This window comes from Mobula hypostoma, chromosome 4 (genome assembly GCF_963921235.1).
Source record: "Mobula hypostoma chromosome 4, sMobHyp1.1, whole genome shotgun sequence".
Taxonomy (NCBI): domain Eukaryota; kingdom Metazoa; phylum Chordata; class Chondrichthyes; order Myliobatiformes; family Myliobatidae; genus Mobula; species Mobula hypostoma.
This window is the reverse complement of record NC_086100.1, coordinates 72,706,981-72,851,159: the sequence shown is the minus strand read 5'-3', so window position 1 is coordinate 72,851,159 and position 144,179 is coordinate 72,706,981. Positions and strand designations below refer to the sequence as shown.

General features: G+C 41.6%; 1 protein-coding gene across 1 annotated transcript; it reads right to left on the bottom strand.

Annotated features, from left to right (window-relative positions):
• Positions 1 to 62,558: 62,558 nt before the first annotated feature.
• On the bottom strand, positions 62,559 to 143,742 carry LOC134344830 (protein SNORC-like). Its single transcript, XM_063044934.1, has 3 exons — positions 143,574 to 143,742; positions 98,263 to 98,436; positions 62,559 to 63,811 (listed from the first exon to the last, which is right to left on the bottom strand). The coding sequence occupies exons 1-3, from the start codon at positions 143,644 to 143,646 to the stop codon at positions 63,702 to 63,704; spliced, it is 357 nt and encodes a 118-aa protein (XP_062901004.1). The 5' UTR covers positions 143,647 to 143,742; the 3' UTR covers positions 62,559 to 63,701.
• Positions 143,743 to 144,179: the final 437 nt, after the last annotated feature.

Below are 144,179 nucleotides of genomic sequence, written 5' to 3'. Positions count from 1 at the left end.
TCATAGTTAAACACTTACTTATATGAATAACCACCTTCTGAAATTATTTTCTTCAGTTCAGCTGGGAACATTTCGTCAGCTTCAGTATCAGCCGAAGCACTCTCTCCTCCAGTAAACGTTAAACTATGAAGTTGCCCTCACCTTAGAAACCAATCAAGCCACCCATGACTACCTTTAGATTCCACTCTCGCAACACTTTCATCACTATCATCCAGTGCTTTCTGTTTCAGCTTATTAAAAAGTCTGACTGATTTCTCCTAACGTATAAGAAATCTTAACGGAACACCACGCTTTGTACACCCATCAATCCATATAAGCAATAGACTTTCCATTTTATCCATTATTGGATGCTGACTAAGAAAGACCACTTTGCTACGGGCAGAACCAACAGTAACATCAGCAGCTTTCAAAATTCTTTCTCTCTGCGTATAATTAGTGCAAATGGTGGACGCAGGCAAATTCAACGCGCAAACAATGTCCGTATTTCGTTCACCATGATCAAAACGCTTAATTATGTCTAGTTTTACGCTAAGTTTAACACCCTTACGAGCTCTTTTAGGCTTTTCTGATACCTTAGAACTCATTTTGCTAACGGCTGCACAAAATAAGTTGAGATAAAGTATGTGTTTAAGCAATGGCAGCTAGAATGCAGTTCCGGGGGAGGAGCTTGGGTGTTCATGCGTGCGCTGCCTTTTTTCGTAACAGTGAAAACACCTACTGTTAGCAAAAACAGATAACTAATGTAGGTCCCTCGTAACAGCGAGGTGTCGTAAAGCGAACATTTGGAAAACGGAGGCCACCTGTATTGGAGTCTTCCCAATTCCGGTAAGTGAAACTACACCATACACACATTATTTCTACTTTATATAGGCTGTGTATTTTTATGTGTTACTTGGTATGATTTGGTAGCTTCATAGTTTAAAGGTTACTGGAGAGAGTGTTTCTGCCGAGAGCGCTTGCGTGAGATTTTCGCTGTGCTAGGCAGTGCTGCAGAAAAGTATTTCTACTTTATATAGGCTGTGTATTTATCATATTATTCCTGCTTTTACCATATGTTACTGTTATTTTAAGTTTTATGTGTTATTTGGTATGATTTTGTAGATTATTTTTTGGGTCTGGGAACGCTCAAAAATTTTTTCCATATTAATAAATGGTAATTGCTTATTCACTTTACAACATTTCGGCTTTTGCGCCGTTTCATAGGAACGCTCTACCTTCAGATAATGGGGGAAACCTGCAGGGCTGGATTTAGTGGGGCTGGTGCCCCTGGGCTGGAGGCCCTGATGGGCCCCTGCCGACACCGTAAAATGCTGTTGTACACAGCAAAAAAAGGCAAAAACAAGAGCAAAGGTCGTGCTGGTCTAAATATCAAAGCTGTGGACCAAGACATTGGTTTAGTACAATATGTAGGCTATAAACTTACAGGCCTTAAGAGGGAGGACAGAAAATAATACAGATTCTTAGTTTGAAGGACAGCATCTAAAGCACTCAAAAATTGACCTAGGTTTAGTTGGCTTAGTAATGTTATGAGGGAGTCGAAGCATGATGTACCCCATCTTAAATCTTTATTCAGCTATTGCTGCACATTCCATAGGCCTTAACTCTCTAACAATGCCAAAGCATTTTTTTCCAGGTATTTTTCTCAACTGTTTTCTGAGAAAATAAAATGGAAATGAGAGACAAAAAGGCCAAGAGAGATGGCACTACGGCAAACTAGGAAACTTGACAACACTCCAACAATCTTTTTGAAAAATGAGATCTAGCACATACTAACTTATTGTTGTGCTGTGTGGCTTGCAGAGTAAAGACTACTTATTACTTACTAGGTTTGTAAAGAGTCAACTATTAGCCTATTGCCACAAAAACAGGAACAGCACTGACACACAAGCCTAGATATTTACAAAGTCAGATGCTTGTTTTTCAAAAGTAAAGCCTAGTTCTTTTGGATTTCTTCGCAGCAAAGTTCTTGGTCAGATCACTAAAATCCAGTTTCCGAACAAGATCACTTTCAAGTGACATCAGAGTAAGATGATTCAGCCTGTCCTGTCCCATTGTGGATCTGAACCTATTCTTCACTAGCTTGAGCTTGGAGAAAGATCACTCACCACTTGCATTTGTGACAGGGAGAGTCAGGTAAAGTCTCAAAGCAATGCTTACATTTGGCAAGATGACCTGCAAGTTTTTTTTTCTCTCTGAGGAAGCATAAAAGCTCTGTTGCGGATGAAATATCTTTGCCATTTACAAATTCCCTGAAATGGACAATCTCCTCCACAAAGTCAAACTTCAGGTCAGCTGAATATCTGCTTTGGAGATGAGATGCTCTCTTGTGCAGATCTTGTACAGAGAGAAAAGGGATATTGTCTAGGATGCCAAATGTGTTGTTAAGGTCATTATATGATGCAAATCTGCTATCAATTTCTGCAAGTAATCTATCCATCACAACCAAAAAAACAGTAGCTGATAATTTTCCTCTGGCTGACAAGCCAATATCGGGTGTTGTGGATTCATCCAAAAGGCTTTACGTTTTCTTTGTCATTGGGTGTCTTCTTTGTACACTTGTGAGACTGTTGGAGACATAGTTTTAGCTTGGGTTTCAAAAGTATCAAATTGATCATGCAAGCTTGCTATGTATCCCCGTAGTGATCTCACCAAATCCACAGCATTACACAGGTCTAGATTTACAACTTGCAATGCAACACTTGCACTTTCAAAGCGCTGAAGAATGCAATACCACAATTTACTCAGAAAAGCTATCCCAACCTTGTCCATTTTTTTTGTATAGTGACCTTGCTTCATTTCTAGTTGCCACATTCTGATTAATGTTATCTGCAATGCTCTTTAACGAATCTTGAATATTGGCATAATTTCCACACAATGCCTGTGTGGCTTCTGCATTTGCAGCCCGTCTAGTATTAGAGAAAGACTTCAAAGTTTCAATGTGCTTGTTCGCCTTAGGCTGAAGTCCTGCGGTCACCACCTTCCACCTAGAAGTTGACTTGGAGCAGAAGTTGAACACATTCTGCACAAAACTGAAAAAATCAGCTGTTTCAACACAACAGTTGACACTGTTGATTCCAACGAGATTCAATATGTCTGCTGCATATGGAACCCACTCAGCAAGTGGATTGATTTCCTTGATGCTGAATTGTAAGCCTTTGTATGCACCAGACATATTTGCAGCATTGTCATAGCACTGCCCCCTGTAGTTGCTTATGTCAATACTCATCTCTCCTAAAACTCTGAGCACAGACTCACATAAGGCCTCCCCCTGTGTGGCTCTCAATGGGTAGAAATCATAAGAATCACTCCTGAATGTTTCCATCGGTTGACACATAACGTAAAATGAATGTGAGGTGATCTCCGTGTGCAACATCTGTGCTTGGATCGATGCTAATAGAAAAGTATTTGGCCATTTTGACTTCACTGATGATCTCTGACAGAACTCGATCGCTCATGAGCTCAATAAACTCCTTACATGTTTTAGGTGAAAGATATGAAGGGATGTCTGAACGTGCATTTCCAAATTTTGTATGTGCGCCTTCAAAAATGGGTCAAACTCTCTTATTACCTCCAGAAAAAACATGTAGTTACCGTTATCAGGCCTAACAAATATGTCATTAGAACCTCAGATAGTCAGTCCCTCTCAACCAAAAACTTCACAACCACCACCGCTCTTCTCAATACGTCGGACTCAGTCCAGTTGACACACTCTAACTTGAACTGTTTTTGCAGTTCTGTATCTATTCTTTTGCTGTCCGACGCTAGTGTAACGTAAGTCAGTATCGTTTTCCTGCGGTGTTCGCTATTTTCATGCTCTCCTATGCGCTCAGCAGCATGTTTCCAGTCGCTAAAGCCAGGTTCAAAGATGGACTGACAGTTACCATCATTGAAGATGCGGCATGCAAAACAAAACACACAGCCGGTGGAAGGGGAATATAAGAGCCATTGCCTTGAAATGCACTCACCATTTACAAGCTTGCATTTGAAGTGAAACATAGAAACATAGAAACATAGAAAATAGGTGCAGGAGTAGGCCATTCAGCCCTTCGAGCCTGCACCGCTATTTATTATGATCATGGCTGATCATCCAACTCAGAACCCTGCACCAGCCTTCCCTCCATACCCCCTGATCCCCGTAGCCACAAGGGCCATATCTAACTCCCTCTTAAATATAGCCAATGAACCGGCCTCAACTGTTTCCTGTGGCAGAGAATTCCACAGATTCACCACTCTCTGTGTGAAGAAGTTTTTCCTAATCTCAGTCCTAAAAGGCTTCGCCTTTATCCTCAAACTGTGACCCCTCGTTCTGGACTTCCCCAACATCGGGAACAATCTTCCTGCATCTAGCCTGTCCAATCCCTTTAGGATTTTATACGTTTCAATGAGATCCCCCCTCAATCTTCTAAATTCCAAAGAGTACAAGCCTAGTTCATCCAGTCTTTCTTCATATGAAAGTCCTGCCATCCCAGGAATCAATCTAGTGAACCTTCTTTGTACTCCCTCTATGGCAAAGATGTCTTTCCTCAGATTAGGGGACCAAAACTGCACACAATACTCCAGGTGTGGTCTCACCAAGGCCTTGTACAACTGCAGTAGTACCTCCCTGCTCCTGTACTCGAATCCTCTTGCTATAAATGCCAGCATACCATTCGCCTTTTTCACCGCCTGCTGTACCTGCATGCCCACTTTCAATGACTGGTGTATAATGACACCCAGGTCTCGTTGCACCTCCCCTTTTCCTAATCGGCCACTATTCAGATAATAATCTGTTTTCCTATTTTTGCCACCAAAGTGGAAAACTTCACATTTATCCACATTAAGTTGCATCTGCCAGGAATTTGCCCATTCACCCAACCTATCCAAGTCACCCTGCATCCTCTTAGCATCCTCCTCACAGCTAACACTGCCGCCCAGCTTCGTGTCATCCGCAGACTTGGAGATGCTGCATTTAATTCCCTCATCCAAGTCATTAATATATATTGTAAACAACTGGGGTCCCAGCACTGAGCCTTGCGGTACCCCACTAGTCACCGCCTGCCATTCTGAAAAGGTCCCATTTATTCCCACTCTTTGCTTCCTGTCTGCTAACCAATTCTCTATCCACATCAATACCTTACCCCTAATACCATGTGCTTTAAGTTTGCACACTAATCTCCTGTGTGGGACCTTGTCAAATGGCTTTTGAAAATCCAAATATACCACATCCACTGGTTCTCCCCTATCCACTCTACTAGTTACATCCTCAAAAAATTCTATGAGATTCGTCAGACATGATTTTCCTTTTACAAATCCATGCTGACTTTGTCCGATGATTTCACTGCTTTCCAAATGTGCTGTTATCACATCTTTGATAACTGACTCCAGCAGTTTCCCCACCACCGACGTTAGGCTAACCGGTCTATAATTCCCCGGTTTCTCTCTCCCTCCTTTTTTAAAAAGTGGGGATACATTAGCCACCCTCCAATCCTCAGGAACTAGTCCAGAATCTAACGGGTTTTGAAAAATTATCACTAATGCATCCACTATTTCTTGGGCTACTTCCTTAAGCACTCTGGGATGCAGACCATCTGGCCCTGGGGATTTATCTGCCTTTAATCCCTTCAATTTACCTAACACCACTTCCCTACTAACATGTATTTCGCTCAGTTCCTCCATCTCACTGGACCCTCTGTCCCCTACTATTTCTGGAAGATTATTCATGTCCTCCTTAGTGAAGACAGAACCAAAGTAATTACTCAATTGGTCTGCCATGTCCTTGCTCCCCATAAACAATTCACCTGTTTCTGTCTGCAGGGGACCTACATTTGTCTTTACCAGTCTTTTCCTTTTTATATATCTATAAAAGCTTTTACAGTCAGTTTTTATGTTCCCTGCCAGTTTTCTCTCATAATCTTTTTTCCCCTTCCTAATTAAGCCCTTTGTCCTCCTCTGCTGAATTCTGAATTTCTCCCAGTCCTCAGGTGAGCCACTTTTTCTGGCTAATATGTATGCTTCTTCTTTGGAATTGATACAATCCCTAATTTCTCTTGTCAGCCACGGGTGCACTACCTTCCTTGATTTATTCTTTTGCCAAACTGGGATGAACAATTGTTGTAGTTCATCCATGCAATCTTTAAATGCTTGCCATTGCATACCCACTGTCAATCCTTTAAGTGTCATTTGCCAGTCTATCTTAGCTAATTCACATCTCATACCTTCAAAGTTACCCCTCTTTAAGTTCAGAACCTTTGTTTCTGAATTAACTATGTCACTCTCCATCTTAATGAAGAATTCTACCATATTATGGTCACTCTTACCCAAGGGGCCTCTCATGACAAGATTGCTAATTAACCCTTCCTCATTGCCCATAACCCAGTCTAGAATAGCCTGCTCTCTAGTTGGTTCCTCGACATGTTGGTTCAAAAAACCATCCCGCATACATTCCAAGAAATCCTCTTCCTCAGCACCTTTACCAATTTGGTTCACCCAATCTACATGTAGATTGAAGTCACCCATTATAACTGCTGTTCCTTTATTGCACACATTTCTAATTTCCTGTTTAATACCATCCCCGACCTCACTACTACTGTTAGGTGGCCTGTACACAACTCCCACCAGCGTTTTCTGCCCCTTAGTGTTATGCAGCTCTACCCATATCGATTCCACATTTTCCCGGCTTATGTCCTTCCTTTCTATTGCGTTCTATTGCGTTCTATTGCGTTCTATTGAAATTTGGAGAAAAAACATCTCTGCTGTTTGTATACTCGTTCCGAAGCTTTGACATCCACATTCTTATTCCAGCACTTTCTAAGCCCAGTATGCTTGGACTGAATCATCTAATGTTTCTTTTCCCCAGCGAGCAGGATCAGTGCTGTAAAGATCCTCAGTAGCGGTTACGTTAACATTAATGGCGACCCGACTTGGTTGTTCGGAGGCCTCTGTGGTCGGGAATCCCAAAGTCATGCTCTCTGCCTCTTCAACGTTAGCAGCTGACTGTGGCAAGGATGGTGGTCCTGTGCTAACGCTGGTGCTAGTGCTAACTGTTGAACAAGTCTCCATTTCTCCACCGGTCTCAGACTGTGACAAGAGCGATGGATCATCGAGAGCAAGTTTTAAAAAATTCTGTCAATTTCAATGTCTTTTTTAATGCTTCTTTCTCACGGTCCTCTTTTTCTTGTTTCTTTTTTCTTTTCTGTGCTCCACTCTCATATTTTTTTTTGTCCGCCATGATGATAGCTACATATTTTGGGCTCCTCTGCAGCTCAGGCACCTGGGCTGCAGCCCAGCCTGGCCCTGCCTAAAGTCCGGCTCTGGAAACCTGTACTAATGTTGCGGCTCTATAAATCTCTGGTTAGACCACATGTCGAAGTGCTGGGTTATAGACATAGAAACATAGAAAACATACAGCATAATATAGGACCTTCAGCCCACAAAGCTGTGCCGAACATCTCTCTACCTTAGAACTACCTAGGCTTTACCCATAGTCCTCTATTTTTCTAAGATCCATGTAGCCATCCAAGAGTCTCTTAAAAGACCCTATCGTTTCCGCCTCCACAACTGCTGCCAGCAGCCCATTCCACACACTCACCACTCCCTTTGTAAAAAACTTACACCTGTACCTACTCCTTACTCCTCTGTACCTACTTCCAGGCACCTTAAAACTATGCCCTCTCGTGCCAGCCATTCCAGCCCTGGGGAAAGGCCTCTGACTATCCACACGATCAATGCCTCTCATTATCTTATACACCTCTATCAGGTCACCTCTCATCCTCCATCGTTCCAAGGAGAAAAGGCCAAGTTCACTCAACCTATTTTCATAAGGCATTCTCCCCAATCCAGGCAACATCCTTGTAAATCTCCTCTGCACCCTTTCTATGGTTTCCACATCCTTCCTGTAGTGAGGCAACCAGAACTGAGCACAGTACTCCAAGTGTGGTCTGACCAGGGTCCTACATAGCTGCAACATTACGTCTCAGCTCTTAAACTCAATCCCACGTTTGACAAAGGCCAATGCACCGTATGCCTTCTTAACCACAGAATCAACCTGTGCAGCAGCTTTGAGTGTCCTATGTACTGGGACCCCAAGATCCCTCTGTTCTTCCACACTGCCAAGAGTCTTGCCATGAATACTATATTCTGCCATCTTATTTGACCTACCAAAATGAACCACCTCACACTTATCTGGATTGAACTCCATCTGCCACTTCTCAGCCCAGTTTTGCATCCTATCAATGTCCCGTTGTAACCTCTGACAGCCCTTCACACTATCCACAACACCCCCAACCATTGCGTCATCAGCAAATTTACTAACCCATCATTCCACTTCTTCATCCAAGTCATTTATAAAAATCACAAAGAGTAGGGGTCCCAGAACAGATCCCTGAGGCACACCACTGGTGACCGACCTCCATGCAGAATATGACCCGTTTACAACTACTCTTTGCCTTCTGTGAGCAAGCCAATTCTGGATCCACAAAGCAATGTCCCCTTGGATCTCATGCCTCCTTACTTTCTCAATAAGCCTTGCATGGGGTACCTTATCAAATGTCTTGCTAAAATCCATATACACTGCATCTACGGCTCATCAACAATGTGTTCAGTCACATCCTCAAAGAATTCAATCAGGCTCATAAGGCACGACCTGTCTTTGACAAATCCATGCTGACTATTCTTAATCATATTATGTCTCTCCAAATGTTCATAAATCCTACCTCTCAGGATCTTCTCCATCAACTCACCAACCACTGAAGTAAGACTCACTGGCCTATAATTTCTTGGGCTATCCCTACTCCCTTTCTTGAGTAAGAAAACAACATCTGAAACCCTCCAATACTCCAGAACCTCTCCCGTCCTCATTGATGATGCAAAGATCATTGCCGGAGTCTCAGCAATCTCCTCCCTCGCTTCCCACAGTAGCCTGGGGTACTTCCTGTCCGGTCCTGGTGACTTATCCAACTTGATGCTTTCCAAAATCTCCAGCACATCCTCTTCCTTAACATCTACATTCTCAAGCTTTTAAGTCCATTGCAAGTCATCCCTACAATCGCCAAGATCCTTTTCTGTCGTGAATACTGAAGCAAAGTATTCAGTAAGTGCCTCCGCTATTTCCTCCGGTTCTATAGACATTTTCCTACTGTCACACTTGAATGGTCCTATGCTCTCACATCTTATCCTCTTGCTCTTCACATATTTGTAGAATGCCATGTGGTTTTCCTTAATGCTGTCCGCCAATGACTTCTCATGGCCCCTTCTGGCTCTTCTAATCTCATTCTTAAGCTTTTTACTGTTCGCCTTATAATTTTCTAGATTCATATCATTACCTACTTTTTTGAACCTTTCTTAAGCTCTCCTTTTCTTCTTGACTAGATTTACAACAGCCCTTGTACCCCATGGATCTCGTACCCTACCATCCTTTCCATGTCTCAGTGGAACATACCTACTCAGAACCCCACACATATATCCCCTGAACATTTGCCACATTTCTTCCGTATGTTTCCCTGAGAACATCTGTTTCCAATTTATGCTTCCAAGTCCCTGCCTGATAGCCTTATATTTCCCCTTACTCCAATTAAACGTTTCCCTAACTTGTCTGTTCCAATCCCTGTCCAGTGCAATGGTAAAGGAGATAGAATTGTGATCACCATCTCCAAAATACTCTCCCACTGAGAGACCTGACACCTGACCAGGTTCATTTCCCAATACCGGATCAAGTACAGCCTCTCCTCTTGTAGACTTATATACATATTGTGACAAGAAACCTTCCTGAACACACCTAACAAACTCTACCCCATCTAAACCCCTTAATCTAAGGAGATGCCAATCAATATTGGAGAAATTAAAATCTTCCACCTCAGCAACCCCGTCATTATACTCCATTCCAAAATCTGTATCCCTATCCGCTCCTATGGTTGTTTATAGATTCTAGATCATGGTCTCTTTAGGGGCTTTGTTATTGGTTGCATGGTGGGTGTTCGAGGGAGCCGATGCCTTTTGCTGGAATATGTGGGGGGGGGGGAGGGAAGGGGATGCTTTGTTGCTGCTTGTGCATGAGGGTGGGGCAGCTTTAGGGTTCTAACATTTTTCTGTCATTTATTCTAGGGGTGTTCTTTTGTTTCATGGATTTCTGTGAAGAATAAGAATTTCAGGTTGTATACTGCATACTGTATATTCTCTTGATTTTAATGGAACCATTGAACCATTGAATGTTGTAGGTAAAGTTCAGTTCAATTGCAAAGTATTTGCCTCATGCATCGAATAGTACAGCTGTGCATCATTAATACAATACTCCTGTAAGTCTATCAGCATATGATACAGAGTATTCTTTCTAATTGCTCACTCTGGCATTGATTTTTTTCTTTTGGGGCTTTCTGTGGACATTTCAATATCAATGTTGCATGTTCAGGTTAAAACTAATTCTTTTATTTTTACAGGTAATGTGAAAACATGAATTGCACAAGAGAGTTGGCGGAAAGCATCAAAAAGGAGCAGACAAGAACAAGCTTCTATAAAGATCCCTTCAAGTTTGTGAAGGGTCTCTTCACAGGGCAGAAGAGAGAAAGTCTCTCCGTGTCAAAGGCAGAACTGAAAAAACACCTGGAAAAGTTATACACAGACAACCGATGCCACGAAGAGATCACCATCCCACCTGACATACCACCAGTCCATCCACCAGAACACCAACGAGATATCAGCCCACTTATATGGAGAAAATTGTGCATAGAGCAAGGGCTGCATCAGCCTCAGGTCCCAATGGAGTGCCATACAGGCTCTACAAAAATGAACCAGGTGTCCTGCGGTTCCTCTGGAGGCCCATGAAGGTGGTATGGTGTAAGCAGGAGGTACCAACATCCCAGCAGAGAGCCAGAGGAATCCTGATCCCAAAGGAAAAGGGTTCATCAGAAATCGGCCAGTTCCACCTGATTAGTCTCCTAAACGTCGAGGGCAGAATCTTCTGTCGTGTGGTGGCTCATAGGCTGTCAAGATATCTGCAAAGAAACCATCTGACTGATGACTCAATCCAGAAAGCAGGGATCTCGGGCTTCTCTGGCTGCCTGAAACACGCTTGCACCATCTAGCATCAGATCCAGGTTGCCAAGAAGGAGGGAACAGATCTTCACGTGGTGTTCCTGGACCTCGCCAATACCTTCAGCTCAATCCTTCATTACCTCCTCTGGACTATTTTCGAATTCTTCAGGGTCCCAGTGGCCCTCACTAGCCTTGTTAAGGCCTACTTCCAGGATGTGCAGCTATGTTTGACAACAGCAGATTACACCACAGTGTGGCAACATCTAGAAGTGGGAATCATGGCCATTTGTACCATCTCCCCGCTAGCCTTCACCATGGCCATGGAGGTGATCATTAGAGCATCTCAATGGGTGGTTGGAGTACAGTGCATAAGACCTGGCCTGAGGCTACCGCCTACCAGAGCATACATGGACGATCTGACAACACCTACCACGACCAAGGCTTGTACTGTACGCCTGTTGAGAAAGCTTCGAGAGAACATCGAGCAGGTTTGGCTGAAGATTAAGCTGAACAAATCCAGAAGCATCTCTATCGTCATGGGGAAGCTGGTAGACCAACACTTCTACATGGACAATGAGATGATTCCAACAGTCTTCGAGAAGCCTGTGAAGAGCCTAGGTCGGTGGTATAATGCATCACTCAAAGACACAGAGCAGGTAGATCAGCTCAGGAAGGCTGCCGTCAGTGGCCTCGAGAGCATCAACAGAAACACACTCTCTGGCAAGTTGAAGCGCTGGTGTATGCAGTTTGGGTTCCTTCCACGCCTCACGTGGCCACTAACCCTGTATGAAATTCCAAACTCGAAGGCGGTAAAGCTGGAGAGACTGATCAGCTCATACGTAAGGAAGTGGCTTGGTTTTCCCAGGAGCCTCAGCAGCATAGGGCTCTACGGCAAAGGAATCCTAGGGCTACCCATTTCCAGTCTTTCAGGGGAGTACAAGTGCTCCACAGTAAGACTGGAGATGATGTTAACAGAGGCGAGTGATCCATTCGTAGCACAAGCTGCCCACATCCTGGATACTCGGAGGAAATGGACTTCATCAGAAACAACCAAGCAAGCAAAGGCGGCTCTCGAGCACAGGGACATCGTGGGCCGAGTGCACCAAGGGAGGAGCAGTCTTGGCCTTGGGGACAGTACACCAGCCTGGAACAAGCTTGCTCCGTCTCAGAGACATAGGCTCGTGACGCAGGAGATACGTTGGCAGGAGGAGGCGGCAAGGTGTGCAAAGGCCGTCGCACAGGCAAGGCAAGGGCAATGGATGAGATGGGAGGGAGTGGAGAAAAGAAAGATCTCCTGGAAAGAGCTGTGGGCGATCGGGACATTCAGAGCGAAATTCACCATCAGGGCTGCCTATGATGTCTTGCCTTCTCCCATGAATCTCAGCCAGTGGTATGGAGAGGACCCCACATGCTCCCTCTGCCCGACTTCGGCAACACTAAAACACATTCTGGTGAGCTGCAAGACCAGATTTACTCAAGGCCGATACTCCTGGCAGCACAACCAGGTGTCTTGTAGCAGTGCTGGAAAGTCAACGGATGAGTGTCAATGCTCTCCGTCCCCCTTCATCCCGCTGGCCGTTAACAGCATTTGTCTGGGAAGGTCGGGGTCAAGCCAGACTCGATACATTGAGACCAGACACCGGGCGGCTGGGGAGGGTACATGATTGGAAGATGGTGGCAGACTTAGGCAAGAGGCTCTGCTTAGAAAATAGAACATAGAACATAGAACAGTACGGCACATTACAGGCCCTTCAATCCACAATGTTGTGCCGACCCTCAAACCCTGCCTCCCATATAAGCCCCCACCTTAAATTCCTCCATATACCTGTCTAGTAGTCTCTTAAACTTCACTAGTGTATTTGCCTCCACCACTGACTCAGGCAGTGCATTCCACGCACCAACCACTCTCTGAGTAAAAAACCTTCCTCTAATATTCCACTTAAACTTCCCATCCCTTACCTTAAAGCCATGTCCTCTTGTATTGAGCAGTGATGCCCTGAGGAAGAGGTGCTGGCTATCCACTCTATCTATTCCTCTTAATATCTTGTACACCTCTATCATGTCTCCTCTCATCCTCCTTCTCTCCAAAGAGTAAAGTCCTAGCTCCCTTAATCTCTGATCATAATCCATACTTTCTAAACCAGGCAGCATCCTGGTAAATCTCCTCTGTACTTTTTCCAATGCTTCCACATCCTTCCTATCGTGAGGAGACCAGAACTGGACACTGTACTCCAAAAGTGGCCTAACCAGAGTTTTATAGAGCTGCATCATTACATCGTGACTCTTAAACTCTATCCTCTGTCTGTCTCTCTGTATCTTGTTTTACGGCGGTTGGCATCCAGCTTAATGGTGCATTACCGCCACCCTCTGCTCCAGAATGTGCACCAGACATACATTCTAAATCCCTTCACCCAATCGCGCGCGCGCACACACACACACACACACACACACACACACACATATATACAAACCTACACTTCACCCTCCCATCTTTGACCATCCTAGTATCCTATTCCTGTTTATTCGTCATATTCTATAAAAAACCCCTGTACCCCTTAAAAACGCTAAAAATACCTGGACTTGTGCTCTCTCACCCATGCCCAGCAACCCTTTTAATGTGAATTCCTGCATCCCTAACTCCCTTAATTTATTTCTCATCATCTCTCTCTGTATCCCATACTTCCTGCAACACAAAACTACATGTTCTACTGACTCCTCTTCCTGACATTCCTCACACAATCCTGTCTGGTGTTTCTCTATCATTTTCAATGTTTTGTTTAATGCACAATGCCCCAGCCTTAACCTAGTCCACACAGTTTCCTCTCTTCTGTTTCCATTACCTACCCTAGTAACTGCAACACTCTTTTGTATTTGATATAAATGCCTCCCTTTCCCCTCCCTGTCCCATCTTTCTTGCCACATTCGGTTGACTTTTTCCCAGATTACACACTTAACCTCTGCTTTACTGATACTAATGTGCATTTCCACATTTTCTTTCTTTAACGCCCTCTTTGCCAACTCATCCACCCTCTCATTCCCCTTCACCCCTACATGTGCTGGAACCCATAGAAATTTTACCTGACCTCCCTGATTTGCAATTCTTATAACTAGCTGAAGGACTTCATAAAGTACATCTTGCCGACTGTTTGTGTGAAAAGACCTTAAACTGGCTAGAACTGAGGATGAATCTGAACATATCAATGCTTTGACTTGTCTGGCTTTCTGCACCCATTGCAACGCAACCAACACTGCCAGCATCTCCACTGTAAACACCCCTAACTTATTAGATGTTCTTCTGCTGATTCCAATTTCTTTTGCTCGTATTACCACCCCAAACCCTGTCACTCCTGTTTCAGGTTCCTTCGCAACATCCGTATAAATGTGAGTATAATCACTATACTTTTCCATCACATGACAGTTAAATGCATTTACCAAATCTGTTTTATATCTTTCTTTCCTTTTTACCTCGAACAAATGCCAGTCTATGTCAGGCCATACAAGCTTCCATGGAGCTACAACCGGATAAACTACTGAAGGACTTATCCTCAGATCAAATACTCCACATTCTTTCGCGATATCATTCCCTACCCGACTAAAGGTATCCCTCTGAAACCTCCCATTTTCCCAGCACTCCTGCAACACTCCTTTAGCAGGGTGAGAATCATTGTTCCCCTGCAAGTTAGCCCAGTAGTTTACCATCAGTTGCATCCTTCTTAGTTCCAAAGGCATTATTTCCATTTCTACCTGTAGTGCTGACACTGGTGACGTTTTAAAAGCCCCACTGCACACTCTCAAGGCCTGAGCCTGAATCACATCCAGTTTCCTTATAAGAGACCTAGTTGCTGATCCATATACTATATTTCCATAATCCACTACAGATCTTACTAAAGCCACATACATTCTCTTCAAAGCTGAACAACTTGCTCCCCATTCCCTACCAGTCAAACATCTCATCACATTTATTACTTTTTTACATTTCTCCTCAACTTTCCTGATATGGTCTGCCCATGTTAATCGTGAATCAAATATAACTCCCAGAAATTTAAATGATGCAACCCTTTCTAATTCAATCCCACACATCCTTAACTACTTCCCTACCTCAACTCTTTTCCTGGTAAAAAATACAGTTTGAGTTTTGTCTACTGAAAATCTTCATCCCCAATCATAACTCCACTCCACTACTTCATCAATTGCTTCTTGTAGTTTCCTGATTATATGGTCCATGTTCCTGCCTCTTTTCCACAAGGCCCCATCATCCGCAAACAGTGACCTACCTATATCCACTGGTACCTTTGTGAAGACATCATTGACCATAATGATGAAAAGTAACAGGCTAATCACACTACCTTGAGGTGTGCCATTTTCCACTATGTACAGTTTTGATAATTCTGATCCAATCCGAACTTGAATTTTTCTACCAAACAAAAAATCTTTAATCCAATTAAAAACTCTCCCACCAACCCCCATCTTGTGCAGTTTAATTAATAATCCTTCCTTCCACATCATATCATAGGCTTTTTCAATGTCAAAGAACACTGCCACTACTGACTCTCTATTTGCCTGGGCCTTCCTTATTTCAGTCTCTAACATAATCACTGAGTCCATGGAATTCCTTCCCTTTCTAAAACCACTCTGATAACTTGCCAGCATTCCCCTTTTCTCAAGCTCATATGATAACCTTTCTGTTATCATCCTTTCCATTATCTTACATATACTTGATGTTAATGCAATTGGTCTGTAGCTAGTGGGTTTTGACAGATCCTTGCCAGGCTTCCTTATTGGAATTACTACTGCTTCTTTCCATGCACTTGGTAATCTTCCCTCCTCCCACACTCTGTTATAAAAATGCAGCAACTTCAAGAGCGCTCCTTCTCCTAGATTTTTTAGCATCACAGAGCATATCAGATCTTTCCCTGGGGAGGTTGGTCTCGACCTCTTTATTGCTCTCACCATTTCTGCTAATGTAAATGGGTCATCAATTATATCATCTGTTCCTTCCCTCCTGCTTAACACACCTGGGTGTTGGCTCATTATTCTTTCCCTTCTTCTTCTCCCTTCTTCAGACAAATTTTCTGAACTGTGTATCAGTACAAATGACTTGGCCGTGACCTCAGCCTTATCCCTACTGGAGACTGCAGTTTCCTCCTCAGATATCATTACTGGATATTCCCATTCCCTTCTATCTCCTCCCATCCTCTTAATCATTCCCCATATCTCTCCCACAGGTGTTGTTCTTCCTACCTTGTCGCAAAAACTCCTCCAACTTGCTCTTTTAGCTTGACGTATAGTTCTTCTCACCACTGCCTGTGCTTTCTTATATTGAACCAAATGCTGCATATTATGGGTTCTTTTAACTAGCCTGAATGCTCTGTTTCTGTTTTTCACAGCCTGACAACATTCCTCTGTCCACCATGGTACCAGTTTTCTATTCATCCTATTTTTACTCCTAGGTATAGATCCTTCCGCTGCCATGATAATTGCTGAAGTCACCTGACTGTTTAATTCATCTACATTTCCAGAAATATCAATCTATCCCTCGACTTATGAAAGCTAACACTCCATAAGCTTTCTTAACTACCTTATCTACCTGTGAGGCAACTTTCAGTGATCTGTGGACATGTACCCCCAGATCCCTCTGCTCCTCCACACTTCCAAGTATCCTGCCATTTACTTTGTACTCTGCCTTGGAGTTTGTCCTTCCAAAGTGTACCACCTCACACTTCTCCAGGTTGAACTCCATCTGCCACTTCTCAGCCCACTTCTGCATCCTATCAATGTCCCTCTGCCATCTTCAACAATCCTCTGCACTATCTACCACACCACCAACCTTTGTGTCATCTGCAAACTTGCCAACCCACCCTTCTACCCCCACATCCAGGTCGTTAATAAAAATCACAAAAAGTAGAGGTCCCAGAACAGATCCTTGTGGGACACCACTAGTCACAATCCTCCAATCTGAATGTATTCCCTCCACCACGACCCTCTGCCTTCTGCAGGCAAGTCAATTCTGAATCCACCTGGCCAAACTTCCCTAGATCCCATGCCTTCTGACTTTCTGAATAAGCCTATTGTGTGGATCCTTGTCAAATGCCTTACTAAAATCCATGTAGATCACATCCACTGCACTACCCTCATCTATATGCCTGGTCACCTCCTCAAAGAACTCTATCAGGCTTGTTAGACATGATCTGCCCTTCACAAAGCCATGTTGACTGTCCCTGATCAGACCATGATTCTCTAAATGCCCATAAATCCTATCTCTAAGAATATTTTCCAACAGCTTTCCCACCACAGACGTAAGGCTCACTGGTCTATAATTACCCGGACTATCCCTACCACCTTTTTTGAACAAAGGGACAACATTCACCTCCCTCCAATCCTCCAGTACCATTCCCATGGACAATGAGGACATAAAGATCCTAACCAGAGGCTCAGCAATCTCTTCCCTCACCTCGTGCAGCAGCCTGGGGAATATTCCGTCAGGCTCCGGGGACTTATCCCTGCTAATGTATTTTAACAACTCCAACACTTCCTCTCCCTTAATATCTACATGCTCCAGAACATCAACCTCACTCATATTGTCCTCACCGTCATCAAGTTCCCTCTCATTGGTGAATACCGAAGAAAAGTATTCATTGAGGACCTCGCTCACTTCCACAGCCTCCAGGCACATCTTCCCACCTTTATCTCTAATCGGTCCTACCTTCACTCCTGTCATCCTTTTTTTCTTCACATAATTGAAGAATGACTTGGGGTTTTCCTTTACCCTACTCGCCAAGGCCTTCTCATGCCCCCTTCTTGCTCTTCTTAGCCCCTTCTTCAGCTCCTTTCTTGCTACCCAATATTCTTCAATAGACCCATCTGATCCTTGCTTCCTAAACCTTCTTCCACCTGACTAGATTTTCCACCTCACTTGTCACCCATGGTTCCTTCACCCTACCATTCTTTATCTTCCTCACCGGGACAAATTTATCCCTAACATCCTGCTTCCGAACTGAAATCACGAAAACCAACCTCAGATCAGACCTTGTGCTATGGCCTCACTCCATCTGGTTTACATCGTCGAGCTGACAGTGCCCTGGGAGGATGCAGTAGAGGAGGCCGACGAGCGCAAGAAGCTGAGGTATGTTGAGCCTGCAGCTGATGCACAACGTCGTGGCTGGAAAGCAAAGGTCCAACCAGTAGAAGTAGGCTGCACAGGGGATTACTCCAGGATCCACACCGGGAAGACACACCGACAAGCAGTCAAAGACCTCTCCAGAGCTGCTGAAAAGGGTAGTCAGTGGCTCTGGATGAAGAGAAAGGATTCCGTCTGCGCCCCCAAGTGAGTGAATGGCATGTGGGGGATGAGCCCGGGACGCCAGGATTCACTGCTGAACCCTCCGGAGGAGTTGTGGGCCTATCAGCGAAACACTGAGGAAAGAGGTTACCCACTTGATAACTCGGAAGATGCCATCACACACTTGGCCACCCCACAGAGTCTAGGCAGCATACCTCAGGAGTGCAAATAAGGGATATTAACATCTAGTCCTACATAACATACCATAAAGAGGATACAAAAAGTTTCTTCAGCTATATAAAGAGTAAAAGAGAGGAGAGAGAGCATATATCAGACCGCTGGAAAATGATGCTGGAGAGGTAGTATTGGGGGGGCAAGAAAATGGCAGGCAAACTGAATAAATGTTTTGCATCACACTTCACTGTGAAAGATGCCAGCAGTATGCCAGAAGTTCGAGAATGTCATAGGGCAAAAGTGAGTGTAGTTGCTATTATTAAGGAGAACATGCTTGGGAAACTGAAAGGTCTGCAGGTAATAAGTAACTTGGACCAGATGGTCTGCACCTCAGGCTTCTGAAAGAGGTGGCTAAAGGAATTGTGGAGGCATTAGTAGTAATCTTTCAAGTATCAATAGGTTTTGGCATGGTTCTGGAGGACTAGAAATTGCAAAGTCATTCCACTCTTCAAGAAGTGAGACAGAAGAAAGGAAATTATAGGCCAGTAAGTTTGCCCTCAGTGGTTGGAAAGATGTTGGAGTCAATTGTTAAGGATGTGGTTTTGGGGTACTTAGAGGCATATGATAAAGTAGGCCGGTCAGCATGGTTTCCTTCAGGAAAAATCTTGCCTGACAAATCTGATGGAATTCATTGAAGAAATAGTAAGCAGGATAGACAAAGGAGAATTAGTGGATGTTGTGTACTTTGATCTTCAGAAGGCTTTTGACAAGGTGCTGACATAAGACTGCTTAACAAATTAAGATCAAGGCATTTGAGAAAGTAAGGAGGCATGAGATCCAAGGGGACATTGCTTTGTGGATCCAGAATTGGCTTGCACACAGAAGGCAAAGAGTGATTGAAGACGGGTCATATTCTGCATGGAGGTCAGTGACCAGTGGTGTTCTACAGGGATCTGGTCTGGGGCGCCTTCTGTTGTGATTTTTATAAATGACCTGGATGAAGAAGTGGAGGGATGGGTTAGCAAATTTGCTTTATGACACAAAGGTTGGGGATGTTGTGGATAGTGGGAGGGCTGTCAGAAGTTACAGCGCATCATTGATAGGATGTAAAACCGGGTTGAGAAGAGGCAGATGGAGTTCAACCCAGATAAGTATGAGGTGGTTAATTTTGGGAGGTCAAATATGATAGCAGAATATAGTATTAATGGTAAGACTCTTGGCAGTGTGGAGGATCAGAGGGATCTTGGAGTTCGAGTCCATAGGACACTCAAAGCTGCTACGCAGGTTGACTCTGTGGTTGAGAAGGCATTCGGGGCATTGGCTTTCATCAATCATGGGATTGAGTTTAGGAGCCAAGAGGTAATGTTGCAGCTATATAGGACCCTGGTCAGACCCCACTTGAAGTACTGTGCTCAGTTCTGGTTGCCTCACTACAGGAAGGATGTGGAAACCATAGAAAGAATACAGAAGAGATTTACAAGGATTTTGCCTGGACTGGGGAGCATGCCTTATGAGAATAGGTTGAATGAACTCAGCCTTTTCTCCTTGGAGCGACGGAGCATGAGAGGGGACCTGATAGAGGTGTACAAGATGATGAGAGGCATTGATCATGTGGATAGTCAGAGACCTTTTCCTAGGGCTGAAGTGGGTATCTTGAGAGGGCACAGTTTTTAGCTGCTTGGAAGTAGGTACAGAGGAGATGTCAGGGGTAAGTTTTTGTGCAGAGAGTAGTGAGTGCGTGGAATGGGCTGCTGGTGAAGGTGGTGGAGGCAGATATGATAGGGTCTTTTAAAAGACTCCTGGATAAGTGCATGAAGCTTAGAAAAATAGAGGGCTATGTGCAACCCTAGGTAATTTCTACAATGAGGACATGTATAGCACAGCATTGTAGGCCAAAGGGTCTGTATTGTACTGTTGGTTTTCTGTGTTTCTATGTTTCTCTATGATATTACAGGAAAGATACTACCATGGATAGAGCATTGTCTGACTGACAGGAGGCAAAGAGTGGGAATAAAGGGAGCCTTTTCTGATTGACTGGCAGTGACTAGTGGTGTTACAGGGTCTGTATTGGGACTGCTCCTTTTTATGTTATATATCAATGATTTAGATGATGGAATTGATGGTTTTGCGGCAATTTTTGTGGACGATACAAAGATAGGTGGAGGGGCAGATAGTGTTGAGGAAGTAGAGAGGCTACAGAAGGACTTAGAAAGATTAGGAGAATGGGTAGAGAATTGGCAGATGGAATACAGTGCTGGGAACTATATAGTCATGCACTTTGGTAGAACGGATAAAAGAATAACTCAAAATCAGGTTTAGTATTACCAGCATGTGTTGTGAAATTTGTTAACTTAGCAGCAGCAGTTCAATGCTATACCTAATATAGAAGAAAGAAAAACAAATAAATAAAATAATAATAAATAAATAAATAAACCAATTACAGTATACTGTACAAATATTGAATAGATTAAAAATCGTGCAAAAAATAGAAAATAATATATATTTAAAAAGTGAGGTAGTGTTCAAGGGTTCAATGTCCATTTAGGAATCAGATGACAGCGGGGAAGAAGCTGTTCCTGAATTGCTGAGTGTGTGCCTTCAGGCTTCTGCACTTCCTGCCTGATGGTAACAGTGAGAAAAGGGCATGTCCTGGGTGCTGGAGGTCCTTAATAATGGACACTGCCTTTCTGAAACACCGCTCCCTAAAGATGTCCTGGGTACTTTGTACGCTAGTACCCAAGATGGAGCTGACTGAATTTACCACCCTCTGCAGCTTCTTCTGATCCTGTGCGGTAGCCCCTCCGTACCAGACAGTGATGCAGCCTGTCAGAATGCTCTCCACGGCATATCTATAGAAGTTTTAGAGAGTATTTGTTGACATACCAAATCTCTTCAAACTTCAAAACGTAGACTATTTTCTAAATGGAGAGAAAATCTGAGGTGCAAAGGGGTTTGAGAATCCTTCTGCAGGTTTCCCTAAAGGTTAATTTGCAGGTTTAGTTGGTGGTGAGGAAGGCAAATGCAATGTTGGCATTCATTTCGAGGGGACTAGAATATAAAAACAAGGATGTAATGTTGAGGATTTATAAGGCACTGGTGAGGCCTCACTTGAAGTATTGTGAGCAATTTTGGGCCCTTTATTTACGAAAGGATGTTCTGACATTCGAAAAGGTTCAAAGGAGATTTACAAAAATGATTCCAGGATTGAATGGCTTATCATATGAGGAGCATTTGATGGCTCTGGGCCTGTAGTCACTGGAATTCAGAAGAATAAAGGGAGATCTCATTGAAATCTATCAAATTTTGAAAGCCCCCGATAGGTTGGATATGGAGAGGATGTTTCTTATAGAGGGGAAGTCTGGGACCAGAACAGAGGGATGTCCATTTAGAACAGGAATGAGAAGGAATTTCTTTAGACAAAGAGTGGTGAATCTATGGTATTCGTTGCCGCAGGCGGCTGTGGAGGCCAAGTCATCGGATATATTTAAGGCGGAGGTTGATAGATTCTTGATTAGTCAGGACATGAAGGGTTACAGGAAAAAGGCAGGAGACTGGGGCTGAGAGGGAAATGGGTCACCCATGATTGAATGGCAGAGCAGACTCGACGGGCCAAAAGGCTTAATTCTGCTCCTAGATCTTATGGTCTTATGGTGGTGAGATTATAGTGTAGCTGGCAGAGTTTGCAAAGAACATGAGGTTTTTCCATATGTCTCTGATGTATGTCCTATGATGCTTATGTTCTCTGCTCATCATCCTATTGTGCAAAATCATAAAACATTTTTAATAGATAGATAGATAGATAGATAGATATACTTTATTGATCCCAAGTGAAATTGGGTTTCGTTACAGCTGCACCAACCAAGAATAGAGCATAAATATAGCAATACAAAAACCACAAACAATCAAACAACAATATGCAAACTATGCCAGATGGAAGTAAGTCCAGGACCAGCCTATTGGCTCAGAGTGTCAGACCATCCACAGGAGGAGCTGCAAAGTTCGATGGCCACAGGCAGGAACAACCTCCCATGACGCCCAGTGTTGTATCTCGGTGGAATATGGCCAGAGTCCAACAGCGAAAAGTTCAATATCAAATCTCAAATGTTTCGCAGTTCTGACTAAAAGCCACTGGAATAGTCATAGTCATAGTCATACTTTATTGATCCTGGGGGAATTTGGTTTTCGTTACAGTTGCACCATAAATAATAAATAGTAATAAAACCATAAAGAGTTAAATAGTAATATGTAAATTATGCCAGTAAATTATGAAATAAGTCCAGGACCAGCCTATTGGCTCAGGGTGCCTGACCCTCCAAGGGAGGAGTTGTAAAGTTTGATGGCCACAGGCAGGAATGACTTCCTGTGATGCTCTGTGTTGCATCTCGGTGGAATGAGTCTCTGGCTGAATGTACTCCTGTGCCCAACCAGTCCATTATGTAGTGGATGGGAGACATTGTCCAAGATGGCATGCAACTTGGACAGCATCCTCTTTTCAGACACCACCGTGAGAGAGTCCAGTTCCATCCCCACAACATCACTGGCCTTACGAATGAGTTTGTTGATTCTGTTGGTGTCTGCTACCCTCAGCCTGCTGCCCCAGCACACAACAGCAAACATGATCGCACTGGCCACCACAGACTTGTAGAACATCCTCAGCATCATCCAGCAGATGTTAAAGGACCTCAGTCTCCTCAGGAAATAGAGACTGCTCTGACCCTTCTTGTAGACAGCCTCAGTGTTCTTTGACCAGTCCAGTTTATTGTCAATTCGTATCCCCAGGTATTTGTAATCCTCCACCATGTCCACACTGACCCCCTGGATGGAAACAGGGGTCACCGGTACCTTAGCTCTCCTCAGGTCTACCACCAACTCCTTAGTCTTTTTCACATTAAGCTGTAGATAATTCTGCTCACACCATGTGACGAAGTTTCCTACCGTAGCCCTGTACTCAGCCTTATCTCCCTTGCTGATGCATCCAACTATGGCAGAGTCATCCGAAAACTTCTGAAGATGACAAGACTCTGTGCAGTAGTTGAAGTCTGAGGTGTAAATGGTGAAGAGAAAGGGAGACAAGACAGTCCCCTGTGGAGCCCCAGTGCTGCTGATCACTCTGTCGGACACACAGTGTTGCAAGCACACGTACTGTGGTCTGCCAGTCAGGTAATCAAGAATCCATGACACCAGGAAAGCATCCACCTGCATCGCTGTCATCTTCTCTCCCAGCAGAGCAGGGCGGATGGTGTTGAACGCACTGGAGAAGTCAAAAAACGTGACCCTCACAGTGCTCGCTGGCTTGTCCAGGTGGGCATAGACACGGTTCAGCTGGTAGACTATGACATCCTCAACTCCTAGTCGGGGCTAGTAGGCGAACTGGAGGGGATCTAAGTGTGGCCTGATCATAGGCCGGAGCAGCTCCAGAACAAGTCTCTCCAGGGTCTTCATGATGTGGGAGGTCAATGCCACCGGTCTGTAGTCATTGAGGCCGCTGGGGCGCGGCGTCTTTGGCACAGGGACGAGGCAGGATGTCTTCTACAGTACAGGAACCCTCCGGAGCCTCAGGCTCAGGTTGAATACATGGCAAAGTACTCCACATAGCTGAGGGGCACAGGCTTCGAGCACCCTGGTACTGACACCATCCGGTCCTGCAGCCTTGCTTGGGTTGAGACGTTTCAGCTGTCTTCTCACCTGTTCAGCTGTGAAACCCACCGTGGTGGTTTCGTGTGGGGAAGGGGTATAGTCATGAGAGCAGGGTGGGGGACTGTGAAGAGGGGTTGGAGGGGAGAGTGGAATATGTGTTGGTTGGGGGCCGACAACAGATGGCTCATGTGGGGGATGGGCAGGGGCCACAATGTCAAAGCTGTTAAAGAACAGGTTAACTCTGCACCATACTATAAACACAAGAAAGTCTGCAGATGCTAGCAATCCAAAGCAATACACACAAAACGCTGGAGGAACTCAGCAGGTCAGGCATCATTTAAGGAAATAGAATAAACAGATAATGTTTTCGGCCAAAACCCTTCTTCAGGACTCTTTGCATCTTGCTGCACAAATATTGCCAGTCCTGCTGAGGAGATCCTGCATATATTGCTTCTGTATGAGGTTTCCAGCAACTGCAAAACGGTGCTTTTCAGAACTACATGTAAAACAAAGAACAGCATTTAATTGGCTTCATATTGCTCACTCAAGTTTTTACTCAGAGGATGAACATAGTCAGATGCTTATCTGCCAGTTCCAAAGAATGTATTTATAACACACTGTAAAGATCTTATCACCATTTCACTTCTCTGACCAAAGATCAACAAACAACCAGAAAGATAGAGTGGAGACACAAGAGGCTGCAGGTATTGTAATATGGAGGGAAAAAAGTTGATGAAAAAACTCAGTAGGTCAGGCAGCAACTGTTGAGGGAAATAAACAGTTGACATTCGGGTTGAGACCCTTCATCTTAGCTGAAAGATAGAGAGTAGAAAGGGATTGAGGGAGGGAGTAGACCATTCAGCTAACAAGCAGTAACTGGGCAGCACACACAAAACGTTGGAGGAACTCAGCAGGTCAGGCAACATCTAGGAGATAAATAGTCGACAATTTAGGCCAAGACCCTTCTTCAGGACTGGAAAGAAAGGGAGAAGACCCCAGAATAAAATAGTGAGGGGAGGGGAAGGAGGGCAAGCTAGAAGGTGATAGGTGAAGCCAGGTGGGTGGGAAAAGTAAAGGACTGGGGAAGGAGGAATCTGATAGGAGAGGAGAGTGGACCATGGAGAAAGAGAAGAAGGAAGGGAATCGGGGGTGGGTGAGGAGAAGAGGTAAGAGGCCAGAGTGGGCAATAGAAGAAGAGGGAAGGGGAGGGGAAAAATTACTGGAAGGAGAAATCAATGTTCATGACTCAGTTTGAAGGTGAATGAGATGGAATATGAGGTGTTGGTCCTCCACCCTGAGAGTGGCCTCATGAGATTTCCTGGTGGTGGCTGATGGAGTAACAGCAATCTGCCATTGCTCCAACTTTAATTATCTTATTATTTCCAACCCGTCTTGAAACTTCTTTCTTAAGTATGATATTCTTTAATTATGGCTGGAAGGAGTGCCAGAAGTACTAAAAAGGATGCCTCTTTGGATTCTGTTATGGATTTGCTGCAAAGTCATACACGAGAAGCCTCTGAGAAGATTCAACAATTCAGCACTGAATTTAAACAAATAGATGGTAAATTGGACTCTATCCAACAAACTCTTAATGAGCACAATGAATGTATTAAAAATAATGAGGAAAATTTGTTGGCTCTAGAAATGGAAGTGGATGAATTGCAGAAGGTTGTGAAAAGCAATCGAAGTCCAACGAAAAGTTGAGACAGAAGTTTATCGACCTAGAAAATGGAAGAGAAGGAACAACCTACAAGTTCTGGGTCTCAAAGAATTAATTGAAGGTAACCATCCTATGGAGTTTTTTGCAAACTTTTTGCAAGAATTATTTCCAGAGATTTTGACTTCTGTGCCTACGATCGATCGAGTTCACAGATCTCCTGTGTTTAGACCTCCTAACGCTCAGAGACCAAGATCAGTAATAATCTGTTTTCAGGAATTTAAAACAAAGGACCTCTTAATTTGCGAATCTCATCGAAGAGGCATGATTGACTGTAATGGTCACAAGATTAGAATTGTTCAAGATTATTCGCCAAAGGTTATGCGGGAATGTATTAAGTTCAAAGAAGTTATGTCCGAGCTTTTTAATATGGGTTTCAAGCCTTCCCTTCACTACCCAGCCTGACTCAGAATCACACTTAAAAACGGTTCTTTTGAATGATTCCGCTCGACTGTTGAAGCACAAAAGTTTTTAAAATCCGAAGGTTAAATCCAAAGGCTAACTGTTTAGTTTCTCCTTACATAAAGGCACAAGATTAAATGAGAAACTTTTAATTCACAAATCCGGTCGAAGGGGCATGATTGGTTATAGGGTGGAATATTAAGGTTCTCGAAGATTATTCGCTTGAAGTTATGCAGGAATGTGCTAAGTTTAAACAAGATCTGTTGGAATTTCTTAACAAGGGTTTTAAACTGTCCTTTGGCTACCCAGTTTGACTGAGAAACTCATTAAAGATGGACCCTTCGAATGGTTTCGTTTGAATGCTGAAACACAAAGATTTTTTTAATTTGAAGGCTAATTGCTTAGTCTGTTTTTCCATGAAGATATAAGATTTATGTTCAATGTCTATCCGTATGAATAATTGTATCTTTTACTTTTGGTAAACCTTTGTAACTAATTTCCTTTTCGTATTTTTAATACTTTATTTTTGATATACAAGAATTGAATCTCTGCTTTGGGTATTGTTTAGTCTAGGTTGGAATATAAATAACCTTGAAACTATTTGGAGCGATCACCAGGTTTTTTGGGGTTTGTCCATAGTGTGTAGACGCCAACTTTCTATTGGTCGGTTTTCTTTCTTTAGGAGGTGGGCAGGGTTATGGTGGGTTTTTTTCCCAGAAGCTGTTTTCAAATTTTTAGCCAACTTGTTGCTTGGTTATCATTTCTCAAGGTTTATGGCTTGGTTTTTAAATTACATTTTTAACCCTTCCTTTAAATAATATTGAAAATGGACCAAACTATTAATTTACTTAGTTTTAGCATGAAAAGGTTAAATCACCCTGTTAAATGTAATAAGATTTTTGCTTATATTAAGAAATTTAAGGTTCCTTTTTTTTATAAGAAACTCACATACACAAATTTGATAACCTACATTTTTTTAGCCTTTGGAATGGTCTTTGTTTTCACTATTCTTTTCAGGCCATATCTAGAAGACTTTCGATTCTTATAGATAATACACTTTGCTTTGTCCAACATAAAGTAGTGTCCGATACTAATGGACATTCTGTTATAGTTTTAGGAAAACTAGATAATTAGTTAATACTATTTACCAATGTGTATGCCCCAAATGTAGATGACCCAGGATTCTTTGAACGCTTTTTTTCATTTTTACCATATCTGAATCTTTATTCTTTGGTGATGGGAGGAGATTTTAACTGTTGGCTAGACCCAATTTTAGACCGATCATCTTCTAAACCAGTGTCTCTTAATAAATCAGCTTTGTTTATTCAATTCTTTTTATTGAAGTGTGGTATAGTTGATGTTTGGCATTTTTTACATCCTTTAGATAGGAAGTATTCATATTTTTCCCATGTTCATCACAAATATTCCAGGATTGATTTTTTTTTATCAATTGTCAAATGATTTCATCAGTTTGTTTCTGTGAATATAAAGAGATTGCTGTTTCAGATCATGCTCTTACACTTTTATCTTTAAAACTCCCTGGTCTTCTTCAAACCAACAGATTTTGGCGTTTTAATACAACTTTGTTATCTGATAAGGAATTCTTAAAATTTCTAGAGAAGCATATTATTTTGTTTTTTGAAGAGAATAAAATGGAAGAGACTTCTAATCTTATTATATGGGATACTTTCAAGGCCTATATTAGAGGACAAATCATTTCTTATACCACGAGTGTTAAGAATAAAGCTAATAAAGAAAGAATTGAATTAGCCAATTAATTTAAACAATTAGATCAAAAATATGCTATAGCTCCAGATCCTGTTTTATATAAAAGACGTGTTGAAGTTAAAACTAAATATGATCTTCTGTTAACATATCCAATTGAAGCTCAACTTCTTAAAGATAAAACTCAATTTTACATTCACGGAGATAAACCAGGCAAAGTATTGGCCAACCAATTTAAAACTTCTGTAGTTAAATGACAAATTAAAGAAATTTGCAAAACTAATGGTGATAGGACAACTGATTACGCTGAAATAAATGATACCTTTAGAGAATTCTATTCTAAACTTTATAGTTCTGATTCCCCTAAAGATAATACTGTAATGAATAATTTTCTAAGTCAATTGAATATTCCTGCACTTTCTGCAGATAGTTGCAAACAGATGGATTAACCCATTTTTTATCAGGAAATCGCCGAGGCGATATGTTCATTATACTCAGGGAAGGCTCCGAGTCCAGATGGATTTTCCAGAGAATTTTATAAAGTTTTTGCTTCATTAATTATACCAGAGTTACACTTAGTCTTTTTGGATTCTTTCAAGTTGGGTAGTTTGCCTCAATCATTTTATGAAGCTTCTATTTCACTTATCCTAAAAAAGAACAAGGGTCCAGCTGAAATGCTCTTCATATAGGCCAATTTCATTGCCTAATGTAAATACTAAAAGTCTTTCTAAAGTTCTGGATTGTAGGATTGAAAATATTTTACCTTCTATTACTTCTGATGATCAGATTTGGATTTATTAAAAACTGACATTCTCATTTTAATGTACGCCGTGTATTAAATGTTACTTACTCTCTTTCTCAGGATATATCAGAATGTGTGACATCCTTAGATGCTGAGAAGGCCTTCGATCGGGTTGAATGGATTTATTTAAAACCTCAGAAAAATTTAATTTTGGACCAGATTCTATTCAATGGGTGAAATTACTTTATTTATCTCCTTCTGCTTGGGCTCTTACTAATTTTCAAAATCCAAACCATTTAAACTTCACCGTGGACCTAAACATGGCTGTCCGTTGAGTCCTTTGCTTTTTGATTTAGCTTTAGATCTCCTTGCCATTGCTTTTTGAGAATCTAATGATATCTATGGTATTTTAAGGAGAGGTACCACCCACAAAATCTCATTTTACGCTGATGATATATTGCTTTTTATCGCTGATGTTGGGACCTCATTACCTTGTGTACTTTCTTTACTCTTCCGTTTTAGCCAGGTTTCAGGATATAAGTTGAACCTACATAAGAGTGAATTATTTCCTTTAAACAATTTGGTATCAATTAATACTAATCTCCCTTTTAAAATTGTAAGGAATCAATTTACTTATTTGGGTGTAACAATCACTAAGAATTACAAACACCTATTTAAAGAAAACTTCCTTACTTTATTGAACTATGTAAAAAAGACATTACTAAATTGGTCCAACATATTATTCTCCGTAACTTCCGCCACCTCCAACGGGATCCCACCACTAAGCACATCTTTCCCTCCCCCCCCCTGCATTCCGCAGGGATCGCTCCCTACACAACTCCCTTGTCCATTCGTCCCCCCCATCCCTCCCCACTGATCTCCCTCCTGACACTTATCCGTGTAAGCGGAACAAGTGCTACACATGCCCTTACACTTCCTCCCTTACCACCATTCAGGGCCCCAAACAGTCCTTCCAGGTGAGGCATCACTTCACCTGTGAGTCGACTGGGGTGATATACTGCGTCCGGTGCTCCCGATGTGGCCTTTTATATATTGATGAGATCCGACGCAGACTGGGAGACCGCTTTGCTGAACATCTACGCTCTGTCCGCCAGAGAAAGCAGGATCTCCCAGTGGCCACACATTTTAATTCCACATCCCATTCCCATTCTGACATGTCTATCCACGGCCTCCTCTACTGTAAAGATGAAGCCACACTCAGGTTGGAGGAACAACACCTTATATTCCGTCTGGGTAGCCTCCAACCTGATGGCATGAACATTGACTTCTCTAACTTCCGCTAGGCCCCACCTCCCCCTCGTACCCCAGCTGTTACTCATTTTTATGCACACATTCTTTCTCTCACTCTCCTTTTTCTCCCTCTGTCCCTCTGAATATATCTCTTGCCCATCCTCTGGGTCACCCCCCCCCCGTCTTTCTTCCCGGACCTCCTGTCCCATGATCCTCTCGTATCCCCTTTTGCCTATCACCTGTCCAGCTCTTGGCTCTATCCCTCCCCCTCCTGTCTTCTCCTATCATTTTGCATCTCCCCCTCCCCCTCCAGCTTTCAAATCCCTTACTCACTCTTCCTTCAGTTAGTCCTGACGAAGGGTCTCGGCCTGAAACGTCGACTGCGCCTCTTCCTATAGATGCTGCTTGGCCTGCTGCGTTCACCAGCAACTTTGATGTGTGTTGCTTGAATTTCCAGCATCTGCAGAATTCCTGTTGTTTACTAAATTGGTCACCTCTTTCAATATTGTTGAATGGACGAACTAATTCTATTAAAATGAATATTCTACCTAAATTTTTATATCTTTTTTAGGCTTTACCCGTTTTTATTCCTAAATCCTTTTTTGACTCTCTTGAATCTATTTTATCCTCCAATATATGGAAAAATAAACGTCCTCATTTAAACAAAGTTCATCTTCAAAAACCTAAAAAGTCTGGAGGTTTAGCCTTACCTAATATTAGGTTTAATTACTGGGCAGTTAATATACGATATCTTACATTTTGACTATATTATATTAATCGTGTAGACTGCCCAGTATGGGTTTCTTTAGAAGCTAATTCTGTTAATAAATTTTCTATTACTTCTCTTCTTGGATCCTCACTTCCTTTATTTGTAAGTAAACTAACTGATAATTTAATAGTTAAACATACTCTGAGGAGCTGGATGCAATTTAGAAAACATTTTGGTTTATTGAGATTTTCCCTTTCTAGTCCCATTTACTCTAATTTTTTAAAACCCTCCATGACTGATTTAGTCTTTAAAGAATGGGACAGGTTGGGTATCAAATGTTTTTGGGGTCTGTTTGTTGGAGGAAATCTTTTTTCATTGGAGCAATTGTCAGCTAAATATAGCCTACCCAAAACTCACTTTTTTAGATATCTACAAGTCAGAGACTTTCTAAGATCTCAATTATGCACATTTCCTATAAGCTCAGATAAGAACTTACTAGACGTAATTTTTAATTTGACACCTTTTTATAATGGTTCAATATCTAATATTTATGGTATGTTACTGGAGACGAGGAATGTTCCTTTAGACAAAATTAAGAATCTCTGGGAACAAGACTTACAGACATCAATATCTGAGGAAACTTCGAATGAAATTTTTAAACTCGTTAATACTTCATCGTTATGTGCTCGCCATTCCTTCATACAATTTAAGGTGGTACATAGAGTCCATATGACTAAAGATAAGCTATCTGGTTTTTATTCAGATACAAGTTTCCCCTGCCATCCGAAGGTAGAACATTCCTATGAAATGGTTCGTAAGCCGGAATGTCGTAAAGCAAAGAAGCAACTACCATTTATTTATATGGGAAAATTTTGTGAGCGTTCGCAGACCCAAAAATAACCTAACAAATCATGCCAAATAACACATAAAACCTAAAATAACAGTAACATATAGTAAAAGCAGGAATGATATGATAAATACACAGCTTACATAAAGTAGAAATACTTTTCCACAATCATTGCCTGAACTGTTCTCCGTAGCGAAAATCTCACGCAAGCACCGTCGGCAAAATCACGACACAGGACCTCTCCAGTAACCTTTAAGCTATGAAGCTACCAAATCGTACCAAATAACACGTAAAAATAGACAGCCTATATGAAGTAGAAATAATGTATGTACAGTGTAGTATCACTTACCGGAATCGGGAAGACAGCACGGAGCACACTGATGATGGTGTTAGACTGACTCGTCGGAGTTTGGGTGGTGCAGTGGCCCCCACCCTCCAGGCTGTGACCCAATACCAATCCGTGAAGCATGCAGGGGTCCAGCGGTAGCCGGGAGGCACACAGCACATCTTTAAGAAAAGAGCCGAAATAAACAAGCTAATTAATTAGGTGCCGCCCGGCACGTAATTGTCGGCCCAGATCAGAGGCGATTGCTGATTGCATCACCTCTGATCTGGGCCGACAATTACGTGCCGGGCAGTACCTAATTAATTAGCATGTTTATTTCGGCTTTTTTCTTAAAATGTGCAGTGTGTCTCCTGGCTACCGCTGCATTCTCCGTGAGTCGGTATCTGTCCGCGGCCTGAGTGTTGGGGTACTGGGACTCTGGGGTGTCAGCTCATTGTCGTCTGTTTCCATTAGAGCAGGTAGCTCATCTTCTCCTATGACTGCCCACCTCGATGTCAAAGGTCAAGGTTCGTCGTCTGCTGTAGCTGATGTGGAAGGCTTGCTTGACTGCTGAGCCTCGCGCATTTTTCTATCATGCAGTTCTTTGTAAGCACTCAAACCATGCTGCAAATATCCCCTAAGCCTACATACCCTTTCAAAGATAAAGTCGTACTTTAATTTTACTCATTCAGTTTCGATTGTTATCCTTTCCTCTTCCAATTGCATCAGCTCTTCATCTATCAGTTCTTGGTCATGGGATGCCAAAACCTCTTCAACGTCATCTTCGTCAGATTCCACAAGCCAAACTCACTTAGTCCTTACTTCGTTCGCCACGATCAAAATGCTTAATTATGTCCAGTTTTACTCTGTGTAACACCCTTACGAGCTCTTTCAGGCTTTTCTGATACCTTAGAACTCATCTTGCAAACGGCTGCTCACAGGCACGTGTTTAAGCAATGCTGGCAAGAATGCAGTTCCGAATCCAGGGGAGAGCGGCTGCTCAGGGTGCGTGCTGCCTTTTATCGCGCGCTGCTTTTTTTCGCATGCTGCTTTTTTTGTAACGGTGAAAACACCTTCTGTTAGCGAAAACAGGGTACTAATGTAGGTCTTTCATAACAGTGAGGTTTCGTAAAGCGAACGTTCGAAAAGTGGGGGACACTTGTATATCTCCCTACTGTGACAGATGCAATAATGGAGAAGTTTCATTATTTCATATGTTTTGGACTTGTCCATGTCTTGAAAAATATTGGAAGTAAGTTTTTCAAACTTTTTCTTTACTTTTCAAAGTCAATTTTAAGCCTAAACCTCTGACGGCCCTTTTCGGTATTATTGCAGGACAAGATATCAAGTTGAAGACATCAGATTTGCATATTTTGGTCTTTAGCTCTCTTATAGCTAAGAGGGCGCTTTTGTTTAAATGGAAAGATGTTTCTCCTCCTACTCATGCTCAATAGTTACATGACGTTATGTCATGCTTAGATTTAGAGAAGATTCGTTGTTCAATTTTGAAATCTCATCAAGACTTTCAAACATTTTGTGGGGACCCTTTTTGAATTATTTTCAAAACTTTCAAAACCCTCAATTCGTTGTTTAATTTTAGATGTTGGCTATTATTATTTTTTATTATACGAGAAGGTATTTTACCTTTTTTTCTCCTTAATAAACAGCTTCGGTCTTGGTAGGGGTTAGATTCTTTTTTTGTATTAAATTAGTTTTTTTTTAAATATAACTTTGAATAACCTACATGAATACGGAGTAATGAGATTGTTATTATGGATAGATATATTGTAATTGGTAGCTGTTTTTCCCGACCTTTATATATACTTTCTTGTACTCTGTATTCTTCTATGTAGAAACTAATAAAATATTGAAAGGGAGTGGCCTCATTGTGGCAAGAGAGGAGGACAAGGACCAACATGTCAGAAACCAAATGGGAATGAGAATTAAAATGGTTAGCCACCGGGAAGTTCAACTTTTAGCGGAAATTTACAAAGGGTGATTGATAAGTTCATGGCCTAAGGTAGAAGGAGTCAATTTTAGAAAACCTAGCACATTTATTTTTCCTACATTTACACACTTAGTCCAGCAGTCGTGGAGCATACGGATCCCTTCTTTGTAGAAGTCGGCGTCTTGGACCTCCAGAAGTGGTCCACAGCAGGAGTGATTGATAAATTTGTGGCCTAAAGTAGAAGGAGATGAGGAGAAACTTCAAACTTTCTGTATTTTCACTCAAAGAGTTGAACTGCACGTGCATGTAACAAGAGCTGTATAACTCATCTCCTTCTACCTTAGTCCATGAACTTATCAATCACCCCTGCTGCGGACCACCTGGATGTCCAAGATGCTCTCGTTACATGCACATGCAGTTCAACTCTTTGAGTGATAATGCAGAAAGTTTGAAGTTAATAACTCATCTCCTTCCACCTTAGGCCATGAACATATCAATCACCCCTGCTGTGGACTACTTCTACAAAGAAGGGAACTGTATGCTGCATGACCACTGGACTACGTGTGTAAATGTAGGAAGGGACTATGTTGAAAAATAAATGTGCTAGGTTTTCTAAAACTGATTCCTTCTACCTTAGGCCATGAACTTATCAATCACCCTTCATATATTCCGTCTGGTAGCCTCCAAGTGTAGGAAGGTCAGGAGCAGAGAAAAACAGAACAGAGAGGAAGCAGTTTATCAAAAGTTGTCAAATTCAATGTTCTTGCATTGAGTTCTAAACAACCCAGCCAGGATATGTTCCTCCTTGAGGAATAGCGCCTTGTATTCTGCCTGAGATATTTTTTGCAGGAAGGCAAGGTGTTGTACAGTGCAAGTGTCTAAGCAGAGGAGAATCTATTTATTCAAATTATAAGCAATTACTGGGAATTCTTTTTCCCCTTTGCTTTGATACGTTCTTCATGAGTAATCAGTCTGAAATATTTATACCAATGGAGTTACAACATAAAATGAGAAACAGGCTATACAGAGAGAGGATAATTCAAAGGAAAGGAAATAACCATTGCTTATATAGAGTGTTCCCTTGGAGGACATTCTAAAGCATTTTACATCCCAGAAAATCGCTTTGATCATGAAATTAGGTCACTTTTGCCAGCAGACAAATACGGCAGTTGATGTGCACACACAAAGTATATACAAAATTCAGTGAAATAATGACCAGATAATCTAGTTTTTGTCATATTACTTTAAAGACAATTGGCTAAATCACAAATAGAATCCGACCACAGTTCTTTAGACATGAAAAATCAGGGGATCTTTCATGTCCACTTGAGATTCCATTTACAGCTCTGTTTGCACCTCTGACACTGCAGCAATCCCTCAATAATGCATTGATGTGCCAATCAAGGTCTTTGAAGTGGACTCAAACTTGCAGTCTTCTGAGCCACAGACAATAGTGTTTCCAATTGAATTGAATTGACTTTATTACTTACATCCTTCATATACATGAGGAGTAAAAATGTTTATGTTACATCTCCGTCTAAATGTGCAGTGTGCAATTTATAATAAATGGTATGTACAACAGGACAGTATATAATATGATTGTATCAGTATGAATTAATCAGTCTGATGCCCTGGTAGAAGAAGCTGCCCCTGACCATGGCTTTTATGCTGCAGTACCGTTTCCCAGATGGCAGCAGCTGGAACAGTTTGTGGTTGGGGTGACTCCGGTCCCCAGTGATCCTGTTTACACCAAGTGTCACTTTCTCAGAGTCAGAAAAGCATGCCCTTCAGCCCACCGACTCTGTGCCAACCATTAGGTACCCGATGGGTTATATTGAGCAATTGGGCAACTGAGATGGAGCAAGTCAAATCAGGGCACGGAAATGAGATATTATGGGAAGTTTGCCATTATGTAGTAATGTAAGTTGATGCAGGCAGGGCAAAGATTTCAGTGCCTTACTTCATCATACCACATTGCAAGCTGATTAACAAGGGAGAAATAAGTTTTTGAATGAATTCACATCTGCATAGTTTCTGTCATTATCTGCAAATGGCTCCACCAACAATCTTTATTACCTCTGTGGTTCTCCATTTATAGTTCTGCTAATGCACCTTCACCAGACCTCATTAGCTCTGTCTGTGTTGTGGTTCCCCTACCGACCAAGATGCCTGAGTTATTCCTCTCCCACTCCACATTCCTCTCCAGTCCTAAAGAAAGATCCTCAACTCTGGCATCTGGGAGACAACACAGCTCACCAGACATGCTCACAGCTGCAGTGAACAGCATCCATTCCCTGAGCTATCACTAAACAGCACTACCTTCCCATTCCCTTCCAGACTTCAATAGCCTTGATTGCAATTTACCGAATATTAGAAAGCCTGCATTGATAGGGTGGGAGAGGATGCTTTCTGTATTGGGAAAATCCAGGACCAAAGGGTAACATCTCAGAATTAAAGGATGTCCCTTTAGGACAGAAACGAGGAAGGAATTTCCTAGCTGGAAGGTGATGAATCTGTGGAATTCATTGCCATTGCCACAGACAACTGTGGAATTCAAGTCATTGGGTATATTTAAAGCAGAGATTGGTAGATTCTTGATTAGTAAGGGTGTCTCTGTTTCTCTTCCTAGAGATGGTGCCTCACCTGCCTGGAAATATCCAGCATTTTCTGTAGTCTCTGCTTCCATGAACACAGATTCCAAGAGCCCTGTACCTATTTGACGTGGCAAAGGCCAGAGCCTCCTTCAATGCCACCTTCTATTTTCATACCTTTCTCATCTGTAGCCATGTCCTCTAGTCTTTCTTGACTAACCATTTCTGTAGAATATCATCTGGATATATGAAGGGTGATTGATATGTTTGTGGCCCAATGTAGAAGGAGATGGGTTATTAACTTCAAACTTTCTGCATAACCACTCAAAGAGTTGACCTGCATGTGCATGTTACAAAAGCTGTATAACTCAACTCCTTCTACCTTAGGCCACGAACTTATCAATCACCCATCTGTGAACACTTTCTCGAGGTCCAAGGTCCGTATGCTCCACAACCGCTGGAATAAGTGTGTAAATATAGGAGGGGACTGTGTTGAAAAATAAATGTGCTAGGTTTTCTAAAATTGACTCCTTCTACCTTAGGCCACAAACATATCAATCACCCCTCATACAGTGGATTCCAGTTAGCTGGGCTGTTGGTAAATTTTGGCAGCTGCTTATTTGGGACAACTCTGAAAGAACAAAAACTATTCAAGAAAATAGCCGGGTTCCCTTCATTTATTTGGGACGCCATGCGACTTATTTGGGACTGGATACTGTTGGTGAACAGTTTCTTACTAGTGTCGGTCATGTATGGCCGTTGAATGCTACACCATGCTTAGAGCAAATGGTTTTTAAATACTGTCAGTTACAAGTGTTTGTGACCAAAGAGCAGTGATTTGGGTCACTGATAGTTGGCAAACAGTAAGGCAATTCAGAACCATTTTGCTCACTGTGGTTTCAGGCTTGGAGATGCCAGAAATGGCCATTAGACATTGCAGAGCAAAGAGCTTTTAAACAAGGTCAGTTGCGTGTTCTTGTGTTATGTTATCCATTTGTGCCGACGAATGCTAATTCAAAAAACAGTGATATTTGATCATTTTGTGTGTCATTTTGACAAGAAGGGCCAGAGTCACCTCTACTTCCTAAGAAGACTGAAGTCCTTTGGAGAATGCAGTCCTCTCCTTCACATGTTCTACCAGTCTGTTGTGCCAGTACAATCTTCTATGTGGTGGTGTACTGGGGCAATGGCATATATATTGGTGATGCCAGCTGGCTCAAAAAAAACGGGTAGAAGGGCTGGCTCTGTTATAGGAGTCAAACTGGACACACTGGAGGCCGTGGTAGAACAAAGGACCCGATGGAAAACCCTGTCAATTCTGGATGGTGTTTCTCACCCTGTACATGCCACTTTGGCTGAAGAGAGAAGTACTTTTATTCATAGACTAAGGTTACTGCACTGTTTCAAAGAGCACTGTATATGAGGTCATTCTTACCCTGAGCCATTAGGCTCTATAATGAGTCAACCTATAGCCGGAGAAGTGATGACTCCCTCCTGTTAGACTGTTTGAGGTAACTTATTTTTTATTCTTTCTTACTTCTCTAATATTTGTATATTTGTGCATTTGTATTTCTACTGTGACACTGTAATTTCCTCTGGGATTAATAAAGTATCTATCAATCGGCTCTAGCTAATCAATGTGTATGCCTCACCCATGTTGAATAAGCAGATCTCTGTTCTCCAGCAGCTTGCACCAATGCTAGTGACGTCCCTAACTGTCATCATGGCTGGAAGCTTCAACTGCATCATCGCTGCAGATAGACAACCCGGCCATGCCAACAGGAGACTGGACGGCAGCTGCAGACACCTGATGGACATCCTTGCAGGTGGAGCTCAATCTCAACATAATTGATCGCCATCCTCTTCTCATCAAAGGCAATCACAGTCAGATCCACTGATACCCTGCTGCCTCCACTGGAGTGCCAGAAGGCAGGTAGGGGAATGTCAACGTTGAACATTGAGAAGTTGACTCCAGAGAATATCAAAGAACCAAAGAGGGATCACACAGTTTGGAGAACCATGAAGGACCTCTTTCTTTTTATTGCCTGGCAGAGTCACCTTATGTACTTCTGCACCTAGCGTCACTTTATGCAATGGTCCCCAACCGGGTGGCACGTAATTAATTAGCTTGTTTATTTCGGCTTTTTTCTTAAAGATGTGCTGGGTGTGTTCCGACTGCCGCTGACCCCTGCATTCTTCGCAGCAGTGTATCGGTCCCCAGCCTGGAGGTCAGGGACCACTGACATTATGTATATAAGTTAATTTTTTTTTTTGGCGTGTGCCTGCGTGTGTGCAGGTCTGTGCACGTGCGTCTCCGTGCATGTGCGTCTGCGTGTCCGTGCGTCCGTGATTATGTCTTTTTCATGGCTTTTTACAAGGTGTGGAGCGAGAGAGAGACTGTGTGGCTCGCCACTCCTCACACAGAAATTTTTGCAATATTTTCCCTTTCTTTTACGAGGTTGAGTTGCGATCTCGACACTCAAACTGACACGGATGGAAAGCACACTTCAGGGTGGACCTGATTAGTTTCGAACCCAGGAACCTCCGCTCCCGCGTCCGGCACCGATGTCGTTGCGCCACCAGGCAGCCCTATATAAGTTAATCTTATGTATATTGTGATGCAAAGTCAATGTCCAGAGATGGGGGCCTTTTGCCAACCTCAGCTTTCTAAATACAGCAGCTGACACTGATCAAAGAGTTGATTTTGAGTAAGTTAAATGTCCGACTGATGTTCTTTATTCAGCTTCTTGTCATAAATGAGAGCTACTCTTCAGTTCTAAATGTAAATTGCAAGCAATACTCAGTTTGAAGTTAAAAGAACAGCTTTGCAAGCAAACAGCATTGTCTATAGAGTACAGACTGCTGGCTCATGGCACAAGACTGGTTGCAGTTTTAAACCATTGGATTATATTAATTGGGCTTTATCAAACCAGGCAACACTGGCTAAGTTCTTTAGTTCAAGAAAGCTTGAAGATCAGGTTGATACAATCACTTAGCACATCAAATAGCTGATCTATTAATAGTTGCATTGTTTGTGTACTCAAAGAGTCAGCTTCCCAATATTAATTGTTGGTACCTGAGAATTCTGCCTCTGGAAGCCTTTAGACCACCTGAGTGAAAAGGTATCTGAAAAAATGTCACATGTCTGTGAAGTTACTGAAGAGGCAGAAAAGGGGTAGAAATATAAAGGAGTAGCCAAGCTTATTAGGGATGGTTAAGGAAGATTAAGAAGAATGACAGAAATACAGAGTAAACTAGAATCCATTCTTCTGCCTTTGACTTCTGTGACATTTGTCTGAAACTTGTACTTTGTTTCAGCTTATAGAAAAATTGTAGATGTGTTTAGGGAATTCTTTGTGTTTTAGAAACTGCAATTTGGAAATCTTTTATAAGATATAAAAACCTCTGAGAGTTTTAAATGTGTTTTAAATTTAAATGTGCATCACCAAAAATAAATTAATTGTATTTGAACTATGTTGTTAGCTGGAAGTATCTCCTCCTTGGTAGGGAGGTGGTGGGGGAGCCACCACTCAAATAGTGAGCATTGGCTACTAAGCTCAACATGGAGAATAAAAGGGGAATTGAACTCGTCTTTGAACTTCCGTATAGTGAGGATACCCATAACTATCACTATCTTTGTTTGAGTAGAGGATTTTGCGGTCAGCAAGCCCAATACCATCACACAAGGAAGTTGAGTTGTCATTTACTGCAGTAGCCTACTTCTCAATTAAATGTAGCACAATCTGATGTGTTTTGACACCTCTGCACACTGTTCAGTTGCAAGGCAAGATCTGTTCTGAAAATATCTCACGCATTATTCATTGCAGATTAAAATGGTGTTAGATACTTGTACAGGAAGGGTTCAAAAGATATTGAGGGAGATGGACTGGTATGTTGTCCATGGAGGTAGATGGGCTCAGCTAATGTCCTTTGTAGATGGGGCTGTCCTGCATCTTTGTAATCACAGACATTGCTTTAAAGAATTGCAGTAATGAGATCCTGGAGCTATGGGTTGCACCAGCTGCTGGGTTTGAGAAGCACCATGGATCACAGAGCACACAGACACAATTGGAACTTACAGAACAACCTCTGAACAAGGTGATATGAGGGGTGAGAAATTAAATGATGAGCAAAGGCATGCCTAGTGAAGCACGGGGAAGATGGTTGACTGTCCAGACAGCTGTGCAACGTGCACCATTCCTGGGCAGTGAGATTTCCAGCTTCAGCGTTATTTAAGCTGGGAGAAGACTTCAAGTACCTTTTCTTCATGCCACATCATTTTAAAGTTAGAATGGATAATTATTTGAAAGGTCAGGGGGCTGTTGGCAGTGGGGAGCTGTAATCGAACAGGAGATGAACCCTGGGTTATGTCAGCTATGTTTTTATTAAACGGTGGACCGGGCTTGAGGGTCCAAATGGCCTAAAGCTGCTCTAGTTTTCTTACCTGTTACTTAGGAATGCCACTAGAGTGTGCCAGGATATTTGTCAACATTGCAAGGTCACCTGGCTCAGATATTTCCAAGGGGGCTCTCATTTTTCCCTCACCTGTCTATGCTCCTAAAAGGTCTTCCTTTCACGATAATCTTGCCTCTTGTGGGAACCAGTCTTCATCAGCTCAGCTGAGTACTCCTGATCTTCAGTGAGTATTCTTCTGATCCTCTCCCATCACTGCAGCCAGCACTCATTTAGTAGCAACATTCCATGAAGATGGAGTGTTATCTGCATTTTGATATATCCTGAAAACCAAAAACTTGCAGTTTAAGATGTGCAACCTGATGGCATGAACATCAATTTCTTGAACTTCCAGTTAGCCTCCAACCTGATGGCATGAACATCGATTTCTTGAACTTCTGGACCATCTGGGTAGCCACCAACCTGATGGCACAAACACTGATTTGTCAAACTTCTGATAATGCCCCCCCACCTGCTCCTTCACTAGTCCCCATCACCTTTTCCTTATCTCCTTGCCTATCCTCTGGTTCTCGTCTCCACTATCCTTTCTTCCACGGCTTTCTATCCCCACCTATCAGACTCCCCCTTCTCCAGCCCTGTATCTTTTTCACCAATCAATTTCCTAGCTATTTATTTCAACCCTCCTCTTCCTGGCTTCACCCATCACCTTGTGTTTCTCTCTCTCCCCTCCCCCACCTTTTAAATCTACCCCTCTTTTTCCTCCTGTCCTGATGAAGAGTCTCGAGCCAAAACATCGACTGTACTTTTTTTTTTCCCCCATAAATGATGCCTGGCCTGCTGAGTCCCTCCAGCATTTTGTGCGTGTTGCTTGGATATCCAGCATCTGCAGATTCTCTCTTGTTATGAGTTTAAGATCTCAATCTTTTCCATCAGTAAGCTTTAGGAGACCCATGAAGTTTCTTAATGTCATCTAAATCACTAATGCAATTTCAAGCCTCAGCTGTTTCCAGAATTACCTTGGATTTAATGACTGTCAACTGTGCCTAGAACTATTATTTTATTTGCAAAAAAATCTTTCTATGTTTAGTTATTACTGTATCTGTATTGATCCACCTATCCCAAGGCATCTATCATTATTTAACTGTCATGGTCTGGTCCGTGAGGTCTGCATTCCGGTTCACGGTCCAGTCCATGGACTCGGAATTCCGGGTCTTCTGGCTGTCCCTTGTTTCAGTTGGGCTTGATCATAGGCACCTGATGCTCGTCTTGCAGCTGGGAATACAAGTGGCCCTGGGTTCGAGTGTGGTTGCTGGGGCTGAAATAAGGCTGGCGGGGTGGTGCTGATTGTGGAGCTCACTGGAAAATGGTGGAGAGAGAAACATCAAGTAAAGAGCCAAGCTGTTGAAGGAAGTTTTTGGCGAGAGTGGAAGTGAACTAAACATGGAGGTCGGTGGGAAAGAGGAACGGAATGGAAAGAGGAAGAAAAGAAAAGAAAGCAGAGGTACGGGATATCAAACTCTGAGGAGTCAGTGGAAGATCAAAACAGGACAGCAAAACAATGGAAAGATTGGATTAAAGCAATTATAAAACTAAGCAAAGACGGGGTGTCTTTTGGTGATTGGAACCCGGTTCGTTTGACAAAGATTCTCAACAAAATTATAGGCGAGATTAAAAGAGCAAAGATTTTACGAAATGGATCGCTATTATTGATTTGTCGGGATAGTGCTCAGCAAGGCAAAGTGATAAGATTAAGTAAAGTAGACAGCAAAGAAGTACAATGCTCAATACCCAACAATAGAAAGTAGACTAGAGGAGTTATTTTGGGGATACCAACAAAAAGTTACTGTGGATGAGATTAAACAGAACATAAAAGGAGCAAAAATTATTAAGGCCAAACGTTTGAAAGTTACAAGAAACGGGAAAAAATGTGATAGTTTGTCAGTAATGATCAACTTTGATGAAGAGAAATTGCCAACTAACGTTTACTTAGGGTATATATGTTATGCGGTTAGAATATATATACCACAGCCTTTAAGATGCTATAAATGTCAGAAATTCGGGCACATTGCGGCGGTCTGCAGAGGAAAACAAAGATGTGGGAGATGCACTGGAGAACATGAATATGGGAAATGTGAAGCGGGAGCTAGGCTGAAATGCTGCAATTGTGGCGAGGAACACAGCGCAGCTTATCGAGGGTGCATTTATAGCAAGAAGGCGGCTGAGATACAATATGTAAAAGTAACTCAAGGAATCAGTTATGCAGAGGCAGTGAAAGAATTTGCTGAAAAAAAGGCTGTCAAGCAAACAAATACAGGGAATAATAAACTGGTGAACTGTGAGGGCTGTAATATGAAAAATAAGGATACACTATTAATGAGTAGAAAGGATTTCGTACTTTTTATGGTGGATGCAATTAATTGTTCAGCGCAAACAAGCAAAAGAACTGAAAAAATAAAAATTATAATCAAGTCTGCAGAAAAGTATCTTGGTATTAAAGGAATTAGGTGGGAAGAAGTCAAAGAAACGCTGAATGGAGGATCCAACAGTTCACAGGTAGGGGAGATGGAATCTTAATAGCAGTATATTTATCACAAATGGTCAAGAATTTAAGAAATATGTTTCAGAACTTAAGGAAAATCCACAGATTTTATGGTTGAAGCCCAGGGTAAATGTGCAGAGCTCCAATAACAAATAGAAATACCCAACAAGAACAACTGTGTGTTGGAAAAGAGATTGGAAAATGGAGGAAATTATTACAAGGATACAAAAGGAAAAGAAATTTGCTGCAAAGTAAATTATCTACATTCAGATTATAAAATGAAAACATGGAAGCTAATCAAGAAGAACTCCAAGGTCTCAGTAAACAACTGCAGGCTACGATCTAAGAAAAGGAAAACCTGAAATAGCAGATAGTGTTGCAAGGACATGGCTGGGGATGAACCCAAGTGCAGGACACAGATGCTGAGGCACAGTCGTTAGGCGTAGCACCTCTGCGAACGGGGAGCCAATATCCAGGAGATGCGGCAAAGCCTAGAACTAACAGTTCTCAGGAATAGGAAACAAAGTTTACTCTCACAGGAGTCAACCAATGAACTGGCGGCTTCTTGCTGTCGTCACAGGGTTTTTATCCTGCTGTATGATGGGAGGCAGGTGCGTGTTGTTCGTGGTACTTGGGAATGATTGGAATCTAAATGAGGCGATCGAGGCCCAAATCTTGAGGCAATTGGTAAGGTGGGGGATTGCCATAAGGGGCCATGACAGTTGCCCCCCCCACCTCAATGGGAGCTTCCAGTCGATCCTCCCGACCTGTCCGGATGGTCCCGATGAAAATCCTGGATGAGGGAAGGATCTAGGATGCAGGAGCGGGGGACCCAGGAATGCTCTTCTGGACCATACCCTTCCCAGTCCACCAAATATTGGAGACCCCTGCCCCAACGGCGCACATCTAGTAGTTGTCCGACGGTGCATGCTGGGTAGTTGTCGATGATACGGGCAGGTGGGGGAGTCTCGGCAGGGGGACACAGAGGGCTGACAGAAACTGGTTTTAACTGAGACACATGAAAGGTTGGGTGGATGCGCATGGATCTAGGCAGCTTTAGGCAGACCACTGTGGGACTGATTACCCTTTCAACCTTGAATGGTCCCAGGAAGCGAGGGGCGAGTTTTCTATGTTCGTTCTTGAGCGGGATGTCCTTGGAGGCCAGCCACACCATCTGCCCAGGTTGGTACTCCGGCACTGGGATGCAGTGTCGGTCGGCTGTCTTCTTATTTCGATTTGTTGAGTTGAGTCGGGCCGAGCACGTCTCCTCCCAAATCTTAAGGCATCGATTAATATGGTCTTGAACCAACGGTACTGCAATCTCTTCTTGCGCGGGAAACAGCGGGGGTTTGAACGGAGACCTTCCAATGGCAGAGCTCACCAGAGAGTTGTGGGCGTACTCAACCCACGGGAGGTGGTCGCTCCAGGTCGATGGGTTGTTTGCCGTTACGCAATGAAGCATCGCCTCCAGGTCTTGGTTTGCCCGTTCCGTCTGCCCGCTCATCTGGGGTTGGAAGCCGGATGACAGGCTGACCGATGCGCCCAAGGCTTGGCAGAACGCCTTCCATACTCACGAGACAAACTGGGGACCTCAATCGGAGACGATGTCCGTGGGGATTCCGTGGAGGCGGAAGACGTGGCGGACGAGAAGATCTGCGGTTTCCTGAGAGGAAGGAGGTTTAGGGAGGGCCACAAAGTGCACTGCCTTAGAGAATCAGTCTACCACGGTGAGGACTGCGGTGCTTCCACGGGAAGAGGATAGACCAGTGACGAAGTCTAAGGCGATATGTGACCAGGGGCGACCAGGGACAGGTAGAGGACGAAGTAGCCCCGCAGGTGGTCAATGAGAGACCTTTCCCCAGGCACAGATGGAACAAGCTGAGACATAAGAACGGGTGTCCCCCTCCATGGACGGCCACCAAAAGTGCTTCCTCAGGAGAGCCAGGGTCCGATCACTCCTGGGGTGGCAGGCGAACCGGGATGTGTGCCCCCATTAGAGAACCTGAGACCTGACGGAGACGGGCACGTACAGGCGATCGCCAGGTCCATTGCCAGGGTCAGGGTCGTCCCGCTGGGCTTCCTTTACTTTAGCCTCGATCTCCCAAGTGAGGGTGGCAACCACGCAGGATAGTGGGAGGATAGTCTCGAGACTGGAGGTGTCATCCTTGGAGTCATGCTGGTGGGACAGCACGTCCAGCTTCCCGTTCTTGGATCCTGGATGATAGGTGAGGGTAAACCTGAACCGGCCAAAGAATAATGCCCAACAGGCCTGGCAAGAATTCAGGCGTTTTGCGGTCTGGATATATTCAAGGTTATTATGGTCTGTCCAGACGATGAACGGGTGTTCCGCCCCTTCCAACCAGTGTCTCCATTCTTCCAATGCCAGTTTGACCGCCAGTAGCTCCCGGTTCCCCACGTTGTAATTTCATTCAGCGGGAGACAGTCGGCGAGAGAAGGCGGCACAAGGATGTAGTTTCTGATCGGGGCCCGAACGTTGGGACAGTACAGCTCCCTCCTCGGAGTCGGAGGCGTCAACCTCCACAATGAATTGACAGGAGGGGTCCGGTTGAATCAGAACGGGAGCAGACGTGAAACACCTCTTTAGTTCCGTGAATGCTGAGTCCGTCTCGGAGTTCCAAAGGAAAGCTGTGACAGGTGAGGTAAGTCGGGTCAGAGGAGCCACCACCTGACTGTAGTTTCTGATGAACCGGCGACAGAAGTTCGCAAACCCCTGGAACCGCTGAAGTTGCTTGCGGTCCGTGGGTTTGGGCCACTCCGCCACAGCCCGGATCTTCTCGGGATCAGCTCTCACCTGTCCGCTCTCGATGATATAACCTAGGAAGCTGACCGAGGGGACGTGGAATTCGCACTTCTCCGCCTTTACGAATAACTTATTCTCCCCCAGTCTCTGCAGTGCTTGACGGACATGAAGAACGTGTTGCTGGGGACTGCTGGAAAAGATTAGGATGTCATCCAGATAGACAAACACGAAGTGGTTAATAAAGTCTCTTAGTACATCGTTAATCAAGGCTTGAAAGAAAGACTGCAGGGGCACTGGTGAGGCCAAAAGGCATGACCAAGTACTCGAAGCGGCCTAAAGGGGTATTGAATGCCATCTTCCACTCGTCCCCCTCCCTTATTCGGACCAGATGGCAGGCGCTTCGTAGGTACAACTTCGAGAAGATGGTGGCTCCGTGAAATGGTTCGAATGCAGAACTTATCAGAGGCAGTGGGTACTTGTTCTTTATGGTTATATGATTTAGGCCTTGGTAGTCGATGCAGGGACGTAGGGAACCATCCTTCTTCCCCACGAAGAAGAACCCTGCTCCCACCGGGGAGGATGAGGTTCGGATGATGCCCGCCACGAGAGATTCACTGATGTAACTCTCCATTGCTTCCCTCTCTGGCCGGGACAAGTTATACAGTCGACTGGTGGGCAGAGGAGCTCCGGGGAGAAGGTCGATAGCGCAATCGTATGGTTGGTGTGGAGGCAGGGAAAGGGCGCGTTGTTTACTAAACACATGTCCCAGGTCGTGGTACTCCACTGGAACCCTGGACAAGTCAGGGGGTTCAAATGCAGGTGAGGTTGAGGTGGTTTTCACAGGGGAAAGGGCCGACTGCAGACAGGTGGTGTGACAAAACGGACTCCAGCTGGCTATCCTCCCGGTGGACCAATCAATGCAAGGGTTGTGGCGGCTCAACCATGGGTATCCAAGAACTATTGGGGCTTGAGCGGAGGAGATCAAGTTAAATTGTACCTGTTCCCGATGGTTCCCCAAGAGAATCAAAGACAGTGGTGGGGTACAATGAGTGACTCGGGCCAGAAGACTTCCGTCCAGTGCCCGGGCTTCCAGAGGAATAGTCAACGGCTCTTGAGGAATTCTGGCCTGGGTTACTGTATCTTCATCCAACAGATTCCCCCCAGCACCAGAGTCTATCAAGGCAGACAAGGACAGGGGCTGTTGGTTGTAGCTTACAGGGGCTTGGACTTGCATCCGGGATTGGGGGACAGAAGGGAATGTGGTCTGACTCACCAGGGTCGCCCTCTCTACTGGTGAGCCCTCCCTTTTGGCCAAAGGGAACAGGTGTCACGAAAATGGCCAGACTGACCACAATAGAAACAATCCCCTGCTCTCAATCTCCGGAGCCGCTCGGAGGGAGAAAGACAGCTCCGTCCCAGCTGCATTTGTTCCTCTCCCGTGGTAGTGGAAACAGCCGGGCTGGATGCTATTCTAGGAGCGGAAGGAGGAGAGAGGTTAGGACTGGTAGTAGATGGTAAAGCATGCTGTGGGGTGGCCAAAGGATGACCGGTTCTCTCCCTCTGTCGTTCTCGGAGTCGGTTGTCCAACCTGGTGGCTAGGGAGATCAATGAATCCAGGCTGTTAGTGTCATCCCTAGCCGCCAAGTCGTCCTTTACCTTGTCACGGAGGCCTTGCCGAAATACCTCCTGGAGTGCGTCATCATTCCAGCCCGAGTCGGCCGCTAGCGTCCGGAACTCCACGGAGTATTCTGCAACACTGCGTGAGCCTTGATGGAGGGTGAGTAGCCGCTTAGCGGCATCTTTACCGCAGACGGGATGGTCAAAAACCTTCCTTATTTCTAAGATGAAGGTGGGGAAGGAAGAGCAGGTCTCTGGCTGATTATCCCAAATCGCGGTGGCCCACGCGAAGGCATTTCCTTGTAACAACCTCATAATGTAAGCTATTTTAGATCTGTCCGTGGCGCATGTGGATGGCTGCTGCTCGAACACCAAGGAGCATTGCAGCAGAAAAGCCCGGCACTTCCCCAGATCTCCGGCGTAGGGTTCTGGTTCAGGGACGTGCGGCTCCCTTAACAGACGTGTTGTTGATGCCTCGGGTGTCGCCACCACGGGCTGTCTGGACTGGTCAGACGGAGCTCCCGGAGTCGACGGGTAAGATGGGTGGATACTCAGTCGACCTGTTCACTGACCTTTCTTACGTTTACTGCCAGGGAATGGAGGTTTTCCATGACTTCCCGGAGCAGCTGATCGTGCAAGGCCAATAGGGAGTCCTGGCTGGCGAGGGCTTGTTGTAGAGGATTTGTGTCCACTGGGTTCACGTTGGCCGGTTCATTTTGTTGCAAGGACATGGCTGGGGACGAACCCAAGTGCAGGACACAGATGCTGAGGCAGAGTCGTTAGGCATAGCACCTCCGCGAAGGGGTAGCCGATACCCAGGAGATGCTGCGGAGCCTAGAACTAACAGTTCTCAGGACTAGGAAACAAGGTTTACTCTCACAGGAGTGACCAACAAACTGGCGGCTTCTTGCTGTGGTCACAGGGTTTTTATCCTGCCATTTGATGGGAGGCAGGTGCGTGTAGTTAGTGGTACTTGGGAATGATTGGAATCTAAATGAGGTGATCGAGGCCCAAATCTTGAGGCAATTGGCAAGGTAGGGGATTGCCAGAAGGGGCCATGACAGATAGACTTGGAAAAGCAGCAATTTTAAAAGTATAATGTGCGATAATTAATATTCTTTAACAAGATGATTTTAGTTTTACAAGTGATGTAGATGAATCAATGTAATTGAGGTAATGCAACTGCATGAAAACATGACAAAATTAGGGAAGAATAGCAGTCTGTGGCATTATCTAATGAGCGCATTAAGCATTCATGAGGAGTTGCAACTATAGAGTGATGCAAATAGAGAACTGCAGGCTGAACTAGATTGACTAAAGTAGAGAACTCCAGGACATATTTGGTTGGAACACCACAAGTCTAGAAGGTAGCAGTAATACACAGAAAAACTGGTTGCCAACCACCATAAAACAAAAAAGAAGAAGAAGAAGAAGTGTGGTTGCTGGTTTGTCTCGTCAGTATCCTGTCCTTGCCTCTGTGGGGTAAGTCAGGCTATCTTGCTATTACCCTGCGATTGGATCTGTCCCTTCCTGTCCTTGCCTCCGTTGGGTAAGCCAGGCTGTCTTTGCAGTTACCCTGAGGCTGAACTGTTCCCTTCCCTTCCCTTCAAAAGCCTTTGCCTGAAGCCTCTGTCCACATCCTGTGTCTGGAGCCTTGCCTGCAACCTTGTCAACTTCTACCACCCGAGCGAGCCTATAACCTTGCTGTGTCAAGATAGGGAACTGTCTATCGTTGAGTTGGAACTGTCTCTGTGTCCACGCCTGCGCTAGGTAAGTCCGGCTGTTTGCTGCTACCTAGTGTTGGGAACCATCTCTGTGTCCACGCCTTCACTAGGTAGGTCAGGCCCATTGCCGCTACCTAGTATTGGAAACCATCTCGTCATGTTCAGCATTCTGTGTCGAGTCCCAGCCCTAAGTCCTGTTCCCAAGGAGGGGTCCTGGCTCTGTGTACCACGTCTCTGTGTTCCTGTCTCTCAAGTCCAAGGCTTTGTGTTCCCGTGCTCTAGATCAAGGCTCTGTGTTCCTGTCCTCCCCAAGACCAAGGCTCTGTGTTCTGCATTCCTGTCCTTCGGAGTCCAAGGTTCCGAGGTTCCTGTCATCCCAAGTCCAAGGCTCGGCTGTTCCTGAATACCAAGTCATGGTTTCGTGTTCTCGTCCTGTCCATGTACCTCGTCCTGTGCTGGAGTTCCCTCATCTTGCCCAGGAGTCTCTCATTCTGTCCTGTAGCCTCGCCTTGTCCTGTCTCCCAAGACCACGTCATGTCTTCGCCTAATTCCGGAGACCGAGCCCGAGCCAAGACCCAGGTTCTGGGTCCTTGTCTAGTCTCTGGCTCGGAGTCCGAACCCAAGCCTCATCATGTCCTCACCTCAAAGAACCCAAGCCTGGTCATGTCCTCGCCTCGAAGAACCCAAGCCTGGTCATGTCCTCGCCTCAAAGAACCTAAGCCGTGAAGTACCCAAGCCATGTCCAGTCCTGTAGCCAAGTCATGTCCTCGCCTAGTTCTGGGGTCCGAGCCTGATCAAGAGCCAGGTTCTGGGTCCTTGTCCTGTCTCTGGCTCGGAGTCCTAGCCCAGGATCCTAGTTCCTAGTTCCTTGTCCTGGTTCAGCTTTCCTAGCCAAAGTCCTAGCCCAAGTCTGTGTTCTTGTCCCAGCTCCTAGTCTGCATCCAGTCACGACTCTAACTCTAGTCCTAGTCCTGTTCCTACTACTTCAGTGTCTGTGTCTTGCATTTGGTTCCGCAACCAGCGCCACCCCCCTTATGACATTAACATTTTGGGAGTGTATGCATTAGTGTCTTTTTGTTAATTCCATGAAGTAAGGTCAAATAGTGTGAGACCATCTCCCGTGTCAATTCCAGGCTCCTAGGCTGGATATGGAGGGGTCAGTTTTCTGAACTCTTGAGTTGGGTGTCTAGGTCCTGATGATAAGTCCCTGATGGTCATGTGAAAGCTTCATCCTGGGAGATATTGACAGAAGATTTGTCCTCTGTCAAGAATATCATTGACTTTAACTATTTTACATGTCCATTACAATCAATACTCAAGTAAATACATTTTAACATTAAAATGCATTAAATCATTTAAAATATAAAACTAAAGTATCTTTAGACTGACCCTTACTCTTAATTTGCAGACCTAGATTCCCCATGGAATTCAATAAAGTCACTGATCTTCCAACTGGTCTGATAAAGACTGGGATCTGTTTTTCCCAAAGCAATGGCAAGAATTCCCAAAGGACAGAGTTTAATGATGAAGCAGAGAGTTTTTTTACAGTCATCTGAATCTGTGCATGAATATCTGGGACTTGCTTCACTCTAAATAGTTGGTGTGGGTTGTATTGTTTAGTGTGGATACTGGCCATATCGAGGCAAGGGAGTCCGAACCTGTGGATGAGGAACGGCCTGAGGTTTGGATGATTTAAGTGCCGGGCCAGATTGAAATGGTTGTGTTGTCAGGGTTGGAGGTGAGAGATGGTCCAGGTCGGATCACTGCTCTGCAGAGTTCTCTCGTCTCTGTGGTGGACTAAGTCTGTAGCTTGCAACTAGTGGTCTTCTGGAACGGCTGCAGTGGTGCCTGGCATTGTGATCTTCAGTTCTGAATGCTGTTTGCTTACTTTAATTGATTGCCCGATTTGTTTTTTCATCTCTCTCTCTCTGCACACCGGGTGTTTGGACGATCTTCTTTTGTATTTAATGGGTTTTATTGGAGTTCTTCGTTTTGTGGTTGTTTGTAAGGAGACGAATTTCAAGGTTGTATAAAGTATACATACTTCGATAATAAAATCCACTTTGAACTTTAAAATTCTAAACTTTCACAAGTGAGCTAGATGACTTACATAGCTTCCTACAACAAGGAGCAGAAAGTGAGTTGACTATGGTAACTTGTAGAGGATGTTGATGTAATCTTTATCATGAATATTTTATCATCGTCCTGAGCATCCCTCATCTCAAAGTCTAAGAAATGGTTGTTCAAGTTCAAGTTCAAGTTTATTGTCGTTCAACCATATATGTATACAGCGAAAGGAAACATTATTCCTCTGGAGCCGAGGTGCAAAACACAGTGCATGTGGTGTGACGGGATCCTGAATTATCCCTTATGAACTGTGTGCTTTTAAAAAAGAGAGAGAGAGAGAGAGTTGTTCAACACAAGCACCTTGTTATTAAGAGAGAGAGGCAAAGACTGCTCATAGTTTGTTTGGAATTTTTGCAAGGACACTGGCTGCTTCTAAGTTCTTACAGAGAGAGAAGGGAGGAGCTACTTGATGGACAGCTGGTATTCAGCACAATAGTATTTAAACATGCAGATGCACAAGGGTGTGGTGAAGTTACCACTATCCTGTTCAGGTACCCACTAGGGTGGGACTGTGGATCGATTACGAGGTATCGATCTATGATTATTAGTGTGTGTAAGAGTGACCTTGTGGAGTCTACTGGTGTGTCTAACCCTCGCCTGGATTGGTAGACTATCACTCAAAGACGGTGCTCTTAAGTTGGTCAAGTTTGGCTAACTTGGAAGTTTCGGAGGACAATGGGAAGATTGATGGCATCAGCTCGCCTGAAGAACTAAACACCTCTCTCTCTCCATCACTACCCAACTCAATACCTTTAATTGAACTGAACTTTACTCATCACTGTAAGACTGTATCTCTTTACCCCTAGGCTTGAAGAAACTTGTTTTTGTTTCTATTTCCACACTTATATAATCATTGCTAATCTGTCTGATATATCTGAATTTAAATTACTGTATTGTGTAGTTACTAATAAACGAGTATTAGTTGATAGCAATACCAGACTCCAAGGTGTCTTCCATTTCTGCTGGTTCTTTAACCCATCACGGGGTACGTGACAGTGGTCACACACTGCACAGATCGTTACAATCCTGCACATACAGTCACAAAACAAGTTTCAGAATGGTATGGCCTGAACATTGACAGGTTGACATAGAATGCGAGGTGCAAAATGTAAGACAATATACTGTTACTGACACTATCAGTCCTATAAGTATCAGTCCTATCAGCACTATAAAACAATCAGCCCTATAAATATGTGAAACAGCAGTAATAAAAGATGAAAAATGACCAGAGCAGGATGAGAGCATTGGTGACTTGCGGAGGAGGAGGAGGCACAGGGTGTTAAGAAATCTAACAGCTAAGAAGACTGTTGGTGTTAGAGTCCCACTTTAAGGTCTTACTACGTAAACATTTCCAAGCTTCCAGCACAGGACTTGATAGGTGCAGCACCATGGATATATACAACATTTACACAAAGTTTCCTTCTGCCCTTTCAGGGGAAGGTGCTATTCAACGTTTAGAGCATTGTCTCAACCAACATTTATCTCTCAGTCAGAACTAACAAACCGCACCATCTGACTGTTTGTCTCAGAGCTGTTTGTGCAACCTTGCTGAGCCGCAGCTGGTTGCCACTTTCAAAAATATCTTATTGACTGAGATGATGTATGTGATGATTTGAGTACAAGTTCTTCATTTTCTACTTGGTACATTTTATAATAAGGTTGTGCAGATTAGTTTAGCTTGAATTTTTCAGGCAGCTAAGCATGACGGCACTTGCACAAAGACAAGCACCTTCCATTGTTTAGGTATGACTCTAGTTACTGGACAGTTGTGCCCTTGATTCCCACTGATTTGTCCTTCAGCAGAGCTCCTTGACGCTACCTCTGGCAGTACTGCTTGGATGTTAAGGGCAGTCAGTCACTTCAGCTCAGGTTTGGGTCAACAATGTGATGCAAATCAGAGTCAAGTATCTCTGAACTCTAAACTGAGCATCAGGGACTACATGAAGGAACTGACTATAGAATATACTACATTTTTTGTTGGGTGCCAGTGTTATGACTGCACTGGACAAGGAGATCTTGAGCCACAACTAGCTCCAATGTTAAAATCTTCAGCATTCAGGACTACAGTTTCAATACAACATCTTGTCCGATTCTATTCTCTTTATTGCACCCCTTGGCTTTTTTTTTGTATCTGAAGTTTGCCTTCACTGTTGAGGTGTCAGCTGATCATCTACTTAGCACTTTGGACTGGAGATATTCACAAGTGCTTTATCCTTGTTTGGTATTCACATGCTGGACATCGATTTGCCAATAACAACTGTTGTAGGCAGAATATCAGATGATGATGAGGAGACATACAGGAATGAGATAGACCAGCTGCTTAACAACAGCCTTGCACTCGATATCAGTAAGACCAAGGAATTGATTGTGAACTTCAGGAAGGGGAAGTCCGTCTCTAGCACTGAGTCTGACTCCGTGGCTCAGAAGAGAAAGGGAGAGAAGAAGGGTGCAGTAGTGATAGGAGATTCCAAAACTAGGGGAACAGAAAGCAGCTTCTGCAGATGTGAAAGAGACACCCGGGTGGTAAGCTGTCTCCCAGGTACCAGGGCCGGGGATGTGTTGGACAGGCCCACAACTTTCTAAAAGGAGAGGGTGAATAGCCAGAGTCAGGGTGAATATTGGTACCAATGTCATAGGCAGGAAAAGGGAGGAGGTCCTGAAGAGAGACTTCAGGAAGTTAGGCAGAAAGCTGAAAAGAAGAACCTCTAGGGTAGTAATCGCTGGATTGCTGCCTGTGCCATGTACTAGTGAGGGAAAGAATAGGATGATTTGGCAGATGAATGCATGGCTGAGGAATTAGGGCACAGGGCTTACCTTCAGATTTCTGGATCCTTGGGATCTCTTCTGGGGAAGGTATGAGCTGCACAAAAAGGATGTTACACTTGAAACCAAAGGGCACCAATATCCTTGTGGGCAGGTTTGCTGGAGCTGTTGGGAAAGGTTTAAATTAATTTGAAAGTGGGATGGAAACCATAGAGAGAGGGCTGAGGATGGGGTAGTTGACGTACAAGTAGATTCAGTCTGCAGTGAGACTGTGATGAAGAGCAGGTAGACGATTGGGCAAAATTGCGGTTACTGGGATGAGTTAAAGTGTTCCAGAGGGGCAAAATCAAAAAGGGAGATAAATACAGGACTGAAGGTGTTAGATTTGAATGCACGCCGCATTCAGTAAGGTAGAGGATCTCGTGGCGCAGTTAGAGATTGGCAGGTATGATGTAGTGGGCACCTCTGAATCCTGGCGGAAAGAAGATTGTAGTTGGAATTTTATTATCCAAGGATACACTTTGTTTCGAAAGAACAGGGAGGTAGGCAGAGAGAGTAGGGTGGCTGTATTGGTAAAATATTAAATCAAATCCTTAGAAAGAGGTAACATAGAATCAGAAGATTTAAAATTCTTGTGAGTTGCCTTAAGAAAATGCAAGCGTAAAAAGACCCTGATTGGAGTTACATACAGGCCTCTGAACAGTAGACAGGATCGACTGCAAATTACAATGAGAGATAGAAAAAGCATGTAAAAAGCATGCAATAATCATTGGGGATTTCAATATGTAGGTAGATTGGGAAACTCAGGTTGGTGGTAGATCTCAAAAGAGGGAATTTATAGAATGCCTGCGAGATGGCTTTTTAGAGCAGCTTATAATTGAGCCCACTGGGGGAAACAGTAATTCTGGATTGGGTGTTATGTAATCACCCCAATTAGGAAGCTTAAGGAACCCTTAGGAGGCAGTAATCATAATATGATAGAATTCACCCTGCAGTTTGTGAAGGAGAAGTTAAGATCGAATGTATCAGTACTACAATGGAATAAAGGGAATCACAGAGGCATAAGAGAGGAGCTGTCCAAAGTTGATTGGAAGGGACACTAGCAGGGATGAAGGCAGAGCAGTAATGACTGGTGTTTATGCGGGAAATTCAGAAGATGAAGCAAAGAAATATTCCAAAGATGAGGAAGTTTTCTAAAGGGAAGATGAGGCAACGTGGCTGACAAGGGAAGTCAAAGACAGATAGGGCATATAAAATAGCAAAAACTAGTGGGAAGGTAGAGGATTGGGAAGCTTTTAAAAACCAACAGAAGGCAACCTAAAAAACCATAAAGAGAGAAAAGATGAAATATGAAGGTAAGCTAGCAAATGATATAAGCAAGGATACAAAAAGTTTTTTCAGATATATAGTGAAAGAGAGATGAGAAAGGATATCGAACTCTGGAAAATGCTGTTGGAGAGGTAGTAATAGGGGACAAAGAAATGTCAGATTAATTTTATTAGGTATTTTGTGTCAGTCTTCACTGAGGAAGACACCAACAGAATGCCAGAAATGCAAGTGTGTCAGGAGGCAGAAATGAGTGTCATTGCTAAGGAGAAGGTTCTTGGGAAGATGAACACCTGAAAGTAGATAAGTCACCTGGGTCAGGTGAGGTACACCCCAGAGTTCTGAAAGAGGTAGCTGAAGAGATTGTGGAGGCATTAGTAATGTTCTTTCAAGAATCACTAGATTCTGGAATGGTTCCTGAGGACTGGAAAATTGCAAATGTCATCCATGCTTTAAGAAGAGACGAAGGCAGAAGAAAGGAAATTATAGGCCTGTTAGCCTGACTTCCAGTGGTTGGAAAGATGTTGGAGTCCATTATTAAGTGTTCAGAGTACTTAGATAGACATGATAAAATAGGCCAAAGTCAGCATGGTTTTCTAAAGGGGAAACCTTGTCTGACAAATCTTTTGGAACTCTTTGAGGAAATAACAGGCAGGATAGACAAAATAGAGTAAGTGGATGTTGTGTATTTAGATTTTCAGAAGGCTTTTGACAAAGTGCCATGCATGAGACTGCTTAACAATGTAAGACCCCATGGTATTGCAGGAACGGTACTAATATAGAAAGAAGATTGGCTGACTGGCAGGAGGCAAAGACTGGAAATAAAGATGGCCTTTTCAGGTTGATTGCTATGACGAGCACAGAGGTCAGTGTTGGGAGTGCTTCTTTTCACATATGTCAGTGAATTGGATGTAAGAATTGATGGTTTTTTGGCAAAGTTTGCAAGCGATACAAAGATAGGAGGAGGGGCAGGATGTATGCAGAAGGACTTTGACAGATATGGGGAATTGATAAAGAAGTGGTAGATGGAACATAGTGTAGGGAAGTGTATGGTCATGCACATTGGTAGAAGGAAAGAAGGTGTGGACTATTTTATAAATAGGGAGAAAAATTAAAAATTAGAGGTGCAGAGAGACTTAAGTGGAAGTCATCACGCAGGGTTCCCTGAAGGTTAACTTGCAGGTTGAGTCAGAGGTATGAAGGCAATTGCAATGTTCGCATTTATTTCAAGAGGTCTTAGGTTAAAAGCAAGGATATAATGCTGAGGCTTTATAAGGCATTGATCATACAGCACTTGGAGTATTGTGAGCAATTTTAGCCTCTTATCAATGAAAAGATATGTTAGCATTGGAGAAGGTCCAGAGGAAGTTTACGCGAATGATCCCAGGAATGAAAGGGATAAAATACTTTATACTTTATACTTATATGTATACTTCATTGTAGCCAAACAATGGATACTAGAGCGTACAATCATCACAGTAATATTTGATTTTGAGCTTCGCACTCCCTGGAGTACAAATTGATAGTAAATATTAAAAATTTAAATTATAAATCATAAATAGAAAAAAGAAAACTGCAAGTAAGTTAGTGCAAAAAAAAACGAGAGGTAGGTCCGGATATTTGGAGGGTACGGCCCAGATCCGGGTCAGGATCCGTTCAGCAGTCTTATCACAGTTGGAAAGAAGCTGTTCCCAAATCTGGCCGTATGAGTCTTCAAGCTCCTGAGCCTTCTCCCGGAGGGAAGAGGGACAAAAAGTGTGTGGCTGGGTGGGTCGTGTCCTTGATTATCTTGGCAGCACTGCTCCGACAGCGTGCGGTGTAAAGTGAGTCCAAGGACAGAAGATTGGTTTGTGTGATGTGCTGGGCTGTGTTCACGATCTTCTGCAGCTTCCTCCGGTCTTGGACAGGACAACTTCCATACCAGGTTATGATGCACAATATGGCGAGTGTTTGATAGTTCTAGACCTGTACTTGCTCAAGTTTAGGAGAATCTCATTGCAACCTATTAAATATTGAAAGGTCCGTATAAAATGGATATAGATAGAATGGCTCCTATAGTGGGGGAGTCAACGACCAGAGATCACAGACTCAGATTAGAGGGATGTCCATTTAGAACAGAAATGAGGAGGAATTTCTTAAGCAGATTGTGGTGAATCTGTGGAACCCATTGCCACAGTCGGCTATCCAGGCCAAGCCATTGGGTATATTTTAAGGTTGAGGCTGATAGGTTTTTGATTAATCAGGGAGACAAAGAATAAGGAGAAAAGGCAGGAGAATGGGGTGGAGAAGGATAATAAATCAACCATGACAGAACAGCAGGGCAGAATCGATGAGCCAAATGGCCTAGTTCTGCTCCTACTGTATGTTTATGGTCTTAAAACATAACAGTCTTCACTGAGTGGTCAGCAGTGGAAAGAGTGCCTGGTATAGAGGTATAGGGGCTCCCGGAGCCTTCCCACAATCAAGAATACAGCATCCAACATTAAAGACCCTCGCCATGCAGGACTTACCCTGTTACTACTACCAACTGGTAGGAGCCTGAAGACCCACACTCAATGTTTTAGTAACAGCTTCTTCCCTTCCGTCATCAGATTTCCAAATGGTCCAGGAATGCTGCAACTATATTTTGCTCTTTTTGCACTGTTTTTCATATTACGTAACCTGAGTATTTTTTGTCTTGCATTGTACTGCTGACACAAAACAACAAATTTCAGAACATGCAGTATATCAGTGATAAATAAACCTGATTCTGGTCATCATTGAAGATAGTGATGTTCTTGATGCCTCCTCCTCTCACTAGCTACATAATTCAGCAAACCATCATTGACTGGATATGGCGGGGATACAGAACTTTGTCTTTGTCCATGAGTGTTTGATTCTTGTACTTGATATTATGACTAAATAAAAGATATGCGAGGCCATGAAATTATAGCTCACTATGTTTCGCAAATGTCCAGCTCTCAGCTGGTAAATATGTGCGGAATGCGTCTTAATGTGCACACTATATATATCGAGTAATCTCACCATGGAAACAAGGACAAATCAGTGAATCAGAATCAGATTTATTATTACTGGCATATGTCATGAAATATTTTGTGGAAGCAGTACAATGCAAGGCGTAAAAATTACTACAGTTGCAAAAAAAAATAGAGATAATGCAAAAAGGAGTACTGAGGTAGTGTTCATGGACAGATGTGGGAGAAAAAGGAATTGTTCATTTAACATTGTGTTTGCATCTTAAGGTTCATGTATCACCTCCTTGAGAATAGTAATGAGGAGAGGACAGGGTCCTTAATGATGGATCCCACTGTCTTGAGGCAGCTTGAAGATGATCTCGATGCTGGGGGAATACTGTGCCCTTGACTTGGCTGAATCTACAACCCTCTGCGGTCTCTTTCAATCACGTGCATTACAGCCTCAAAGCCAGGCAGTGCAGCAACCAGTCAGAATGCTCTCCACCACACATTTGTACCGCACAAGCCTTTGCACCAAGTTTCAAGCAGGGAAGTGATAACCAACACAAGATCTACCATTGTGCAGCATTTGATGTAATGTAGAAATCACCCATTGTCTGAGTGACTGCTCATCTGCTTCATGGCGTGGAGTTTTCAGCAAACTGGCAATTTGTCCAAGAGAATTCCTTGCAGCTTGAGAGAATTCCTAAGGCTCAACTGTCTCTGTCTTGGTAAGGCATCATCCGTGATGCACTCCCCTGATGACACTATCATGCTCTTGCTGCTGCTCTCAATAGGATGTTGCTCAGAGTCAGGTTTCCGAGGCTGAGAACAGTTCAGAATCATTTTTCAAGACCACCTATATGGTCCTTGACTGCAACTTGGCAGCTTTCTCCCAGCAGAACAGAACCCACAAGGAGAACACAATTAAGGCAGAAACTAAAGGGTTTGAGCAAAGTTGATTAGTTGATGTTTATTTTATATTGTTATGGTTTATGGATAACTTTATTCTGAATATTTATTTTTATCTTGGTCTTTATTTCATCATTGTTGGCTACATTAGCCTACATGGACAATCTTATTGAATTGAATTGAATTATCTTTATTGTCATTATACATAGGTACAATAAAACTTTGTTTGGCTTCCTTTCAGGCAATTAAATAAAGCTGTAGATAAAAACAAGACAGTAATAGAAAAACAGTATTAAATAGATAAAAGGCAGAAAATAAGTTTCAGCAGCACCAGAATATCACAGTAATACACAAAGTGCTCTTAGTGAAAGTATTTGAGTCCTTGTGTCTGCGTGTGTGTGCTCGCAGTTTCAGTCATTGTTCTGTGGGATGGTGTGATGGAGGCCACAGCTCTGGGATAGAAGCTGTTCCTCAGTCTATTTGTCATGGCTCTTAGTGTGCTGAACCTTTTGCTGGATGGCAACGGGTCAAGCAGGGCATGGCTGGGGTGTGTGGTGTCTCTGGTTATACTGATTTCTTTCCTCCTGAGTCTGCTGGAATAAATGGTGTCCAGTCCTGGGAGCTCCATCCCGACAATTCACTGGGCCGCCTTCACCACGCGATGCAGGTCTTGTCCCTCAGCGGCTGTGCAGCTGCCATACCACACTGCAGTGCTGTTGGTCAGGATGGTTTCAATTGTGCTTCTGCAGAAGGTAAGCAACAGCTTTTGTGGGAGTTTGGCCTGTTTCAGTTTTCTGAGGAAGAAGAGTCTTTGTTGTGCCTTTTTTACAAGCAGTGAGGTGTTGGTGGTCCATGTCAGCTGTTTTGACAACATAACTCCAAGGAACTTTAGGTTTTCCACACTTTCCACTACCTCTCCATGTATATGGAGGGGGGTGTGTACTCTGTCCTTTGATCCCCTGAAGTCAATGATCATCTCTTTTGTTTTAGAAGTGTTAAGGACCAGGTCATTGTCCTTACACCACTCCGTCAGATGATCCACCTCAAGCCTGTAGGCTGTTTCATCCTTGTCCAAGATCAGGCCAACCACTGTGGTATCGTCCACAAATTTAATTATGGAGTTGGAGGTGTAGATGGGGGTGCGGTCATGTGTGAGATTGTGTAGAGCATAGGGCTCAGAACACAGCCCTGCAGGGTGCCTATTTTTAAGATGAGGGTGGTGGCAGTGTGCTTGCTAATTCTGACTTGCCGTGGTCGGTCCGTGAGAAAGTCCATGACCCATGAGCACGGGGAGGAACCAAGGCCGAGAGTGTTCAGTTTGCTGACCAGTTTATGGGGGATGACTATGCTAAATGCAGAACTGAAGTCCACAAATAACATCCTCACAGAAGTGTTCGGTTCCTCTAAGTGAGTCAGAGCAATATGGAGGGCCGTTGTGATTGCATCCTCTGTGGAGCAGTTTTCCCGGTGGGCAAACTGGTGTTTGTCCAGATCAGGTGGGATTATAGCCTTAATGTGTGAGAGCACAAGTCTTTCAAAGCACTTCATGGCTATGGGTGTCAGCGCTACAGGGCCATAGTCATTCAGGCACTTCACAGCTGATTTTTTACCCACTGGGATGGTGGTGGAGTTTTTCAGACATGTTGGAACAAAAGCTTGTTGCAGTGAGAGGTTAGATATACTTGTAAACACCTCAGCAAGCTGGTCGGCACATGCTTTCAGTACCCGGCCGGGCACTCCGTCTGGGCCAGCTGCCTTACTCATATTCACTTTCCTCAGGGTGGATCTCATCTGAGATCATATTATGGTCATATAGAGGGGAAAATTAAGATGAGAATCATGGTAAATTAAATTACATGATTTTACATCAGTGACAATAAGTTAAAACTTGAGATAATACCTAACTTTTTCAACTTTTTAAATAAAGCTTTATCTATTTTTTAAAATCTATTTGCTGTTCTAAAGAATTTCAAATGACGAATAGACTCTTCTTGAGCTTCTAGACAGGTGCAGGTATCAATCATAACCGACGATCCGATGACAAACTCTGCCATCTTCATCAGGGATGATGCCTGGGCGTGTCTAGTCTGGTAGTATTTATACCCCCATAGTCGGTCCCTCCTGATTGGTTAGTCCTCATCCAATCAGGTTTCCGCTCTCCCACCTTGTCTACAATCAAATTCCAGTTCTTACTTAGAGCAAGACCCTCATGTTTATTAAAATGTTTTTCCTCTAGTTTTATTTCAATGGCTTCCTTCACCAGATGGTCCCAAAAGCCATTGGCACAGTTCAATAGTTCTGTGCCGTCAAAGTCAATCCTATGGCCATTGCAAATGCAGTGTTCTGCTACCACCAGTTTCTCCAAGTAACACAAACGGATACACCTCCTGTGCTCCTCGATGTGGGTTTCCACCCTGCATCCCATCTGGACGATACATGCTGCTCCGCATGTAATTTTTTTTAACTAATCTGTTATGATTATATTTTACTATTCAATGATATATTTTAAAGGGAGGATTACAGTAGGCATTGTAAATTGGATAGAAATATGCAGTGCTGTAAAATAATATTTGGATTATTAGATCATTTTAGCGGAACAAAGAGCTTTTGTTTGTAAAATATTAACAGTGAAACGCCAAGTCTGTATTGCAGAAATCTCAATGAACACTTGGGCAAAGGTACAATTAGCATTGTGCAGATCAGTATCAGGACTGAGAGGAGCTGGAGAGCATGAGGGAAATTAACTCATATGTGGTTATAACACAGCATCTTTAACAAGCGCGTGGTTTATATGCTGCATATTGCAAAGGAAGGAAGTATTAGTCTTGATCCCTAAGTTAATTGATAAGAATATGATAGGTTGACAGTAAAAACCATAGTTAATTTTTCTTAACATGATTTCTCCTTCAGCCATGTTTGACAAATTGACTAAGGCATTTTAGTGGAATGGAACAAAATATATTAAAATTTAGTACTGTGTCCAATGGCAATCGAACTCTGTATCGGATAGTCAGCTATAAACTACACCACAGGGCATCACAATTAGAATTGTGTGTTTAATTAATCTTTTTGCCGTTTACATGGATACAATATTTATTTACAAACATATGAAATGACAAAGAAGAAAAGACCAGCTAGTCTATCAAACTCCACAAACGCTTGATTACTAAAGCTTCCAAACTTATTGCTCAACTCATCCAAAGTCTGTCCAAAATCAGTGGTTAACTTGGAAATAATAATAAAGAAGGTGATTCCCAATAAACTTTTAACACAATTTATTTTGCATTAATTGGCGTAATTCAATTTCTTCTTTAACACTCTGAGTTGAGAATGGAATCATGGAAGAATAATCGTGGCTTTTTCTACTGAATATGTGGACACTAAGGGCTCTTAAGATGCTCTTCTGATTTTTAATTGAAGTATTTTTCTTGCTGTAAGAAAGTGGCATCACAGATGATTCTATGTATAAAGAGTTAAGAAGGAGGGGACCTAGCAGAGGAGGGTTTTGCCTGGCCTGCCTGGCAAGCAATTGTTCCAGAGAACCATATTGCTGTACCTCTACCTGCGGGATGGGGTGGGGTGCTCCTTGAACTGGTCTCCCTTGGGGGTATCTGTAGTGAGGGATGTACGAGGCTGAACACAAGTGTAAAGAAGACATGGCTTTCTCTACTGAATATGCGGACATTAAGTATTTAAGATGTTCTTGTGATTTTTAATCGAAGTTTTTCCTTGCTGTAACAAAGAGGCATCACAGATAATATTATCTATGAAGAGCTTCGTCCCAATTTTTCTAAGGATTGCACATCAGACTTCTAACATAAATTAAATTAATGGGATCAGCTAAAAATATTTGCAGGATCTGTAATCCATCAAAGTTCACAGGAGCTATTATTATGCAATGGATGAATTCAATTTATAAAATTATCAGCAATCGTCAGCTGAAAGTAAATCAAATGTTAATCTAGTAATAAAATGAATATATATTTGCATTCTTGAGTTCTAATATGTGTGTCTTATGCTAAGCTCTCACACTTAAATATCTTTTGTGTACTAAGATGTGCAGTGAACACCTACAGTATATTCTGCTCCTTAAAGACAATTATAAATATAGCATTAAAATATATTTTGGAAGTACTTGGATAAGATCAGCAAATAAAATGAAAAGTAAAGGTCCACAATTAATGGAACTGACTATTTTTAATCATTTATTAGGTCTACGAAGCTGACAGCTTTCTCACGGTGATTATAACCAGGCTGAACAGTACAGACACACCAAGAACAGCAGCGATTATAATGGCAGATATCGCTCCAGGTCCTAGTGATCCTGCAAGACAAAACAAAAACAGTGTGTCAGCACAAACGAGTGTGACTCTCGCTGTCTCCAGATGTCCCAACAGAATTACGGTTAATACGTGAGCCTCTGAATGAGGAAATCTCTCAGCCAGTATAATGATGATCCTAACCCTAAGCAGATGATGTGTTTTACATATTGGCTGAGAGGCTTAGCTATTGAGATTATTTTTCTTCAATGTAATTTGAAGTGCCTTTTCTGTCCTTCTGTGAAGGCAGTAGTTTATCTTAACCAACAGACAGTGCAGAACTGACTTAGTGACAGGCAGAGAAGTGCATTAGATGTTTATGTTCAAGTTGTTAAAGTTAGGCTTTAATATTTATGAACCCTGGCTGACAGATTTTAACAAAGTTGCCTGGAACAATAAAACATTGGCTTTCAGGGACTAATATATTAGTGCTTTGATCAATCTTTGCATTTTCATTGTTTTATATGCATACTCTCCAAGTGCACAAGAGCTATAAATTATTCTTACAGCATTCATCGCCTCATGGTTTATACTTGTGATGTTCTGCTGTACTGATGTGATGAGATGGTGCAGAATAAATTCACCAGAAGATGACTGGATTAGAGGTATACATTTGAGATGAGGGAATAAATTCAAAGGAGATGTGCAGGGCAAGTTATTATACACAGAATGATGGGTGACTGGAATGTTCTACCGGGGTGGTAGTGAAGGCAAATACAACCGAGGTGTTTACAGGGCTCTAAACTAGCCACATGGATGTGCAGAGAAGAAAGGATGTGGACATTGTGTAGCAAGAAAGAACTAGTTCAGCAGGCATTTAATTAGTAGTTTAATTCATTTGCTGTACCATGATAGACCAATGACATGTTCCTGTAATGTACTGTTCTATGTTTTAAGCAGATCTATATCGATGGCATGCAAAACAGAGATTTTCATTGTACTTTGGTGCAGGTGACAATAATTAGCTGATTTGACAAGGAAACACTCTATCATGAGTACTAAAGTAATAGAGAAGGAAACAACTTTGTTTCCTACTGTATGGTTTCCCTAAAAGAGTTTGGCTTAAAGAAAACTTCAGATTCCTTAATTTCAAATTATCACAAATCTTTATCATTACAACAGAAAGAAATATTGTCTTTAAGAAAAAAAGTTTTATGTATTTTGCCTTTAAGGAAGGAGAGAAATAAGGACATGTATCATTTTGAGGGTCATACACATACAATATACTATTATGTAATTAGCATTGTACTGGGGGCATATTTACAATGAAATAATAATAGTTTTACCATAAATGTGAAGATCATACATGTATACAGTTTCAGCATGTATTATTATATTCAGAGACTTGTAAAAAAAAACTTTATTCCCCTCATGTTCAGATAAACAAAATAACTTTTCCAGTGTGCCGGTCATACACATACATATCAGGTGTTCATCTTTTTTAAAACCATGTGTGATCTCACATTCCATTCAGGTTTTTGAAGTGTTTCAATTCAGAATCACACATTCTGGTGTGTTAGTGAATCCAGGTGTAGGCTTATTCTTGCAAAGGTTATTTTTGTGTTTTTTTTTCTTGCAGGAAGATCTTTAATGGATGCTGAAAAAGCAAAACAACTTCAGCTGCTGGAAATCTGAAATGAGTGAAACCATATCGAGGAAGACCGGTTAGCTGAGATCTGAGTGAACAGGTCAAACAGCTAGTGTTAACCAGCTAAACTAATAATTAGAGGAAAATTAGCCTATTAGAGAACACTGTCATGTAAGGGTAGATTAAAGTGAAGTTAGTTAACTTAATATCCAATCAGGTACAGAAAGGTTAATAAAGAGAGGGAAAGAGTCCTGCCAAAGGATTTCGGCCTGAAGTATCAACTGTACTTTTATCCGTAGATGCTGCCTGGCCTGTTGAGTTCCTTCTGCATTTTGTGTGTGTTGCTTGGATTCGCAGCATCTGCAGATTTTCTCTTGTTTGGGAAAGAAAGACTGGTTTGAAGAAGGAAAAAACTGAATCAAAAGACAAACAAGAAGAATTAGAAGAGGCCAATTTTGTGAGGAGCTGGCAGCAGCTAAATCTGCCCTGACATTTAACACCAGACTCAGTCTCTAAGAGTGAATCTGCAGTGTGGCTATAGCAGGTGCTTGCCATTGTTCTGGGGAGCACTTCAAACCAGGAGACACTCAAGAATAGCAGAGCATTTTGGAAATAAACCCTACTGATTTTGTACATTGCAATGAAGCCGGAGGTGGAACTGAGAGGGATGTCCAGTTACTATTTGACATTCATTTTGACCTTCAGGTACAAATTGAGAATGCAAAGTGTAGGTAGCTGTGCAAGTCAGTCCAAGGACCCTGGATGCAATGCCTCAAGAAGTTCATGGAACTGATGTGGTCATAAGGAATGATGCTTCTCACCGACTGTAGCACCAGCATCAGGGGTGTGTGTGTGTGTGTGTTCCTGGTTATGTGGCTACTAACGACAGGCAGACAATTTATGAAATTGATAATGGATGGGATCATTCTTCTTGTCACTACACAGATGAAGGCAATGGCAAACCACTACTGTAGAAAAGTTTTCGAAGAACAATCATGGTCAAAGATATGGCACATAACGATGATTAGATTAGATTCAACTTTATTGTCATTGTGCTGAGTACAGATACAAAGCCAATGAAATGCATTTAGCATCTGACCAGAAATGCAAAGAATAGTGTTATTTACAAAATAACTACAAATAAAAAAGTGCTACAGCACACAAATATAAAAGTACTGAGACAGTACAATACGGATGCAATACTGCTTAGCGCTGTGATGAGAAGTTCAGCAGTGTCACAGACTCAGGGAAGAAGCTCTTCCTGTGCCTGCTGGTGCGGGAGCGGAGGCTCCAGTAGTGCCTACCGGATGGGAGGAGAGTAAAAAGTCCATGGTTAGGGTGAGATGCATCCCTGATAATGCTTTCACCCTGCCCAGGCAGCATTTATGGTAGATGTGGGCAATTGGGTGCTGATAATCCGCTGGGCAGTTTTCACCACACGCTAGAGTGCTTTGCAGTCTGATACGGGACAATTGCCATACCACACTGAGATGCAGTTGGTGAGTATGCTCTCAATGGTACAGCGGTAAAAGCAGTAAATGGTGATATGTATATACTGGAGATAGCTATTGAAATGAATGACAATCCTGGTCCTTCACCAGATCTGGCTTGGGTAGGTTGGTCAGGGGGATTCTTCAACCTAATGCGGGTGCATCTCAGAGTGTTGAGCCTCTGTCATAGGATTTCACGAAGAGTACAGCAACAGAGCTTCCTTGCCTGCAGACAGGCACCAGAACTAGCTCAGTGGCATAATTGTCTTATGATATCATTGGGAAAGTAATCCCCACTGGCCAGTTCCATCTGAACTTGTAAATACACTGCCAACTCATCAGAGGGACAGGGTAAATAACAGACAACTGGGTAATCACTGTGCACAATGGAACTCTTATCCTTGGCTAAAGCCTGCAAACATTCTCGAAGATCTTTGGCAAGACTTCCACAGTTGTACACTCAGCTTAAAGTTAAAACTCGGCAGCATGGAACTTATTAGGAGATCCGTAGATCCAGTCTGATGGTTAATAGGTCATTTCTATGCATCCATGTAGTCTAACTAACAGTTGCAGTAGAAGCTCAGACTTCTGCTCCTACGGATGCAGGTACCAAACTTCAAAGGAGATTGCAAAGTCCAACAGTCTATCCTCCAACAGTATGCATGCAGGGCAGTGTGTCTGTGTGGGATAGAGCTATATATTTTAATTTTGAATTCATTTTAAGTCCATATCTGTCTTGCTGTTTACGGTAAACTGACAACTAACTAGCTGTACCACTGTCATTGGGAGCCTGCCCTCTCAGTCACTCAAAGTCAACTGTCCTTCAGCCAAAGGTCAAGTACTGCATACATGCCCTATGACAGGCAAAATGTCACAGGAGGTAGTTCCAATGTTAATACGCAAAAGTGGTTATCTGATGTCTGTATGTTTTTTTAAAATTATGTTTAGATAAGTAAATTTAGTTTGGAATGTTCACTGTACTGGATTTTATCTTGGCATTAAGCCCTAGTGGGGAATTTGAGTGTTACACCTTCTTTGGTAAATATTGTGGAGATGCACACTCGTCTCTGACCATTCTTATAAGGTCTATGAAAACTGTGGAGTATTGATGAGTCCTTGAGACAAAAGACAAATGCGGAATTGGATTATTTTTATTCATAGCACAGTCCAATAAGTTACATACAGTTAACAGGCCAGATAGTTCTTGTCCGAGTTGCTTCCTCTTTCTCTTTCTTCTCCTTCTCCTCCTCCTCCTCTTCCTCCTTCCTTCTTTCATCAATATCAAAACCGCGCACTAAAAAACGAGTATCATGACTTATATACTTCTGAGTACTTTTGCCAGCAGTGGCAATACATATGCTTAATCCTCTATCAATCACACAGACAGTGCGATTTTCTGTAGGCTATAAACATGTACGTACTGAATATTAGATTCAGTCTGAGAGGGAGAGATGCTAAAATTATATATACCAGTATAAAAGTTGAGTAACTGTAACTAGTGATGGATGAGAGGAGCTGGCCAAAGTTGATTAGACGGTGACATTAGCAGGGATAATGATAAAGCTGCAATGGCTGGAGATTCCAGGGAGGAAGTTAGAAGATACAAAATTAGTTCATTCCAAAGAAGATGAATTCTAAACAGAGGTTAAGGTACCCATGGCTGTCAGAGGAGCCATGTCTCTGTGAAACAGAGAACACAGCAATTCCTCATTTTCCTAGCTACAGAAATCTTGCCCTTAGGTGTTCAATCTTGTTGTCCAGTGACTGTACATTTGCTAACCAGGTACTTGGACCTTGTCACTGCAGTCTTGTTGCACTCTTGTTCCTCCAACCTGGAACATCTGATGATTAAGTGCCGACCATTCTACTTACCAAGAGAATTCTCCTCCACAGTCATGACCATGGTTTACTTACTGCCAAAGGCAAATCATAAACAGGCACTTAATGTATTGAGTGTCGCCATCGGCAAACAAGAAACAGTCTACCCCAATGCCTTTCAAATCATTGTCATGGACTTATCATTACTATTACTATTATTTGAAGAAATTTCTGCCCAATTATCATCAACATATCACCTGCAGCACCAGGAGTCCCAACACTTGACCACTGTTACACTTCAGTTATGAATGACTATTGTTCCATACCTAGACCACATTTCAGGTAGTAGTAGTAATAATAATGATAATAATAATAATAAACACTTTATTGATCCTGAGTGGGAAATTCTTTCGTTACAGCAGAAAATTCAAAAACACACTTAAGTTTACAGACTTTACTAATAATGAAGTAAAGAATAACAACATACAAAATAATAGTTTACTAATGTGAAATAATAAAGTACAATATAATAAAACAGAGACTATTGTACTATGATGCATGTCTCCTATCGCACAGAGATGAACTGTGGTACATGCTTGTTGCATTTGATAGGAAAGATTTTCTGTAGCGATCCTTGTGACAGTGGAGCGGAATGAGTCTGCTCGAAAGGGTGTTCCACTGCTTAATCAAGAGATCATGAGAGGATGTACCAGATTGTCCATAACGGATAACAGTTTGTCTGATGACCTCGTCTCCACCACTAACTCAAAAGAGTTCAGGTTGTCGCCAAGGATGGATCCAGCCTTTTTGATGAGTTTGGTCCCTGTTCGTATGGCTGGTAGTGAGTGGCACTGGAGCACCACAAGGTAAAGTCCTGTCTCTGTTTCTGTTCACCTCAGACTGTCAGTACAAATCTGAGTCTTGTCACTTGCAGAAGTTCTCTGATGATTCTGCGATGGTTGGGTGTATCAGAAATGGGCAGGAGTCGGAATACAGAGGACTGATGGACAAGTTTGTAGTGTGGTACGAGAGGAATCACCTGCTCCTGAATGTGGCCAAAACCAGGGAGAAGTGATTGATTTTAGGAGGAAGAGGACTGTGACAAGTCCTGTATACATTCTGGGAGAAGTACTTGTTGAAAAACAAGTTCAATTCATTGGCCCTATCCAGGCAGCCCAATCTTCCTTTCCTTAACCTTGAAGTCAATGATTTGCTTCATGCCCAACCACACATCCCTTTTGCTATTATGCTTCCTCTTGTAGGATTCTTTGCACTGCCTCGGATTTACCCTCAGTTCACTCAGTACTCGCCTCAGTACTTGTCTATCTCCAGCCCCGGAGGCTTTCTTTTTCATATTCAAAAGTCTGTTCAGTTCACTGGTGATCCAGGGCTTGTTGCTGGGGAAGCAGCATACAGTCCTGGCTAGCAAGATGGTATATCACAATTTGATATAGTCTGTGGTACAATCAATCATTTTGTTAAGGTCTTGCCTGTGTGGCTCATTTAACACATCCCAGTCCGTCCTCACAAAGCGTTCTTGCAGTGCCTCATCAACATTCTGAGTCCACCTCCTTACAAACCTTGTTGGCAGGCTGCCCCAGTAACAGCCACAAAAGCATTGGGATATTGATCCCTGATAATGGATGCTGCTTTCCTGCAACAAAACTTTGTATACATGTACTTAATAGTTGGAGGCTTTCCCCTTGACGGACGGGGCCATATCCGATCACTTGGCAGTATTCAACCTACCTCCCTGCAGGCGGAGGCTAAAGAGCAAGTTCCAGCAATAGGGACAACAAAGGAGCAGTCTCGGAAGTCAGAGGAGCAGCTACAGAATTGCTTTGTGTCGGAGTAATGGGCCGAGTTCAAGGATTCATCAAAGGATCTGAACCAATACACCACAATGTCACAGACTTCATGAAAACAGTCATAGATGAGTGTGTGTCCCCACAATATCTTTTAGAGTCTCCCCCAATCAGAAGCCATGAATGAACCATGAGATCCTCAAACTGCTGAGGACAAAATCAGTGGTATTCAGGTGAGGTGACCAAGTCAAATAAAAGAGGCCCAGGTACAATTCCCGGAAAGCCATCTCACATGCACAGTGGCAATTCTGGACTACTGATGTTAGGCTTAGAAGCCAGTAATTTCCTGTCTTTGTTAAACAACAGAACAACATTAGCTATCCTCCAATCCTCTGGCACCTAATCTGTGGCTAAAGATGTTTTAAATATCTCTGCAATTTCTGCACTAGCCTCCCGCAAGGTCCAAGAAAACACCATGTAAGGCCCTGGGGGTTTATCCACCCTAAATTGCATCAAGACAGCAAACACATCATCCTCTGTAATATACACTGTACAGGGTCCAATAGCTTGCTGCTACTTTGCCTCACTTCTATAGACTCTGTGTCCAACTCCCGAGAAAATATAGATGCAAAAAATCTAGTTAAGAGCTTCCCCAACTCTTTTGGCTTCACACATAGATTAGCACTCTGATCATCCTGATGACCAATATTGCCCCTAGCTTTCCTTTTGCTCTTAATATACCCATAGAAGCCCTGAGGATTCTCCTTCTGCTTGTCTGCTGCAGCAACCTCATGCCTTCTTTTAGCCTGCCTAAAGTGTTCTCTTGCATTTCTTATACTCAAGTACTTCTGACTGTGTGGCTAAGCACAGCTCCAGTGCTATATTCAGATTTGCTGATGACACCACTGTCGTAGGCAAAATCAAAAATGGTGACAAATCAGCATATAGGAGGGAGAGTAAAAATCTGGCTGAGTGGTACCATAACAACAATCTCTGACTCAATGTCAGCAAGACTAAGGAGCTGGCTATTGACTTCACGAGGAGGAAACCAAAGATCTATGACCCAGTCTTCATCAGAGGTGGAGAAGGTCAGCAAATTTAAATTCCTTTCTGTTATTATTTCAGAGGATCTGTCCTGGCCCAGGCACCTAAGTGCAATTACAAAGAAAGCACAGCAACACCTCTACTTGCAAAGGAGTTTGCATAGATTAGGCATGACATCTAAAACTTTGACAACCTTCTATAGATGTGTAGTGATAAGTATATTGACTGGCTACATCACAGCCTAGTATGGAAAAACCAATACCCTTGAACAGAAAAACCTACAAAAGGTGCTGATTATGACCCAGTCCATCACGGGTAAAGCCCTCCCACTATGAAGTACATCTATGCAAAGTGTTGTTGCAGGAAAATAGCATCCATCATCAGGGAGCCCCAGCACCCAGGACATGGACGCTTAACACAGTTGCCATCAGGTAAAAGATACAGGAGACTCAGGACTCACACCACCAGGTTCAGGAACAGTTATTACCCCACAAGCATCAAATACTCGAACCAAATGGAGAACTTCGCTCAACTTCACTTGCCCCATCATTGAAATGTTCCCACAAACTATTGACTCATTTTCAAGGACTCTTCATCTCATGCTCTTGAGAAGTAATATTTATTTATTTATTATTATTATAACTTTTTTTTTATATTTACACAGTTTGTTGTCCTTTGCACACCGTTTGAACATCCAAATTGGTATGGTCTTTCATTGATTCTAATATGGTTATTATTCCATTATGGATTTATTCAGTATATCCATAAGAAAATGAATCTCAGGGTTGTATATGGTGATATATATGTACTTTGATAATAACTTTCATTTGTACTTTGTATCTCACTTGTTTCTGCCTGCCTATACCTGCTCAGCATCTCCTACATTTTCTTATCCAGTCTTAATATCTCTCGAAAACCAAAGTTCCCTCGGCCTGTTATCCTTGACTTTTATTCTGACAAGTAAATACCAACTCTGTACTCTCAAAATTTCACTTTTGAAGGTCTCCCACTACCAAGTACACCTTTGCCAGAAAACAAACTGTCCAATTCACACTTGCAAGATCCTTTCTGAAACCATCAGAATTGGCCTTTCTCCGACTTAGAATCTCAACCCAGGGGCCAGACCTATCCTTTTCAATAATCACCTTGAAACTAATGACATTGTGATCACTAGGTGCAAAGTGTTCCCAATAGAAACATCTGTCATCTTCCCTGTCTCATTCCCTAATGGGAGGTTTAGTACTGCACTCACTCTTGTTGGAACTTCTATGCACTGTTAAGGAAACTTTATTGAATACACTTGATAAAGCAGCATGTATCATCAAGGATCTCCAACACCCAGGGCATGTTCTCTTCTTGCTGCTGCCAATTAGAAAGAAAGTTCTGGCACCTCAGAACCTGTACACCAGGTTTGGGAACAGTTATTACCCCTTAACCATCAAGCTCTTGTGTAAATTCTCTTTTGTAAATTTTTCAGGTATTTCCTTTTTCAATGCTAAATGGGAATCTTCTTCCATTTCTATCTGTAGCTAGGCTTCAGCCAAGTCCACTTTGCTGAAGTATTTCCCTCCAGAAAGGATTGCAAAGATATTCTCAATCCTGGGCAAAGGGTATTGATACACTTTCAGCACTGTGTTGCTGGTGACCTTAAAGTCACCACAGAACCTGACAGGCACATTCTTCTTGGCTACTGGGGCTGCTGGCATTGTGTATGAGCTCCACAAAACCTTGGAGCTATTTCCTTCAGCCTGCATGTGATCCAGTTCACTGACTATATTATCATGATTGATATACGGAACCAGACAGGCTTTGTCAAACTTAGATGTGGCATTTTCATTTAACACTACTTTACCCTTGATATGTTTGAGTTTTCCAATGTCATCCTTGGATACTGCTGTGGCATCATCCACTATTTTTCTTGATCTGTTTTCAGTTGATGGTACTACAGGGAATGTGGCATACAAATGCTGCATGGAACTGCAATTAAGTTGTAGCTGTCACGATGAATTATGACCCTACAATGCCAAATCTTCTCTTTTTACCACATACAAGTCCAATGTGGCTTGTTGGTTGTTGTCTTTCACTGTTACAAATGTCATTCCTGCAGGAGTTATCTTTTCCCCAGTATAAGTTCTTAGTTGAATATTTGAAGGCTTCAGTTCAGTATCTTTGAAATACAATTCAATCTCATTTTGTGGATTGACTGAAACAGTTGAGCCAGTATCCAATTCCATTTTAATTACCTTCAGCTCTGGTACAAACCACATTGCTTGTCTATTGTTAGTTTTCACATGGTATATCTTAAGGCTACCTCGTTCTGTATCACTCCCATCAATATCAGATTTTTCTTCAATAGCATGCAGATTAGTGCTCTTTTTGAAACTGCAACTTGACCTTTTATCTTTTACTCTTACCTGGGCAGACCATTTAATTTTGTCTGCCTGACATGTTCTTTGTATGTGTCCTAGTTTGTTGTATTTCTGCAAGTTTTACCTTTAAATCTGCCTTAGTCTGGCATATGTGAGCCCCTGCCACAATAGTAACATAATTTGTTGTCCCCGCAGGTTTCTATTTAGACATTCTATTTAGTGAGTTCACAGTCACTTTCATTCTTGACTTCAACTCAATTTGCCTTTGTCTACTGTTTTCATTAATACAGCTGTTTCAACTGCTCCTTTAAATGTAAGTTGTGCTTCATTTAGGAACAGAAATTCAATGATCTCTCAGTGCAACATTAAGCCTATCACTGAACTGGAAATGCTCAGACAAAATGTTTCAATTTTGCCACCTAAGCTGAAAGTGACTACCCTGCATTTTAATTCCAGGTATGAAACCTAAAGCATTCTGCAATCAACAACGGTTTTGGTTCTAAATATTCCAGCATTTACCTTCACACTATTATCAAAGCTCATTTTGGCTGATTTTGTTGAAGCACACTTCTTAGCACACTCTATGCTTTTCCACTGATTACATTCAACAAAACTGGCACTTGTTTCTCACTGGCTGTTTCATTTGCTTCAAAATACTGCCCAGTTCACTCAGGATACATCAGCCAGTTATCCATTGTGCAATCGAACATGTCTATCTTTCCAATGTAGCCAGCTATTTCAATATTTTTTTAAATTTTTGATTATTGTTACCGGAACTCACTATTTATGAACCCATGAATTTTGTCCATTTTTCCCTCTTTTTATCTCAATCCTTTTTCTCCCCACTTGCAAAGAAAGCGTGCTGTGGTTTTTAAACCCAAAAGTCTCGCCTCACTTCAACAGGTCCAAATTCATTTCAAAACTTACTCATCACCACTGTTATGTTTTGTAAATCCAAAACATAAATCTAATTGAAAGGAAAGCATGGAGTCAAGAATAATATGTCCACTTCACTCATACTTTAGTGAGGCAAGCCCTTGCGATATGGCGGCATGATGACATATTCCTTTCATGTACTTTGACATATAACTCATAATAATTCGTGCAAACAAAGAATGCTTAATTCAACAATATGTTTACAATATTATGCATATTTTACTGAAATATTAAATTAACAACTACTATTATTATTGCTTTTTTACTCCTTGTATTTGCACAGTTTGTTGTCTTTTGTACATTGATTGTTTGTCCACCCCATTGGGGATAGTTTTTGTAACACCCTGGGAAAGGTTTCACTGCTCATGTAATGGTCTCTCTAAAGAAGCAGTGTTTGGGTTATGGTTAGAGGTAACGGGTGCTTTGGATTGTGATCTGTCCAATGAAGGGAGTGTGTTTTCATGCAGTATGCCTGACACCGAGGTGATCTGGTTCTTTCGTTCAGCGGGAGATGGAGAGAGAAGACACAGGAGAGGAGAGATCGTAGGAGTGGACTTAGAGTGGGGCCTGGAGTCGATGAAGCCCGGGGAAATCAATGGAGGATCGACAAAGGGGAAACCGTGAGCTCCAACTTGTGCACATGAGACTGTTTCACTAAAGTGGGCCCTTTTCTTTTTGCTTTTTCTTTACTAATCCTTTAGTCACATTAAGAATGATAAAGCTGAATCATTTAATTGTATATGGTGTACTGTCTGTTATTTTGTGTAAGCGGGTAACAAATCACACAGCGTCCACCCAAACAGAGGGTCGCGGGTGAGCTTACACCTCCATCTCACACGTTTGGTGGGGCGAGAGATTGTTTTCCCTGGACTTGTGCAGCCGACAGAACCTGGGGATTACAATTGTGGGTGTATCGTTCTGGACTGATTTTGTTGGATGCTGTGTGATTGTCCTGAGCATTGATCCAGTAGGTTGTGTGTTTAAGTCTGTGCTAAACTATTGTCCGGTAAAGTGATTACAGTACATGGGTATGGATGCTGTTAGGTCTGAGCGGTCCATGGGGTTACTGGTAACGAATGTGTGCATGTTGAGTAGGATAAATATTCGTACACCTGATGAATGTACCAATAAAGCTGTAGGAAAAGTTACGATTGTGGGGAGGAGGATTGATAAAATGGCAGGCACAGACTTTGTTTTAGTTCAGACTAGCGCTGATGTAATGGCAGGAGAAGTGCCTGGTACTATTGAGGCCCAGGAAAGGGGGAGCCGGGGACTGTCAATACTTTCCAGGAAAAGGAAAGTGTAGGGGAACGGGTTGAATCACAAGTCGAGTCTCCCATAGCTGGGGGCGGAGACTTCAAAGACAGGGTCCTCTTGTTTCTGCAGAGTGAGGGGAAAGAGTGGTCTGATTTGGAATATCTAATGAGTCCCCCAGTGAAGAGTGAGAATTCTTAGTTAGTATCAGCCCTTGCCTCTCTGGCGAATAAATGGCCCAGTGCTCAGGCAGAGGGTCCTAGCTACTGGAAACTGAGAATGTTCTCTGGAATGAAGCCCACTCCCAAGGGAGAGGAGAAGTATGAGACTTGGGCGGAGCAGACCTCTCACTTGTTAGATGAGTGCAATGTTCTGATGACGTAAAGAGACAGCGATTGGTTGAGAGTTTGAGGGTGTGGACTGCTGATGTCGTGAGAGCCGTAAAGTCCCAGTACCTTCTTGCCGCTGCTGCGACTTACATACGAGCACTGGAGAATGCGTTTGGCACAACAGGAAGCTCATTACGGGGTTTCAGAATATGTGTCAGGAGAAGGGGGAGAAGCTTTCTGCCTACATCTTTCGGCTAGTGAGGCAGCTAAATTGCTTGCGGCGCAGAGGGGCCATTCAGGCAGCTGAGGTGGATCAGTTAAGAATGGACCAGGTAGCAAAGTACGCCGGTCCCAGGACATGATCGCTTGGGGTCTCTGACTGTCTCGTAAGATGCAACCACTGCCCTCATTTCTTGAGCTGATCAGAGAATGCTTCAGCACTGCGGGAGAGCTCTGTCAGCAGGGTACAGTCCTCGGTAGTAGCCCCCTGTGTTGAAGTGACCACGGATAGCTCAACCCAGGGAGCGGTAAAGCAGATCGTGGCAGAGTTGAGAACTGAGATGTCCCGGTTGTTATCAGTGGGTGTGACCACCCCGCCCCCCCATATGATGAAACTGATAAGGAGGCAGACCCCCCTAAGGGGACGGACTATGCAGAGGGCTGCTAGCAGCCGGGGTCCTGTGAGAAGAGTATCATCTGTTATAACTGTGGTGAAGAGGGACACTTCAGGCTGGAGTACGAATGATGGAAAACCCCTCAGAGAGTGAGCCCCTGGGTACCTAAGCAGAGTGGGAAACTTAGAGGAGACCCAGTGAGGGAACAGCCTGGCATCTCGGGGGTGGGGGGGAACACATTCCCAGCAATATACCAAGGAACACCCAAAAGCAAAAACCCTGTTCCTGAAGGCTTAGTGGCGCCAAGCTCCAGTGTGTTGCTACGGATAGACGGTATTTATGCCAGAGCCACACTTGACAGAAGGTCGTAGGTCACTTTGCTGTGCTGTTCATTTTACAACTGGTATGTGACGCATTTACTATTGACACCACTCAGTGCACTAGAGATCTGGGGTCTTAGTGCAGGTGATTATCCACATGATAGTTATTTGTCAGTGAGGCTGGAGTTTTTGGAGGCAGATGTGGGGGTTCCTTCATACATTAGTGCTGGTTTGTTTGGACCCCGTTGAGGAGGGTGGTGTTCCAATTCTTGTGGGGACCAACACCCCTATTGTGAAGAGGCTCTTGGGAGTCTGCAAGGAGAAAGCTGGAGAGAGCTTCCTGAGAACATTGTCCTTTCACCTGGTATTTCCAGCTGCTTTTGAGGAATTGCATAGCTGCATTGGGCTGGATAACGAGTTTAGACGAGGGACTGTGTGGTTCACCCAATCGAAGTCAATCGTGTTATGGCCCAGGGAAGTAGAGAGAGTGATGGGAAACCCCAAATTTTCTAGAATGTCTGAGGGCAAGACCCTCCTAGTGGAAGACCACGAAGAGGAATCGGGCTTACTTGCTGGGGTGCTGGTGAGGCCCGAACTGCAGAAGCCCTCGGTTATACAGGCGAACAGAATGGCAGTGAACACTACAAAGAAGGAGGTCACCTTCAAGCGGGAGATGCTCCTGGCACATCTCTGCCCGGTGATGGTAATGTCTAGCACCCCTGTGAGACATGCTGGGGTGAAACTATCTGCAAAGGGGGAAAGTTGACTGCTGAGTCATTCAACTTTAGGGACTCTCCAGTGCCTGCGGGTTGGAAGAAGTTGTTGCTAGAGCAGTTGTTGAAGTTGGAAAGTGTCTTTTCCACTGACGAATTTGATGTGAGTCACTTTAAAAGCACTCGTCACACTATGTGGGTGACCGAGGAAACCCCGATCAGAGAAACGGTCCCGGCGACTGGCCCCTGCAGAGGTGGAAGATGTTCAACAGCATATGTGTAAGTTGAAGGAAGCTGGGATCATCACTGAGTCCAGAAGCCCCTATGCATCCCCGATAGTAGTGGTCAGGAAGAAGAATGAGAAGGTACAGATGTGTGTGGACTATAGGACTCTGAGCAGGCGTACCATCCTCGACCAAGTTACAGTCCCAAGGATTGAAGACGTGCTGGCCTGTCTGAGTGGTGCGAAGTGGTTCAGTGTGCTGGACTTGAGGAGTGGATATTACCAGATCCCCATGGGTGAGGCTAAGAAAGAGAAAACGGTATTTATATGTCCACTTGGATTCTTCCAGCTTGAAAGGTGCCCCAGGGCATATCGGGAGCCCCTGCGACTTTCCAGTATGTCATGGAGAAATCGGTGGGGGATAGGAACTTGCTTGAGGTATTGGTGTATCTGGATGACCTCATAGTGTTTGGGTCCACTTTGGAGGAACATGAAGCGAGGCTACTGAAGGAGCTAGGCCGCCTGAAAGCTGCAGGGTTAAAACTTTCCCAGAACAAGTGCCAGTTCTTCAAGTCTGTCAACTACATTGGGCACATAGTCTCACAAAAAGGAATAGCTACAGATCCGTCTAAGATAAAGGCGGTGATGACATGGCCAAGGCTCCAGACTGTGAGCACTTCCCGCATGTTCCTTGGGTTCTGTGGGGACCACTGGAGATTCATGAAGGGCTACACGAAAGTGAGTCACCCTTTAAATCAGCTTCTGTGTGGTTACCCTCCCTTGGGGAAGAAAGGGAGGAGGACAAAAGAAGAGGAGGGTAAAGAATCCTTTGGATCCTTTTGGAACAAAGTTTGATGCAAAATGTGAAAAGGCCTTTCAGTCACTGAGGGAGCTGCTAACACAGGTGCCTGTGCTGGCTTTTGAAAATCCCCAATTGCTGTATGTACTGCGTACAGATGCCAGCAGAGAGGGCTTAGGGGGTGTCTTGTATCATGATCAGGGCACCAGGTTGAAACTTGTTGCACTTGTCAGCCGGACTCTGTCACACTCTGAGAAAAACTATCCCACACACAAGTTGGAGTTCCTCGTATTGAAATGGCTGTGGTAGGTAAGTTTAGTGACTACCTCTGTAGTGCCATGTTTGAGGTGAGGACAGACAACAATCCCCTAACTTATATCCTGACCTCGGCGAAATTGGATGCCACAGTCCATCGGTGGTTGGCAGCGTTATCTGCCTATGAATTCAGCCTGAAGTCCGGCCGGGGAGTTGGGACATCATTCCTGATGCTTTGTCCCGACGTGCGCCTGAAGGGCTGGACAGGGACGAAGAGTGGGACAGTATTCCTGCCCCGGGAGTGAAGGCCATGTGCCAGTTTTCCATTACGGGGAAGGCAGTGGAAAGGCAAGGACAGGATCGACCAGTAGATCAATTGGGAGCTTCTGATGACGCCATTCCACAAGCTTACTGTAACCTGACTGCTCTGAAGACAAAGCAGTTGCCGGAATTGAGTTCTGGGGAAGCGGCAGCTGCTCAGCGAGACGACCCGGGCATCAGTCCCATTTGGTCAACGTTTGAAAAAGGAGACATGGCCCAAGCAGAGAGAACGAAACACGCTGCAGGGTCTCAATTACTGAGAGAATGGTCCAGATTGGAGTTGAGGAACCAGATCCTATACTGGGTCATGTTGCCTCCGGACTGACCTCGGCATTCCCAGCTGCTTCTGCCTGAGAAATATTGGAGGATTGTGTTGAAGTCACCTCATGATAACTCTGGACATTTGGGGGTTGGCAAGACTTGCGGATTGATCAGAGATCGGTCCTACTGGCCCCGAATGAAGCCAGAGGTCAAAGAATACTGCAAGTCGTACATTCGATGTATACAGAGGAAAACGTTGCTGATGAGGGCCGCTCTGTTGACCTACTTGCAGAGTGCAGGGCCCCTTGACGTGGTGTGTATGGATTTCCTGTCAATAGAGCCAGATGCCAGCAACACGGTGAATGTCTTAGTCATCACGGATCACTACACCAGATATGTTCAAGCTTTCCCTACTAAGGGTCAGAGGGCATCCATGATGGCCAAGGTATTATGGGAGAAGTATTTCATTTATTATGGTCTCCCCAGGCGGATACATAGTGATTCGGGATGGGATTTCTAGAGAAGGCTCATACAGGAGTTACTCAGCATGCCCGGAGTCGAGGAGTCAAGGAGTTTGACATCACCCACAGGTGATCCCCAGCCCGAGAGGTTTAATCGGACCTTACTAGACATGCTCAGAGCCCTGGAAATCAGCAAGAAGAGCAAGTGGAGTCAACATATTGGACATCTGGACGCGAGGCGAGGTTCTCATCGGCCTTTGTTTTGGGACTGGTGAGGAAGACCTGCCACCAAAGACTTATCTGAAGTATGTGTCTGATGTGGGAAGAGAGCTGAAAGAGGCTTATGAGTTAGCTGACGTTGTGGCTGCCAAGCAGAATCAAGGAAATAACAGGAGGTATGATTAAAAGTTTAAGTTCTCCCAACTCATGCCTGGAGACCATGTCCTCATAAGGAATTTGGGTTTACCTGGGAAGCACAAGTTGGCTAAACACTGGGTGACTCTGCCCTGTGTAGTGGAGAGTCAGATGCCAAATGTACCAGCTTTCCGGGTGACACCAGAGGATGGGAATGGGCCTGTCAAGATTCTCCATCAGAACCACCTCCTGCCTCTGGTGCAAGAGGTGCGGGTTGACCCAGAGCCCGACCTGGAGCCTACACCTAGTAAGAGAACTCTGCGGCAATGTGGGGTGACTGAAGGACCAACAGCAGGAGAGATTAGGCCGGCCTCACCCCTGAATGGGCTCAGAGGATGAGGAAATGGGGGTGTGGTATATGCTGCCTCTTACTAACTCCCCGCTGATTGAGGAAGAGATTCCCACCCCTTCTCAGGCTGAGTCAGGTGAAATCAAGGGGTGGGGGGCTATCTGTGGACAGCCTGGGTTTCAGTGGGACCCTGAAAGGGATGAAGCAGGGCTCAACCAAGGGACAGAGGGGTCTGAGTCACAGGAGTGCACAAGTGATAGACAGGGGGAGGCCTCGCCATGTAGATCAGAAGTATCCCAAGGAGTGTCTAAACCTGAAGAAGTAGATGAGGGGAAAAGGAGGTCTCAGAGACAACCGGCTGCCCTATGTAGCACTGGGGGAACAGAGTGTGGCCCAACCGCTTTGGGGAGCTATGTCACTGCCCTTTACTTCTGGGTTGGACTTTGTGCTTTACATGAAGGGTTGGCAAATTATCTCAATGTCATGAGGACGTGACTAATTTTGGTGGGGGTGGAGAGTGTTTCACTGCTAATGTAATGGTGTAGAAGCAGTTATGGTTAGAGATAACAGGTGCTTTGGATTGTGAGCTGTTCAATGAAGCGAGTGTGTTTTTGTGCTGTGTGCCTGACACCAGGGTGATCTGGGTCTTTTGTTCAGCGGGAGGTGGAGAGGGAAGACACAGGAGAGGAGAGATCGTAGGAGTGGACTTGGAGTGGGGCCAGGAGTTGATGAAGCCTGGGGATTTCAGTGGAGGATCAACGAAGTGGAAACCGTGAGTTCCAACTTGTGCACATTAGACTGTTTCAATAAAATGGGCCCTTTTCTTTTTGCTTTTTCTTTACTAATCCTTTAGTCACATTAAGAATGATAAAGCTGAATCGTTTAATTGTATATGGTGTACTGTCTGTTATTTTCTGTAAGTGGGTAACAAATCACGCAGCGTCCACCAAAACAGGGGGTCTTGGATGAGTTTATACCTCCATCTCACACGTTTGGCAGACCCAAAGATTGTCTTCCCTGGACTTATGCAGCCAACAGAACCCAAGGGGTACATTTTTCATTGATTCTATTTGCTTTCTTGTATTTACTGTGAATAGAAGAAGAAGAGAGCCCTTAGCTCCAAGTGGAGTCATTGGGACGCCATCATGACGGCGATTTTTTTAGCAGGCTTTCTTATTTTTATGAGGCCGAGTTGCTACCTCGACATGCAACCCAGCACGGATGGAGAACGTGCAAGGGAGCCGGCTGGATTCAAACTTGGGAGCCTTCGCTCCAACTTCCGGCACTGATGCCACTACACCACCAGCCGACTATTTACTGTGAATGCCCACAAGAAAACGAGTCTGCGAGTTGTATATGATGACACAAACTGTATGCAATTTGTTAATGAATTTACTTTGAACTTTGAAATAGATCATAAAATCAAAAGACAGGGCATACAATATAGGAAAGACTAGTGAGATGTTAAAGGATTGGGTAGATTTTAAAAACCAACAGAAGGCAACTGAAAAAGCTATAATGAGAGAAAAGATGAAACATGATCTAAGTACGCAGCATGCTCAACAAAATGCAGTGAGTTGCAATCACCAAGTGCAGTTGCTTGATTTACTGAGGCAGTATGGTTTAAAATGAGTTCGGAGCTTTCAAAACCTTTTGGCGACTCCGCCTTCCACCTGTGGACATGTAAGACACAGTTTCTTTCTGTCCGCCTTTAATTTCTCCCTTTTCCGACTTAAACTTTAAAATCTTAAATTTATTCAGTCGGATTTTGTAGAGTGACGGTTATAATTATGTCTAACACAAGAAGCACCAAAAGAAATCCTGAAGCAGCCAACGGTAAATCTAAAAAAGCTGTCGAGACTTCAAAGGAGCCAACCTGGGTAAATAGATTAGAGTCTCAAATCAGCTATATCATTACTGGATTAACTGAATTAAAAGAAAGATTTCTCCCTTTGGAGGAAAAAATTGACTCTTTGAGCCTTGATCTTAAAGAGGTGAGTGGAAATGCGGCTGATACTTCTTCCCGTCTGGAAAAGGCTCAAGAACGGATCGTGGATTTGGAGGCTCGCTCTCGTCAGAACAATATTCGAATCGTTGCGTTAAAAGAGAAATCGGAATCCGCCGACACACTGGACTATTTTGCGAAGATGTTTCAATCTTTATTTCCAGAGGCTTGCGTGGAACTGCCGGAGATTGAAATGGCTCAAAGAGTTGCAGCTCTAAAATCCTCGGATCAAAGTAAAAACAGGCACGTCGTTGTGTGCTTTCTTCATTTCAGAGACAAAGACTATTATTAAGCTTGCAAGAAAACAAAGGTTGTTCAAATTTCAAAGCTCTGAGATTCATTTTTTCGAAGATTATCCACGTGAAATTGTTCAGAAATGTTTTGGATTCGCTGCTGTAATGCGTACGGCTGATCAAAGACAGTTGCATCCATCTCTTCAATATCCAGCTAAATTAAGGCTCTTTGTCAAAAATTCTGGGGTTCGTATTTTTGAGGACCCAGCAGAAGCATTGCGTTTTATTAATTCCAATCCGAAGAGTCCAAAGCCTGAAGTTTAAATGATTTGCGATTGTTTAATTGTCTCGTGACGTAAGGAGTGATGAGGTCAGAAGATCTGATGGGTATAGAAAATCTTTGTCTTAAAATGTACTTTTGTCTCTGATATAGACTGTTTTAGATGCTTTTAACTTCAGAAGATTAACATGGGAACTGTCGAAAGACTGTAGATAGCTTTGAGCCATATAGAATTTTTTTCCGTTTGCAGCATTTAAATGAACTAATCACTTTTTCTCTTTGTATGCTTTTGTTAAGAATTTTTAAGTAATTATTTGGGTTTCTTTGCATTTTAAAGATAGATTTAATAATTTAAATAAGGCGATTGTTTTTCTCCTGAGTAAATATTTCAAGAATTTCTTTGGACGTATTTTTCCCTTATCTAATATTATGAAGGTTACTTTCAAAACTGAAGGTCGTTTCTAATAACTCTTCTTTTTAACGCAATTGTAATGAGCTGTATGTCGACTGTAATGAGTTGTATATCCAGGAGAGGGAGACAGAGATTATTCTTTCCATTTTCACCTTTTATTCAGGCAGCTGGAGTTTATAATTGCTTCTTTTGCATTCTTTAGGACCTGTGTCGACTGATAGCGACTTATTTCCGGGCTTTATAGGTTGGGTAGGTTTTCTCCTTTCTTCTGTTCTCATTTTCTATCCCCATTATGGAATTCTGGAGCGTATGCAAATTAATATTATTATTGTTGTTTACTTCTGCCATTCTCGATTACCTTATCCTGACATGCGTCTAATTACTTTTTCTAGCTATAAAATCTCATGATGATATTTAAACAGTTAAATGTTTTAAGTTTTAAGTTGGAACATCCGTGGTTGGAATCATCCTATTAAGCATAAGAAAACATTTAAAACTATTAACCGATTCCAACCTGATATAATTTTTGCACAAGCGATGCATTTCAGGTTACGTGATAAAAATCAATTTTTTAAATTTTGGAAGGGTCCTCAGTTTCATGCAAATTCTCAAAGACGTTTAAAGGCGTTTCCATTTTTATTGATCCCAATATTCCTTTCAATCAGGAGGATATTATATCTGATATCAATGGTAGATTTTTGATTGTTAAAGGAACAATTTACAACAGGAAAATGGTTTTGGTTAATATATATGGACCAAATACTGATGATCCCTCATTCTTTAAAGATATTTTTGCTCTATTACCTGATCTAAATGAATATATGTTATTAATGGGTGGTGATTTTAATACTTGTTTAAATTCTTTAATAGGTAAGTCATCATCCAAACATCAACTTCCTAATCACTCTGCATCACTTATTAATTCCTTTTTAATTGATTATGGCTTAATTGAAATTTGGAGATATATGCATCCTAGTGATAGAGAATATTCCTTGTTCTCACATGTGCATAATATATATTTGAGAATCAACTATTTTATAGTCGACCCTCGACTTTTATTTGATGTTCAGAAATGTGAATATGATGCAATTGTTATTTCTGCTCACGCTCCCTTAAACTTAATATTTGATTTGAAAGATGTTACTTCTACAAGACCACCTTGGCATTTTCCAGAACATCTGTTACAAAGCTCAGAATTTGTTGAGTTTATTGAAACTCAAATAAAAGAGTTTTTTTCTCTTTAATAATACAGGAAACATCTCAAAGTTAGTAATTTGGGATACATTAAAAGCTTATTTACGTGGTCAGATTATTTCGTATTTCGCTAAGCTGAAGAAACAGACAAGAATGGAATTAGATTAAATTTCTAAACAAATTAAAGAGTTAAATAACATCAATGCAATTTCTCCAAATGTTGATTTGTATAAAAGAAGAGTGGAATTACAATCACAATATAATTTATTATTAACTTATCCTATTGAAGGATATTTGCTTAAATTGAAAAGTCAGTTTTATATTTTTGGGGATAAAAATAATAGACTCTTAGCTTCCCATTTAAGGGCAGCTAGAGCTAAAAGACAAATTTTAAAGATTCGTAAAGATAATGGAGATATAGTAAGTAATCATGAAGACATTAATAATATTATTCATGACTTTTATTCCAATCTTTATAATTCTCAATTCCCTGCAGACTCCTCCAAAATGAAGGGTTTTTTTACATAAAATTAAATTTCCTAAAATTACTGTTGAAGATCAACAGATCCTTGATGTTTCAATTACTGAGCATGAAATTCAGAAAGCTGTGTTATCAATGCAATCAGGTAAAGCTCCTGGACTTAATGGTTATTTAGTAGGATTTTACAAAAAATTTGAAAAATTGCTTTCTCCATATCTTTTGAAAATATTTCATGAATCTTTTGAGAAGGGTAATTTACCTCCTTTTTGTGAAGCTTCTGTTTCCTTAATCCTTAAGAAAGATAAAGATCCTACTGAATGTTCATCATATAGATCTATTTCGCTATTAAATGTGGATGCAAAAATTCTTTCTAAGATAATGGCTAACCGTTTGAAAACTATTTTAACTAAAATCATCTCTATGGACCAAACAGGCTTTATTAAAGGTTGTTACTCTTCCTCCAATGTTCGGAGATTGATGAACATTATATACTCATCACTATCCAAGATACCCCCATGTGTTATTTCACTTGACACAGAAAAGGCATTTGATAGAGTTGAATGGACATATTTCTTTAATGTATTAGAAAAATTTGGTTTTGGTAATAATTTTAATAAATGGATTCAAATGATATATTAGAATTCTATTGCTACTGTTATTACTAATAATTTCAGGTCTCCTTTTTTTTACTCTCACGAGGTACTAGACAGGTATGTCCATTAAATCCTTTATTATTTATTCTTGTACTGGAGCCTTTGGCTATAACACTCCGTGAAGCTAAAAATATTCATGGTATCTCTATAAATGGGACCACGCATAAGATTTCTCTTTACGCAGATGATCTTTGGGTTTATATTTTGAACCCTGAAGAATTTATTCCTAATCTTTTGGAAACATTAAATGATATTGAAAATTTTTCTGGATATAAACTCAACTTAAATAAAAGTGAATTGTTTCCATTAAATGCTCCTGTTTTATATATAATGATATTCTATTTAGAATTATGAATTCTTTTAAATATTTAAGTATAATCATTACTAAAAAATATAAAGATCTTTATAAAGCTAATGTAGTTCCATTAGTGGACTCTATGAAACAATTATTTTCTAGATGGAACCCACTTACACTTGCTTTAATAGGTCATATTCATGATGTAAAAATGATGATTTTACCTAGATTTTTATATTTTTTTCAAAATATACCTATCTTTTTAACTAAAAATTTTTTGATCAAATTGATTCTATTATTTCGTACTTTATTTGGAATAATAAAAAACCAAGAATTAATAAGTATCATTTACAAAAATCTAAAAAAGATGGTGGACTTGCACTACCTAATTTAAGATTGTATTATTGGGCTGTTAATATTCAACAATTATATTTTTGGCTATATTGGCTCGATAACAGCCAAAAACCAGCTTGGATTGATATGGAATTAAAAGCTATCAAACAATTTCATTTAACCTCATTATTAGGAGCTCCATTACCTTTCCAACTTGCAGATTTCAGATTTAAATTCCAGATTTAAATCTCTACCCTGTTATTAAACAGTCCTTATGGATTTGGTTTCAGTTCCGCAACTCTTCTAACTTAAAATAATTTAAATTGTCTCGCTCTTTCTATTGAAATTTTCTATTTAAACCATCAATAACCGATCCCATTTTTCTATAATGGAGAAATAACGGGATCTGTTCTTTTGCAGATTTATTTTGTGATGGTCAATTGATGACTTTTGAAGAGTTAATTAGCAAATATTCTCTCTCTCAGACACATTTCCTACAATATTTTCAGGTCAGACATTTTTTACAAAAATACTTACCTAAGTTTCCATATAAGCAAGAATCTGATTTGTTGGATACTATTTTAAATATAAATCCTTTAATGAGAGGTTCCATTGGTAGAATTTATAATTTATTTTTACTACAAAACGATAATCTCTCACTAAAGATTAAACAAGATTGGGAGAGAGAACTTAATATGACCTTTGTTAATGAAGATTGGTTGCGAGTTTTGAAAATGATTAATTCTTCTTTGATATGTGCCAATCACAGTTTAATTCAATTTAAAATTGTTCACCATTATTATTTAACAGAGATTATCTGAAATAGAACATAGAACATAAAATAGTACAGCACAGTACAGGCCCTTCGGCCCACAATGTTGTGCCGACCCTCAAACCCTGCCTGCCATATAAGCCCCCACCTTAAATTCCTCCATATACCTGTCTAGTAGTCTCTTAAACTTCACTAGTGTATTTGCCTCCACCACTGACTCAGGCAGTGCATTCCACACACCAACCACTCTCTGAGTAAAAAACCTTCCTCTAATATCCCCCTTGAACTTCCCACCCCTTACCTTAAAGCCATGTCCTCTTGTATTGAGCAGTGGTGCCCTGGGGAAGAGGCACTGGCTGTCCACTCTATCTATTCCTCTTATTATCTTGTACACCTCTATCATGTCTCCTCTCATCCTCCTTCTCTCCAAAGAGTAAAGCTCTAGCTCCCTTAATCTCTGATCATAATGCATACTCTCTAAACCAGGCAGCATTCTGGTAAATCTCCTCTGTACCCTTTCCAATGCTTCCATATCCTTCCTATAGTGAGGCAACCAGAAATGGACACAGTACTCCAAGTGTGGCCTAACCAGAGTTTTATAGAGCTGCATCATTACATCGCGACTCTTAAACTCTATCCCTCGACTTATGAAAACTAACACCCCATAAGATTTCTTAACTACCCTATCCACCTGTGAGGCAACTTTCAGGGATCTGTGGATACGTACCCCCAGATCCCTCTGTTCCTCCACACTTCCAAGTATCCTGCCATTTACTTTGTACTCTGCCTTGGAGTTTGTCTTTCCAAAGTGTACCACCTCACACTTCTCCAGGTTGAACTCCATCTGCCACTTCTCAGCCCACATTTGCATCCTATCAATGTCTCTCTGCAATCTTTGACAATCCTCTACACTATCTACTACACCACCAACCTTTGTGTCGTCTGCAAACTTGACAACCCACCCTTCTACCCCCACATCCAGGTCGTTAATAAAAGTCACGAAAATTAGAGGTCCCAGAACAGATCCTTGTGGGGCACCACTGGTCACAATCCTCCAATCTGAATGTACTCCCTCCACCACCACCCTCTGCCTTCTGCAGGCAAGCCAATTCTGAATCCGCCTGGCCAAACTTCCCTGGTTCCCATGCTTTCTGACTTCCTGAATAAGCCTACCATGTGGAACTTAGTCAAATGCCTTATTAAAATCCATGTAGATCACATCCACTGCACTACCCTCATCTATATGCCTGGTCACCTCCTCAAAGAACTCTATCAGGCTTGTTCGACACAATCTATCCTTCACAAAGCCATGCTGACTGTCCCTGATCAGACCATGATTCTCTAAATGCCCAGAAATCCTATCTCTAAGAATCTTTTCCAACAGCTTTTCCACCACAGATGTAAGGCTCACTGGTCTATAATTACCCGGACTATCCCTGCTACCTTTTTTGAACAAGGGGACAACATTCGCCTCCCTCCAATCCTCCGGTACCATTCCCGTGGACAACGAGGACATGAAGATCCTAGCCAGAGGCTCAACAATCTCTTCCCTCGCCTCGTGAAGCAGCCTGGGGAATATTCCATCAGGCCCCAGGGACTTATCCGTCCTGATGTAATTTAACAACTCCAACACCTCCTCTCCCTTAATATCAACATGCTCTAGAACATCAACCTCACTCATATTGTCCTCACCATCATCAAGTTCCCTCTTATTGGTGAATACCAAAGAGAGGTATTCATTGAGGACCTCGCTCACTTCCACAGCCTCCAGGCACATCTTCCCACCTTTATCTCTAATCGGTCCTACCTTCACTCCTGTCATCCTTTTGTTCTTCACATAATTGAAGAATGCCTTGGGGTTTTCCTTTACCCTACTCGCCAAGGCCTTCTCATGCCCCCTTCTTGCTCTTCTCAGCCCTTTCTTAAGCTCCTTTCTTGCTTCCGTATATTCCTCAATAGACCCATCTGATCCTTGCTTCCTAAACCTCATGTATGCTGCCTTCTTCCACCTGACTAGATTTTCCACCTCACTTGTCACTCATGGTTCCTTCACCCTACCATTCTTTATCTTCCTCACCAGGACAAATTTATCCCTAACATCCTGCAAGAGATCTCTAAACATTGATCACATGTCCATAGTACATTTCCCTGCAAAAGCATCATCCCAATTCACACCTGCAAGTTCTAGCCTTATAGCCTCATAACTTGCCCTTCTCCTTTCCCAATTAAAAATTTTCCTGTCCTCTCTGATTCTATCCTTTTCCATGATAATGCTAAAGGCCAGGGAGCAGTGGTCACTGTCCCCCAGATGCTCACCCACTGCTAATATTTTCTAACATAGACAACTATTGTGATAGGTGTAAAACTGAAGTAGCCATTTTGTCACATATGTTCTGGTCATGTTCTTCATTAAAATTTTTTTGGAAATCTTTATTTTCTACAATTTCTAAAGCTCTGAAGATTAATTTACAACCTAATACACTGACTGTCTTATTTGGAATAGTTCCGCATAATATTCAGGTTATTTCATCTTCAGACCAATATGTAATTGCAATTGTCACATTGTTGGCAAGAAGGGCTATTTTATTGAAATGGAAAGATACCTCTGTCCCTACATTAATTCAATGGTTTTCTCAAGTAATGTCATGTCTTAGCTTGGAGAAAATTGGAAGTAGAAGTTTTGATACTCAATTCAATTTTGAGAGAAGATGGGGTTCTTTTGCCAAATATTATCATTTAATTTGAATTAATTTATATGGTTTCCTTCCAATCTTATATAAATATGAATTGGCGGTTGATGATTTTTCTTCTTTATCTATACAGATGATTCTAAGTTGTATTGCTCTGGGAGTTGGTTCCTAATAGTTTTTTTTTCCTCTCTTTCTTCTTCTTTTTTCCTTCTCTTTCTCTTGTAGTTACTGTGTTTTTTTTCTCTTTTAGTAGTTGTGGTTCTCTTTTCCCTTCTTTTTATAATTTTTTTTTCATTATCATATCATTCTTTTTTGACTAGTTTTTTTTCTTCAGCTTTATTAACTGTATATATATTAATTTGCTGTAATCTTGTACCATTTTAAAGCTGTAGGAGATTATGTATCAATAAAAAGATTTTTAACATGAAAACCTTTTGGCAGTTTGAATCATTGAGAGGAGGCTTGCGCATAGAAGACAGAGGGTGGAGGTTGAAGGGGCTTATTCAAGCTGAAGGTTGCTAATTACTGAAGTTCCACAGAGATTGGCGCTGGGACCTCTGCTGTTTGTGATGTATATTAATGACCTGGGTGAAGATGTAAATCAGTGAATTAGTACATTTGCAGCTGATACCAAGATCGGTGGAGGTGTAGATAGTGTAGAAGATTAGCAAAAGAATACAGCATGATATAGATCAGTTACAAATATGGGCAGAGAAATGGCAGATGGAGATTAACCCAGATAAATGTGAGGTGTTGCATCTTCATAGGGCAAATGCAAGGAGACAGTACACTGCTAAGGGCAATATCCTTAATGGTGTTGCTGAGCAGAGAGATCATGGGGTCCAAGTTCATAGCTCCTTGAAAGTGACTACACAGGTCGATAAGGTGGTTAAGAAGGCTTATGGAATGCTGGCTTTTACTAGTCAAGGCATTGAGTTCAAAAGTCAAGAGGTTATGTTGCAACTTTACAAAGCTCTGGTTAGGCCATATTTGGAGTCTTACATACAGTTCTGCTCACCCCACTATAGGAAGGATGTTGTGGCTTTGGAGAGGGTGCAGAAGACGTTTACCAGAATGCTGCCTGGTTTAGAGAGCATGGACTATCATAAGAGGCTGGATAGTCTTGGGTTATTTACTCTGGAGCACTGCAGGCTGAGGGGGAGATCTGATAGAGGTTTATTAGATTATGAGAAGCATAGATAGAGTGGACAGTGAGTATCTGTTTCTTAGGGTTAAAATGCCTAATAAGAGAGGGTATGCTTTGAAGGTGAGAGGGGAGTAAGTTTAAGGGGGATGTGAGGTGTAAGTTTTTTACTTAGAGAGTCATGGATGCCTGGAATGTGCTGCCTGATATGGTGGTAGCGGCAAGTACATTAGAAGCTTTTAAGAGATATTTGGATGGGAACATTGGATGTAAGGAAGATAGATGGTTATCAACAGTGTGTATGTAGGAGGGATTAGTGTTTTGATATTTTTTGATTTGCTTTTTAGCTGGTTGGCACAAAATTGTAGGCAGAATGGCCTGTTTCTGTGCTGTAATATTCTATGCTCTATAATTGGCTGAGGAGGCACAGGATTTAAAAAGAGTCAGGACTTTTCAGACTTTTCAGCAGGTTGAAATCATAATGATCTCTTAGGGCACTCAGGAAAGGCCAATAAAAAGAAGCAAGCTGTAAGTGTTGCCATTGTTGGAGTGTACAGTTTTAGAGTGGTTAGCCTTGGGTTTAACTGGCTTTGGCAAGAACCGACTTGGGCAAGCACAGGTGGAGGTTCTAAGTAAGTTTCTAGTAAATATTTCTTCTCTTACTTTGTCTATTAGTACGTAACTAGTGCGCTCAGAATGGTTCCAGAGTTACTGGTATGTTCTTTGTGTGAGCTGTGGGAACTCTGGGAGATCTCCAGTCTTCCTAATAACTACATCTGCACAAAATGCATCAAGCTGCAGCCCCTTAGCGACAGAGTTAAGGAACTGGAGCTACAGTTTGATGAGCTTCAACTCACATGGGAGAATGAGGAGCTGGTAGATAGAAGCTACCGGGAGGTTGTCATCCCTAAGTAACAGTAGGCATGTCTGTGGGTGACTGTTAGGAGAGGGAAAGGGTATAGGCAATCAGTGTAGAGTACCCCTGAGGCCATTCCTCTCAACAATTGGATACTGTTGGGGGGTATGGGGTATGACAAACCAGGGGCAAAGCTGCAGCAACTGGTTTACTGGTACTGAGTCCAGCTCTGTGGCTCAGAAAGGAAGGGGAAGAAGAGGAGTGCAGTAGTGACAAAGGATTCCATAGTTAGAGAAGCAGAGAGGAGATTCTGTGGACATGAAAGAGACACCCAGATGGTATGTTGCCTACCAGGCGTCAGAGTCAGGGATGTCTCAATTTGGGTCCACGGCCTTCTAAAAGGGAAGGGTGAACAGCTGGAAGTCATAATACATACTGGAACCAATGACATAGTTAGGAAAAAGAGTGAGATCCTGAAGAGAGGATATAGGGAGTCGGGCAGAAAACTGAAAAGCAGGACCTCCACGGTTGTAATTACTGGATTGTTGCCTGTGCCATGAGCCAGTGAGGGTAAGAATGGAATGATTTGGTAGATGAATACAGTACTGAGGAATTAGTGCAGGGGGCAGAATTTCTGATTCGTGGATCACTGGGATCTCTTCAGGGAAGAAATGACCAGCACAAAAGGATGGGTTACACCTGAACCTGAACGAGAACAATTTCCTTGCAGGCAGGTTTGCCAAAGGTGTTGGGGAGGGTTTAAAACTAATTTGACAGGAGGGTGGAAACCAGAGTGATAGAGCTGAGGATGCGGCAGTTGATATACAAGTAGATGCAGTGTGTAGTGAGACTGTGCAGAAGAACAGGCTGATGATAGGGCAAAATTGCAGTCAGTGGGATGAGTTGAAGTGCAACATGGGGGAAAAATCAAAAAGAGTGAGGAATACAGGACTGAAGGTATTGTATTTGAATCCATACAATATACTGAATAAGATGGGCAATTTTGTAGCACATTTAGAGATTGGCGGGTAAGACATTACGGGCATCACTGAGTCATGGCTGAAAGAATATGATAGTTGGGAGCTTAACATCCAAGGATGCACATTGCATTGAAAGGACTGTAATGTAGGCAGAGGAAGGTGGGGTGTCTCTGTTGGTAAAAAAATGAAATCAAATCCTTAGAAAGAGAGATGATGTAGAAATATTGTGGGTTGACTTAGGAAACTACAAGTGTACGAATACTTTGGTGGGAAGTATATACAGGCCTCTGAAAAGTGACCAGGATATCGGCTACATATTGCAATGGGAGATAGAAACGGTATGTAAAAAGGACAATGTTATGAACGTCGTGGGGGATTTTAATATGTCGGTAGACTAAGAAAATCAGGTTGGTGCTGGATCCCAAGAGAGAGAAGTTATAGAATACAGTATCTATGAAGTGGCTTTTTGGAGTTGCTTGTGGTTCAGCCCACTAAGGGAATGCCAATTCTGGATTGGTTGTTATGTAGTGTCACAGAAATAATTAAGGAGCTTAAGGTAAAGGAACTGTTAGGAGACAATAATCATAATATGATAGAATTTAAAGCAATTAAAGCAACGAGGGAGATCAAGGCGAATGTGGAGGGTGAGTGCTGGCTGCCTGCCTTTTGATCGCTGGTGGGGTCGGTCTGCTGCCAGAGAGGACAGACTGCCTTTTGATCACTGATGGGATCGTTTTGCTACTAGGGAGGGGAAACTGGTTTTAGATCACTGATGTGATCACTCTGCTGCCAGAGACGGAAGCCTGTGTGGCCTGCCACTGTGCCCAGAGAATGTTACCCAGGGTTTCTGTAGTTTGGATATGAACGTGTTTCTATGGACTTTTTTCAGTCTTATAGTTTTTTTTAATATTCTGGTTTTTCGCTCAATCTTTCTAATTTCTTGTGTGCGGGGGGGGCGGGCAGGGGATTTGGGGGTCAATGTACCTGCTCCATTTTTGTTTGTTTTTGCGTGCGGCAGAGGGATTTGGTTGGTGATCATGCTGCCATTCGTTTCTTTCAGGTTTCAAGGCTGTCTGGAGAAGAATTTCAGAGTTGTATACTTCGATAATAAATAAACCTTTGAAGCTTTAAACCTTTGAATTCACCCTGCAGCTTGAGGAGGAGAAGCTAAAACTGGATGTATCAGTATTACAGTGGAATAAAGGGAACTACAGAGGCATGAGAGAGGAACTGGCCAAAGCTGATTGAAAGAGAACACTAGAAGGATAAAGGCAGAACAGCAATGGCTGAAGGTTCAGGGAGCAATTCAGAAGGCAGAGGAAAGATGCATCCCAAAGATGAAGAAATATTCTAAAGGGAGGATGAGACAACCATGGCTAACAAGGGAAGTCAAACACAGCATAAAAGCAAAAGAAAGGACATACAATATAGCAAAAGTTAGTGGGAATTAGAGGATTGGGAAGCTTTTAAAAAACCACAGATGGCAACAAAAAAAGTCATAAAGAAAGTAAACATGAAATATGAAGGTAAGCTAACTAATAATATAAAAGATGATACAAAAAGTTTTTTTTTCAGATATAAAGAATAAAAGAGAGATGGGAGTGGATATTGGACTACTGGAAAATGACACTGGAGAGGAAGTAATTGGGAACTAAAGCAGGGTAAGTATTTCCTCAGTCTTCACTCTGGAAGACAAAAACAGTATGCCAGAAAATTGCCAAAGTGTCAGTCGGCAGAAGTGAGTGTCGTTGCTATTGCCAAGGAGAAGGTGCTTGGGAAGCTGAAAAATCTGAAGGAAGGTAAATCTCCTGGACCAGATGGACTGTAGTCCAGGGTTCTGAAAGAGATATTTGAAGAGATTGTGGAGTTATTAGTAAGAACCTTTCAAGAATCACTAGGTTCTAGAATGGTTCCAAAGGACTGGAAAATTGCAAATGTCACTCCACATTTTAAGGGAGAGAGGCAGAAGAAAGGAAATTGTAGACCAGTTAGCCTGAGACAGTGGTGGGAAAGATGTTCGAGGGTATTCTTAAGGTTGATGTTTCAGGTTACTTGGAGGCACATGACAAAATAGGCCAGTCTGCATTGTTTTCTTAAGGAGAAATCTTGCCTGACAAATCTGTTAGAATTCATTGAGGAAATAACAGGCAGGATAGACAAAGGAGAGTCAGTGGATGTTGTTTACTTGGATTTTCAGAAGGCCTTTGATACAGTGCTGTACATGAGGCTGCTTAATAAGATAGGAGTCCATGGTATTACAGGAAAGATACTAGCATGGATAGAAGGTTGACTGACCAGCAGGAGTCAGTGTGGGAATAAATGGGGCCTTTTCTGGTTCTCTGCCAGTGACTAGTGGTGCTCCATTGGAGTTGGTGTTTGGGTCGCTTCTTTTCACGTTACATGTCAATGAACTGGATGATGGAATTGACGGCTTTGTGGCCAATTTTGTGCAAAGATACAAAGATAAGTGGAGGTGCATGTAGAATTGTAGAAGTAGACTGTCTGCAAAAGGCCTTAGGCAGATTGGGAAAATAGACAAAGAAGAGGCAGATGGAATACAGTGAAGGGAAATGTATGGTTACACACTTGGTAGAAGGAATAAAGGTGAGAACTATTTTCGAAATGGCAAGAAAATTCAAAAATCGAAAGTGCAAAGGAACTTGAGAGTCCTCGTGCAGGATTCCCTAAAGTTTAACCTGCAGATTCAGTCAGTGGTGAGGAAGGCAAATGCAATGTTTTCTTTCATTTCAGGAGGACTAGAACACAAACACAAGGAGGTAATGCTGAGGCTTTATAAGGCATTGGTCAGACCGCACTTGAAGTGTTGTAGGCAGTTTTTGGCCCTTGCTTAAGAAAAGATAGGCTGGCATTGGAGAGAATCCAGAGGAAGTTCATAAGTATGACCCTTGGAATGAAAGGGTTGACATTCAAGAAGCATTTGATAGCTTTTGGCCTATATTCACTGGAATCCAGTGAATTCTTCTAATTTCACTGGAATTTAGAAGAATGAGGGAAGATCTAATTGAAACCTATCAAATATTGAAAGGCCTAGATAGAGTGAATGTAAGGAACTATGTTTCCTATAGTGTGGAGTCCAGGAACAGAAGGCTGATTAGAGGGACATCTGTTAACCAGAAAATTTTAACCCAGACTGAAATTAAGACATGAGGATAGATTTCTTTAGCCAGAGCGTAGTGAAATAGTGGGATCCATTGTCATAGACAGCTGTGCAAGCCAAGTTATTGAGTATATTTAGAGCAGAAGCTGACAGGTTCTTGATTAATCAGGGTGTCAGAAGTTATGGGGAGAAGGCAAGAGAATGGAGTTGAGAGGGATAATAAATCAACCATGATGGAATTGCAAAACAGACTCAATGGTCCAAATGGTCTAATTCTGTTCCTTTGTCTTATGGTCTTGTGGTCTATACTAAAGCATCCTGATAGGATCATAGAAGTGGAAACCATCAGGTACAATTCAGAAGGCAGATTAGGCTCTCAGCAATTGATTAATGGACTGGAACTTGATGAGAACACCAACAGTTGTTAACCAAACTAACTTCACTTTATCTGGAAGATCTCCGCCTGCTGGTTACTCTCCATTTACCACCAATTAGTTGCAGTTATATGTCGCCTTTAGGGCTGGACAGTGAATTTGCTTCCAAAGGACAAAGATAAGTAAAAGTAATCAGTGTTCTTGTGAATTAATTTTTGTCCACTAACATTGCATAATTAAAAGTATCTTTAAATGATTTAATTTTCCCCTTTGCTTTAGCCAGCTGTCAATGTTTGCTTTTATTTTCATATCTTATGATATGATTTGTCCCCGTCTAAATTTATGTAGGTATTACATCACCCAAATGTCTTGTTACTGCACAGGACCAAGGGCACTTTGGATCAGGAAAGTATCAGGCTGGAGACTCAATACTGACTTGTTCCAGATTTAGAATTCTTTAGGTATGCTGTGGGCAATGCATTTGGTGGGTAGCGTGCAGCAGGGAGTGACAAATGTGCAGGATTATAATGGCAAATAAAGACAGGGAAATAAATGTTAATGTTTGAGCATTCAGTGCCTGGTGGCCAACATAGATCAATTTGGGTAAAGAGTGAGTGAAGAATAGCATAGAAACAGTGGGAGCGATGCAATGGTGTGAATGGAGAGTTGAAACCATCCAGTATTGGAATCATCACCTCTGGAGAAAATAGAAGCAACAGAAACCAAGGCAAAATCTGGAGGCAAGAACTGGAGTCAAGTGACTCTTAACTGTTACTCAACCACCTCCTCAGTTGCACAGCAGTTAGCGGTGGGCAATAAATATCAATATTGACATTCTGTGAACAAGCAAATAAAACAATTACAAGACGTGTTTTTGTTGGAGCAGTATAAGGTCAGAAATTCAGGCCCATATAGGAAGTGATGAATATTTGCAGCTTAATTCAACCTGAGACCACACAGAGAGAGATTTTGACGAGAGGATAGAATAAGATAGCTGTTAAGCATACATGAGAGTGCATTGACTGTGAGGCAGAGACTCAGTCCAAATGGTGAGTAGCAGAAATCAAATCGAAATCATTTTTAATGAACAATCTGGGAATTGGAATTCTGAGCAAAATAATTTGTCAACAAATCAACAGATTTACCAAGTCTCTTCATGTGCTGATCTCAGTCTCTTGGCTCTTCTGGCAACCCTCTGGCTTACCTCAAGTTGTGTAATATCTTAATCATAATACCTGGTGGGAGCATCAAGTCACTTGGTGTAGGTCCAGGTTCAAACTGGATGCCATGAGAACAGTCCATTTTAAAACCTAAACCCCATTTCACATTTTACCTTTCTCCACAGGTTCTGAGTCATCTGGATAATATCCATAGTCCGAGGTCATTGAACTATCCTCCGGATTGGGTCCAGGAGTGACAATCTCAACTGCACCTCCTCCTGAGGAGGTCTCCATGGCTTCACTGGATGGACCCAGGACCAGAGATTCCTGCATTTCAGATGCAAAACCTAGAAACATAAAGATCTGCAGATAATGTTTGCTGTTTTAAATATGCAATCTCCACCCATCTTAAGCTTTCTTCAGGAGAAATTGATAGTTGGAAACCATCAGCAATTCTGTTACTGCAAAAGAGCTATCTTTACATTTTCTAATAATTCCAAAGATAACAATTACCTTTCTCTATGAAAAAACAGGGTGCACAGATAGAAAGGTTGCTCACAAGAAATCCGGTCCCATAAACTTAAGAGTTTTATTGGAACAAATTATTGGAACTCAACTTCCACATAACCCTATATTATTTTTATTAGGTGACATTGAAGGGATAAAACCGAAACTTAAATTGAATAAATACCAGAAAGAATTTATAAAAATCGCATTGGCAGTAGCCAAGAAGGCTATAACAGTTACTTGGAAATCCAATTCGTATTTAAGTATGGATCATTGGAATAATGAAAGTTTTAGCTGTATTCCACTTGAAAAAATTACTTATAATTTAAGAGATAAATATGTACATTTTTGAATATTTGGCGCCCTTATTTACAAAAGATAGGTTGGCATATGTAGGTGCTCTGATGATAAAGATGTTGGTCCTTTGGGGAAAGTAACAAATAAATATATTAAATTTATTTCGAATCCCATGGAGCATGTGGAGACCTTCCAATATCCAGGCAGTCTTTCTTTCTTTCTTTCTTTTTTCTGTCTGTCTGTCTGTATCTTGTTTTACAGCGGTTGGCATCCAGCTTAATGGTGCATTACCACCACCCTCCGCTCCAGAATGTGCACTAGACATACATTCTAAATCCCTTCACCCAATCACACACACACACACACACACACACACACACACACACACACACACACACACACACACACCTACACTTCACCCTCCCATCTTTGACCATCCTAGTATCCTATTCCTGTTTATTCGTCATATTCTATAAAAAATCCCTGTACCCCTTAAAAACGCTAAAAATACCCGGACTTGTGCTCTCTCACCCATGCCCAGCAACCCTTTTAATGTGAATTCCTGCATCCCCAACTCCCTTAATTTATTTCTCATCATCTCTCTCTGTATCCCATACTTCCTGCAACTCAGAACTACATGTTCTACTGACTCCTCTTCCTGACATTCCTCACACAATCCTGTCTGGTGTTTCTCTATCATTTTCAATGTTTTGTTTAATGCACAATGCCCCAGCCTTAACCTAGTCCACACAGTTTCCTCTCTTCTGTTTCCATTACCTACCCTAGTAACTGCAACACTCTTTTGTATTTGATATAAATGCCTCCCTTTCCCCTCCCTGTCCCATCTTTCTTGCCACATTCGGTTGACTTTTTCCCAGATTACACACTTAACCTCTGCTTTACTGATACTAATGTGCATTTCCACATTTTCTTTCTTTAACGCCCTCTTTGCCAACTCATCCACCCTCTCATTCCCCTTCACCCCTACATGTGCTGGAACCCATAGAAATTTTACCTGACCTCCCTGATTTGCAATTCTTGTAACTAACTGAAGGACTTCATAAAGTACATCTTGCCGACTGTTTGTGTGAAAAGACCTTAAACTTGCTAGAACTGAGGATGAATCTGAACATATCAATGCTTTGGCTTGTCTGGCTTTCTGCACCCATTGCAACGCAACCAACACTGCCAGCATCTCCACTGTAAACACCCCTAACTTATTAGATGTTCTTCTGCTGATTCCAATTTCTTTTGCTCGTATTACCACCCCAAACCCTGTCACTCCTGTTTCAGGTTCCTTCGCACCATCCGTATAAATGTGAGTATAATCACTATACTTTTCCATCACATGACAGTTAAATGCATTTACCAAATCTGTTTTATATCTTTCTTTCCTTTTTACCTCTAACAAATGCCAGTCTATGTCAGGCCATACAAGCTTCCATGGAGCTACAACCGGATAAACTACTGAAGGACTTAACCTCAGATCAAATACTCCACATTCTTTCGCGATATCATTCCCTACCCGACTAAAGGTATCCCTCTGAAACCTCCCATTTTCCCAGCACTCCTGCAACACTCCTTTAGTATGGTGAGAATCATTGTGCCCCTGCAAGTTAGCCCAGTAGTTTGCCATCAGTTGCATCCTTCTTAGTTCCAAAGGCATTATTCCCATTTCTACCTGTAGGGCTGACACTGGTGACGTTTCAAAAGCCCCACTGCACACTCTCAAGGCCTGAGCCTGAATCACATCCAGTTTCCTTATAAGAGACCTAGCTGCTGATCCATATACTATATTTCCATAATCCAATACAGATCTTACTAAAGCCACATACATTCTCTTCAAAGCTGAACAACTTGCTCCCCATTCCCTACCAGTCAAACATCTCATCACATTTATTACTTTTTTACATTTCTCCTCAACTTTCCTGATATGGTCTGCCCATGTTAATTGTGAATCAAATATAACTCCCAGAAATTTAAATGATGCAACCCTTTCTAATTCAACCCCATACATCCTTAACTTCTTCCCTACCTCAACCCTTTTCCTGGTAAAAAAAATACAGTTTGAGTTTTGTCTCCTGAAGATCTACATCCCCAATCATAACCACACTCCACCATTTCATCAATTGCTTCTTGTAGTTTCCTGATTATATGGTCCATGTTCCTGCCTCTTTTCCACAAGGCCCCATCATCCACAAACAGTGACCTACCTATATCCACTGGTACCTTTGTGAAGACATCATTGATCATAATCATGAAAAGTAATGGGCTAATCACACTACCTTGAGGTGTGCCATTTTCCACTATGTACTGTTTTGATAATTCTGATCCAATCCGAACTTGAATTTTTCTACCAAACAAAAAATCTTTAATCCAATTAAAAACTCTCCCACCAACCCCCATCTTGTGCAGTTTAATTAATAATCCTTCCTTCCACATCATATCATAGGCTTTTTCAATGTCAAAGAACACTGCCACTACTGACTCTCTATTTGCCTGGGCCTTCCTTATTTCAGTCTCTAATATAATCACTGAGTCCATGGAATTCCTTCCCTTTCTAAAACCACTCTGATAACTTGCCAGCATTCCCCTTTTCTCAAGCTCATATGATAACCTTTCTGTTATCATCCTTTCCATTATCTTACATATACTTGATGTTAATGCAATTGGTCTGTAGCTAGTGGGTTTTGACAGATCCTTGCCAGGCTTCCTTATTGGAATTACTACTGCTTCTTTCCATGCACTTGGTAATCTTCCCTCCTCCCACACTCTGTTATAAAAATGCAGCAATTTCAAGAGCGCTCCTTCTCCTAGATTTTTAGCATCACAGAGCATATCAGATCTTTCCCTGGGGAGGTTGGTCTCGATCTCTTTATTGCTCTCACCATTTCTGCTAATGTAAATGGATCATCAATTATATCATCTGTTCCTTCCCTCCTGCTCAACACACCTGGGTGTTAACTCATTATTCTTTCCCTTCTTCTTCTCCCTTCTTCAGACAAATTTTCTGAACTGTGTATAAGTACAAATGACTTGGCCATGACCTCAGCCTTATCCCTACTGGAGACTGCAGTTTCCTCCTCAGATATCATTGCTGGATATTCCCATTCCCTTCTATCTCCTCCCATCCTCTTAATCATTCCCCATATCTCTCCCACAGGTGTTGTTCTTCCTACCTTGTCGCAAAAACTCCTCCAACTTGCCCTTTTAGCTTGACGTATAGTTCTTCTCACCACTGCCTCTGCTTTCTTATATTGAACCAAATGCTGCATATTATGGGTTCTTTTAACTAGCCTGAATGCTCTATTTCTGTTTTTTACAGCCTGACAACATTCCTCTGTCCACCATGGTACCAGTTTCCTATTCATCCTATTTTTACTCCTGGGAATAGATCCTTCTGCTGCCGTGATAATTGCTGAAGTCACCTGACTGTTTAATTCATCTACATTTCCAGAAATATCAATCTTTGTCAACCCTTATTCACTCAACTTCTGGAACTTACCCAATCAGCTTTTTCAAACACCCACTTTGGGGTTCCGCCACCTGGTCTTACTTCAACTCTTTCACCCACTGAACACAAAACTGGATAGTGATCACTGCCTACTGTTGAAGCAGTCCAAACTCCCCAGTTACTAATGCCAGCCAAGGTATTAGACACTAACGTAATATCTAACACTGACTCAGTTCCTGTTGTTATATCTATCCTTGTGCCTCTACCATCATTCATACACACCAAATCCCTTTCTTCCATCAAATCTTCAATTACCTTTCCATTTGGATCTGTAATCTGATCCCCCCATATTGTGCTATGAGCATTGAAATCTGCACACCACACTACTTTATGTCTGTTTTGTCCTTGTATCTTTAATAGACTGTCCAAATCCAACCTTTTACATGGATTGTAGTAGTTAATTATAACCACTCCCTCCCCTCTCTCCCACACTTCCACCACTATGTATTCCTGATCATCTCCTTTTTCCAGTACCCTATATGGTATACCTTGCTTGATTAACATAGCACAACCCCCTCCTGCCCCTAGATTTCTATCATTCCGTATCATTGTATACCCATATACCACAAAGTCTAAAGTTGGTTTCAACCAAGTTTCCTGAATACACACTACATCCGGTTTTACAACCATTTCTTTAATAAAGTGCTTGAATTCCTGGCTATTGGCCAGTAAGCTCCTTGCATTCCATTGTAAAAGAATCACCATAATTAGTATTAACCAACACATGACACTTCCTGGCTTGACTGATTACTGAGGTTCTCCCTCACTTCCTCCCATGCCAGTCCTACTAACCCTAACTGGTTTACTGCTGCTTTTACCACCAGCTGAATTTTGTCACTTTTTGACTTTACCTCAGCAGTACTATTAATTACTCCTGCAATGAATGTTACTAGAGCCTTTTTGTCTACATAATCCTGTCATTTGTTCTTTGTTGCATCTCTCGTATCCCTATTGCTCCCTGTTCATTAGGAACATTATTCTGTTCTCTTGACATTCTTACAGCTTCTGCATAAGTGATCTTTCTTTTCACTCTTATTTCTTGAATTTTAGTCTCCCGTCTCACAACCTCACACCCACTATATGCAACATTATGAGCTCCTCCACAATTGCAGCATTTTGGTTGAACTCCTGTTCCGCACTTTCCATATTCATGATCACCCCCACATCTAGCACATCTCCTCTGCCTTTTACAGTTTTTAGCCACGTGTCCAAACCTTTGACAATTATAGCACCTCAATGGCTTTGGCACATACACCCTTACTGGGTAACTCATGAAACCCAGGAACACCTTCCTTGGCACTCTTTCTTCTTCAAATTCAATCAATACAGATTCACTTTCCTTTTTCACTCCCTCCTTTGTTGTTTTCAGTCTTTGAACATTCATTACTTTCCCTCCTTTGATATTCCTCTTTAACTCCTCCATATTTATACTCATTGGTATCCCCGTAATCACTCCTTTACAACCACTGTTTTGTGCTCCCACCCTCCCAGTGTATTCCACCTTGCATTTTCCTATCTCTTTTAGCTTGAGTGCTTTCTCAAGTTGTTCCTCATTCGCACATCTTACCAATAAGTTGCCATCATTAAGGACTTTTGCAAATACTATTTCCCCTATCTTATTTGTCAGAGTTGTTGTTAGCACAAACGGGTTAATTTTCTTCATATGTCCCTGAGCCTTCTCATTAAACCTAATTATGACAACACCTCCTCTCTGAGCTTGTTCATCTTCCTCACTTTCAGAGCTTTCTCCACTATCATTTCTTATTCTTTTATTCCCTTTGTCTTGGTTTTTATTCATCCAACCCCTCACTACCTCCTCATTCCCTTTATTTCTCCCTTCACAATAATCCACCTCTCCCCAGCTGCCTACCTCTGGTCCCAATTCTCTATCCCTCTCCTTCTCCACTTTCTTTCCCTCAACCCCACCTCTTATCTTGTCCGCCATTACGACCCCCTCCCAGCAATTTCCATTCCTTCCCCACTCTCTTTCCCTCAACAGGTTCCAAAACACACTCACGCATCAAGCGAAACACAGCCAGCTTCCAGTCGAGCCAACTCAGCCACTTGGCCTCTTTCTTTTTTCCTTTTCTTTCTTTTAGGTAAGGGTATATATCAGGAGGAAGGGTTAAGGGGAGGGGGGAGGGTAGATATTAGTATTTCATGTAATCAAGTTTGAAAACTCATAAAAATTATATATATATAAAAAAAGAAATGCAGAACTCATTGAAATGAATCAGGGTTAAAAGAAAGTAACATTAAATCTGGTTGTATTACCATGCTTAAACCTCATATCGACTCACGAGCTAGAGATCTCCTCCAATTTTCACACCTTCCTAACCTGGAAATAAATCACTCATTCTTCATTATCACAGGGTCAAAATCCTGGAACTCCCTACTTGACAGAACCATTTGAGATTCTTCATTAGAGAAACTTCTGTAGTTCAAGAAATCAACACAAATAGATGGGGTAGGAAGAGCCCATACACCATTTGTGCCTTCATCAGTTAGGGCACTGTGTTTAAGAACTGGGAATGCTTTATTAATTCTACAGCTGCATAAAACTTCGGTTGGGCCACATTTGGAGAATTGTGTGCAGTTCTGGTCACCATACCATAGAAAAATTATCATGACATTGGAGAGAATGCAGAAGAGGTTCACAGGGACATTGCATGAATTAATGATAAGGAGAAATTAGATTGTTTTCTTTAGAATATCCTGAATGAAGTATTAAAAATTATCAGAGGCTTAGAATGAGTAAATATCATGCTCTTCCTCCCAGTATAGAAATGCTGAATGCTAGAGGCCATAGGTTTAAGGTGAGAAAGAGGAAGTTCAAAGAGAATTCATGAGGCAACATTTTTTTTTACAAGGAATAGGAGGTGCCTGGATGGTACTGCCAGAGAAGATGGTAGAAGCAGATACAATAAGAAACATTAAAAAAAGGCATCTAGACAGGCACACAAACAGGCTAGAAACAAAGTGATATGGTTCACATATGGTTAGGTGGCATTAGTTTAGAGTGATATCATTGTCTGCACAGATATGATAGGCTGAAGGTCTTGTTCTGTGTTCTTTTTAGGGCAGCTCATCACTTTCTTCTCATGTTAGTAATACTAGCCATGTTAGTAATGCCCAAACCGGGAAAATGAATTTTTTAAAAAAAAACAGCAATGATAGAGCTAACTTGCTTTATTAAACTAAGCTAATGAAAGCATATTTTTACTTCCCTTAGTTTACTCTATTCACTGCAGATTGTAAGTTACGCACTGGCCTTTTTTTTCAATGATGGTGAAAAATGACTGAGCTGCCAATCAAAGCACGTCCACTAAAACATCATTGAATCCCACATTAATCACACATAACATGTATGCAAATAGAATCAGAAAGATTGCATAGAAATAGGCCATCTTTCTCTACTGATGCATGTTTGCTCTACTCCACAGAAGACTGCTGCAACATTGATGCTCTGTACGTAGTCTCATTTTTCATTCCCTTTTATCAAGTGAATGCTTCACGTTTGTTTTTGAGTTCATCAATGCTTTTGTTTTCAAACACTCGGCTTAGCAGTAAACATCAGATTTCCGTGCTCTCCATGAAAGAAATGCTTTATGAAATCTTTATTAGATATGTTGACGAATATCTTTCAGTGATGTTGCTTCACTTTGGACTTGACAGAAACAGGACATAATTCTTCACCATTCACCTTATTAAAACCCCTCCTAATGTTAAGAACTATCAGTCATCTCAGACTTCCCCAGTAGCTCTCACTTCTGTTATCAATCTTTAGACTTCAGCAATGAACGCTGAGCTTGTCAGCGAAGCTCACAGCCCTAGAACTGGATGAATATTTTTTAATTACTGAAACAATTTTTGAAAGCGGCTCACAAACAAGAGAAAATCTGCAGATGCTGGAAATCCAAGCAACACACACAAAATGGTGGAGGTATTCAGCAGGCCAGGCAGCAGCTATGGTAAAGAGCACAGTCAACGTTTCAGGACAAAATCCTTCAGCAGGACTGGAAAGGATCCTTCTGCCCTGCTGAAGGGTCTCGGCCTGAAACATCGACTGTACTCTTGACCATAGATGCTGCCTGGCCTGCTAAGTTACTCCAGCGTTTTGTGTGTATTGCTTGAAAGAGGCTCAATCATTCAATTTGTCTTTATATTATCCATTAAGACACAAGAGACTTCAGATACTAAAACCTTGAGCAAAAATTAACTGCTGCAGGTCTTGACCCAAAATATTAACAATTCCTTTCTTCTAGTCTAGGGATTCCCATCCTTTTACTGTATATGCCATAGTCCAATGTCATTTTAAGCAAAGGGACTGTGAATGGTTGAGAACCCTGGCTCTAGTCTAACAGCTGCTGAACTTGTTGATTTCCTCCAGCCATTTGTGTTTTACTATCTATGCAAGATTCATTACCATGCCAACAATGAACTCTTGCTTTAAAAAGAGAACTTAATTTCTATGCTGTTGTTACACACCAAGAGACAGGGAGTAATTAGTGTGTGATATCATTACAGTTATAGAATAATGCATGGTCAAAAACATGCATATGATTTAAGAGCAGAAATTAGTAACTTCGCCCCTTGAATCTTCTCTGCCATTTAGTAGGATTATAGCTAATCATAATTTCAACTCCTGATTCTCATTTCTATTTGTGGTAACCTTTCACGCCCTTGCTTTATCTAGAATTATCTTCCTTTTACTTAAATAAAACATTTGAAGGTTTCCTGCACCAGCCTTGAAGGAAGAAAGTTCCAAAGATTCATGAATTCTGAAATTAAATATATTTCACCTGACCTCGGCCATAAATGTGCAGAAACTAATTTTTGAACTGTGACCTTAGTGTTCTAGATTTCTTCACAAGAGGAAATATAAATACATTAACTTTTCAAGTTACAGGCTACGCCTGCATATGAGCCATTTGTGGATCAGGCGCTAGGAACCTAGTTCCCTCTAAATCTCAGAGCTCTGCAAACTTTCACCAATTGGCTATGAAATGCTTATTTTTAAATTTTCCAATCAAAATGCACACTTTTACATATACTTTCCAACATTACACTCTATTTATTCAATCTTTACCCTGTCAGTTAACCTGGTTATATCCCCTTGTAGCTTTCTTGAATCATCTTCATAATTTTTCCTACCCGCAATGCACAATTCATAAGAACATAAGAAATAGGAGCAGGGGTAGGCCATCCGGCCCATCAAGCACTCCCAAGTCCCTCTGCACAGCAGCATGCTGCAATTTTTTACCATATAAATAATAATCTGATCTTCCATTTTCCTTTCCAAAATGGATGACCTCACATTTACCAACATTGTACTCCCTCTGTCCGACCCTTGCCCATTCACTTAACCTACCTATATCTCTCTGCAGATTCTCCACTTGTTCTGCACAATTTTGCTTTTCCACTCAATTTGGTATCATCAGCAAACTTAGATACACTACTCTCGGTCCCTTCTTCCAGATTGTTAATGTATATCATGAACAGTTGTGGACCCGGCACCGACCCCTGCGGTACACCGCACACCACTGATTACCAACCAGAGTAACACCCATGTATCCCAGCTCTCTGCTTTCTATTAGTTAACCAGTCCTCTATCCATGCTAATACATCGCCCCCAACTCTATGCATCCTTAACTTATGGATAAGTCTTTGATATAGCACTGTATCGAATGCCTTCTGGAAATCCAAGTACATAACGCGCATCTATTCCCCTCTATCCACTGCGCTCATTGTATCCTCAAAGAACTGCAGTAGGTTTGTCAAACAGGACCTGCCTTTGCTGAATCCATGCTGCATCTGCCTGATGGATCCATTTCTTTCCAGATGCCTCGCTATTTCTTCATTAATGATAGCTTCAAGCATTTTCCCAACTACAGATGTTAAACCAACTGGTCTATAGTTACCTGGCCTTTGCCTACATCCTATTTTAAACAGTGGTGTAACATTCACTGTCTTCCTATCCACCAGGGTCTGCCCAGAGGCCAGAGAATTTTGGTAAATGATCACCAAAGCCTCTACTATAACTCTTGACATTTCTTTCAGTACCCTGGGATGCATTCCCTCAGGACCAGGGGACTTATCTATCTTCAGGCCCACAAGTTTACAAAGTCGTAGGAACTCAATGAAAGAGCGATATAACTAGATCCACCCCCTGTTCTTTCTCTATTTCTCTTTTCTCCAATTTATCTATGTGACAAGGAGAACAGAGCCAGCTGAAATGATTTTGCACAAAGAAGTTTCAATGCATCTTTGGTGAAGTGATCAAAGTAAATGGTTTGAGCAACACACATCAAAGTTGCTGTTGAACACAGCAGGCCAGGCAGCATCTCTAGGAAGAGGTGCAGTCGACGTTTCAGGCCGAGACCCTTTGTCCTGACTGGCCTGAGTCCTGACGAAGGGTCTCGGGCTGAAACGTCGACTGCACCTCTTCCTAGAGATGCTGCCTTCACCAGCAACTTTGATGTGTGTTGCTTGAATTTCCAGCATCTGCAGATTTCCTGTTGTTTACGAAAGTAAATAGTTTACTTAGTTCACACAGAAAATGTAAGTTGACAGTAGGAGGTTACTCTTAATATATAACCAATATCTGTTGTTCACTGAAACACTGGAAAAACAACAAATTCCATCAATAGCATACTGATCTTGTTAGTGCCCTATTTCACCTGGCAGACAGTACGGCACTTTCATACAGCTGAACAGACAGCAGAAACATCAATTTATTGAAAAACTCATTTCGAAGTTCAAAGTAAATTTATTATCAAAATAAGTATTTGTCACCATATACTACAATGAGATTTATTTTCTTGCAGGCATTCAGAGGAAGACAAAGAAATACAATAGGATCAATGGAAAAACCGCACACAAAGACTGACCAATAACTAATGTGCAAAAGAAGACAAACTGTGCAAATAAATAAATGAATAAATAATACTGAGAATATGAGTTGTAGATTCCTTGAAAATACGTCCATAATTTGTGTAATCACTTCAGGGTTGAGGAATGTGTGGTTATCCTTGCTGGTTAAAGAGCCTGATGGATGAATGGTGATAACTGTTCTTGAACTTGATGGTGTGGGACCTCAGCCTCCTTTACCTCATGCCCAATAGTACTAGTGGGCAGAGAGCATGGACTGAATGGTGGTGGTCTTAGATGATGGATTTGCTTTCTTGTGGCAGCTCTCCTTGTAGATATGCTGAGTAGTTGGGACAGTTCTGTCTGTGATGGACTGGGCTATATCCACCACCTTTTGTAGACGTTCCTGTTCTTAGGCATTTGTGTTTCTATACCAGGTCGTAATGAAATCAATCAGGACACTCTCCACTGTGCATTTATAGAAGTTACTCAAAGTTTTATATGACATGCCAAATCTGCGCCAACTTCTCAGAAAGTAGAGGCACTGCTATGCTCTCTTTGTGATGTCACTGATGTGTTGGCCCCAGGACAGATCCTCGGATATGATAACACCAAGGAATTTAAGGTTACTGACTTTCTCAACCTCTGATCTCCTAATGAAGACTGACTCGCACAGCTCCAGTTTCTTCCTCCTGTAGTCAATAATCAGTCTTTGGTTTTGCTTACACTGAGTTAAAGGTTGTGGTTGTCACATCATCAGATATAAAAACTCCATTCTATATGCCAGCTCGAAGCTACCTTTGATTCAGCTAACAGGAGTGGTGTTGTCAGCAAACTTAAATATTGCACTGGACCCTCACAGTCATAGGTATAAAGTGAGTAGAGGAGGGAGCTAAGCACACATCCTTTTGGTGCAGTTGTGCTGATGGTGATTGTGGAGAAGATGTTGTTACCAATCTGAACTAACTGGGGTTCTCAAGTGAGCAAAATCAAGGATCCAGTTCAAGCTTCAAGGTACATTTATTATCAAATTATGTATGTAGTATACAGCTCTGAGATTCATCTTCTCCAGACAGCCATAAAACAAAAGAAACCATGGAAGCCATTCAAAGAAAAATATCAACCCTTCCTTGCACAAAAAAAACAAATCATGCGAACAGCAACAAGAATATTAAACCCCCCAACCCATGCCCAAAAAAGCAGTTTTTCAGGGGGATATTGAGGCCCAGGTCTTGGAGCTTAGTGATTAGTTTTGAGGTGGTGATCATGTTGAATGCTGAGCTGTAGTCAATAAAGAGTATCTTGATGTACGCATCTTTATTGTCCAGATATTCCAGAGCTGAGTGAAGTGACGTAGAAATGGCACTTGTGATGGCAGACAAGTTGGAGCAGATCCAAGTCACTCCTCAGGGTGGATTTGATATGCTCCATGACCAACCTCCCACCGTGGCTCAAAGAGGACATTTTATTTTGTTAGAAAGAGCAGAATCTGTAATTTTGTGGAAATTTCTAGAATAAACATAAAAATGTTTCAAGCCCTCATCAGTACGTGATCTACATTCCAAGAAACTAAGGAAGGAACTTTTGCTATCAGATAAGTAGAGAAAAATAGTAGTTTATTCTTTGTCTTATCTTCTGTAAATGAAACCACTTTCTTTTTAATGGTCAAATAAACTAAGTACTCCAGAAAACCTCTAATTTCGACAGATGTGTCAAAGTGGCTATTTGAATCTAGATTAATTTTTTCCCTTGCAGTATAACAAATTAATGAGTTTCTAATGGTGACTTTGGAAACTAAATTAGTTCCAATGGTGACTTTATTTTCTTGAGTTAATTCTGATCCTCTAGCCTTATTAATAAACGTTAGAAAGATTCTAAGGTACTGTTCTCAACTACACAATTAGCTAGTTTGTTCCATGTGTCCACAACTCACTGTGTAAAGAAATACTTCCTGATGTTCGTCTAAAATCTCCCTTTAATCAATCTCCACCTATGGCCCATTGTCCTTGTTGATGAATTAATTTTAAAGTAGCAGTTGGCGTCCATCTCACTTATACCCTTAATGATTTTGATCACTTCTATCATGTCTCCTCCTTAGTTAGGGTAAAAAAGATTTAATTCTTTCAATCTTTCTTCATAGTTCATACCCTGCAGACCTGGAATGAGTCTAGTCACCCTTCTCTGAACTTCACATCCCTCACAGAACATGGAGACCAAAAATGTACAGTACTCAAGGTGTAGCTTCAAAACTCATTATATAGCTTATAAAAGTTTCTAGACTTGAACTCCACTGAGTGCATTATACAGCCCAACATTCTATTAGCCTTCCTTATTGCTTCTGTGCATTGTTTAGTTGTTGATAGTGGTGAGTCTACAAGGGCCCCCAAATCTTTCTCATACAGTGCACTTTTCTAACTCAAGACCCTCACTCTAATATTTCTACTTCCTATATGCAATATTTTACATTTACTTACATTAAGTTTCAACTGGCACTTATCTGCCCACATCTAGATTTTGCTTAGATCTAACTGAACTGATTCTGATGCCTGAATGTTATCAGTTTGTCCCCCTAATTTTGTGTCAGCAGCAAATGTTACTAGTTTATTTGTTATGTGCTTATCCAAATCATTATTATAAACTTGAAACAGCAGCAACCCCAAAACCGATTCCTGCAGAACTCCACTTTCAATAAATTCCAGGTGTGAAAAATGATTCTCTCACCGTAACTCAATGTTTTCTGTTATTGAGCTAATTCTACACCCATTCACACACCTTACCTTGAATCCCTACCTCCTGTAGTTTGATTATTAACGTCTTGTGGGGTACCTTGTCAAAAGCCTTCTGAAAGCACCCTTATCAACTGCTCTATTGTTATCATAATTGTTTTTGTTGCCTCTACATAGAACTCCAGCATATTGGTAAAACATGATTTCCCCTTTCTGAACACATGCTGGCTTTCAGCTGACATGCCTGTTCTTATCAGTTGCTTTCTCCATCTCATTCTTTATTATTGTTTCCACTATCTTACCTATGATACACATTAAGCTTTCTGGTCTATAGTTACCAGAATCAGTGCAGTCACCCTTCTTATATACCAGGACTTCAGCAGTCCTCACTGACTTATGAAAAATAAATGGGATTTGCCTGGTGACCGCTGAAGGAGTAAAAGCTCTCTGCTGGTGCTCCTAACTTACTTACTTTTGTCTCCAACCTTTTGAAATACTACTGTTAGACGGGTTATTATATTACTATGACTACCAAAGCGGCTTTGGAAGCTATTCAAAAGCTTACTGAGGAGTTTCAACAGCTCAGAAAAGAAGCATTGGCTGATTTGCAACAAATCAGCGCTGAAATTAAACAAATAGGTGAAATTAGACGATATTCAAGCAATTCTAACCGAGCACGATAAGAAGATAAATGAACACGAAGAGGTTATTACTATACTGGACGAGAGAATGGATGATTTGCAAAAGCTGTATGAAAAACAATCCAAATTCAACGAAATACTGAGACAGAAGATTATTGATTTGGAAAACAGAAGTAGGAGAAACTTACGCATCTTGGGACTTAAAGAGCAAACAGAAGGAGATAATCCAAAAGTATTCTTTGCAAACCTTTTGATGGAATTATTCCCTGATATTATAAAGGCTCTACCTTTGATTGATCATGCTCACAGAGGATCGACTTCAAAATCAAAACCAAGATCAGTCATTATATGTTTCCATGAATTTCAAATAAAGGACAGTCTGGTTTGTAATGCCCATGAAAAAGATATGATTGACTACCAAGGTCAGAAGATTCGTATTGTTGAAGATTTTTCATCAGAAGTTATGGTGGAACGTGTTAAGTTTTAAAAAGTTATGGCAGAGCTATACAGCCAGAATTTTAAACCTTCTCTTTGTTTTCAGGCTCGGCTGAGAATCACAATGGAAGAGGGATCATTTAAATGGTTTTGTACGAAGGAGCAGGCGCAAGAATTTTTTGACTCAAAAAACTGACTGTGTGTGTGTATATATATATATATATATATATGTATATATAGAATAGGTTTGTTATTTAACTTGGTTTTTAACTGTATATTATTTAGTCTTGGTTGGAACAGCAAATAACCTTGAATTCTATGGAGCGTTCCAAAAGGCTTTCTAAGGGGATGTTTTCAGTGGGGTAGATAGCGGTTGTTCTTTGAAAAAATTTTCTCTCTTTGGGAGGAGGGAGTGGTATGGGGAGTTCTTTTTTCTTGAAGTTGATTTGGGAATCTAGTCAATTCTGTTGCTTAGTTAATATATCTCAAGGTATATTATTTGGGTTTTACATACATTTTGCTAATTGCTACTTTAACCTTTCTTATAAATAGTTTTTAAATGGATCAAAGTGATAATTTACGTAGATTTAACGTGAAAGGGTGATATCACCCCGTGAAAAGAAATAAGATTTTTGCCTATATTATAAAACTTAAGGTACCAATTGTTTTTCTTCAAGAAACCCATGTACATAAGTGTGACAATTCACGCCCTTTTAATCGATGGAGAAGAACTCATTTCCATTCCTCGTTTCAGGCCAAAGTCAGAGGGGTTTCAATCCTTATGGATAATGAAGTTCCCTTTGTTCAACATAAAGTAATTTCTGATACTAATAGGCATTTTATTATAGTATCAGGGAAACTAAATAACAAGCTTATGGTATTTGCCAATGTGTATGCTCTGAATATAGATAACCCAGGTTTCTTTGAGCATTTTTTTTTTCATTTTTGCCAGATCTAAGACTGTACTCATTGGTGATGGGTGGAGACTTTAATTGTTGCTTAGATCCAGCTTTAAATCGTTCATCTTCTAAACTAATGATACCAAATAAATCAGCTGCGTTTATTAAATCTTTTTTAATGAAATATGGTATTGTTGATGCTTGGCATTTTTTTCATCCAATAGACAAGGAATATTCGTTTTTCTCTCATGTTCACCATACATATTCCAGGATTGATTATTTCTTTATTGATAGTCAAATGAGTCCATCAGTTCAATCCTGTGAGTTTAAAGAGATTGCTGTCTCATATCACGCTCCTGTGCTCCTATCTTTAAATCTCCCTGCTCTTCTTCAAACAAATATGTTTTGGCGATTTAATTTAACTTTGTTATCTGATAAAGATTTTTTTAAGTTTATGGAGAGACAAATTACTCTTTTTTTTGAAGAGAATACGTTAGAGGAGACTTCTAGGCTTATCAGATGGGATGCCTTTAAGGTGTATCTTACAGAACAAATTATTACATTTACTGCAAGTGTTAAGAAAAAAGCTAATAAAGAGAGAAGCGATTTAGCTGATCAGCTGAAACAATTAGACCAAGAGTATGCCTTGGCTCCAGAACCTGCTTTATATAAAAGACGTGTTGAAACTAAAACTAAATATGATCTCCTTTTAACCTATCCAATTGAAACCCAATTCCTAAAAGATAAAAGCCAATTTTATATTCATGAAGATAAAACAGGTAAATTATAGACTGATCAAATTAAAACCTTTATAGCTAAACAGCAGATTAAAGAAATATGCAAAGCTAATGGTGATAGGACAACTGAGTATTTAGAAATAAATGATACTTTTAGAGAATTTTATCCTAAACTCTATAGTTCTGAATCTTCTAAGGATAACAGTGTAATGAACAATTTTTTAGACCAACTAAACATTCCTACAATTTCTGCCGACAACAGAAAGTTGTTGGAACAACCTATTTCTTCTGAGGAAATTGTTGAGGCTGTGCGCTCATTACATTTGAGGAAAGCTCCGGGTCCAGATGGATTTTCTGGAGAGTTTTATAAGATCTTTTCCTCACTGCTTATACCCCATTTATGTTCAGTTTATTTTTTCGGATTCATTCAAGTCAGGCAGACTCCCTTAATCTTTTTATGAGGCTTCCATTTTGCTTATCCTTAAAAAGAATAAGGATCCAACTGAATGCTCTCCTTATAGACCAATTTCTTTACTTAAGTTTTGGCCCATAGGACTGAAAATATTTTACCATCTGTCACTTCTGATAACCAAACTGGATTTATCAAAAATCGATATTCTCATTTTAATATTCGTTGGTTATTAAATGTTATTTATTCTCCTTCTAACATGATATCAGAATGTGTGGTATCCCTAGATCCTGAGAAAGCTTTTGGCAGATTTGAATGGAATTATTTATTTTAAACTTTAGAAAAATTCAGTTTTGGACCCATTTATATTCAATGGATTAAATTACTTTATTTAGCTCCTTCCACTAGGGTTATCACTAATTCTCATAATTCCAAACCATTTAAGCTTCAACGTGGCACTAGACAAGGCTGTCCGTTGAGCCCTTTGCTTTTTGATCTGGCCTTAGAACCTTTAGGCATTGCCTTTCGAGAATCTGATGATATGACCGGTATTTTAAGGAGAGACACTATTTACAAAGTCTCGCTGTACGCTGATGATCGGCTACTATTTATTTCTAATGTTGAGACTTCATTACCCCATGCGCTTTCTTTACTCTCCTGTTTTAGCCAGTTCTCAGGTTATATATTAATCCTACATAAAAGTGAACTCTTCCCTTTGAATAATTTGATACCAACAAATTCTAACCTTCCTTTTAAAATTGTAAGAAACCAATTTACCTACTTAGGTGTAACAATTACTAAAAACAATATGCATCTATTTAAAGAAAATTTTCTTACCCTATTAAATCACGTAAAAATTATACTATCAAATTGGTTGCCTCTTTCGTTATCGCTGATTGGTCGAATTAACTCTATTAAAATGAATATATTACCTAAATTTATATATCTTTTTCAGACATTGCCTGTTTTTATTCCTAAATCTTTCTTTGATTCTCTTGACTCTATTATATCTTCTTATATATGGAAGAATAAGCGTTCTAGATTAAATGAAATTCATCTTCAGGAAGATAAATAGAATGGAGGATTAGCCTTACCAAACTTTAGATTTTATTATTGGGCAGTTAATATAAGAAATCGTACGTTTTGGTTATATTACATTAATCATGAGGATTGCCTGATGTGGGTTTTTTAAGAAGCTAATTCTGTCAATAAATTTTCTATTATATCTCTTCTTGGATCCTCACTTCCTTTGTCTCTGAGTTAGTTAACTGATAATCTGGTAGTTAAACACATTATGAGAATTTGGATACAATTCCGAGAATACTTTAGCTTATTGAGATTTTCTCTTTCGAGTCCCATTTTTTCAAACTATTTTGTTAAACCCTCTATGTGGCTTTTAAAGAATGGGATAGATTAGCTATTAAATGCTTTCGGGACTTGTTTGTAGAGGGAAGTCTCTTTTCATTTGAACAACGGTCAACTAAATATAGTTTACCCAAAACTCATTTTTTCGATACCTACAAATAAGGGATTTTTTACGGTCTCAAATAAGTATATTTCCTGAAAGTCCTGATAAGAATCTATTAGATGTAATTTTTAGTTCGAAACCTTTTTATAATGGATCTATATCCAATATTTATAATATGCTGTTGGGAATTAGAAGTTTTCCTTTAGATAAAATTAAAAATCTTTGGGAACAAGATTTACAGACTCCAATTTCTCAGGAAACTTGGAATCAAATTTTTAAATTGGTTAACACTTCATCATTATGTGCCCACCACTCTCTCCTACAATTTAAGGTGGTCCATAGGGCCCATATGACCAAGGATAAGTTGTCTCGTTTTTATTCAGATATATCTCCGTATTGTGATAAATGTAATAATAGAGAAGCTTCACTCATTCATTTAGATAGATAGATAGATATACTTTATTAATCCCGATTTGTTTTGGACATGCCCGAGTCTTGGAAATTATTGGAAAGAAGTATTTCAAACTTTCTCGATATATTTTAAAGTAAACTTTAAGCCTAAACCTTTGACCACTTTATTTGGTATTGTTGGAGGAAAGGATATTATTCTGGAGTCATATGACGAGCACATTTTGGCTTTTATTTCTCTTATGGCCAGAAGGACGCTCTTGCTTAAATGGAAAGATGCGGCCCCTCCTACTCACGCTCAATGGCTACGTGATGTGATGTCATGTTTAAATTTAGAGAAGATTCCATGTTCAATTTTTGAGTCTAGCCAAGACTTTCAAACATTGTGGGGACCTTTTTGAATTATTTTCAAAACCTTTGATTTGCTATTAAAGCACAGATGATGACTAATATTTTTTTTCCTTTTTTTCTTTACTAATCAGCTTCGGTCTTGGTAGTGGATTAGATTTTTTTTAATACAATAAAATTACTATATTTCAATGTTACAAATTAATTAATCTGTATGAATATAGGGTAAGGAGTCTTTATATGCGATCTAATATAATGTATTGATACATATTTTTTTCTTGTACTCTGTATCCTTATATGTAAAATTAATAATAAAAATATTGCAAAAAAAAGAAAAATAATTGTTAGGGGTTTGTATATGTAATCACTGACCTCTTTAAGTACACTTGGATATAAGTTGTCCGGCCCTGGAGATATAGGAACTTTCAGCCTTTTCAGCTGAAGCAGGACCTCACTTTCTAAGATCTTTAGGTCACTTAAAACAGTTTTATTTTTCTTTACACTTACTGGCATATTGCTAACATCTTCACAGGAAAATACTTCAGCAAAATATGCGTTAGGAGTATCCACTATGTCCTTCTCTGCATAATTTAACATCCCACTATTATTCCTAATACACTAAACTTCCTCCTTGGCTTTACTTTTACTACTAAAATATTGAAAAAATCTCTTGGGGTCAAACTTAGCATTTTCAGCAACATCCTTCTCAACCTGCCTTTTGACAATCTGAACTTCCCTCTTTTCATATGCCCTACGGTTAACATTGTTACTATATTTTCCGTATCCCTTATTTTGCTGTCTTTTCTTCAATATTTTTTTATTTATATCTTTATTCATCCACGTAGTTGATCTATTGTTTTTAATTGTTTCTCCCGACCTTGGGTATGAACATTTCCCGCACTGTGTGTATTACCTCTTTAAATTGACACCATTGTTCCTCATCTGACTCAACGTCAACCAGTTTTTTCCAGTTTACCTTCTGGAGCCTTTGCTGCATCTGCACAAACTTTGCTTTTCTGAAATTCAATTTAGTGGCTTTGGTTTTTTTCTGATATACTCTCCCAAAAAACTCCTGACAGCTGAGTCAACAAAGTGAGTTCAAAAGCACAGAAATAACATTTTGCTTCCTATGTTGTATGCTTCCTGGCTGTTGCAAATCTTGTTAGCTGAAGAAATTGCCCACTCTATTTTAAGTAATTCCTGAACTAGCACAATCACATACACTGTAAATTAACACAAATTTATCAGAGCATTTAATCTGTATGGCTGGACAGTCTCGTTAGATTGTTTATAGTCTCTGATGCAGTCCACATCACATTATGGTCTTGCAGCTACTGTAATATGAATAAAACGTTGCAAACATATCATACTGCAAATTTGCTATCTAAAGAACCAGTTTTATTGTTGTATTGTCAGCCAGTTGTGACAGATTTATCGAATGCTGGAAACATTACACAAAAAAAACCTATCATGTTTTCAATTAAAATGATCCATCACTATTTTCTTGCAGGGTTATTTGAGTAAATTGTTAGTCCTATGGAACTGAGGATAATTGGCTGTCTTTTGCAAACTTGCATTTTAATCCACAGTTCCATTTTCTTTCTGAGTTACCTGTAATGGGATTTTTTTAAATCACATTGAGGCAAACATAGCAACGTGAGTTTAGGCCATGGATCAGTATATGGAATTATGGTATTGAGGCTATAGGTGATTGCAGGAGGAGCAGGACTGGCAGCTTAATGTTCCAAAGTGTCTTTGCTTTAGATGTGATGGAGCAGGTGGGATTAAAAAAAAAGTGGAGGCATTACAAGTCTGGGAAAATGTTACAGCAGTGTTCAGACAGTACAGAATGGAGAGCTCATCTGCTGAGCCTGGATGGGTGAAACTGAGGAATAAGAAAGGGACGACCACCAAACAGTCTGTGGAATTTAGAGGAACAACATTGTAGAGAGATCGCAGAAGGTGGAAAGAAACATAAAATTGTGATAATAGGTGATTCTAACTTTCTATTTACTGTATTGATTGGGACTCCTATACTGTGAAAGGACTGGATGAATAGAGTACGTCAAATGTGTTTAGGGGTTTCACAGAGGACCCAAATAGAGAGAGTGCGATACTAGATCTCCTATTAGGGATTGAGACAGGGCAGGTGATAGAATTTGAGGAGGGAAACACTTTGTATTTGGTGATCATATTGTCAGTAATTTCAAAATAATTATGGAGAAGGATAGATCTGGTCCTTGGGTTGTCATTCTAAATTGGAGAGATGCCAATTTTGATGGCATCAGAAAGGATCTGGCAAGTATAGATTGGGGCAGGTTGTTTTTTTTTTGCAAAGGTGTACTTGGTAAGTGGGAGGCCTTCAGAAGTGAAATTTTGAGAGTACGGAGTTTGTATGTTCCTGTCAGAACAAAAGGTAAGAATAACAGGTATAATGAACCTTAGTTTTCAAGAGATATTAGGGCTTTGATTAAGAAAATAAAAGGAGGTGCATAACAGGTATAGGCAGGAAGGAGAAAATGAGGTACCTGAGGAATATACGAAGTACAAGAGAACACTTAAGAAGGAAATCTGGAGGGTTAAAAGAAGGCATGCATTTGCTCTAGCAGACAAGCTGAAGGAAAATGCCAAGGACTTCTACAGATATATGAAGAGCAAAAGAATAGCAGGGGACAAAATTGATCTTCTGGAAGGTCATGGAGCCAAAAGATATGGGGGAAATCTTAAATGGATTTCTTGCATCTGTATTTACTCACAAGATGGTCGCAGAGTTTATATAATTGAGGCAAAGCAGCAGTGAGGTCATGGAACATATACGAATTACAATATACAAATTTGAATAATATAATAATAATAAAAAGATTTGAAAAGAAAAGAAAGAAAGACAAATTACAGAGGAGCTGTTTGCTGTCTTGAGGCAAATTAGGATGTAGAAATACCCAGTACTTGACAAGATGCTTCCTTGGACCCTGTGGGAGGCAAGTGCAGAAATTGCAGGGAGCCTGGCAGAGATAAATTAATCATCCTTAACAACAGGTGAGGTACCGGAGGATTGGAGGATAGCTAATGTTGTTCTTTGTTTAAGAAAGGCTCTAAGAATAAGCCAGGTAATTATAGGCTGGTGAGCCTGACTTCATTAGTGGATAAGTTAGTGGACAGTATATCCTAAGGGACCAGATATATAAATATTTGGATAGTCAGGGACTTATTAGGGATAGTCAACATGGTTTTGTGCATGGTAGGTCATGTCTAACCAATCTTCAAGAGCTTGTGAAAGAAGTTACCAGGAAGGTTGCTTAATTCAAGGCAGTGGATGCTTTCTAGATGGAATTTAGCAAGGCCCTTGACAAGCCTTGCATGGGACGGTCAAGAAGATTCAAGTGCTTGGCATTCAATATGAGGAAGTAAATTGGATTAAACATTGGCTTCACAGCAGAAGCCAGAAAGTGGTAGTAGATGGTTGCCTTTCTGACTGGAAGCCTGTGACTAGTGGAGTGCCACAGGGATCGGTGCTGGGTGCATTGTAGTTTGTCATCTATATCAAAGATCTGGATGATAATGTGGTAAACTGGATTAGCAAATTTGGGGATGACACCAAGACAGGGGCTATAATGGACAGCGAGGAAGACTATCAAAGCTTGTAGCGGGATCTGAACCTGCTGGAGCAACGGGATGAAAAACCTCAGATGGAATTTAATGCAGACAAGTCTGTTGTGCTGCATTTTGAGTGGACAAACTGGTTAGAACTTACATGGTGCACAGTAGAGCACTGATAGATCTGGGAATACACATCCATAGTTCCTTGAAAGTGGCATCACAGGTAGATAGGGTCATAAAGTAAGCTTTCACCACATTGGCCTTCATAAATCAAAGCACTGAGTACAGGATTTGCAGACGACATTAGTGAGGCCTAATTTGGAGTATTATGTGCCATTTGGGTCACCTACCTACAGGAAAGACTTCAATAAGATTGAAAGCTTGCAGAGAAAATTTACAAAGATGGTGCCAGGACTTGAGGAACAAGATATAGGGAAAGGTTGAGCAGATGAGACCGTGAGACAATAAGACATAGGACATAGGACATAGGACAATAAGACATGAGGCCATCCTGCCCATAGAGTCAGTTCCACCTGACACAGTGGTGCCAAGATAACAACCTTTCCCTCAGTGTCCAAAAAACAAAATAGCTGATCATGGATTACAGGAGGAATGGAGATAGGCTCGCCCTAATCAACAGCAATGGGACTGCAGTTGAGATGGTGAGTAGTTTAAGGTTCCTTCGTATACACATCACCAAAGATCTCACCTGGACTGTACACACTGGCCGGTGGCATAAAAAGCACAACAGCATCTCTTCCACCTCAGGCAACTGAAGAAATTCAGCATAAGAATCCAAATTCTCAAAACCTTCTACAGGGACATGATTGAGAGCATCCTGACTAGCTGTATCACAGCATGCTACAGGAACTGCATCAACCTTGATCATTAGGCACTGTGGAGAGTGGTACGGACAGCCCAGTAAATCTGTGGATGTGAACTTCCCTCCACTGAGGACATTTACAGCAGCAGGTGTGTAAAGAAGGCCTGGAAGATCATCAGGGACACCAGTCACCCCAACCATAAACTGTTTCAGCTGCTTCCGTCTGGCAAACGGTACTGCAACATTAAAGCCAGGACCAACAGGCTTTGGGACAACTTCTTTCTACAAGCCATTAGACTTATAAATTCACATGTCTGTACATTGCAGTGGAGTCATAATGTCAAGATTTTTACTCCCTCACGTTGTGGGACGGATGTAAGAGTTAAATAAATTCAGTCAATTTAATTATCATGGCTGATTCATTTCCCTCTCAACTCCATTATTCTGCCTTCTCCCCATACCCTTTCTTGCCCTGATTAATCAAGTACTTATAAACCTCTGCCTTGAACGTGCCCAGAGACTTGGCCTCCACAGCCGCCTCTGGCAATGAATTCCACAGATTCACCACCCTCTGGCTAAAGAAATTCCTCCTCATCTCTGCTCTAGATGGACATCCCTCTATTTTGGGGACATGACCTCTGGTCCTAGACTGCACCAAAGGAAACAACCTCTTCACATCCACTTTGTCCAGGCTATTCAACATTCGATCGGTTTCAATGAGATTCCCCCTCATTCTTCTGAATTCCAGTGAGTACAGGCCCAAAGCCTTCAATCACTGCTCATATGATAACCCTTTCATTCCCAGAATCATTCTCAAAAAACTCTTCTGAATCTTCTCAAATATCAGCACATCCTATCTTAAGGGGCCAAACTGCTCACAATACTCCAAGTGAGTGCCTTATATAGTCTCAGCATTACATCCTTGCTTTTAATTCTAGTCCTTTTGAAATAAAAACTAACATTGCATTCACCTTCCTCACCACCAATTCAATCTTCAAATTAACCTTCAGGGAATCCTATACAAGGACTCCCAAGTCGCTTTGCACTTCGGATTTTTGAATTTTCTTCTCATTTAGAAAATAGCCTATGCTTTTATTTCTTCGACCCAAGTACATGACCGTACACATCCCGACACTGTTTTCCATCTGTCAGTTTTTTTACCGTTCTCCTGAACTGTCTAAGTCCTTCTGCAGCCTTTCTGCTTCCTTCCACCTATCTTCATATAGTCCGTAAACGTGGCCTCTAAGCCATCAATTTCATTATCCAGATCATTGATATACAACATAAAAAGAAGCGGTTGCAACACAGACCCTGTGGAACACCATTTGTCACTGGCAGCCAATCCAAAAAGAATCCCTCTATTCCCACTGTTTGCTTCCTGCCAATCAGCCAATGCTCTATCCATGCTAGTATCTTTCCTGTAATACCACGGTCTCTTTCCTTGTTTAGCAGACACATATGTGGCACCTTGTCAAAGGGCTTCTGAAAATCTAAATACACAACATCTGCCAATTCGCCTTTTTCTGCCCTGCTTATTATTTCTTCAAAGAATTCCAGCAGATCTGTCAGGTGAGATTTCCCTTAAAGGAACCATGCAGACTTTGGTTTATTTAATCAGGAACCTCCAAGTACCCCAAAACCACATCCTTAACAACCAATTCCAACATCTTTCCAACCACTGAGTCAGGTTAACTGGCCTATAATTTCCTTTCTTCTGCCTCCCATCCTTAAAAGATGGAGTGAGATTTGTCATTTTCCAGTCCTCCGGAAAAGACAGGGTAAATGCAAGCAGGCCTTTTCCACTGAGGTTGTGAAAGATTAAAACTGGAGGTCATGGGTTAAGGGTGAAAGGTGAAATGTTCAAGGGCAACATGAGGGAGAGCTTCTTCACTCAGATGGTGGTGAAAGTGTGGAATGAGCTGCTAGCAGAATGGCGGATGCATGCTCAACTTCAACATTTAAGAGAAATTTGTATAGTTACATGGATAGGAGAGTTAAGAAGGATTATGGTCCAGGTGCAGGTCAATGGGACTAGGCAGATTAATAGTTCAGCAAAGACTAGATGGACCGAAGGGCCTGTTTCTTTGCTGAAGTGTTCTATGACTCTAAGGCTCTAAGACAATCATAAATCTACAGAAGTCAGGCAGTCTTCTCTCAGAGGAGGAACATGATATGACAGTGGGTATATTTCATTAGCAGTTTGAGGAGATTTGGTACGTCACCAGAAACACTGACAAATTTTTACAGATGTACCGTGGAAAGCATTCTAACTGGCTGCATCACCGTATAGTATTGGCAGGTGGTGGGAGGAGGGGGGCACTACTGCACAGGATCTGAGTAAGCTGTGGAGAGCCGTAAACCTAGTCAGCTCCATCATGGACACTAGGCTCCATAGTATTCAGGACATCTTCAAGGAGGTGTCTATCATTAAGGACCCCCATCATCCAGGCCATGCCTTATTCTCATTGCTGCCATCAGGAAGGAGGTACAGGAGTCTCACACACACACACACACACACACACACACACACACACACACACACACACACACACAAACACACACACGAGCAAACACACACACACACACACACACGCGCACACACACACACACACACACACACACACACACGCGCACAATGATTCAGGAACAGCTTTTTCCCCTCTGCCATCCGATTTCTGAATGGACATTGAACCCATGAACACAGCCTCACTACCTTTCGGTGTATACATATAGTAATTCACAGTTTTTTTCTATTGTTATGTATTGCATTGTACTGCTGCTGTAAAGACAACAAGTTTCACAAGATATGCCAGTGGTATTAAACCTGATTCTGATTCTGAACTGGACCTGACTCCAATTAAAATCAGAATTAGGAAGAAGCTGGTCCTCAATTGTTCACTGGTTAGATATGTTACGCTGCTTTTGACAAAAGATCTTAAAAGCAAGCATGGTCTCCTTCAGAGTGATCTCACTAAAAGACCATATATGCACTTGACTGTGGTAGCACCAATATTCAATTACAAGTAGTGGCCTGCTTACAACAGGCCTCTGTCCCTGACGACTGTTCATAACTCCAGTTGTTTGTAAGTCAGAAATCTACAACAGTGCGGGGAGAGGATCACCGAAACAGGTGTGAGGGGAGAAGGTGTAGATGCGAAGAGGGTAGCTGCCAGCCTACCTCAATGATTCCATGAATGAGCAATGAATGTGCTCAGCACCCCTGTTCTGTTTGGCTTGACCAGTTCCCGAGTGTTTGAACTGAGAGGAGAATGGCGGGGGGAAGAGGAGGAATACAGAAATGTCATATTCCCGCCTGACAGAAGGTGCCTGCAGCCTCACAGCAGCTGGAAAATCAGCATCCATAAAATGCTGATTACTATGTACGGCGTGACCACGTATCAGGTGATTGTAACTTGGGAAGGATCTGTATTTCAAGTCAAGTCAAGTTTATTGTCATTTAACTACGTACGCATTGTTACGTACCCCGTAACGGGTTAAAGAACCAGCAGAAATGGAACACACCTGGAGTCTGGTTTTGCTGTTAACTAATGGTATTTTATTAGTGACTACATAATAAAGTAACATAAAACCAGGTAAGTCAAACAGGTTAGCAGAGATTATGCATATATAGGGGTGGAAATATAAAACCCAAACTTCATCAAGCTTAGGTGGTGATTGATATAGTCTTACAATGGTAGGTAAACGAAGTCAGTTCAGTTTGTGTTATTGAGTTGAGTAGAATTGAGGAGCGAGAGAGAGAGAGACGTGTTTTGTTGTCCACGTAAGCCGATGCCATCAATTCTTCCCATTGTCCTCCGAAACTTCCAAGTTAGCCGACCCTGACCAACTTAAGAGCACCGTCTTCAAGTGATAGTCTACCAACCCAGGCAAAGGTTAGACACACTGGTAGACTCCACAGGGTCACTCTTTCACGCACTAGTAATCACAGATCAATTCCTCTCAATCGATCCTCACTCCCACATTCGTGGGCACCTGAAAAGGATAGTGTTAACTTCACCACATCTTAGTGCATCTGTGTGTCCTGTGAAACAAGCAACTATGCTGGTTTAAATACTGTTGTGTTGAACACCAGCTGTCCATCAGGTAGCTCCTCCTCTCTCTCTCTGTAGGAACTCAGAAGCTGGCAGTGTCCTTGCATAAATCCCAAACAAACTGTGAGCAGTTCAAACAGTGTCCAAAAGTCTCTCATTCTCCTGATGTTTTAAAGTGACAGTCCACAGAAAATATGAACCATAGGGGTCCATAACAACGTATACCATCAAATGAAACACCATTTCTCCGAACCAGGGTTCAAAGCACTGTAGGGTTCACAACACACATAACACATAATAACTTATGAAAGTAAAGATGAAATCTACAAACAGATTACACATAAAATAAACAAACTAAAGTGCATCAAAAAATTTTGTAAGGTACAGAGGAGATTAACCAGTGATACTTCAAATGCAATGCAGCAGGGAGTTCAGAAGCCTGATGGCCTGAGGGAAGAAACTTCTTCCCACCCTGACTGTTCTTATTTTTTATGTATCATAGTCTCCTGCCTGATGGTAGAAGGTCAAAGAGGTTGCTGGATAGATGGGTGGGCTCCTTAATAATACTAAGGGCCCAGCATGTGCAGTGTTCCTGATAAATGTCGCCGCTGGATGGTAAGGAGAGCCCATGATCCTCTCAGCCATTCTCACAGTCCTTTCTAGGGACATCCAGTCTGATGCTTGGCTGCTCCCATACCAGACTGAGGTGCAACTCATCAGGACATTCTCAGTGGCGCTCCGATAAAATGCAGTTAAGCTGGGGGTGGTGTAGCTCTGCTCTCCTCAATCTTCTTAGGAAGTGAAGAAACCGCTGTGCCTTCTTGTTCGGGGAAGTGATATTAAGGGACTAGATGAGGTCACTGGAGATGTGAGCTCCCAGAAACTTGGTGCAATTAACTCTCTCTATGAAGGAGCCATGTATTTGCAAATGAGGTGTTTCATCTGCACCTTCCTGAAGTCCACAATGATTTCCTTGGTCTTCTCTACGTTCAGGCTTAGGTTGTTCTTCTCACACCAATCCACCAACCGCTCCACTTCCTCTCTGTACTCTGACTCATCATTTTTGTTTTTGTGGCTGACCACTGTTGTGTCATCCACAAACTTAATAACACAGTTTGAGCCGAATCCAGCAACACAGTCTTGCATCAACATTTACTTATAATGGAGTATTAATCATTAAAAAAAAGCATGAGAGAAGATGGGGGAAAGGGTCTGACACACTTTGTTACACCACAACAATTCCATTCCATAATTCAGAGAAATATAAATAATCTGTATTTTGTGCAGACCATCAGGTGATTGCAAATCTGATCTTCACTCTGTTTTTCAATGGTGAAACAGCACCATCTGCTGGTACCCTTGGGTAAAGCCATAGAGAGCTAGTTTACACAGCCCCACGCTGTACTACAACAGGATGCGGCACGTAACAGAAATTCAGGAGCTGAATAACGCCAGAGTTTAAGAATTCAAGTAGAGAAAAGAAAGATTTTATCAAGCACTAGCACGTGGAAATGGAGGTGCATAGCTAAGCTATGGCTCAAAAAGATACTGAACCCTAAAGTGAATTATAACACAATGCAGCTTTATAAAAAGTAGGGCAAATTGTCTAATCTACTTTATGAATGTTACACCACAAAGTTCTGAAAGATAGAAACAATAACTCAGTCATTTCAAAATATAGAACATTTACACCAACAGGAAATATTCCTGTAGGTGTTGTAAATGGATTACATTACATTGTTTATCAGAGTACTCTATTATTTAGTATCAATTTATCCTGGAGCAACTTATGCTTGCAAACATCTTTGCATCAAATCATACCCAAATTATTTGGGAGATTCACTGAACACCTCCTGCCGTGAGTCGTTCTTGTCATGCTGACGTGATTTCTGTGTGAAGGATGCAGTGGTGACATCGTCCGCCATGCTGCCTATGGAACTGTGCAGGGAACCCGGACCACAGCGTTTGGAAAGGATGCGCCTGTCCAGGCAGCATCCTTGAAGGGACAGGGTCGACCCGGGAAAGCTATGTGTGATACTTGATAAGCTCTCTGCCTCGCCACACTAAAACAGGGCCCTCAACACCTTGATCTCCAGCCTTCCTCCCAACATCCTGATTTTCAGCCTCCCTGATTCTGACCTTCCCCGCCATTACTGTCATGTTAAACATTGCCCATCCACCCCACCAACATACATCCTCAGACTTTCCCACTGCATGCTGGCCTCCTCAATATCAACCTCCCATGCCATCATGCTCTGGCCTAGCCACCCTAGCCACACCACTCCCCCCACCAATCTCATGTCCTAGGCCAATCCCTCCATTCCCATTTTCCACAAGTGTCAGCCCAATCCATTCCTTCCCTCCAAATGTATCCCACCCCCTCCCCAACATCTACCAAGTTGATCCCTACCCTCTCAGGACCCTCCGCCCACATGCAAGCTGATCAATTCTCCTCTCCCACTGATACAGCGCCAGGCCAAACCCTTCTCTCTCTCTTCCCAACACAAGAAGACTGTAATGGCCAGAAAGCCCTAGTCCTCACTGTGTTCCAGGACTGAAGGTGCAGAAATACCATCCCAGCCAAGTGGCTGGCCGGGCCTGAGGGCAATCACTTGAGCCAAAGCTGGGAGGTGAGGTTCAGAGAGTTCGTTTCTGAGTCCTTCAAGCCGAACTAAACAATGGTATAGGCACGTGGTGAGCAGTATAATGGTTGCCCCATTTCACACACACCATCTAAGCACCCACATTTCCTGGGCTGCATTAGAATAAATTGTCTCAAAGTGTTCCAAGGTGCTTCTTGGAACCGAGCAAAGAACACAATGGCACTGATGGTGAAAGAGTCCATCCTAAAAGGAAGCAAGAGGGAGAGAGCAGCAGTAAAGCTTAGGATTCAAGATTCAAGATTGTTTAATGTCATTTCCAGTACACAAGTGTAAAGGTGAACAAAATAATTGTTACTTCAGATCCGATACAGCATAAAAAAACACACAATAAGATAAACAGCACAATAATAATTTTAAAAATCACAATAAATATAAACATGTAATATAGGTTATGTACATAGATTGTTTGTATGTCCATAGAGTGATACTAGGCACAGGAGTGTCTGTACATGGAGTGACTGACAGGAAATGACAAAGTAATGGTGGTGGGGTTGTGGAGGTGTTGATCAGCCTCACCTGTTGAGGAAAGTGACCGTTTTTGACTCTGGTGGTCCTGGTGCGGATGCTATATATCCTTCTCCCTGATGAGAGAGGGACAGGCAGTGCACGGGATCCTTCATGAAGTCACTGGCCCTTTCTGTATATACATTGTGTCTGTGATGGTGGGTATGCTGGTGCCAGTGATGCATTGACAGCGTTGACTACCTGCTGAGAGCCTTGCTGTCTGCAGCAGTGCAGCTTCTGTGCCGCGTAGTGATGCAGCTTGTCAGGATGCTCTCTATTGCACATCGGGAGTTAAATGTACAAACCTCAGCTCTCGTCAGCCTCCTCAGAAAGGGTAGACATTGGTGAGCTTTCATGATTGTGTAGGTTGGGGTCTGGGACCATGAGAGATTGTGTGGGACATGCACTCCCTCACGTTTGAAACTGATCACCATTTCCACTACTGTGCCACTGACGAAAAGAGGGGTGTGTGCGGTGTGAGTTCTGAAGTCAATATCCATCTCCTTTGTCTTTTTGACATTAAGGAAGAGGATACTTGCCTGACACCAGGCCTCAAGCTCTTCTGCTTCTTCTCTATAGGCTATCTCTTCGTTGTTGGTGATGAGCCCCACCACTGTCGTGTCATCGCTGAACTTGACCCTCAGGTGCTTAGCCGTCCTGTCATGTGTGAGCACGTACAGTAACGAGCTCAGCACAGAGCTCTGGGGGGCCCCTGTGTTGAGGATGATGGGGAGGGAGGAGCGTTTGTGCATCCTGATTACCTGAGGTCTGTTGGTTAGGAAGTCCACCACCCAGTCACACAATGGTGTATTTAGACCAAAGAGAAGGAGATTGTTCACCAAGGTCTGCGGAACAATAGTGATGAATGCCAAACTGAAACCCAAAAACAGCATTCGAACATCAGTGTCCTTGTTTTCTAGTGTGTCAGGACCAGGTGCATGATAGATTCTATGGCGTCTTGTCATAGAGCGGTTCTGCCGATGAACACATTGGTGATAGTCCACTGTAGCAGGAGTGGAGTTTTTGATGTATGCCATTACCAGTCATTCAAAGCACTTCATGATGACTGGTGTCAGTGCCACCAGATGTTAGTCATTTAGTTTAAGTGGAGAGTTCTTTGATACAGGGATGATGCTGGCTGATTTGAAGTACGTGGCAACAGCAGCCTAGAGTATTGATGTGTTGAAGATCAGATAAGGAGGGAACTCCCAACCTTAAGGCCTTTGCTGCTGAAGGCATGTTTACCATTGATGGTGGGAGAAAATTCACAATTACAGAAGAATCCAGAATTGGAGATCCATGTGTAATTTGTACAGGATGGTGAAGATTCCTGGGATAAGCAAAGATAGGTGGGATTTAAACTGAGGATGAGAATTTACATCAGACATCTTGCTTTACTGGGACTCAAGTAGGTCTGGCATCATAGGAAAGAGAAAGAGGGTGTGCTTCGGTGTGAGGTGGGACACAGGCAGCAACGTTCTGGGTGAACTCAAGGTAGTGCTGGCAAGAGCACAGAAGGCCAGGTGGACTGTGTTAAAATTGTCCGTTGGTGTGATAATAGACGAGGTTTTCAGGAGTAGATGAGCAAAGGCCCTGCCAGAGCTGAGCAGGATTGAGCAGTGGATGCAGAATGTCTTATGGAAAGCACAGGTACGAGGTGCAAATATGATACCAAAGTTTCAAGTGAAATTGGACCCATTCCTGTTACTGGGGCCAGAGATGGTGTTAGTGATGGAAAACACATTCCAATTTGGAAAATGTCCACTCATTTTATGAGTGATTATTGCACAAACAGTTTGACTATTTAGTGACAGTGGAGGAACAAAGAGAGGTAGTGCTCTTGCCAACACACACAAAATGCTGGAAGAACTCAGCAGGCCAGGCAGCATCTATGGAAAAAAGTATAGTCAACGTTTCAGGTCAAAGTCCTGCCAAAGGGTTTTGGCCCGAAACGTCGATTGTACTTTTTTCCATAGATGCTGTCTGGCCTGCTGAGTTCCTCCAGCATTTCATATGTGTTGCTCTGATTTCCAGCATCTGCAGATTTTCTCTTGTTAGTGCTCTTGCTATATGTGTGAAAACTGACGCAGGTGATGTTATCAAGGGGATGGGAGGTAGTAGAAAAATATAAGGGGCCCAAAGAGAGATCTTGGGCATCAGTAGAGGTATGGATGTAAGAAGAGTATGAAGTTCTCTTTAGGATGTGGAATTACTAGTTTAGTATAGATTGATCCTGAGTTTACAGGAAATGTTGATTTCATGATGTTGTTTTGTAAATAAATGCTGGAGTTTACCAGAGAAGAAAAAATATAGAAATGAATGCTGTCTTTCCATCTCTCTCTCCCAATACTAATTTCTCTGTCATATTGTCTCCCACGAGGCACCTTACTCTCCTCTGACTCAGAAATGAGAGTGACTGGGGGGAAATAACAGATTGGAGAAAGACAAAATAATGATAGGCTTTCTGGTGTGCTGTCTGTTTTTACTTCTTATTTTTAGCACATTAGTTTAAACTGAGTTGTTTATCTGTTTATTCAGTCCAGCTGCTCAAATCTGAATGAAAGCCTTAGTGACAATAACAGGTCTGTCAATGTTCCTGGCAAAGGTTGTCTAACGTCTTGAGGTTAAATTCCTTGGTGCAGACCTAAAACCTCAGCATATTTCACACGCACACTGCAGCCGTCAGAGGCAGAACTGGAAAAACAGACACTCAGTTTTGCTGCTCTTGAAATAGGCATAGTATGCCATGTCTGGAAATGAGAGCCATGAAGCTCCCAAAAAGCAGCCAGTATTTATACGCCATGTCCTTGGATTCATACTGGACTGTATTAGATACAGAATCAGAATTAGGTTTATTATCACCGGCATAGGCCGTGAAATTTCTTAACATAGCGGCAGCAGTACAATGATAAACACAGAGAAAAAAATAAATGAGTTACAGTAAGTTAACACACTATATGTATGTTAAATAGTTAAATTAATAAAACAGAAATAATTTTTTAAAAAGTGAGGTAGTGTTCATGAGTTCAATGTCCATCTAGAAATCAGATGGCATAGGGGAAGAAGCTGTTCCATGTTAACACAGGAGCTGACAATTTGCCAAATGTGTGGGCCCCCTTCCTGTGTACTCGGTCCGCCCAAATGTCCACTCTCCAGTGCTCAGCTTAATCACAGGAAGTCCAATAATTACACAGGGCTGCTTCGCACCACAAACTTCAAAGCAGTTTTGCCCTTGCATTGAGGCCCAGCACTAACCTGATTTGACATCTTGTGTCAGAATTGCTCCTAAATTATCACCTCGGCCTTCTATAGCTGTAGATGTCTGATGGCATTACAGGAAAATTATCAAATTAATCTTTCAAACTTTGCAGGCAAATGCAAGATATTCTAATAAAATGTTGCAAAGTATCAGAATTCACAGTGAATTTATGTGCTTCTTAATTAGTGTTTTTTTACTTTATTCATTTTTTTGTTTTTTGTTACTGACTACTGCCAAGGAGTTATTTCAACCAGAATTGCCCTTGAAGAAATTGTGGGGAGCTGGTTTCCCACCACACAGCAGTTCTAATGAAGCTGTTCCCTCAAACATTTGTGGGTAGGGAGCCCCAGGGTTTGTACCCACTGGTGATGAAGGAACTGTGACACTGCATATATTCTAAGTCAGAAGGGGAACATGCAGTGCTGCTTTTGTGTGTCTGAAATCAGTGGTAGAGCCACAGATTTTGGAGGCGGTCTTGGCATATGCCAGGTAGGTACCCACTGTGTATTCTGCAGATGGCACACACTGTGTGCTGGTGCTGGAGTGATTGAATGTTTAGGATGGTGAATGTATCGCTGGTTAGGGAGGTTACTTCGCCCCCAATAGTTTCAAGCTCCTGGAGAGTCATTTGAGTTTATCAATTTAAATTTATTACCGTAGGTGTATGTACAGTACGCAGGATATAAATGCCATGAATATTAACATTTTGCAGCAGGTGCTCTCATCCAGGCAAGTGGAGAGTATAAGGTCTCCCAGGTTACAAGTAATCTGACTTCATGCAATTTCTCCCACACATATTTAAAGCACTTTCCAGCAACAACAATAACAACATATTTCATAGTATTCTCTCGTGACTGGAAGTAGTGTGTGCTCCATTAGTTTAATTATAGGCAGTATTATGGTGATTATTCAGGAGAAATGAAAGAATTATAGACTGATACAGTGAGGGCAGCTATAGAAGAAAGATATTTCTGACTTGTGATGAAATCAGATGAAGAGAGTCCTCAGGAATGGATCCTTACCTAACCTGGGAACTGCTTGTATGACAGATATGGGTTTCTTCAGCCACTGAGGAATTGAGAACAGAGATGAACTTTGAGAAATCATCAGACAAAATCCCTACTTCTTACCTCATGATGGAAACAAGGTCATTTGTGAAGCAACTGCAGATGGTCCGTGAAATCTCCAACAGGCATGGCCTGGGAAGAGGATAATTAACTACTAATGACCATAACCATCTTCTTTTATCTACAAGATATGACTCCAACCATTAGACAGCACATCCCTTGATGACATTGGCTCTAGTTTTACCAGGGCTCCTTGACATCCGTGGCAATCACTGCTCTTTTGTTCATGTTGCTGTGAAGAGTCGAAGTGTTGCAACAAAACCAACAGCCAAGCATCAGTGAGCAGGTTATTGGTGAGCAAGTGCCACTAGACAGCACAGTCAGTGACAGCTTCCACCATCAAGAATAGACTGATGGAATGGACTGATATTCCCTGCTTTTTAACAGATAGATGCCAGTGTTGTGACTGTAGTGGAGAAATCTGGCTGAAAGTACAGCCAGTTCTGGAGGACGAGTCTACATTTCTACAACAGGGATATTGTCTGCTCCCATAGCCTTTCCTGCGCTCTTTGCTGATACTTGGTCTCACTTTCAGATTTGCTTAAGAGTGGCTTCAATAATGATGGGTATCTCAAAGGGGGTATGAAGCAGGTTCAGCAGCACTTCGAGACAAACATGGTTATAAGTGCTTCATAGCAGTTGCATGCTGGGCCTCAACACATTGTGGAGGGGTCACTCTTGGAGTTTTCACCTCCTGTTTGGTGTTTAATTATCCATCAGTTTCACAATTAGACGTGGTAAGACATATGGAGTTTGATCCGATGCATTAGTTGTGGAATCCATACCATGCACATATTTCTGTACTGCAAGTTCATCGATTTGGCACACGATTTTTAGGAACACTTTTCATAGAATTATTATCGTTCCCTTGGTCTGATAGTGATGGTGCAAGGACACTAAATGGTGCACATTTCCACTGGTGCTAATGGTCCATGGTGCTTCATAAATGTCCTATTTGACCTTCTTGGTCTGTTCTGTCTATATGAAGTGTCACACAACATGGTGAAGGGTAAACTAGGTATGAAGATTCAACTTTGTCTGCGACTCAATTGATCTTTGTCCCAACCGTCTGGTCAGCCATGACCTGCCACAGACCCAGTCTGGAACATAGATCTTTCTGAATCAAACCACAGTGTGGAATGGTTTTATCAAGCCATTTTGTGATGGATGCTGATGTCCCTGACCCAGTGTATATTGTGTCCTTTCTTCTTTCAGATCTTCTTCCAAGTATTGTTCAATATGTAGGAGACTAATTCTTAAGTTGGGAGATGACGATTAGAATGATTCTGTGAGTACTGCAAGGCTGACTGGACAGGAAGAAGCTTTATTTAAATTCTGAATCTGGTCAATGCCAAGTGGTTCATCTGGTTTACGTGAGGTGATTGATAAGTTCGTGGCCTAGGGTAGAAGGAGTCAACTTTAGAAAACCTAACACATTTACCTTTCCTACATTTACACATTTAGTCCAGTGGTCGTGGAGCATACGGATCCCTTCTTTGTAGAAGTCAGCAGCTTGGACCTCCAGAAAGTTGTCCACAGCAGGAGTGATTGATAAATTCATGGCCTTAGGTAGAAGGAAATAAGTTATTAACTTCAAACTTTCTGTATTTTCACTCAAAGATTTGAACTACACGTGCATGTAAAAAGAGCTGTATAGCTCATCTCCTTCTACCTAAGGCCACGAACTTATCAATCATCCCTGCTGTAGACCACCTGGGGGTCAAAGATGCTCTCGTTACATGCACGTGCAGTTCAACTCTTTGAGAGATAATGCAGAAAGTTCGAAGTTAATAACCCACCTCTTTCTACCTTAGGCCACAAACTTATCAATCACCCCTGCTGTGGACCACTTCTACAAAGAAAGGATCCGTATGCTCTACAACCGCTGGACTAAGTGTGTACATGTAGGAGGGGACTATGTTGAAAAATAAATGTGCCAGGTTTTCTAAAATTGACTCCTTCTACCTTAGGCCACAAACTTATCAATCACCCCTCATAAGTACTTCTCTATTTTAATAGAGAAGGGTCTCAGACATGAATTATTAATTCTTGCTTCTTTTTCCACAGGAATTGCCTAACTGCTGAGAGTTTTGACCTCCTGTTCCTAATATGCTCATCAAACAGAATTTTTATCTTACTTCACTTTAGTAATAGATGTGATACCTGGTCCACTCAATTGCTACTTGTGAATCACCTTTCCAACCTTATCAGTCTTTTGGTGCAAGCTTTGTACAAGGTAACTCAACCCATTCCCTTAAAACCAGTATGTTTATTGCTGAATTTAACGTGAATATGTTTGCTGCAGCACTTTTGAAAGGTTCTGTTTTAATGTTGGACTTGATTTTGTATCTTTATTTCATAGAAATAGTTTCATTTGTGATAAAGGAAAACATTGGAAGTGTTCAGCAGGTCAGGCAGCATTTCTGTCCGAAACATCAACGGTTTCTTTTTCCAGAGCTGCACTCCGACCTGCATTTTGTTTTTATTTCGCGTCACCAGCAACTGCAAGTTTATTGATTTTCAAATACTTTCTTTCATCTCCTTCCCACCAGAAATCAGTGATTCACTTCAGAACATGGTTCCCCATATTCTAATCTAAACCGGCTCGGCTTTCTCAAGTACTTGATGTTTACTTTTAACTGAAGCTCAGATGTGGCAAATTGCAGGTCAAGTATCTGAGACGTATCCAAGGAGATTGATCTTCTTAATACTGGATTCGCTGCAGACTCTTATTCTTAGAATTTTGCATTTTGATCAAACCAGTGACATTTTTTCTGTCCCCTTATTTTCAGAAACGTAAAGTTCCTGTCATGATATTTTCATTGGAAAAACAATAGTTTGTCAACTCATCTCAAGGAAAACTGTAAGTGAAGAATGCAATTACACTACGGCTTCCTGATTATTGTGCAGGGCTAGGTGCTCATTTGTTGAGATGTTGGCAACCATAGCTACAAAGGAGCCTTCTACGTATATGCCTGACGGATGCCCAGAGCTCCGCTCTACAGCTGTCTAACTTTGGAAAGGCAACATAGGGGATTCTCTCCCCTCATAGCAATAAAATGCCTCAAAATAACATGTTAACCTCCGTCCCAGAAAAAAAGGCTTCAATGCTCTAGTTCTTCCATTTTCAGCAACTTACACAGAGAAAATGGGAATGGCATTTGTCCATCATATTAACCCCTCACAAAAATCTCTCCAGCTATATTTCACTTTCCTCCATCCCCAGGGTGTAATTTGAGTGTGTAATTTGAAAATAGTGCAATATTGATTCTTTTAATTGTATAACAAACATAATATAATAAACTCGCAACACACATAAAAGTTGCTGGTGAACGCAGCAGGCCAGGCAGCATCTCTAGGAAGAGGTGCAGTCGATGTTTCAGGCCGAGATCCCTCGTCAGGACTAACTGAAGGAAGAGTGAGTAAGGGATTTGAAAGTTGGAGGGGGAGGGGGAGATCCAAAATGATAGGAGAAGACAGGAGGGGGAGGGATAGAGCCAAGAGCTGGACAGGTGATTGGCAAAAGGGATATGAGAGGATCCTGGGACAGGAGGTCCGGGAGGAAAGACAAGGGTGGGGGGGACCCAGAGGATGGGCAAGGGGTATATTCAGAGGGACAGAGGGAGAAAAAGGAGAGTGAGAGAAAGAATGTGTGTATAAAAATAAGTAACAGATGGGGTACGAGGGGGAGGTGGGGTATTAGCGGAAGTTAGAGAGGTTGATGTTCATGCCATCAGGTTGGAGGCTACCCAGACGGAATATAAGGTGTTGTTCCTCCAACCTGAGTGTGGCTTCATCTTTACAGTAGAGGAGGCCGTGGATAGATACAGTAGAGGAGGCCGTAGATTATACCCCTTGCCCATCCTCTGGGTCCCGCCCCCCCCCGTCTTTCTTCCCGGACCTCCTGTCCCATGATCCTCTCATACCCCTTTTGCCTATCACCTGTCCAGCTCTTGGCTCTATCCCTCCCCCTCCTGTCTTCTCCTATCATTTTGGATCTCCCCCTCCCCCTCCAACTTTCAAATCCCTTACTCCCTCTTCCTTCAGTTAGCCCTGATGAAGGGTCTCGGCCTGAAACATCGACTGTACCTCTTCCTAGAGATGCTGCCTGGCCTGCTGCGTTCACCAGCAACTTTGATGTGTGTTGCTTGAATTTCCAGCATCTGCAGAATTCCTGTTGTTTGCGATAATAAACTCGCACATAGCTGATGCACAGGCCGTGGCAAACCTTCATGCTATAACAGTACAATGGTTTTTCCCTACAGTGTACAGATCTTCAGGAAGCAAACAGCAGAGCAAAAAATAAAGAAACCCCAGTTAAAAAAGAAATACAACTCCTATATCATTGGCAGGACATTCTGTAGAGTTTTCTCCTCCAGCTGTCTGTTGTCAAGATATAATATCTAATTATCACACTGTCTGCAATAAATGAAAATGAACTAGAATAATTTGATCTTATACATTCTTAAGTACACATTGAGATGATATAAAAGTAAAATAAACATTTAAATAGATAATTATGTACTGTGGTAAGTCTAACCTATTAGGCTAAGTAATGAAATTAGTTGTTAAGAAAAATGGTAATAATAGTTTCCATACAACTCTTCTGGACCATTTCCACTGGTCCAAAATGTTGCATACAAGCCTATATACCAACCATTGTAGGTGTTTATATCCCAATTTGTTCGTGCTTGTTCCTGCCCGCAGACATAATTATCCAATCCCTATGTACTTATTTACTTAATTTTTTCATTTTTTTTACCCTTTCCCAAATCTTTCCCTTTACTTGTGTTAATTCTCTATTTTCCAAAAAAAAACAACAACAAACATTTAGACTAAAAGAATAATTTGATCTTATTTAAACAGCAGTGGTGGCCAGTGGTGGTCATGGGGTTCTGCAGAACAGAGCATAGCCCTCGCCTTTGATAGGACCTACCAATGGTTTCTATTTAAGAAGTTTAATGCTGTTACTAGGGTTGACTACAGAGTTGAGAGTGAGAAAGAAAGTTTTGCCGGAAGGTCAGCTGGGCAGGTTAGAGGCAAACAGAATTAAATGCAGGGAAGTGCGAAGTGGAGAGGCAACCAAAGCAAGAAAATGCACAGCAGGGCTATGTTGGAATGATGGGTTAGATTGATTTTAGGGTAAGTTAAAAGGTCGGCTGAAGAGCTTGTATTGTGCTGTCGTGTTCTATGTAAATGGTAGGATGCCTAGAAATGTAGAAGAATAGTGAGATAAAGTGCATTCACACCGATCCCTCAAGGTGTCAAGGGCATTGGGTCATGTGGTTAAAAAACCACGCAGGAGAAATGTTGAGTGAAGATGAGAAAACTTCAAGACGGGGATGATGAAGCATGGAACTCACTGTGCGACAGGTGGGTGTAGTAAAGGAGCCATCATCACATTGTAAAATCGCGTTTCTAGATGCACCCTGTGTGCTGTAACCTACAAGGCCACACACTAAGGGTTAGATGATTAGTCCGATAATCCTGTGACTGCTAGCATGCACACAATGGACCAAATAGACTGCTTCAGAGCTGCAAGTTTCTATGGAGGTAGTTTGTGGAATGGAATACCAGAGACCTTCAGCAGTTCAAAAGCTGAAGCACAGCTGTAACATTCTGCACAGATTTAACAGTTTTCTAACAAGCCTGACCAGCATCAATTGAAATCAACATGACCGTACTGTACAAGTGCATCACTAGAGATTCCTCTGCTCGTGTCAGCACAGTAAAAGTAGAAGTGGAATGGTGGAATACTGCAATAATAATGGCAATGCAACAAGGAAAACGGGACTCATCAGCTGTGATGATGAGATGTGCAATTGGTATCAAATGTGTAATTGGGAATGGATGTGTAATTGGGAATGGATGTGTAATTGGTAATCAATGTGTAATTGGTATGGCTGTGTAATTGGCAATGGATGTGTAATTGGGAATGGATGTGTAGTTGGTATTCATGTGTAATTGGAAATTAAAATGTAATTTCATATCAACCTCTACATCTAATTAACTGCAAAAGATCTCACTATCTTGCTACTAGATAGTTGCCCCATTTCCTTTGCTTTGTGATTTCCTACTGCTCTTAATGCTTTGCACTTTAATTATTTATTCAACGTTAAACATAACTGCTATTAAATGAACCCTAGAACATGATTTTCACAGTTTGTGAGAAATTTAATTTATTTTATGATCTACTCTGTCATGCATCATCCCAGTATATCATAAGTAACTACAAACACATTTTTTTCTTGCCCTGCATTAAAATTTGGAAGGGAAATATGCAGAAGTTTGAAGAAGGGGTGAGGATGTATGGAAGATTAGAAGAAACAAGTAGTGTTGGAATATAGAGTTGCTTAGAGTAGAAGGAAAGAGTGAGGGGTAGAAATAGTGGAACCAGCCCCAGACAACAGGGGTTATAAGTGCCCAGAATGAAGTGGAACAAGTAGAAAGAGAGAGAAATTGGAACCAATCAAAATGCCACCAGGGACAGAGTGAAAATGTAAATGGATTGAAAAGGAAACACTGATAAGTAACAGAGTAAATGAGCAGTGAAAGGCTGTCATGGAATTACATCAAGTACAGATTAAACATATTCCAGTTACTGAGAAAGGAAGCTCAATCAAACCGAGCTGATGGAGGAAACCAAGAATAAAGTAGAATAGTGGTAGCATAGCAAGTAACACAACAAAACTACAGCTCAGGACGCCAAAGTTCAGAGTTCAATTCCAGCATCATCTATAAGGAGCTTTTATGTTCTCCCTGTGACTGTGTGGGTTTCCTCCCGTATTCCAAAGACTTATTGGTTTGTAGCTTAATTGTTCATTGTAGATTGCCCATTGATGAGGTTAGTGTTGGTGGGTTGCTGGGCAGCGTGGCTTGTTGGGCCAGAAAGGCCTGTTCCACAGTGTACCTCTAAATAAATAATTAGTATAAAAGGAAGTTTGGGGTAAATATCAGATTTGTAAGCCAGTAGAGAACCTAGCTGAAATGGGAAGAGAGGAAGAGAGATGGAAAAGAAACAGGAAATCAAAAGAATAGATGAGCAGCTCCTATTAAATCTTGGTTAGACTTAAAAATATAAAAATGTAAAGTGAGGCTGATGAGGGATTTAAAACATTTTCCTTTTGGGGCTGTGTACATGGTTGAGAAATTAAACGAGTCTGTTTCACTAAAGAAGAGGATTCTGCCAACTTAGTCAAGCAGATAGAACAAAAAAATGAACAGGAGGTATAGAATGAGCAGGAGGCAATGAGGAAGTGTATAAAAGATTCATCAAGTTTCAGAGAGGACAGGCATCTGCTCTGGCTTGGATACAATCAGATTTAGAAATCATAATGTCTCTATTCACAGCCTCCAGTCAATTTTTGATGTTATCCCTCTGTTCTAAAATAGACTCTAAGATAAAGACCGATGCTTATAGGCTATACACTGTAATGACAATTGTCCAGGTTGGCATTTGTAAAAATACATTTACATATGAAATCCAAATTTGATTTTTAATCCATATTTGACCAGTTGATTGAATATTTGATTAAGAAATGAGCAGAAGCTTTCAGAGATATAATTTGTTTAAGGGAATCTCACATAGTTCATGGATTTCGGAAAGGCAAAATAAATCTAACGGTGCCATACTGATGGAGCTGCTTTTATGAAGAGATGTTAACACTGTCCCTTTTTTCTGCACCATGGCAATACCAAAAAGGTGGCAAGCACACTGAGGAGTGCTACCTTTGATGTTATAAATAGAGATTATTTATCTCTGCAGGTGCAGGTGAATGGACTTCAGCCTGAATCATTAACTGTTCCTCTTTCCACGGATGCTGCCTGATCGCCAAGAAAATGTATAAAAACAAGAAAAATTTGCTAGGTCTTTACAAAACACCTGCTGATATTTTGAGGATAATTCCTCATATCACACCTCAGGCAGGATGTCAAAGCCCTCAAACAAGTGAAAGGATGTTTACTAGAATAGTATCAGGAATGGAAGTCTCGTATTACATAGAATAGGATCAGAGAAAATCAAAGAGTTATTTGATCAAGGCATTCAAAGTCATGTGGAGTTCTGACAAAATAAATAAAGAGAAACAGTTTCTAGTGCCAGGAAGCTGAATAAACAGAGGGTGGAGATTTCAGGTAAATGGCAAAATAAGCAGAGAATAAATCAGGAAAATAATTTTTACATAATAAGTTATTATGATCTGAGTGGTGGAAGCAAATAAATACTTGAAAAGCAAGAAGAATATTGGATGATAAGCAGATTGCCAGATTGGAACCGTCAAAGAGCAATCATAGCACAATGGGTTCTATCCTCCCCTGATATTTACCCCCTAACAATTTTTATCAAGGCAGCATAGAAGGCATTCTATCTGGATGCACCACGGCTTAGTATGGCAACTGCTCTGCACGTAACCACAAAACACCGCAGACAGTTGGGAGTACAGCTCAGCGTATCATGAAAAACAACCTTCCCTCCACGGACTTGTCTATAATTCTCACTGTCTTAGTAAAGCAGCCAAAACTATCAAAAACCCTGCCCACCCCAGACATTCTCACCTCTCACCTCTCCCATTGGGGAGAAGGTACAAAAGCATGAAAGCATATATCACCAGGTTCAAGGGCAGCTTCTATCCCACTGTAATAAGTCTATAAAATATCTCCCTAGTTCAGTAAGATGGACTTGCAGCTTTACAATCTACTTCATTATGATCCAGCACTTATTGTTTGCCTGCACTGCACTGTGTTGTTTTACTCTACTCTACCTCAACGCACTATGTAAGGATTTGAAGTGTATGAACAGAATGCAAGACAAGCTTTTCACTGTATCTCAGTGCATGTGACAATAATAAACCAATTCCAGCTCCGGTTCAAAAATATGTCTCTGAGCAGCTCTTTTTGCCACAACGTTAATGTGACATCCAATAATGTTTCTTGCCCAGACGACTCCCTAGGGTTTTGATGGCTCATTGATGGCATTTCTGCATCCTATTGGGAGCCCAAACCAGAACCCAAGTATTGCACATGCAATGTGAAAGGGCCACTCCAGGGCAGACAACCTCTGGTGTTTAAAGGTGTTGCATTAAATGATAAATAGCAACAGGATTTGGGCAATTCCACTAGATGAAAAATATTTCATGAATCACCAAACAAATTTTTAAGTTTGGTAGTGGTGTTAATTGCAGTACAGGAGTTATCTCCCTTGTTGGCCTACAAATTGAAGAGTGTACACCTCCAGAAAACAGTAAAAAAATTAACTCTTCTTTATTTTTCTCATTTAGATCTAAATAGAAATATACTGAAGGAAAAAGTAACAATCTCCTACTAATTTCATCTCTATACACTGGATCTCTTTATTTCTTCATAATGTTCATTTGCAGCTCATTCTTATTGATTACTATTACTCTTTCCTCAGTTAAAGGAACACTGTGTCCTGCTCCGTCTCCTTTGCTTATGTTAAAGACTTGAGAACTGAATGTTTAATTTAGAAGAGTTTGAATAAACTCCAAGCTGGATATTTGCAAATCATTTCCTCTGCACAGATTCAGGTCTGAGTTTGTAGACCTGGCTAATCCCTTACATATTTTTTAGTTTATTGTGAGTAAGCTATGATTCTTCATTTTTCTGGAAAAAAAACTTAATATATCAGTACAAGTGTGTTATTCATGAATGTCCAGACTGGAAATGTTTCAGAAATCTTGTGCAGATTTTATCAAGTTCATTCCACACACTCCATATGCTCATATACATTTTTATTAATGTTGATTACAACCTGATGAGGAGTTTCTTATACATTATAAGAATAAAATGGATTTTCTGTATCAAATAATTAAAATAAAATACATATAATGTTTTTAGGAACACTAAATGTTTACAGCTTCAAACCCTCTTCTCCGAAGCCAGCCCCAATAATAGGCACTCTGTCCTGAATTTCAGATACAGATGCTGTAACATTATTACTGTTACAGAGAGAAATAACTTTTGTTGTACTTCTGCATCAGCTTTTATAATTGTACAGTATTCCACATTAAATGAAGCATATTTAAATATAATACACACACAAATATAAACACAAGCATATCAGACCAAATATCACTGGATGATCAATCAAATCACATTTGAAGAAAAATTAAGAATAAGTTTTCCACGAAGTAGTTTGAACCTCCTGAATTCATCAATGTACCCCAAACTGAAATGAAGTCTTACCTGTAAGTGCCATAAGGATGATAATTCCTAAAACCATCCATGGCAAGAGCTTCCAGCATCTGCAGTGAGCCATTTTACTTCTGAGGCTGAAGCTACTTACTTGTGTAACTGCGAAGGAAAATAAAAATCTTGGGAGATGCTTACTTCTGCACACACACACAATGGAGTCTTTCTGTACTACACCTAAAAGAACAGCAAGCATCTAACTCTGCCTAGCAAGAGCCAACACCTACCTCCCACATACCAGACAAGTATGTTGATATATGAAGCGAAAGGAAACTATGGCATGCTATTTGGCGAATTTCCTACAGACGCAGTATTATACCTTCTGCAATGTTATCGATGAGATCTTATGAATTACAAATAGTTGAAATGTTTATTTTTCTAACTCCTATTACACAAAACTTGAAATTTACGGTGGACAGTATTCAGTCGTGGCCTTTCATTAGTTGGTTGAAATGTCTGTGATACTATATTGTCTGAAGTACAAACCTATCAGAAGAATGTCACAGTTAAATTGTTCTTTCTATACCACCCTTTCGCTTAGAATTGAGAATATATGGCATTTAGTGTCTTTATTGAGTATTCAAGTTACTTCACTTGAAT

Bases quoted from the DNA above. Each gene is read 5' to 3' on its own strand.
- LOC134344830 (XM_063044934.1), bottom strand. From the start codon at position 143,646: ATGGCTCACTGCAGATGCTGGAAGCTCTTGCCATGGATGGTTTTAGGA. The intron at 98,437-143,573 runs GTAAGACTTCAT...TTATGTTTCTAG, and splicing joins CATCCTTATGGCACTTACAG to GTTTTGCATCTGAAATGCAG. The intron at 63,812-98,262 runs GTAAAATGTGAA...TTTGTCTTGCAG, and splicing joins CTCAGAACCTGTGGAGAAAG to GATCACTAGGACCTGGAGCG.